Below are 144,179 nucleotides of genomic sequence, written 5' to 3' on the forward strand. Positions count from 1 at the left end.
AACAAGTTTGGTTTTATCAAGAATCCAAATGAGTCCTGTATGTCGATGACATACTGCTCATTGGAAACAACATAAAATTATAGGAGTCCGTAAAGGGCTGGTTGGGAAAGTGCTTTTCAATGAAGGACTTAGGAGAGGCACAGTACATATTGGGCATCAAGATCTACAGGGATAGATCTAAGAGGATGATTGGCTTAAGCCAGAGCACTTACATAGATAAAGTACAGGCTCGATTCAACATGGAAAATGCCAAAAGAGGGAATTTACCCATGTCCCATGGCATAACTCTCAGCAAGAAACAGTGTCCGCAAACACCTGTTGAGCGAGAAAGAATGAATTAGGTCCCATATGCTTCGCTAATCGGATCGATCATGTATGCCATGATATGTACAAGGCCAGATGTATCGTATGCCCTGTGTGCAACGAGTCGATACCAATCAAACCCAGGAGAGGCGCATTAGACTGCGGCCAAGAACATCCTTAAGTACCTAAAAAGGAACAAGGATAAATTCCTGGTGTATGGAGGCCACAAAGAGCTGGTTGTTGAAGGTTACACCGACGCTAGCTTCTTGACTGACAGAGACGACTTCAAGTCACAGTCGGGGTACATATTCTGTCTGAATGGAGGAGCGTTTAGCTGGAAGAGTGCCAAGCAGAGCACCACTGCAGACTCTACAACTGAAGCCGAGTACTTGGCCGCTTCAGAAGCAGCCAAGGAAGTTGTTTGGATTCGCAAGTTCATTAGCGAACTTGGTGTTGTACCCTCAATCAAGGGGCCGATAGAGCTCTATTGTGATAACAACGGAGCTATCGCTCAGGCCAGGGAGCCGAGAGAACACTAGAAGGTCAAACACGTGCAAAGGCGATTTCACATGATAAGGGAATGGAAATCCGAAGGTGAAATAAGAATTTGTAAGATCGGCACGGATGATAATGTAGCCGATCCTTTGACTAAACCTTTGCCTCAAGTGAAGCACAACAAACACGTTGAGGCAATGAGAATCAAGCACGTAGGAGACTTGCTTTGAAATTCCCTGTACATGTGTTTTAATTAAACGGGTTGATTTAATGTAAGACACTATACTAAAACCATTCATTAATGGAGTAATTAATTTTTGTGCAAAATTATCATTCACTCCATTACTATTTAATTGTGGTTTAGAATTAAATAATGAGTCCATTCGATTTACGGAAATATTCAAAACAGGGTATCAAGACCATGTCTTGGATAAAGAAACACTTGTTAAGTGAACATTGAATATTAAATCGAAAAGTGTACCTAATTGAGGTCATCTGACAGATGGACGATTGATGATCGCCATAGATTAGTGTGTAGTATGATTTACAACACTGTTTCTTGTGCTATGAGGACGTGACGGGCTTAAATCATTTGCACAGGTACAATTTAGAACTGTACTGCATAAGACCTATGAGAGTACTTTAAGAAAATTTAAATTTTGTCATAAGTACATTTCTCATTATGACTATCGGAACTTATTTCCTCCGACCATGAGTACTGTGAAGTTTTCTTGTTTGAGTACTAGACTTTTTGATGTTTCCAAATGTTTGCCGTAACTGGGGATCATAACGGGAACACTCGGGAGACTATGTCCTCTTAGTAAGAAGAACTTACAATACAAGACTGGGATTGTTTCCCTACTAACGATAGGGAAAATGTTTTGTTGTTTAAAAGGCAGCTCGAAGAGCGAGACTGTGAAAATGCATGGCAGTGCTCAGATGGATTTTAGAAATCATCTGCTTATTGACAGTCGAACTCGGAGATCGAGAAACACTTCTGAACGTAATAAGGATGGCAAAGAATCTTACCTTATACTTCACGAAGAAACATTAAGTGACATAGGAAATGAGCTATACACTGTATGCACACTTCCGAATGGTGTCCTTCCAACAAGTGTATTCTTCCGATAGAGGGTTCAGAATTATTACAGAGCTAATTCTTCAGTAAGGTCAAGTGATCGGAATGCCTAGGTGTAGGCCGCTTCTGATCAGTAATATCAAGGTACATTTGATATTACAGCTTAATCTTAACTGAACCCTTAGGGTCGAACCCAGTCGAATCACCGATCCGAGACGACGAATTAACCCAAAAGGATTTAATGAGTCGACAGAGTTTTACGAATACAAACGTCGGACATCGAGCCTAGGGCATCGAGACCGAGCGTCGCAAAATCAGCTCATCATAGGCACTAGGCGCACCATAGCAGCCCTAGAATCATGCCTAGGCGCTGTTGCAGCCCTAGCGTGATGGCTAGGCACCATGGCGCGCCAACACAACCCTGGCATCATGCCTAGGCGCTATCGCAGCCCTAGCATGATGCTGGGTGCCATCGCAAGCCAACAGCATCACTAGGCGCACCATGCGTGGCCCAGGATGGCTTGGCGCATCGCAGCCCATCGCAAGCCTATGCGCATCACTAGGCGCACCATGCGTGGCCTAGGATGGCTGGGCACCATCGCAGCCCAGGCAGCATCACTAGGCGCACCATGCATGCCCTAGGATGGCCTGGTGCCGTAGCAGCCCTAGCATAATGTTGGGCGCATGGCAGGACCACACGCACCAAGCACAACTAGTGCTAGGCATTGGCGCATGCATGGTGCGTGGTGCTTGGGCGAGGCATGTGCGTGCATGGTGCACGGTACATGGCCGAGGCTGATGCGTGTGGCTGTGCAAGAGTGTGTGCGAGGGGCTGGCGAGCTAGCAACGGCAAGCCGAGCATGCGTGGCTCGCTAGCAGCACACATGCTAGTCATTGCATGCGAGAGAGATGCGTGGCGCGCATGATGTGCAAGTGTGGTGCGAAGCGAGAGGGCAGCATGCGTGGCTCGCTAGCAGCACGCATGTTGGGCCATGCGAGCAGCGATGATGCGTTGGATGCTGGCGCCAGAGCCAGCACGCACCAGCCAACACTAGCGCCAGCACGCACTAGCCAACACCAGCGCTAGCACGCACCAGCAAGCATCAGCGCTGCTGCTGGGCTTGTGCTAGCATGCTGGGCTAGCTGGCAACTGGCCAGCAGCCTTGGGTGAGGCAGTTTGTGAGGAGAGTGGGGACTAAGGCTTTTGGAAAGCCTTGGGGAGCAAGGCGTTGGTCTCCCCACCTCTCCATGGTCCTCACCTAATACTCTCTCTCCCTTTTACACTTGTCGAATTGTGATTGCATTTATTTATTGATTTATTTTGGAAATAAATTAATTAGCAAATAAAACATTCTCCCACATTGGTTGGGGAATGAGAATCAAGGGATCATTTCCCTATAAATACCAAGCTTGGTATTGAGAATTGATACAACCTTTAGTGGAATTAAAAAGGCAACTCTAAGAAAAGAGTAAACCTTTGATTCGTAAAACTCATAGTTATTTTGTCCGGGTCTTCACTAACCTTCAAGACTTAGGACGCTCGGGTCGGGTTGAGGGTACGATCCGTCGGAGATCTCGCCTTTTCGGGATTTTGAAGTAAGAGTTCCTTGGGAGCGAAGCACGCGTCAAAGGTATAATTCTTGTCCTTAATCATGTTTGATTAAGATTATTATGCTTGTTAAATTGCTTTAATTAAGGGGCGGGTCTTGGTGGGTTTCCTTCCGCGTAGTGTTAGGTCACTACGAAACCCTACATTGGGCCTAGGTGGCCGGTTATCCCATGTGTCGTGGGGAGGACACGTGTCGCGTTGTAATTGGTCCATGTGATAGACACATGGCAGAACCTGATTGGTCCATTCTTCAGATGGTGATTGGTGGGAAAAATCCCTTAATCATTTGCCCCTCACAGGTGGCATATGACTTTTCATATGTTACCTGTGACAGGTGTCGGCCTGTAACAGGCGACGGTCTGCTACAGGTGTCGTTTGTTGAATGGCCAAGGGTTTTTCCCGCTCGAATTTTTAATTTTGGAAGTGACCCTTCGACTTCAAACTTTGCCTATATAAGGGCGTGTTGACTTCAGTTTTATTTTCACACTTGAAAACTTTTGAAAGACAACACTCGGATCCCTAAACTTGCTCTGACACTTTGGACTTTAATAGCCTACTGCCTGATCTGTCAAGCCGACTGATTTTTCAAATCTCTCCTATTTTCAACGTCACTTTTTCAATCATTCAGGTAACCGTTTGTTCTCTTACTCTTTCTTTTTAACTTCTTTTGAACTATGGTACCTCGAAAGCAACCTGCACGACCTAGGGTAGTGATCAGTCGGTCACCGGGGACGGCTGAATCTAGGACTAGAAGTGCCGCCTTCCTCTTTTCGGACCAAAATTTTCCTTTTATACATAGCCCGACTGTCTCTGTGTCTGTGCAAAACATGATGGCTCGAACTAAAAGAACAACCAGGATCTCCAACTCTGATGGCTCCTCTTTTCGTGTGTCGGTCAGCGAGACCTCTAACGAGGTGCCTGATGTTGAAATCGACCAAAGCGGCTCTATCGCTAAGAGCTCAGAAGAAGGGGCCAAGGTGTACCCTACCCATTTCACTGTTAACCTCCTCAGAATGAGAGGGGTCGGTCCTTCTAAAACGGACGAAGAGTTGGACTCTTCTAGCAGTGAGTCCAGCTCTAGCTCTTTAAGCCATCACTCCCTGAACTCAGAGGAGAGGCACTCCCGACTGCATGAGTCAAGACTCTACCATGCGGTTGAAAAGGGAGACGAATGGTCAGAACCCTCCGCCTCTAACAAGGAGTTGAACACTGCCTATTTCTGCCACGTTCCCAAGGGCCGCATTAAGGCCATGAAAGAAAAGTTAAACTCCTTTCTCTCGGACCATGTGATGAGTCCAGATTTTGAGTTATTTGTGCCAGATGTTGAGGATGCGGTTGTCTGGCCTGATACAATCAGTTATGGGGACGCCTGCTTCGGTTGTTATAAGGCGGCCATTAAGGCGGGGCTTCGATTTCCCTTGCATCCAGCTGTACAAAAAATCCTCGATGGGTACGAGGTGGGGCTATGGCAGCTAACCCCTAATTCCTGGTTCAACATCCTTGGCTATGTGGCGGGATGCGAAATGTATGGGGTGGAGCCAAATGTTGAGGCGTTCACCCATATGAACTACCTGAGTCCGACCCCCAAAGAAAGCGGTACCGGCTAGTACCAGCTAACAAGCCACAAGGGCTTTTTGACGACGAGAGGGAAAGAAAATAAGTGGAAGGACTGGAGGAACACCTTCTACCTTATTCAAACCTCAGATCCACTGTTGAACAAGCAGTACAACAAATGGAATAGGAATCCACCATTCCTTGTAGGCGGCGCTGCCATGCCGCCTGTTCCTCGTAAAGCGAGGGAAGAGATCCTGGACCGAGGACTCTTCAAGATGAAAACCCAAATCAACCCTGTTAGCGGGGAACGGGAGCAGGTGCCTTTACACTGTATCCCCAAATTTAGGTGGCTATATGACGAATACTTCCTAGCCGCCTACGGCCTGAGTAGTCGGGCCTCAAGAGGTAGCCGGCACCTTGTTCTTTTTCAAACAGGTGAATTTGTGTTAATTATTTTTCTAACTCTTGGTTGTCTTTTTTTTTTTCAGCGGAAGCTATGTACAATATAACTTCTTCTAGGAAGGCAGCGGCCATGCTAAGAGCCGCAGTAATGGGTAGTCCAAAGCCCTCTGAGCCCCCTCAAAGGAGTCGCCCCAAGTGAGTTCAGTTTTTCATACTTCGTCTTCTTTGAAGTTTGCATTTAATAACATTCGGCACCCATTCTTTTCAGGTGGGCGCTTCTTAAGCCTTCTCCTCCCACCAACCGGACTCAAAGGTTCGGAAACTGACAGGTGGGAGTACGCCTGGTTCATCTAGGAAACAGACGGCTAACAAGCAGCCAATCACTTCCCATTCTGGGGCAAAAACTACTCAAACCCATAGCCAGCCCCCATGAGGTACAGTCCGACCTCTTGACTTGATTGAAAAACTTTTCTTCTTTTTTTTTTTTTTTTTTTTTTTTTTTTTTTACTTCATCTTGCTAATGCTTCACTTCTGGATACATGCGGTCAGCAGGGACCAGACTTGGTCGAAATGGCCAAGTCTATGGTAAGAGTTGTCCCTCAAGAGGAGAGGGACGCGGTCCGGGGAGTCGGTACCCTGGACCTTGATGGTATTATGGGTCTCCTCTCTGAGGTATACTTGATACTTTTGTTGTTGCATTCCAGGACGCTTGTTTTTTTCGTTTGAAATCTGACGCCTGTTTTTTTTTTTTATATATATAGTCCCTGCTCCGAGTAAACGGCCTTCGCAAACCTATTAGTGCGAAGAACAAAGAGGTAAAGGCTTTTAAACCCATGGCCGTTTCTGACTGTGATAAGGCAATGTTTCAAATTGCCCAAAATGAAATTTTGACAACTGATATTCTTTATTATCAGGCGCATGACACTACGGCGGTCCGCTCTGAGTTGGAGGCGGCCAAGAAGAAAAATGCGGAGCTGGAGGCCACCATCCGCACCCTCCGACAGCAACTGAAGCCACTCAAGCATACTGCACAGCTTAACGAGTCCTTGCTTAAATCATTGGACAACCTTAAAGGGCAGCTAAACGTTCAGGAGGCGTCCATCACCAAAGAGCTGACGACCAAAGCCGAAACTGAGAAGATGGAGCTGGTCAGGTCTATGATGGAGGACCTGGGTAAAATCCAGAGAATGACCTGGTCCCACCTCTTTCCCAAAGCCAACTACGCCTCATGGGAAAAGAAGTTCAAAGCTTGTACTGAAGAGTACAATCGGCATATTATGGAGGAGGTGGCTAGGGCGGATGAGGCGTAGGTGGTCAGCGAGGAGGAAGAGGCGGTGGTCGCCCTTGATCCTCTGGAGGTGGAGCTAAACAAAGATTTGGCCCCTGAAGGCGAATAAACTAAGAAGGGTGCTCCGCAGGACCAGGCGCCCACAGTTGATGCCGGTAAGCAGCCTTGAATATAGAAGCCCCTCCATAGGCTTAAGCTTTTATTTTTTCAACTTTTTCTTAGGTCTTCGTGCCGTTTATTTTGTCTCTTTACCTGGCCAGGGGGCCGTGGTCTTGAATATTTGTGCCGATGTTTAGGGCCTGCTGTTAATAGAATTTTGGAGACCATGTTCTTTGGTCGCCTTAGCTTACCAACTTTCAAATTTGCTTCTTTTTTTATTTCCGCTTGCATGTCATACCGACTGTTTTGTATGGCCGATAGTTCAGACAGGTACAATGTAGGAGCTGCCTATGCTCCTGGACGACTGGTTGTCTAATTCCAGGTTAGGTGATCAGTCGGCCGTTTATCTAGCCGGTCTCCAATCGTATTTTGATTATGTTAGGCTTGCTTAACTTAAGATTTGGAAAGTAAAACAAGTTCTTGAGTTCTGGTTTGCTAAAAAGCAGTCGCCTTGAGAACCAACTCTTCAAATATGTCTGGTTTGAAGAGAAAATGTCCTAACAGGGTTAAAGGTACGACAACTTTGGTTCACCCTTAGACAGGCGGTCCTGTCATATCTTTTGAAATCGGCAAAGTATGAGAGTGATTACTCGCTTGCCATGTCTATGTTTGAGTAGTAGAGGCACCAAGCGGCATAGGCCGGTTGGACCCCATTATTCGCCACTGTTTGTTGGCTATTAACTCAAAAGGTACCGGCTGTACTTATCCCAAGTAGTACAGTCGGTTATCTGAATCGGATGTTAACTGCTAACACTCATTGGACCAGTGAGAATTATCCTCGTCTTAGAAACGGCTACATGGCTGTCTTAGTAGACAGTCGTATGGGTGCCGTGTAATTAATTTATAGAACAATGTTCCACCCAAAAGGGAGTTGCTCTCTGCGACGAATTTCATCCAGATGGATGCCGCCGGACGTCTGCTATGATGTTGGGACAGGTCGGATTAGTGTAAAAGTTGGATTAGTTGGCTTAGCTCCTGGTCTGATTATTTCGGCCATAGGCCTTAGATAGTTCTTGGTGTACCATGTATGGGAGAGTAGTCGGTTGTATAGAACAAGCGGCATGCCCCTCTTAATTGAACGTGTAAATAGAAAGCATGGAGAGTAGCAGACTGTTTTACAAGTTGGCATGCCCCTCTTAGTACAAAATAAATGAAGTAAAATAGCAAATTTTTATTAGTAGCTCTCGGCTATTTACATCATTTGAAAATAATACTTTTTGAGATTATCCACATTCTAGGTTCGAGGCAAGGGTTGGCCGTCTGGTGTTTCAGGCGGTAGGTACCGTCTCGAACCTCTTCATAAATTCGGTAGGGACCTTCCCAGTTGGGAGTTAGTTTGCCTGACTCGCTAGCCTTACCGACAGCTTCCATTTTTCTTCGTACAAAGTCACCCACCTTGAGTGGACGCCTATGTACTCTTTTGTTATATGTTCTAGTCATTCTCAAGCGGTAAATTTCATGGCGCAAGGCTGCATTCCCCCTTCCTTTTGGGAGTGAGTCCAAAGCCAGACGCATGGACTCCCAGTTCGCCTCTTCGTCGTATAGCATTACTCGAAGAGTCGGCTCGTAGTGTTCAATTGGAAGAACAGCGTCGGCACCATAAGTTAGGAGGAATGGAGTCTCTCCAGTCAACCCGTTTTCAGTCGTGCTAATGGCCTAGAGAACATGTGGTAGTTCATCTGCCCATAGGCCGCCTGCTTGTTTAATCTTCTTCTTAAGACCGTCTGAGATGATCTTACTAAAAGCTTCTACTTAGCCGTTTGCTTGTGGGTGGCCGACTGATGCAAAGTAATGTGAGATACGTTGATCTCCCAGCCAGTTTTTGAGAACAGGCGTCTCAAATTAGGGACCATTGTCAAAATTCATAGACATGGGCACCCCAAATCGAGTGATGATATTTTTCCAGATGAATGAAATCACATCCTTCGTTTTGATTCCCTTGACAGCCTCTGCCTCTACCCATTTAGTAAAGTAGTTGACTGCAACAAGTATGTACTTCCTGCCGCCTGTAGCAGGCGTATAGGGATGATAAGTGGCTTTTATGCCACTATTCGGGATCCTTTTTCCTATCATTTCCCTCCATTTATCGCTTGTTTAGCCCTATTTTGCCGCGCTTCTCCATATATTGCACAACAATGCTATTTCCCTCGTACTTCCGCTCTACTTTACCTTTTTGTGCTGTTTTTGGGTGTTTTCCTTTGTTTTGCAGGTAAACCAATCAATACGTGAAGTAGAAGAAAGTTCGGGATAGTTTCGAGAGCCGGTTTCAATAGCAAATCAAGTGATGAGCTTTAATCAGGCTGTGCGCCCAGGAGAGCCCTCTCTCTCGCTCTACGCGGGCGCGCAACCCAAGGGAGAGGGCGCGTATTCAAGGCCAAATCAGGATGTGAACCTCGTAGATGCCAGGGCGCGCAACTCATCCTGCGCGGGCGCGATGATTCCTGGAGAGGGCGCGCAGATTAGCTTGAACTCTTGAACATAGAAGGCAACTTTCTGTAGATGCCAAGCGTGCTTAGTAGAGGGCGCGCAGTATAATTCGCGGGGGCGCAGATGTTAGTAGAGAGCGCGCACATGAAAGTGCGCGGGCGCGCAGCCTTTAGTAGAGGGCGCACACATCATCTTGCGCGGGAGTGCAAAGAGCTGTAGCGGGCGCGCACGCCGTCAGCCCAACCCCTTTTTATTTCCCTACTTAAAAGCTGATTTGAAAAGGAAATGGAGGCAGCTATTCCATTTAGGGTAATATGCTTAGGAGATTTCTAGAGAGAGAATAGCCTCCATTGATGCTTGTATAAGTTTTTAGAGCGAGAAAATTCAGATTCTTAGTCTTTTATCACCCAAACTTTAATCTTTAATCTAAATTAGTGCTTTAACCATCCTTGTAATCAATATTGGAGCATTCTATTGGATTTTTGATGGTTCACCATTGAAGGTTTAAAGACCCATTTTCTTATTTCAATGCAAAGTTGAAGCTTAGTGAGCTCTTTCTATCTTAATCCCTTTTATTTTGGTTTATCTACATATTTTAAGTATTTTTTATTGTTATGTTGATGATTTTGATTATGGCCAATATTTTGGGTATTGTTGATATGAGTAGTTTCTCTCCTAGGCTAGACTTTTAGCTAGAGGAAGGGGAATGGATGACTTGGTTGCTATTTGATTAAATACTTGATTTGTGGGGATTTAAACCCTTGTTGTATGAACTTGTGCTTATTGTTATATGGTTGATGTTGTGCACCATTTACTATATTATTACATGTCCTAATTGATGCGCGGGAGTGATCATGTTAGGATAGATCGTAGTTTATACATTGCTTAATCGATTGCATGGGAATGAATTGTGTTAAGTAGGATCCTTGATCCCTTGGTTGCGAATCCTTGATTATCTATGTGTTTAGCTCTTAATATCCAATTTTGATGTTCCCCAATCCCCCTAGCGTTTTTAATCTCATAGTTTCCAATACTTGTAGTCTTTGTTAATTGTTAGAGTAATTTTGGTAGCGTTAGTTTATTTATTCTCTTGTTTTCCACCACTCTTATTCATATACACCCCTTTTAAAACTCTATTGTTAGCACTTAGCGTTGCAATCTCCCCTTACTCCGTGGATCTCGACCCTTGCTTGCCTTTATACTATTTAGGTAATCTAGGATTAATTTGATAGGAAGGTGTATTGTCGACGACATTTCGCTCCTCATCAAGGGACCAAGAATATCCATGCCCCACTTAGAAAACGGTAGTGGGCTATAGATTGCAGTGAGATCAGTAGCCGGACGGTGAATTAGCTTGCCAAACCTTTGACACTTGTCACATTTTTTCACCATCTCCATTGCATCTGTTTCTAAAGTAGGCAAAAAAGTAACCATGCCACCTTGCCCGTTGGGCAAGCGACTTGCCGCCTACATGGAAAGCGCAATAACCAGAGTGAAAATCTTCTAAAATCTCTCGTCCTTTTTCTGGAGTAACACATTTCAAGAAGGGTTGGAGGTACCCTCTCTTGTGAAGTTCTCCTTTTATCATTTCAAAACTGGACGCTTGCTTTTTCAGTGAGGCCGCCTGATGATGATCATTTGGCAAGGTGTCGTCTGTTAAGTATGCCCTGATTAGATCCATCCAAGTTAAACTTCTATCTAAAATTCCAATAGGATCTTCCTCAATGCTCCTTTTCTCCATAACCTCCCAGAAAACGGTTCTTGGAGTATCACAGGAGGCCGAGGATGCTAACTTTGAAAGAGCATCCGCCTGGTTGTTTTCAAGGGTTCCGACTTCTTGTCGTACCGCCTGTAAATACTTGATCATTGTCGGATGGATCGCTTCGTATTCGCCATTATACTGACTCACTATCAATTGTGAATCAGAACAGGTGTCTATTTTTCTTGCCCCAACCGCCTTACACATGCTAATTCCGGCTAGTAAAGCTTCATATTCTGCCTCGTTGTTTGAGGTTTGAAAGTTGAAACATAGAGCCTACTCATACCTATCGCCCTCTGGCGACTGACATATGACGCCTGCTCCGCAACCGTTTGAGGTGGAGCTCCCGTCCACGTATACCTTCCTGACTTGGTCTGGAACTTGAGAATCGAAGGGCCGAGTCATTTCTACAATAAAGTCAGCAAAGTCTTGCCCCTTTACTGCTTTCCTGGGCTCGAATGTGACTTCGAGGCTCTGAATTTCTATTGCCCATTTGATCATTCGGCCTGACGACTCCATGGTTGTCAGTGGGCGCTTAATCGGTTGATCTGTATACACAATGACTACGTGTGCCAAGAAATAGGGATTTAATTTTTTAACGGCCATGAAGAGAGCAAGACCGAAATTTTCCACTAAAGGATACCTCAACTCGGCATTTTTCAGTACGTGGCTGACAAAGTAGACCGGGAGCTGGCAGCCGTCTCTTTCAGCAAGAAGGAAAGCACTTAGAGCATGGTCAGTTACTGTAAGATACATGTAAAGCACTTCCTTGGGCAAAGGACTCACTAGCCTTGGCAAGGAATGTAAGTGAACTTTCAATTTTTGGAAGGCCGCCTCTGCATCCGGTCCCCATTCAAATCTTGCCTTCTTTTTTATTGCTTGAAAAAATTAAAGGCACTTGTCGCCTGACCGGCTAAGAAATCTTCCTAGAGCCGCCAGGCAACCTTTTAACTTCTGAACCTCTCGGACGGTGCGAGGCGATTGCATGTCAATGACCGCCTGCACTTTCTCAGGATTCGCCTCTATTCCTCTCTAATTGATGAGGAATCCGAGAAACTTCCCAGACTCAACCCCAAAAACATATTTCTTGGGATTAAGCATGACATGGTGCCGCCTGAGTGTGGTGAATGTTTCTCGGAGGTCTGACAGATGGTCTGTCTGAAGCTTGGACTTAACAATCATATCATCGATGTATGCCTCAACGTTCCTCCCAATTTGGTCAAAAAAGACCGTATTTATCATTCTTTTAAAGGTGGCCGGGGCATTCTTCAAACCAAACAGCATGACCGTGTAGCAATATAGCCCTTGATCAGTTACAAAGGCCGTCTTCTCTTGATCTTTCTTCCATAAAGGAATCTGATGGAAGCCCGAGTAGGCGTCCATGAAGCTTATCTAAGCATGGCCGGCTGTTGAGTCGACCAGACTGTCAATTTTGGGTAGATGATAACTGTCCTTGGGGCACGCCTTGTTTACGTCAGTGTAGTCCACACACATTCCCTAGGTACCATTCGGCTTTTTAACAAGTACAACATTTGCAACCCAATTAGGGAAGTAACATTGCCGAATGACCTCTGCGTCAAGAAGCTTTTTAACTTCAGCGGCTGCCGCCTGACTCCTCTCCTCGCCATGGTTCCGCTTCTTTCGCCTAACCGGCTTCTTTTTCGGATCCACGGCCAGTTTATGTACCGCCAGGTCAGGACTGATGCCTGGCATCTCATGAAATTCGAATGCAAAGATGTCTTTCAATTCCTTCAAAAGTTAATGAAAATCTTCACCCAGAATTTTAAGGGCAGTCGTCCCAACCTTGACTGTTCAGTCAGGACGCGAGTCATCTAGGACAAGGTCCATATGCTCACCGGCCGACTGAGGGCAGAATTCATCTGACCGCTCCTCTACCAGTGATTGCTATTTTCTTTCTTTTCTTTCGGCCCCCAGTTGGGCAGCCTTTCTTTTCTTGCCGCCTGTTTTTTGAGCAGGCGCATCCTCCTTGACAATTTCAAGGTCCGCTTTTTCACCACTTGTCCCAGAGGCCACCACAATGGGTTTGATATCCGAGAGGTAGCACTCCCGAGCCATCTTCTGATCTCCCCTTAGGGAGTCGACTATCCCATCATCTTTTTCAAATTTGAGCAGCATAAGAGATGGGATAATGACAACTTTTGAATTGTTTAGAGTAGGTCGTCCCAGGATCATGTTGTAGGCCGAGAGTTCTTCAACTACTAAGAACCGGACCACCATGTGACGACCTTCCCCTTTCTCACCCAGACAGATGGGTAAATCCACTCGCCCTACTAGGTGTACGACTCCTACTCCAAACCCTACTAGAGGATGGGATACCGGATGTATGCAATCAGTCTTGTATTTGAGCTTTGACAGGCACTTGCTGCTGATAAGATCAGAGGAACTTCCAGTGTCTATGAGGATTCGGCCAACTCTTTTGTTGGCCACTTTGCATTCAATAAAAATGGGATCATCATGCGGCCCTTTTACCCCTCCCAGGTCTTCTTCTGTGATGACAATCTCTGGGAATGAACTTTTGGAGGGTCGTTCTTGATGAACGAAATTAACATCTAGCCGCCTGATATTGCCTTTAGTGCCCCTGATAGTGGGGCCGCCTCCTGAGAAGCCTCCTGCTATTGTGTAGACGATTGCATCATCTGTATCAGAGTTGTCGGCCTGTTGGCTCTTTTTGGCTGACTGCTTGTTCTTTGAGGAAGTGTTCCCCTTAGACTTCTTGACTTAAGAGTCAAGATCGTCTTGTTCAACCAGGCGGTCTAGGTAGCGCATGAGACTGATGCATTCGTTGGTTTCTTGACCAACGTCTTCGTGATAATGGCAAAATTTGTCTTGGTTCCGATTGCTCGCAGAACCATTCATGGGGGCTAGCTTCTCAATTGAGACCCAGCCCTTGATTTCATTGAGGATAGCTTGACTATCCTTGCTGAACGCATACTTCAGAGAATATGGTTTGAACTGTTTTTTCTTTTTCTTGGCCTGCTTTTTAGAGGAATCGGCCGCCCATACCTCTTTTCTCTTTTTATCATCTTTATTGGCCGACTGCTTTGGTCGACCTTCTTTTTTGTTGGACCTCCGCCCATCCGACTGCTTTCCAATACTACAAAGATCAGTCGCCTGTATATAGGCTTCTGCTTCAATCAAAGCTTCTTCAAGAGTCGCAACCCTCTTTCAAACTAGATCAAACTTGAAGGTCAACCCATCCTTGAGACCTTTGAAAAAGTCAGTTTAGGCTACCTCATCCGGCAGTCCTTGAATTTGTATCCTCATAAGGTTGAACCGCCTGATGTATGAACGGAGCCCCTCCTTTTCACCCTTCTGAATCATCCCTAAATCAAGGGTCGTCTTCTTTGCAGGTATATTCATGGCAAAATTGGAGGTGAATAAGTAAGCAAGCGTCCTGAAATTGTTCACACAACCAGTCGGCAGGTTGTCGAACCATTGTTGTGCGATTCCTTTGAGAGTCGCTGGGAAACACTTGCACCAAGTGGGATCATCCAACCCTTGGAGGTACATTAGGTTGGTGAACGCCATCAAGTGGTCTTCAGGGTTAGTAGTGCCGTCATAGGCGCCTACTAGCACATTTTTAACTTTGGCGGGCTGAGCGGCCTCAGTAATTTCCTTGGAAAAGGCGGACGGCTGTTCTCCAAGTCTTAGCAATCGTAGTTGCCAGTCCAAAGGCTGGACATTTTTAGCCGCCTGTCCTCCAAACAGAGGTTACTGCAAAAAAAATTGTTGCCGTTGCGGTACATATGGCAAGTTTGTTATCGCCTGGTTTTTATGGAGTCCAGACCGACAGGAGGTGCCGCCTGTCTAACTTTCATGATTTGATTCAGTATACCTCATAGAGGTATTGTGCAGACTATCTTGGAAGTCTGAAGTGGAGGCCGACTCTGATAGTCGGTCATTCTTCTTCTGCTCTAGCAGTAACCGAGCGTCTGAGTATGTTTTCTTTGACCCGTCCGCCTGTATATGATGAATGGGCTTTCTCTTCCCTGGTGAGGGAAAACGGTACTTTGTCAAGTCAAGAATTGGCGGCTCCCACTTCCTAGAGTTAGGATGAGGGGTTGGCTCTCGACCTTGAACAGATTTCCTTCTTCCTGAATGAGAAGGTTTTTTAGCCGACTGCTCCTTAGAGAGAGAAGGTGTCTTCTTATTGATCAACTTTTGGATCTCCCCCTTGAACCCCCTCATGAAGGTCATGAGTTCGATTCTTGTAATGGGGGCAGACCCTTCTACCGCCTGTTGCTGGTCAGGCGGTGTACTGGTTGGATTACTGGGTCTAGCTTGGTGATTTACCCGTTCCTTCCTCTCGGTGTGACGGGTGCGTTGGGCCTTTAGGGTCCCGTCTGAGGTTGTGTGTGTTTCAACCTCAACCTAATCTTCAGTGTCATGATCTAAGTAGACTTGAGGGTCGTCCAGTGGACGCCTCTCTTCTAGAGTCGGTACAGACGTTCATGCCATCTCAAAAGTACTCTCCCCGCAGACGGCGCCAAAATGTTTCGGGGTTTTCTGATGTCCTACGGGAGAGTTAAAATTCTGAGACTGGAACTGGACGCCTGTACCTGCAAAACAAACGGAGACTCTGCCTCCGACGGTCAAGTTAGTACTTGCTTAAGGAGTAATTAATGCGGAAAGGTAAAGTGTTGTTCTCTAGGCGAGAAATAATTAATGAACGTAAATCCCCTTTCATAAGGATTAATGTGCATATTTATATGCCTTGGAATGCGTGCCAATTCCTAGGTTTAGGTTAAACCTAAGGCTAACTGGGCTTTTTCCAGGGACTGGGCCTAGGTGGCCGGTTATCCCATGTGTCATGGGGAGCACACGTGTCGCGTCGTAATTGGTCCATGGTGGACTGACCACTGCTTGACACGTGGCAGGCTCCTATTTTCCCATGTGATAGACACATGGCGGAACCTGATTGGTCCATTTGTAAGATGGTGATTGGTGGGAAAAATCCCTTAATCACCTTACTTCCCTAGGAAAGTAGTAATGCCTTGCTTTGGCATAGCCCATTACTATTCTCATTAGTTCCATAAGTGTCGTTTTGGCATGGCAGATTTAACTCAATATTCTTTGGGACCTGGGATTTCTATGTTGGTTGATTTAAGTGAACTAAACTAATCATTCAACATTCAAAATCCTAAACATGCATCTAATATCGCTATTATAAATAAGAAAAATATATAGGGCATAAATACAAATGCATTTGGCAAGTAGCATGACCCCCTTGAAACTTGAGTCTTCAAATCTTCAAGGGCCTTCATTGCATCTTCTTGGCTTCGTCTTCTTATAAAAGTCCTCTTCGAGACATCGCAACCAATTATGCAACTACTACTAAGACTAGGACTAATCTAAATATTAAGGTACAAAAATACTCAACGGCACGCAGTCCGTATTTAGATTACAAAAAATAAAAAAGCAGAACGTAGTCCATATTTACTATCCTAGTCGGGTCCTACGAGTGCCATTTTGTAAAACTTGCATTAGAATATCTATTCCATTCATCCATTCACTAACATGAATAACCCATGCATTTTACAAATAATTCAAAGACAATCCAAAACGAGTGCAAAACTAGTTACTAACTTAGGTCGTTAATCCAATTAACCCGCCTAATTAAAACTAGTCGAAGTTGTTATCCTATTATGTGAATTAACGCAATAATAGCTCAAGCGATTAATGAACCTCCCACTAAATTCCACATCCAACTTCATTAAAATTAATCCAATTAGATTAATTAAGCCGATTAACCAAAATTTTGTCAAAATAATTGCAAGTTCGTGAAAAGCCGAGGCCTAGCCTCGTTTTAAACAACATCACAAAACCACAAGCCTAGCCTCCCAAGCCGAGGGCTGGGTGCTGCTAGGCTGCTTGGTCGAGCAGCCTTGCTGGCGCTCGAACTAGGTGCTCCCTAGCAGACCAAGCGCACTACAAGCATGTGTAGGTCGCACATAGCACAGCAGCGCAGCTTCGGTTGGCCTTGGCAGCCGCACAGCATGCTTAGCATGCTTGCGTGCTGCTGGGCTGGGTGGTGCTTGCGTGCTAGCTGGCTGACAGGTGCTGCTGGGTAGCCCTGCCTTGCAAGCTGGGTGAGGCCTAGCAGCACCTGCTCTTGCGGCATACACATGGTAGCCCTCACACATCTACGCTCGCACACACTCGCATACACTCGCACGCATTACCTCGGCAGCCACATGTGGGCTGTGCAGGCAACCTAGCTAGCTGAGTTGGTGCTTCGAAGCTTGACGCTTCGATTTTTATGCTCATGCTTTGTAATTAAATTCCGATTTTGTTTATGTCTTTAATTAATTCTAAATTTATCTTAGAAATAATATTTGAGCAATATTGAAATTAAAACGAGTCTAACTTAATTAAATTCAATTTTAGTGCACAAACCAAAATTAATTCAACAACCATTCTTCAAATTAATTTTCGGCTCAACTTGATGCTACAAAAATTGAGGGTTATTCACACAACTAATTTAACCAACATAAATTAATTATGAGATTTGACAAGAATAGTTGAATTAATAATCATTTTATCCAATGAAAAAATTTATCCAACACTCACTTGTGCACATTTGAATATTGTAATCTTCCAATATGAAGAACAATAATATTTCAAGCACAGGCATGAACATTTAAGATTTTAATCCACTTAAAAATGATTAAAACCAAAAATTAGTTCATTATGGATTTTAAAAAGTTAAGATCCAACCAAATAAACAATTAAAGATTGAATCTTTAACATTGTAGGGGGTTCAAAAATACATTTTCACCATAAACATTCACACTCCAAGCAATTAATTTGCAAAAATGTGAAATTGCAAATTTATGTGAAAATAAGAGCTAAACAAATTAAGAACCAATAATGACTTCATAAACATGCTTAATAAGGGTTAAAATTGCAGAAGATTAATGGTAAAATCAAACACATAATCTAAAAATTGCATTCCATAATTAATCAAGGTTTAAAGATTTAAAATTTTTTGTCAAAAAAGAACTCGTTGAAAAACCACTTTTTGGGTGGATTTTGGCTTCTGGTGAAAGGAATGGTGTCCTTCCAACAAGTGTATTATTCCGTTAGAGGGTTTAAAATTATCGCAAAGCTAATTCTTCAGTAAGGTCAAGTGATCGGAATGTCTAGGTGGAGGCCGCTTCCAATCAGTAATATTAATGTACAATTAATATTACAGCTTGATCTTGACTGGACCCTTTGGGTCGAACCCAATCGAACAACCGATCCGAGACGACGAATCAATCCGAAGGATTTGATGAGTCGTCGGAGTTGTACGAACAAAGACATCGGATATCGAGCTTAGAGCGTCGAGATCGAGCGTCGCAAGTCGAGTCGAATTTGGAATTTGGCGAGACGGTAAAAATCAACAAGTTCGAGCGTACCCGTAGCATCACATTGGCCTAGCCAAGTGGACGTTAGGCTAGCTCAAGCTAGCGTGCACTATGCGTGCTAGGTGCACCATGTGTGTGCTAGGCACACCATGACGCTAGGCGCATCTTGCGTGCTAGGCGCACTACACACCATCGCATAGCTAGGAGCTTGCGTGTGTGTGTGCATCGCTAGCTCTAGGCGCATGGCAACACCATCGCAGCCCTGTACATGTGCGTGCGTGCCATCGCAGCAGCAGCCACTGTGCTTGCTTGCTTACGTGCATGCCTTCGCATAGCAGCACCAAGCACCAAGCAGCGAGCAGCCACTCGCACACAGCCACGCATCACAGCAAGCACGCTATGCGCTGTGGCTGTGCATGCTTGCGTGCTGGGCATCGCAGCATGCTATGTGCTATTGCCTAGCATGCTTGTATGCTAGGCAGTGCCTAGCACAAGCATCAGCTGCCAGGTAGCGCCTAGCATGGTTTACATTGCATCAGCAGCCCGTATTGCATGCGTGGCGTGTTGGCTGAGTGCATGTGCATGCGCGCTAGCTGGCCAACCCAGCCAAGGTGCCAGACGCCAGCTGGGCAGCCTTAGCAAGCTAGATGCCAGCTATGCGTAGGTGACCTTGAGTGTTGGTGGGGACCAATGCTTGGTCATAGCCTTGGGGAGCAAGGTGGGATAGTACCCTCCATTAGTGGTCCTCACCTAACTTATCCTCACCATGTGACACTTGTTGATTATCTATTGCTTGTCATTTTATGATTGAAATGCAAATTCTCCCACATTGGTGGGAGAATGGAAAATCAAGTAGCATTCCCTTATAAATACCCATGTGTTGGGCATATGGGAATACACTTGAGTAGAACTCAATGAGGCATCTCCCTTAAGGTGAGTAAACCTCTAAGTTCGTAAAACTCCAGTTTATTATTGGTCGGGTCCCGCCTAACCTTCGGGACTTGGACCGTTCGGGTCGGGTTCGTGTGTACGAGCCATTGGAGGAGTTCACACTTGTGACGCTCGAGCTTTCGAACTAAGAGCTCGATTTGCGAGCGAAACACGCATCAAAGGTATAATCTTTTATCCTTTTGTATGCCTTTAATTATGTTTTGCTTGTTAATTTCTTTTATTATGGGGGCGTGTCTTGGCGGGTTTCTTTCCGTGTAGTGTGGGTCACTACAAAATCCAACAGCGGTATCGGAGCCACGCTCCTTTTAATTTTTGCAATTATTAATTAATTAAGGTGTTTTAAAGTAAGATTTAACTTCTGGTTTTTGTTTTCTAATTAGATTAGAAGCTCGTTTTAATTAATTTTAAAACTCGTATTTTTCTCGATTTTTTGGTGGAATCGACATTCTGGAACAGATTCAACCCTTTTAGGACTGTCTATAAGCCAAATTCGAACCAGAAACCCATTTTTTATGGGGTTTTTCGTTTTTCAACGAAAATTTCAATTCTTTTTAAGCCTTGATTAATGCAAGCATTACAAGGTTAGATTAAATGCACTTTTGCATCTCTAATCTACTAATTTTAAAATATCCTTAAGCATAATAATAGAGTTTTTTTTATTTATTTATTAGTGCTTAAGTTGATAAACCATTTTTTCACATAAACTTTTTTTTCACAAATTTTGCAAATAAATTGCAATAAAATGTGAAAACTTGTTGTGATCTTGTAATTTGAAGTTCCCAAGTAATGTTAAGTTCTAATCTTTAAAGGTTTAAATGATTGGAACCCTAACCCTAAATTCCATGTTGAACAAAGTTTGGATTTTTCATGTTTGGTTGATTAAAAACCATCAAGTTAAATTACTTGTGAGTAAAATTTGATTAATCTTCATATTGGAAGATGTAATCTTGGTATTTTACACAAGTATGCAAATTGGAAAATTTTTTTCATTGGATGATTAGTTTATCTTTTCCAACTCCCTTTTGTCAAATCAATTTTTAATTTCCATATTGGCAAGATTAATTATGGACATAGCTCCTTTTATTTTGAGCATAAAGTAAGACCTAATTTTGTTCAAAATTAAAATTTTTGGATAATTTTGGCTTGTGCACCAATAAAATAAAAATTATTTAAGTTAGACTTATTTAATTTTATTTTCCCTCAAATTGATTCTAAAATGTAATTTAGAATTAATTATTGTCACACACAAATCAGAATTAAATTCCGAGAATCGGCACGCAAATCAAGGCAAAAACACCCAAGCGCCACCAAGGCTAGCCGGGCTGCCCAACAGCCCACATGTGGCTGCCTATGGTGCACACAAGGGTGTGCCATGATGATGCGTGTGGGTGTGTGGCAGGGAGCTTGCTGGGCGCAGTAATGCGTAGGGCAATGGCTGGGCAGGGGCTGCCTATGCATGCTGGCTAGCATCAGTAGGCGCCAGCCCAGCACGCAAGCAGCTCGCAAGCACCAGCATGCTAGCAGGTAGCTGGGCTAGCAGCGATGCTTGCTGGGCATAGCAGGCCTCGCTCACGCACCATGGTGCCATGCCATAGGCTGCCTAGAAGCCATGGTGCGCACCCTCAAAGGGTTGTGTTAGGGGCATTTTGCTTAAGATTTGGGCTATGATTTTTTGCATTATCCTATTTTTAAAATATTTTTGGTAATTATTTTTAACGAGGCTAAAAACTTTGATTTTCGGTTTTGCAAAATTTTGACAAATTATGTGTTATGCCGACTTAATTAATCGGATTAATTAAGTATAGATGCAAAATTTAGTGGGAGCTTAATTAATTGCGTAAGCTTTTAGAAATAATGGATTAAACAACTTTGATTAGTTTTAATTAGGCGCGTTAATCGGATTAACCACGTAAGTTAGTTACTAGTTTTGCGTGTTTAATTATATATTTCGTAAAATTGCATGGGCCATTCACAAATAGTGAATGGATTAATGGAAGATTGTTATTTAAAACAGGTCTTTGAAAATGGCAACTAGTGGGGCTGGACTAGGATAGAAAATACGGACTGCGTTCCGTTAAGTATTTTTGTAAATCTAAATACGGTCTGCGAACCGTTAAGTTTTTTTGTACTTTAGATTAATCTTAGTCGTACTAGCTAGTTATTTTTATTTTGGCCAAGATGTCTCAAGACGGCGTTTCGATGAAGACGAGCCAAGATGAAGACCCATGGAAATTGAAGATTTCAAGGGGTCATGCTAGTTGCCAAATGCATCTATTTTTTGCTTTATATATATTGTGATTATATATATTTGAATGTTAGATGCATGCCTAGGATTTCAAATGTTGCGGTGATTAGTTAAGTTCACTTAAATCAACCGACATTCCAAAAACAACACTTACCGAACTAATGCGCGTATGTGATGGGCTACGCCAAAGCGAGGCATCACTACTTCCCTAGGAACGTAAGGTATACTAGGTATACAAGTTGTCTTGGTTAAGCTCAACGATATAAGTAAGGAGTCCTTAGATGTCGTGGCAATGGAGATAAAATGTCAAGGAAGCATTAGATGCGACGTTTTATCGAACTAAGAGTAGCTTGGAGCTATTAGTAATTGGATTCCTTACCCTAAAATATTAAGTGTTAAGACAAGCCAAAGCATGCTTAATCACTTTCTGATTTTTGGGATCTTGGAATCGTTTTATTCTCGCCTAAAAAGGGACAAACTTATAATGCGTGGATAAGACGCATAATAATATTGAAAGTTTGCATATATAAAATTCAAACTTATTATGATATTATCTTGATAAATGGTTAAACTTTGCACTTATATATTAGTATAATTCTTAATCATATTATATTGTTTCCATTGATTGGTAAAAGAAATCTTTCGAGAATGGTTCTTAAAGAAAGGAAAGGGAACTTCTAAGATACAACTTCTCACAATCGACTGAAGTCCGAAAGGACGGTTGGATGTCATGTTTTCAAAATACTAGGTAGTTTTGACAAACATGAAATATTGAGTTGAAAAACTCAAAATTGTCAATAGTTGACAAACCAACATATCTTTTCACTTCATACGCTTATGAGTAGGACTCATTGATGAAGTAATTTACGTACGAATTAGTTGAAAAAGATAGAACTTTGTTTTGCGGCACATTAGATGCTTAATTATGCCTAACAAAGTATAAAAGTCGAAGAACTTAAGGAAATGATTCTTAAAGTTATAAGATGATGTACTATAAGAAATCTTTTAAGAATGGTTCTCAAAAATTGAAAGGCATTTCAAAATACAACCTCTCATAATTGACTTTTATGACTAAAGTCCGAAAGGACGGTTGGATATCATGTTTTCAAAATACCAAGTAGTTTTGATAAACATGAAATATTGAGTTGAAAAACTCAAAATTGTCAATAGTTGACAACCAACATATCTTTTCACTTCATACACAAATGAGTAGGACTCATTAATGTAGCAATTAAAGTACGAATTGAAAGAAATAATGGAACTTTGTTTCACGGCGCATTAGATGCTTAATCATGCCTAACAAAGTGTAAAAGTCAAGACACTTAAAGAAATGACTCTTAAAGTTATGAGATGTCTTATAATAAGAAATATAGGAAACAAGGAACAAAAGAAAGGAATAAGGTTCTTTTTCTACCCTTGAGTTCATGTTTTATGATTAACTTAGCAGCTCGTTATCTTCACAAGTATTGGATACTTCTTGAGTGTTCCACTTTGAAAGTGACCTCAAACCAATGAAGACAAGCTAATTTATTGACTTACAAGCTTAGAATGAAGCAAGTAATGCTACATCAGTTGTAAGGTCACTTGTTTTGTTTAAAGTCCTTTAAGCCAAGACTGGAACAAATAATTGTTATTGTGTTCCATAATCAGCAAATGATCCGTTTACACACAGAAAGACTCACATTCAAAAGTAAAAAGCAATAGTTGCTGGGTGTACTTGAATGACATAATCGCATAAGCCACGAGTCAAGAATGCTTGATTATAAACTAACATTTCCCTAACATGAAAACTCACAAGGTTCAAGTCATGGACATGATTTGTGTTCCAAACCCTTTAGCAATATCACTAACAACAAGAACGTACTCAAGACTCTATTAGATAGAATCTTGATAGATGATAGATTCGGAATCGTTCTAAGACAAGAAAGTCTTAATTGTTAAAATAGACAAACAAAGGAGCCATTGTGATAGGTATAAACAAATTGACTCCGAAAGCTAAAAGGAATTCATTACTTCAAATGTCTCACAAGAATTTGCAAGAATATGGCTATATTCATCAAATGTGAGCAAACTGAACCTGGAGTAGCTCAAATGTTCAGTGAAGTATAGAATCGACTTGGCAAGATATCAAAACATCTAGATTAGATCAAGTGATGTTTGCTTGAACCAAGTGTGATCATAACAAACTTATGGAATTGAAATTTCATAAAGAGCTTCAAAAGAACATAGTGTGTCTTGACGGAGAACTCTATGCCATTTGGAAATGACTCGAATGATGATGGATCACATCCCTTCCTACAAAGTTCTTAAAGATTTACACAAATGACTAATGTTACACTAAACAAAAGTGTCGAAGCTAAGAAAGGACACCATATTCAGTTATGGATAGAAATAGTTTCTAGCTTCTTTTCAAGTATATGTCTAGGGCTCTTAGCTCAGTTGGAGTTCATTAACTCAGTGGGAGCTAAGTGGCTCAATAAGGGCTAAGATAGCTCGAGAAGGAGCTAACTGTTTGTTTCACAATGAACTTTTACCCAAAGACAATATACATGTCTCTTTGTAAGTATTCAAGTGAGACTACGGACATTACCTCCACAACTTAATTGAGAACATAGTGTTTGTTGCTCTAAATGGTGTCTTTTTGGAAATTAACACCTTTTCAAAATGACAAGTGGGAGGAAAATCAAACTCGGACGAAGTTCGAGAGGGCGAGCAACAATGACAACCTGATAAAACTGACAATCAAAATGCTTTGAAAGCAGTTGATAAGATTGGTTAGAATCAAACAGACAATTTTAATGCTCAACCTAATACCCCGTATAGGTATAGAATTCACCAAAGGCTTGGATTGAATCCTATAAATTTTTATCAAGTTAGAAATAAACCTAAGACTTACAACCATATTATTCACCATTGGATGGTGAGGGAATAGTGTCTTGTAAATTAGCTACGACAAATCCAAATTCCGAATAATGGTTAGAGGCCATAAAATCCGAAATAGACTGCATGTTTGTAAATCATGTTTGGAACTTGATTCATTTGCATGAAGGGTGACGGACCCATCAATCGCAAATAAGTCTTCAAGGAGAAAACTAACAAATGTGGAAATGCACAAGCATACAAAGCTAGATTGGTTGAAAAGGATACAATTAATTCACGGTGTTGATTTTAATAAAAACCTATTGACCAATCGGAACTCTAAAGTCTTTTCGTGATTGTTCTAGCGAAATTGCGCATATGAAATATTGCTAAATACGAAACCGCCTTCCTAAAATTGGATTTTGGAAGAGACTATGGAAACAGTCTAAGGGTTTTGTAATTCTAAGTAATGCTAGATATGAAAGCAAGCTGAAGAAATCCAAAGTGGGATTAAATGAAGCATTGCATGAAGGAATTGGAATAGGTATAAAAGGTTTGGTTTATGGAGAATCATAGAAATTCTTATAAACAAGAAGTTTAGTGGGAGCAAGAGTCAATCTTGTATGGTCCAACAAGAAGTTTGTGAACTCTATTGTGAAATGAATTTCAAATACTAAATATTTAGATTTGAAAGGATTTTCGACAATGGACCAAGCAAAAGGCGACACTTAGTACATATGGGAATTAAGATCTATTGGATAGACTTAATAAAACGTTTAAACGAGTAAGGGAATTTACCGTGTTAAACATGAAGGATTTGAAAAGGCTTTCGACCCATATGTATAAAGCTAAGTAAATGTTTGAACTAAGTATAAGCTGCGCAAATACTAAGTCAAACAAGAAAGACTCTGGTAGAGACTTTCAACCATGTCCCATAGCAAACGATTTAGCAAGACTCAGTGAAACTGGATGAGCTAAAAGATACATGGATGGAATAACATTGGGAATAATTCTGCAATTAAAACCATCATGTACGCTATGATATGGAATCGCCACAAACTTACATGCTTAAAGCATGAAAAGTATAAAATACCAATCAATCTAAATCTAAGTGATGAATTGTTAGATTATGGTCAAGAAAATCCAAAGTACTTTGGTAAGTAAAAGGGGATAAGTTCTGGACGCAAAGAAACAATTGCAATTTGAGAATTAATGTTGCAAGCACATCCTTAGCAAGGATTAGATCCTTAATAAGGAAGCCGTTTATAAGCACGAGCTAGAATGCATCGTGGCTTTAGAATGGTAACATGGACACGGATCCATGTATAATGTGCGGAGATTTAAGGAAAATTTACATAATCACAAGTGATTAGAACCTCCCAAATCTTTGTGAGTCGTTCGGAATAAAAACCGAGCAAAGCAACGTCAGAATGTCTACTGAAATATACGTTGAGAATATTGTTGCCTAGAAGGAAATAATGAGAAAGTGTTCTATGGAAAGTTCGTTGTCAAACGTTGATTGTAGGTTGTCAAGTTGAAAGATCTCAAGTCATGAAAATGAGTGGGAGCCATCACTTGGACAATAAATCCTAAATCACATATGATCCATAACACTCTCAAAATCTTATTGTCTGATTATTTTATAATGAAGATACTAAGATTTGCAAAGTAGTAGTGGCTAAACCTATGCAATAAGTGAACAACAACATTCGCAATTGCATAAAAGAAATCAAGCATATTAAGTATGGGTGTGATTTCTATAAATGTTTAATGAAGAGTATTACTCTTGAAACATTTGAAGAAAGTCATTTATCATAAGATGAAACGTTGATGGTTTCATGGTTGAATAAAGTATCACTAATAAAATTCCACAAACTATTTGATTATGGTTTGGAATCAAGTAATGAGTCCATTCGATTTGTGAAAATATTCAAAACAGGGTATCAAGACCGTGTCTTGGATAAAGAAGCACCTGTTAAGTGAACATTGAATATTTAAATCGAAAATTGTCCCTAATCAAGGTCATTTAACCAATGGACGATTAATGACCACTAGAGATTAGTGTGTAGTATGATTTACAGCACCGTTTCTTGTGTTGCAAGGACATAGAAGTCATAAATCATTTGCACAGGTGCTAGTTTGGAACTGCACCGGATCGACCTATGAGAGTGCTTTAAGAGATTCAAAATTGTCATAAGTACATATCTCATTATAACTATCGAAACCTCTTTCCTCAACCATGAGTATTGTTGAAGTTCTCTTATTTGAGTACTAGTCGTTTTGATGTTGTCAAACGTCTGCCGTAATTGGGGATTATAACGGCAACACTCAGGCGGCTAGGTCCTCTTAGTAAGGGAAGCTTACAGTACGAGACTAGGAATGTCCCCCTATTAACAATAGGGAATATGTGTTTGTTGTTTACAAGGACGCTCGAAGAGCGAGAGTGTTAAAATGCATGGCCGTGCTCAGATAGATTTTAGAAATCATCTGCTTATTGACAGTCGAACTCGGAGATCGAGAAACACTTCTGAACGTAATAAGGATGACGATGAATCTTACCTTATAGTTCATGAAGAGACATAAAGCGACATAGGAAATGGGCTATACACTATACGCACACTTGTCCGGAAGGACAAGTGGGAGATTGAAAGGAATGGTGTCCTTCCAACAAGTGTATTATTCCGATAGAGGGTTCAGAATTATCAGAAAGCTAATTCTTCAGTAAGGTCAAGTGATCGGAATGTCTAGGTTGAGGCCGCTTTCAATCAGTAATATTAATGTATAAATAATATTACAGCTTAATCTTGATTGAACCCTTTGGGTCGAACCCAATTGAACAACCGATCCGAGACGACGAATCAATCAGAAGGATTTAATGAGCGTAGCCGTAGCAACACATTGGCCTAGCCAAGTGGACGTTAGGCTAGTTTAAGCTAGCGTGCACTATGCGTGCTAGGTGCACCATGTGTGTGCTAGGCGCACCGTGCATGCTAGGCGCATCTTGCGTGCTAGGCGCACTACACACCACCGCATAGCTAGGAGCTTGCGTGTGTGTGTGCATCGCTAGCTCTAGGGGCATGGCAGCACCATCGCAGCCCTGTACGTGTGCGTGCGTGCCATCGCAGTAGCAACCATTGTGCTTGCTTGGTTGCGTGCATGCCTTCGCATGGCAGCACCAAGCACCAAGCACCAAGCAGCGAGCAGCCACTCGCACACAGCCACGCATCACAGTAAGCACAATATGCGCTCTGGTTGTGCATGCTATGTGCTATGGCCTAGCATGTTTGTATGCTAGGCAATGCCTAGCACAAGCATTAGCTGCTAGGCACCACCTAGCGTGCTCTACATTGCAGCAGCAGCCCGCATTGCATGCGTGGCGTGCTGGCTGAGTGCATGCGCATGCGCGCTAGCTGGTCAGCCTAGCCAAGGTGCCAGGCGCCAGCTGGGCAGCCTTGGCAGCCATGGCAAGCTAGCTGCCAGCTATGCGTTGGTGACCTTGAGTGTTGGTGGGGACCAATGCTTGGTCATAGCCTTGGGGAGCAAGGTAGGATAGTACCCTCCATTAGTGGTCTTCACCTAACCTCTCCTCACCATGTGACACTTGTTGATTATCTATTGCTTGTCATTTTATGATTGAAATGCTAATTCTCCCACATTGGTGGGAGAATAGAAAATCAAGTAGCATTCCCTTATAAATACTCAAGTTTTGGGCATATGGGAATACACTTGAGTAGAACTCAATGAGGCATCTCCCTTAAGGTGAGAAAACCTCTAAGTTCGTAAAACTCCAGTTTTTTATTGGTAGGGTCCCGACTAACCTTCGGGACTTGGACCGTTCGGGTCGGGTTCTTGTGTACGAGCCATTGGAGGCGTTCACACTTGTGACGCTCGAGCTTTCGAACTAAGAGCTCGATTTGCGAGCGAAGCACGCATCAAAGGTATAATCTTTTATCCTTTCTTATGCCTTTAATTATGTTTTGCTTGTTAATTTCTTTTATTATGGGGGCGGGTCTTGGCGGGTTTCTTTCTGCATAGTGTGGCTCACTACGAAACCCAACATCTGGAATCAAGTGGTTAAATTCTGATTTAGAACGTTTATTCCACCCAAAATTCACTAGTTTTTAGTCAAAATCGAAGTTTATAATCCAAAATTAGATTAAATACGATTTTAATCCATTTCAAAACGAGCTCCTAATAATCTAATTACGCTGTTAAGCAAGAAATTTAAATCAATTTTATATCACCTTAATTAATATTTAGTTGTAAAAATTAAAATCAAGAGTCTATGATACCACTGTTGGGTTTTGCCGCGCGGAAATAAATTCGGTAACCGGATTGCATGCATAATAATTACAACATAAATAAAAGCATGCAAAATAAACATAAACATAATAGAAGAGAGAAAAGAGAGAGAAAGAATGATCACCCTTGTAGTGTGCTTTGCTCAACCTTTGAACTTGGACTTGAAAGCTTCAAGTTCTGATAGTGCGAAAACATCCAACGGCTCAAACCCTCGCTATCGAACCATAATCGGTCCCTACCCCGAAGCTTAGTCGGGGCTAGCTCAAAAATAACTTAGAGTTTACGAACAAAGGTTTACTCTCTTTTGGAGATTCCTTAAAGTTCACCAACTCAAGTGAAATTCCCAATACCCAATGAATGGGTATTTATGGGGAAATCTCCCCAAGAATTCCCATCATCTTTCAATGTGGGATAGTTGGTAAAAAGCAAGAATAAGATTTAATTTAATTCCAAAATAAATTAAAAAGCCAAAACAATCATTAAACGACAAGTGGCGCAAGGAGAATAAGAGAGTAGGTAAGGATCACAAGGGGAGGACCACCTTCCCCTTGCTCCCCAAGCCACCCTTTCACAAGACGGGTGCAATAGGGTGGCGCCAAGTGGCTGCTTGACTTAAGCACCAAAGCAGCCATGCTGGCGCCTGGTCTCTTGGCTGGACCTGCCAGCTAGGCCTTCGCGTACTAGCCCGCAACAGCAAGCCTTGCAAATGCGGGTTGCTTTGTTGCTGGGCACTGATGCTGCTTCACACCAATCTTGGTGCTAGCACATGCCTTGCGCGCGAGCTGCTTGGCATACTGCCACCCTTGCTAGCAGGGCTGCTCTGCCAGCTTGCCCAGCTAGTGCATGCGATGCATGCTGGGCTTGCGGCAAGGACCCCGGCTAGCCATGCTATTCCTACCTAGCCCTCAGTTAGCTAGACCACATCGAGGTTAAGATTTTCACGCGCGTTGATTTTTATTTGACTTATTTTTTTGTCTTGTCGATTTCTAAACTCGACTCAACTTACGACGCTCGGCTTCGACACTCTAAGTTCAGAATCCGACGTCTTAGTTTGTAAAATCTCCATCGACTCATTTAATCCTTCAGAGTAATTCGTCAATTAGGTTCGGTTACACGATTGCGTCTGACTCGAAGGGTGCAGTCAAGATTAAGCTGTAATATTAAGTTTTTTATTAATACTACTGTTCGGAAGCGGCCTCCAGCTAGGCATTTCGATCACCTGTCCTCACTGAATAATTAGCTTTCTAATTAATTTTGAACCCTCTATTGGAATAATACACTTGTTCGAAGAGCACCATTCCTTTCACTACTAGCAACTAGGAGTAATCTTAATAATCTAAGTACAAAAATAATTAACGGCACACAGTCCGTATTTAGATTTACAATAATACATAATGGAGCGCAGTGTGTATTTACTATCTTAGTCGGGCCATACTAGTTGCCTTTTGTAAATACCTTGCATAAGAATATTAATAATATTCCATTCGCCCATTCACTTCTAAAGTGAATCGCCCACGCATTTTTACAAGCAATACGAGCAATAATACAAAACTTTGTATCAAACAAGCACGTACAAGTTACAAACTTAGGTGGTTAATTCGATTAACATGTCTAATTAAAACTAGTCAAGTGTTTATCCAATTATGTGAACTAACGCAATAATGAAAAGCACAATTAAGGATTAACAAGCTCAAAAACGATTAATAAAGCTCCCACTAAATTCCACATCCAACCATATTAAAGTAATCCAATTAAAAATTAATAAAGCCAGTTGAGTAAAATTTTGTCAAAAATAGTGCAAGTACGTGAATAATTGAGGCCTAGCCTCATTTTAAATAAAACCACAAAATCGGAAAATCGAGCCTAGTGCCTAGCTCCCTAGCCAAGGGCTAGGGGCTTCTAGGCACCCTAGCAAGGCATGCGTGTGTGGTTGGCCGCATAGCCCTAACAGAGCACCAAGGCAGTCGCACAGCATGCCTAGCATGCTTGTGTGTTGCTGCTAGCACTAGCAGGACCCTTTGTGCACGCTAGTGTTGTTACTAGGTGCTGCCAAGCCACCCGCACAGCACACGCACACTAATCACACAGCCCTCACACCACTAGCTCGCACACACCATTCGCACAGACCGCACCATCCCTGAATTAGCAGCTTAACGTGGCTGCATAAGCAGCCCTGCTGGCCGAGGTTGGCACCGAGGCATCATGCCTCGATTTAGGGGTATGCATCAAGATTTTATTCTAATATTTGTGTGACTTTTATTGAATTCCAAATTGAATTTTAGAACTAACATTTGAGAAATTTTGAATTAAAACAAGTCTAACTTCATTAATCCAAGTTTAGTGCACTAACCAAAATTATTCCAAGAACTATTCTTTTTAATAATTTTAGGATGAACTTGATGCAATAAAAATTGAGGTCTTATCTCATAATTAATTTGACCTAAAATTAAAATTAATAATGAGTTTTTTGATAAAATTAGTGGAATAAATAATTAATCATCCAATGAAAATAATTTATACAACAATTACTCATGCATGTTTGAATATTTCTACCTTCAAAATGAAGAATAATATTCAAGCATAAGTATGAACATTCATGATTCTAATCAACTTCCAAAATAATTAAAATCAAAATATGTTCACTTTGGATTTTAGCAAGTCAAGATTTAATCATTTAAACCATCAAAGATTCAATCTTTGACTATATTAAGGGTTCAAAAATCATATTTAACATAAACTCATACATTTCGAGCAATCTAATAACCAGAATGAACAATTTTCATGTTTATGTAAATTTTAGAGCTATCCAAATTAAGCAACCAAATCATATCAAAAACATGCTTAATAAGGAAGATAATTGTTGTAGATTAATGCCATAATCAATCATATAATCCACCAATTGCATGTCATAATTAGTCAAGGTTTAAATATTTAAAAAATTTCGTTCTAAACGAAAACCCCTTAGAAAAACATATTTCTAGGAAGAATTTGGCCTCGAGAAGCCATTTATTAATCACTTTGTGGGTAAAGGTTGATTTAAATCATCGATTCCACCCAAAATTCATTATTTTTGAGTCGAAATATGGGTTTGTAGTCATAAATTAGCAATAAAACGATTTTATCTAATAAAATTGAGATCCTAATCTAATTAGGTTGCTATCCAGAAATTTAAATCCATTTTAAATCACCTTAATTAATTTTTAGTTGTAAAAATTAAATGCAAGAGGCTCGTGATACCGGTGTTGGGTTTTACAATGCATGAGCATTGTGCGGAACAAAAACCCGCCTAGACCGCAAGCATAATTAATACAACTAAACAAACTAGCATGGAATTATTAAGGCAATAAACACATAAACACATAAAGAGGGAGAGAGAGAAAGTAAGGAAAAAACTTCCGTAACCTTGAAGTGTGCTTCCACGAACCCCAAGCACGAACCACGGAAAGCTCAAGACCCGCAAATGTGCACCCTGCTACGTCGCACACCCACGCGCCCAAACAAGGTTCTTACCTCGTAGCTTAGACGAGGCTAACCAAAGAAACTCGAGTTTTACGAACTTAAAGGTTTTCTCACGCTTTTGGGAGATGCCTTATTGAGTGCAACTCAAACTGTAAATTTCCCAACTCGCAATGTTGATATTTGTAGGCAAAGGATCCCAAAAACCACAATTATCTTTCCATGTGGGAGAAATGATAAAGTGAGAAAAATAAGCAATTAATTTATTCTAAAATAAATTAAATAGCAAAAAAAATAAGCAAATGACAAGTGACAATCTAAGGGAGGGTTAGGTAAAGACCACAAACCCTCTCCCCTTGGAGAAAAAGCAAGCCGCCACCTCAACCTAAGTCAATTCAAGATGACCGACCCAAGCCTTGGGCTCCAAGGCACGCCCAGCTGGCAGCGTTACCCTTGGCTGGCTCTGCTAGAACGCCGCAAGCCCACACGAGCTTTCTAGGCGCATGCAGGCTCGACCAGCAGGCATGCTTGCGAGGCTTTCGCTGCTAGCTAGCTAGCTCGGCCATCTCGCCCAGCCAATGCATATGCGTGGTTGCTAGGCTTGCGGTTGAGGCTATAGCATGTCTAACCGCCTAGCTAGCATAGGACGCCTAGTTCTCAATTGGCTAGGCCAATGCGAGGCTGGGTCTTTGCGCGATGACTTCTCATTTTACTTATTTTCTCGTCTTCTCGATTGATTGAATCGACTTGACGTTCGACGCTCTAAGCTCGAAATTCGATGTTTGAGTTTGTAAAATCTCTATTGACTAATTTAATCCTTCTAATTCGTCGCCTTTGTTCGGTTACACGATTGGGTACCTGTAGGGTTCAGTCAAGAGGAAGCTGTAAGATTAATTATATATTAATATTACTGATCGAAAGCGGCCTCCAGCTAGGCATTCCAATCACTTCACTTCACTAAATATTTAGCTTTTCTAATCAATTCCAAACCCTCTATAGGAATAATATACTTATTCGAAGGACACCATTCCTTTCAGTTGAAAGATGTCAGAGACCATCAAAGAAGGAAGAGATGACCTTGTCTTATCCAATTCAATAGCACATACTTGACATGAGATAGACAAATCCTCCCATACAACAAGATCATTAGTCCCCAGCAGACGAACTTGGGCCATTAGTTGTATAGATAGTTTAATTTGCATACTTGGCGTTTCCTTTAACTCTACTCTTTCACTTAGATCTGGAACTTCTTCAAGAAGTTTAACCTATGGAAACGTAAACATTAGGGCATAATCAATGACAAGCGTTAAAATGAGAGCCTCAATAAGCATGATAACATATGAAGTTAGAATGCTTACTTTCACTTGATGCTTTATCTTTGGAAGTCTTGTTTCCCCATCCCCTAATCATAAGGTGCCAACACTGAAACACAAGAAGGCATGTTAGACACCGAAGTAAAGGGGCAGAGAAAGATGATTTGAATGCTATCACTTACCAAAGTCTGAAGATGTACTTTTTCCCATAGGAGCTTCTTTACAAAGACTTGACTCTACAGCAATAGATGCTTGATAAGCAGTCTGAAGCTTAGGATCCCTAGCTTGAACATTTGCAGTGTTACTTTGCACTATTACAGGAGTTGATTATGTGGTCTTTGGTTTAGCCTCATTATAAACGTCTACAACCTATTTCTGAGAAACCACAATAAGGTTGTTCTTGTTCGACAATGGTTCCGAAGCGGGATTGGGCACAAAATCTTTGCTTCCTTGTAGAGCTTCATCTTAAATGTTCACCATATTGTCTAGAATAGAGATAGAAGGCTATTTTAGTCAACATGTTGATTTTGAAGCCAAAACTGATGGATTAGGAGCAAGGGGGGCATCAGTGCTAACATTAGCATCGCCAGACTTAGCAGGCTGATTTACTTGGTTGGAGATAAGATTTGCAGGCTGATCTAAATAATGAGAGGAAGTAGAAGTTGATTTTGGAACATGAACCTATAGGTTTGATTGGAAAGGAACCTGATTGTCGCCCACATTACCTTAAGTACTTAAAACTTTAGCATCACTACAAGATGATGAACTAAACCCTACTAGCTGATTATGTGAAGCCAAATCAACACATTTACTCTAACTAGAGTCAACCTTACCCTTTCTCGTCTTCTTATCAGGCCCTTGATATGCAAGAGAAAAGGGTTCAAGATCACGAGGGGGTGACTTCTCTAATAACAACACGCTAGAAGTAGCAATTTTCTCAAAGAAATCTCGATGGCTTGTTGTATCTTCTAATTCTTCTTCATCACTTTCAATTGAAACAGGGTTGGAAGGCATGGTCTTCTCTAGGGACTTCCGTTTCTTTTTATTGTAGGGAGCCATACCTGACATGAAGAAGCTAAAGTGAGTAACAAGATGCAAGAAGCTTTGATAAGTTAGAGCTAATAACTTACTGGTAAGAGGGATATCAATAGTTTCTAGCTTTGTTTCCGTAAGGAACTAGGGTTCAAAAGACAGATCATCTTTCTCAATCCAATTTTATTAATGTGAGAATGAATAATACTTCTGTGAGAATCATTTATAGCCATCAGCAGATAATTGAATTTTGCTGCTATTTCAGATGAACGATCAATAAGCAGTCGTGCCCTTCATTTTGATTGAAGAAACAACGAACAGTCTTCTTCTTACCTAAAAAGTAGATTGTGAGTAAAAATGAAAGAAGTGATTGGATAGAACATTGGGAAGGAACCATACCCTTATAGTTGCCCACACTCACAAAAAATTGTGTCATGGCATCTTCAACAGCATGACCTTGAAGTGGTCCATGATACCACCACTCAAGATAACTTGAAGAAACCACATTGCAGGATTTTCAAGGTTGTAGAATGGTTGAAGGATATGTAATGGAATCGTTTTTCCAAACATCTTGTTAATGAATTTTTTTCCCAGTATCCCTAGGCATTTTGCATATGGTTAATAAAGGAACACCAAGAGATTAGCACAAACTAAATTGTCTCGTTACCATTTGAGGATTATAAGCCTGAAAACCAATATGTTCTGGCTCTTCTACAGGAAAATCTTCGGAGGCTAATACAAAACACTAAATAAGGAATCTCTCTCAAATGTCTTCCTCATACCTATTCTCTTAAGCCAACCTGGAGTAGCGTCAAAGACCCAAATACTATCAGGATCCGGATTGTCTTTTCGACTCATAATATACCAGCTGACAAGCAAAGGGTCTAACTCCAATAGACAATTTTTGACATCTACATTTTGAAAGAAATGGTGTCCTTCCAACAAGTGTATTATTCTGATAGAGGGTTCAGAGTTATCAGGAAGCTAATTCTTCAGTGAGATCAAGACATCGGAATGCCTAGGTGGAGGCCGCTTCCGATCAGTAATATTAGTGAACAATTAATATACAACATTGTCTTGACTGAACCCTTCGGGTCGAACCCAAACGAACTTCCAATCCGAAAAAACAAATCAATCCGAAGGATTTGATTAGTCACTAGAGTATTACGAACACAGACGTCGAATATCGAGCCTAGAGCGTCGAGATCGAGCATCACAAAATCAACAAGTAACAAGTTCGAGCACAGTCGTAGCATCACATTGGCCTAGCCATGTGGTTGCTAGGCTAGCTAGATCTCGCATGCACCTCGCATTGCTAGGCGCAAGCCTAGCATGCCATGCGTGCTAGGCGCTAATGCCCAGCTGCTATCGCAAGGCTAGGCCATGCTAGAACTGGCGCACAGCATGCCTAGCTTGCTAGATGCTTCACATGGCAGTACGCTACGCACCAGCCAGCAAGCTCGCTGGGCTATGCGTGTGTGCGTGTGTGCGTATGCCTCCGCATGGCAGCACACTATACACCAGCCAGCAAGCTAGCAGGGCTACACGTGCGTGCTTGCGTGCGTATGCCTTCGCATGGCAGCACGCTACGCACCAGCAAGCAAGCTCGCTAGGCTGTGCGTATATGCGTATGTACGTGTGTGCCTTCGCATGGCAGCACCAAGCACAGCGCACTAGGCCTAACTTAAAGGCAGCAACATGCGTGGCTGTGCGTGCTAGTTGGCTGGCATGGCTGGCTGCCCAACCTTGGTGCCAGGCGCCAGCTGGCAGCCTTGGCAGCCAAGGCAGGCTACCAGCCTTCCCTTGTCCTTGGTGCCGGTTTGGAGATATGGGGACCAAGGCTTGGAGCAAACCCTTTGGGAGCAAGGCAATGGACCCCCCCCCCCTTAGTGATGGTCCTCACCTAACCTTTCCTCTCCATATGCCACTTGTTTAATTGTTGATTGCATAATCTTTTAATTTATTTTTGATTTAAATAAATTAGTTAGAAATGCAAATCATCCAACATTGATCATGAATGGGAGTGCAAGTTGCATTTCTCTATAAATACCCCATGATTGGGCATTTGGAAATCAACTTGACTGGAACTCAAAAAGGCATCTCTAATTATTGAGAAAACCTTTAAGTTTGTAAAACTCTAGTTATCTTTGGTCAAGTCTTGACTAATCGTCGAGACGATGACCGTTCGGGTCGGGTTATGGGTACAAGCCGTTGGAGGCCGTCACGCTATTGAGGCTTTAAGCTTAGAAGTAAGAGCTCGGTTTACGAGCGAAGCACGCTCCAAGGGTCTTCTTTCTCCGTTCTCTTAATTATTGTTTAATTATGTTTATGCATGATTTATTGCTTTAATTATTGGGGCAGGTCTTAGGGGGTTTCTATTCCACGTAGAGACGGTCTCTACGAAACCCTGCAACGGTATTAGAGCCAGGTTCTTTTCAATTATTGCAATTAGTAATTAACTTAGGTGATTTAAAATGGATTTAAATTTATAGTTCTGCTTTCTAATTAGATTAGAAGCTCGTTTTAATTAATTTTAATCTCGTATTTTTTTTAATTTTGGCTGACGAACCCAGATTTCGACTCAAAAATAGTGATTTTTAAGTGGAATTTTTGTTTTAAATCGTTTCTGACCCTTTTAGAGTTGTCTAGAAGCTAAAATCCACCAAGAAATATGTTTTTCGAGGGGTTTTTCATTTTTGACGAAAAATTGTAAATCTGTATGCCTTGATTAATTTAAGCATGTCTAGGGTAGATTAAATGCATTGTTACATCCCTAATCTACATCAATTTAAAATCCTTTTAAGCATGGTTATGAAGTCATAATGTTTGCTTAAGTTGGTATGTTCAATTTTCACATAAACTTGTTATTTCACAATCATGCAAATCAATTGCATTAAAATGTGAATGTTTATTGTGAATGTGAAATTTTAAAGTTCCTAGTATATTAAAGATCCAATCTTTAAGTGTTTAAATGGTTGGAACATTAATTCTAAATTCCATGTTTAACTAATGTAGGATTTAGTCATTTTTAGTTGATTAAAATCCTTAAAGTTCAAGTACGTGTGATTAAATCATGATTAATCTTCATATTGGAATATGTAATTTTTATCATTTTACAAAAGTTACAAGTTGGAAATTTTTTCATTTATGATTGGTTTTATTTTCCAACTCCCTACTTTGTCAAAACTCATTATTAATTTACATGTTGGTTAAAATAATTATGGGTATAGCCCTTATCAATTTTAAGCATCAAGAAAGACCAAATTATTCAAAGGTAATTTTGGATGATTTAGGCTTATGCACCATTGAAATTGAATTTAATTAAGTTAGACTTGTTTTATTTTCATTTTTGCCTTAAGTTGATTCTAAAATAAATTTAGAATTAATTTTATGTCACACATAAATCGAATTAAAATCCCGAGAAATGGCACATCGAGGCAAGAACACCTAAGCGCCACCAAGGCTAGCCGGGCTGCCCACGCAGCCCATATATGGCTTCCTTAGGTATGCGCAAGGTGCCTAACCTCGTAATGCTGCTGTGCTGTGTGGCGAGGCTCGTTGCGTGCTGGTTGTTGCTAAGTGCATGGCCTAGGCTGCTGGAGTTGCTTGGGCAAGCTAATGTGCAGCATGGCAGCAAGCCCCAGCCAGCCTGCCATATGCTGCCAGGCGCCAACAAGCATTCTAGCATGTGCAGCATGCGTTGCGTGTTTCTGGTGCTTACTAGCGTAGCGTGCTACGCTAGGAGAGCATGCTAGCACACAGCATAGCAGGCGCAACACCAAGGGTTGCATAGGAGCCTTAGTGCAAAGCCCACAAAATTTTGGGTGGGTCGTTTTTGCTGTTTTAGTTATTTAATTAGTAAAATTTAAACGAGGCTAGGCCTCGGTAGCTCCGGCACTTGCAAAATATTTTGACAAATTATGGGTTAAACCGGCTTAATTACTTAGATTGATTAAGTTGGATGCGGAATTTAGTGGAAACTTAGGAAATTTCGTGAACGAATTGCACCTTAAAATACATAATATGTTAAACCACTTTGACTAGTTTTAATTAGGCGTGTTAATCGGATTAACCACCTAAGTTAGTTACTAGTGCTCGCGTGTTGAGCATTATTGCTTGTTTTTCGTCGTAAAATGCATGGGCCATTCACATATAGTAAATGGGTGGATGAAAGCTTGTTATGTAACAGGGTTTTGAGAAAATGGCAATTAGTAGGACCCGACTAGGATAGAAAATACGGACTGCGTTCCGTTCTGTATTTTTGTAAATCTAAATACGGTCTGCGTACCGTTGAATATTTTTATACCTTAATATTTAGATTAATCTTAGTCATAGTAACTTGAAATTGCATACTTCGCGGATACGTCTCAAGACGGTGTTTTCCATGAGGTCGAGTCAAGACAATGCTTTGAAGACCCTTGAAGACTTGAAGATTCAAGGGGTCATGCTAGTTGCCAAATGCATCTATTTTTATGCTTTATATATATTATTGTGCTTATATATATTTGAATGCTAGATGCATGTCTAGGATTTCAAAATGTTGCGATGATTAGTTAAGTTCACTTATATAAACCCAAGAACAACACTTACCGAACTAATGCGCGTACGTGATGTGCTACGCCAAAGCGAGGCATCACTACTTCCCTAGGAACGTAAGGTATACTAGGTATACGAGTTGATCTTGGTTAAGCTCAACGATATCAGTAAGGAGTGCTTAGATATCGTGGCAAAAGAAATAAGATGTCAAGGATGCATTAGATGCGACGTTTTATCAAACCGAGAGTAGCTTAGAGCTATTAGCAATTAGATTGCTTACCTTAAGATATTAAATGTTAAGACAAGCCAAAGAATGCTTAATCATTTCTTGATCTTTGGGATCTTGGAATTATTAATGCGTCGATAAAATGCTCAATAAGATTGAATGTTTGCATATACGTTTTAGAATTCAAACTTATTGGTTATATGAATGGTTTTTCATTTCAAATTCTTTCAATTGTAGAACAATGTCTGCAAGTAACTTAAACAACAACTCTATTTGCCCGGAACTCCCCGACAAGTTGGCTTTTTGCCTTAACTTGGTCAACTTCAAGGAGTGGGAGGAGGAACTTAGGAAAACTCTTCGGAATTGTTCCTTGGAGTACACTCTTGACACTCCCATTCCAAGCTTCTTCTCTAAGGGGATCATGAGTGATTAGGGTCATGAAGAATGGTCCTCCAATTGCAAGAAATTCTCATGACTTATGGCTAATTCAAACCCGGAAGACTGGAAGGAAAGGCTTTCCTCCTACCTTCCGGACATGTTCCTCAAAGCCCTTGAGGACGTTGTCAATGTGAGAGTCACCGAGAGTCTCAATGGCAACTATGATGGACTCGTGTTTGACCTGACTAGGTCTCTCTCGAACATGAGGATAAAGCCCCCTTAAAAGGGTTGTCTTGCTAAGGAAAGATGCCAACTTTGGTCATGGGACTACAATACCAAGCAAAGACCTGGTATGCCCCTTCGACTTCATGTGTTCAGAATGACTAGGCTCTTCAAACACATGGAGTTTATAGGGATCCCTGTGGAAAATATGATGGTTGGTGACATCTTGCTTGCTTAACTCCACTCGGGCTACGATGCAATCAAAGTGCATATAGTTGCGGGTAAGGAGACACGCTCCTTTAGTGAGGTGGTGCAAATTCTTCACCGAGATACTTCCTATGGAGTAACCAAGAAGGAAAAGACCAAGAAGGAGGGAGTTCAAGAAAAAGGCAAAGATTCGTTGCTTCTATTGCGGTTGGCAAGGCCACTACAAACGAGAATGCAACATCTTTCGCAAGGATGAGGAGGAGAGAAATGTTCCGACTACCTCAGGTATCTTCCTTAAACACTTGTGCATTATGAAAATCATAGGTATTAGATACCAAATATGACTCACTTTATGTTTCCTTTTCAAGGACCAAGTGAGAAGCTTATCAAGTGTTCGTGCAGAACGAGTAGACGACGAAGATTGTTTTTTGGTCGTGCTTGCATGTACTATTTTGTCTATAACTTGTAATTAAACTAATCTTAGTTTCATCATGCTTTAGAACATACTATGATATATGTTGTTGGACACCAAGTTATTTTGATCATAAGACTTTGACAATAGTTGTTTCAAAATTTCTTGTTTATATATGTTCAATGGAAATTGCATGTTTTTACGTATGATTAGATAAATGTTGATACCGTTGACGAAAACTAAGACAATTAAATCAATAATTCATCACCTTCACTGACGACTATAGTAGATATGTCTATGTCTACCTTATGTCGAATAAATCTGAATCCTTTGAGAAATTCAAAGAATTTCAGAGTGAAGTTGAGAATCAATTTGGCAAGAAAATAAAGGCACTTCGATCGGATCGAGGTGGCGAATATTTGAGCCATGAATTCGACGATCACTTGAAAGAAAATGGTATTCTTTCAAAGCTGACACCTCTTGGAACTCCTCAATGGAACGGAGTATCCGAAAGGAGAAATTGAACCTTGTTAGACATGGTTCGATCAAAGATGGGTCTTAGTGAACTTCCTATCTGTTTCTAGGGACATGCGCTACTAACTGCGGCACTAACACTGAACCGTGCTCCGTCAAAAGCCGTCAAAAAGACTCCATATGAACTATGGACTAAGAAACCTCCAAGGTTGTCTTTTCTTAAGATTTGGGGTTGCAAAGCATATGTCAACTGATTAATTTCAGACAAGCTTCACCCGAAAGTTAGATAAGTGTTTCTTTGTGGGGCTACCCAAAAGAAACCAAGGGGCATTACTTCTACAACAAATCCGAGAACAAAATCGAACTGGACGAAGTTTGAGAGGACGAGCAAGAATGTCAACCTAATAAAAATGACAATCAAAATGCTTCAGAAGCAGTTGATAAGATTGGTCAGAATCAAATAGACAATGTAAATGCAAAGCCTATTACCCTTCGTAGGTCGCAACGGCCAAGATCTCAACCAGACAGATACCTTGGTGTTGTCTTAACCGATGATCAAGACATCTTAGTCATGGATGGAGATGAGCCAGCGACATACAAATAAGCTATGGCCAGCCCTGACTCTGCTAAATGGCAAGAGGCCATGAAATCTGAGATGCACTCCATGTCTGAAAATAAAGTATGGGACTTTGTAAATTTTCCCGAAGGTTACACACCCATCGGTTGCAAATGGATTTTCAAATTGAAAACGGACAAAGATGGAAATGTATCAATATATAAAGCTAAACTGGTGGCAAAAAGTTACAGGCAAATCCACGAGATTGATTATGATGAAACCTTTTTGCCAGTGCAATGCTTAAGTCCGTTTGGATCATCCTAGCGATTGCTGCATATTACGATTACGAAATATGGCAAATGGACGTCAAAACCGCCTTCCTTAATGGGATTTTGGAAGAAATTGTGTATATGACACAGCCGGAAGGTTTTCTTGATCCAAGCAATGCTGAAAAGGTATGCAAGCTTAAGAAGTCCATTTATGGACTGAATCAGGCAAGCAGAAGTTGGAATCTACGATTTGATGAAGCCATTAGTAAGTTTGGTTTTATCAAGAATCCAAATGAGTCTTATGTTTACAAGAAGGTCAGTAGGAGTGACATCGCATTCCTAGTCCTATATGTCGATGACATATTGCTCATTGGAAACAACACAAAATTACTAGAGTCCGTAAAGGGCTAGCTGGGAAAGTACTTTCCAATGAAGGACTGAGGAGAGGCACAGTACATATTGGGCATCAAGATCTATAGGTATAGATCTAAGAGGATGATTAGATTGAGCTAGAGTACTTACATTGATAAAGTACTGGCACGATTCAGCATGGAGAATGCCAAGAGAGGGCACCTACCCATGTCCCATGGCGTAACTTTCAGCAAGAAACAGTGTCCACAGACACTTGTTGAGCGAGAGAGAATGTATCAGATTCCATATGCTTCGCTAATTGGATCGATCATGTATGCCATGATATGTACTAGGCCTGATGTATCATACGCCTTAAGTGCTACGAGCCGATACCAATCAGACCCAGGAGAGGCGCATTACACTATGTCCAAGAATATCCTAAAGTACCTGAAAAGGAAGAAGGATAAATTCCTTGTCTATGGTGGCCACGAAGATTTGATTGTTGAAGGTTACACCGACGCTAGCTTCTAGTCTGACAAAGACGACTTCAAGGCACAACCATGGTACATTTTTTGCCTAAATGGAGGAGCATTTAGTTGGAAGAGTGCCAAGCAAAGCACCACTGCAGATTCTATAACTGAAGACAAATACTTGGCATCTTCGGAAGCCGCTAAGGAGGCAGTTTGGATTCGTAAGTTCGTCAGTGAACTTGATGTTGTACCCTCCATCAAGGTTCCAATAGATCTCCATTGTGACAACAATGGAGCTATTGCTCAGGCTAGAGAGCCAAGAGAGCACCAGAAGGTCAAACATGTCCAAAGGCGATTTCACATGATAAGGGAATGGAAATCCGAAGGTGAAATCAAAATTTGTAAGATCGGTACGGATGACAATGTGGTCAATCCTTTGATTAAACCTCTGCCTTAATGTAAAACACTATGTTGAAACCATTCATTTTTGGAGTAATCAATTTTATGCAAAATTACTATTTACTCCATTTGTTATTTAATTGTGGTTTAGAATTAAATAATGAGTCCATTCGATTTCTGAGAATATTAACAGGGTATCGAAAATTATCCCTAATCGAGGTCATTTAACTAATGGATGATCAATGACCACCAGAGATTAGTGTGTTGTATGATTTACAGCACCGTTTCTCGTGCTGCAAGGACATAGTAGTCATAAATCATTTTCACAGGTGCTAGTTTGGAACTACACTAGATCGACCTATAAAGTACTTTAATAGATTCAAAATCGTCATAAGTATTTCTCATTATAGCTATCGGAACCTGTTTCCTCAACCATGAGTATTATGAAGTTCTCTTGTTTGAGTACAGTCTCTTTGATGTTGTCAAACGTCTGCCGTAACTAGGGACTATAACGGGAACACTCATGAGATTAGATCCTCTTTGTAAGGGAGGCTTACAGTACAAGACTGGGAATGTCCCCCTATTAAAAATAGGGAATATGTCTTTGTTGTTTACAAGGCCACTCGAAGAGCGAGACTATGTCAATGCATGGTCGTGCTCGGATGGATTTTAGAAATCATCTAATTATTGACAGTCGAACTCAGAGATCGAAAAACACTTTTGAACGTAATAAGGATGACGAAGATTCTTACCTTATAGTTCATGAAGAGACATTAAGCGACAGAGGAAATATGCTATACACTATATGCACACTTGTCCGGAAGGACAAGTGGGAAATTAAAAGGAATGGTGTCCTTCCAACAAGTGTACTATTCTGATAGAGGGTTCAGAATTATTAGGAAGCTAATACTTCAATGAGATCAATTGATCTGAGTGCCTGGGTGGAGGCCGCTTCTTATCAGTAATATTAATGAACAATTAATATTACAGCTTCGTCTTGACTGAACCCTTCGAGCAAAGTCGTAGCTTCACATTGGCCTAACCATGTGGTTGCTAGGCTAGCTCGAGCTAGCATGCACCTCGCATTGCTAGGCACCAGCCTAGCATGCCATGCGTGCTAAGCACTAGTGCCCAGCTTCTATTACAAGGCTAGGCCTTCCTAGCACTGACGCGCAACATGCCTAGCTTGCTAGACGCTTCGCATAGCAGCACGCTACGCACCTGCTGGCAAGCTCGATGGGCTTAACGTGTGTGCGCATGCCTCCGCATGGCAGCACGCTACGCACCAGGCAGCAAGCTCGCTAGGCTACACGTGTGTGCGTGTGTGCGTTTGCCTTCGCATGGTAGCACGCTACGCACCAGCCATCAAGCTCGTTAGGCTGTGCGTATATGCGTATGTGCGTGTGAGCCTTCGCATGGTAGCACCAAACACAGCGCACTGGGCCTAACTTAGCAGCATCAGCATGCGTGGCTCGCTAGCAACACACATGCGCTGGCTGGGCTGTGCGTGGTGGTTTGTTGGTATAGCTGACTACCCAGCCTTGGTGTCAGGCGCTAGCTGGCAGCCTTGGTAGCCAAGGCAGGCTGCCAGCCTGGCCTTTTCCTTGGTGCCGGTTTGGAGTTGTGGGGACCAAGGCTTGGAGCCAACCCTTGGGGAGCAAGGCAATGGTCCCCCCCTTAGTGATGGTCCTCACCTAACCTCTCCTCTCCATATGCCACTTGTTGATTGTTAATTACATAATCTTTTAATTTATTTTTTATTTAAATAAATTAATTGGAAATGCAAATTATCCCACATTAATCTTGAATGGGAGTGCAAGTTGCATTTCTCTATAAATACCCCATGATTGGGCATTTGGAAATCAACTTGAGTGGAACTCAAAAAGCCATCTCTAATTATTTAGACAACCTTTAAGTTCGTAAAACTCTAGTTTTATCTTTGGTCAAGTCTTGACTAATCCTCGAGACGAAAAATGTTCGGGTCGGGTCGTGGGTACGAGCTGTTGGAGGTTGTCACGCTTATGAGGCTTTAAGATTAGAAGTAAGAACTCGGTTTACGAGCGAAGCACGCTTCAAAGGTATAACTTCTTTTTCCCTTCTCTTAATTATTGTTTAATTATGTTTATGCATGCTTTATTCCTTTAATTATTGGGGCGGGTCTTCGGGGGTTTCTATTCCGCGTAGATACAGTCTCTACGAATCCCTACACTTTTGGCCTCCTGTCCCAACGGCTAGTGCGATGATATTACAAAAACCTGTTCTTCATGCTAGATCAAAGTTAAAGTGTTTATGGACTCCAAAATGCATTATGAAGTATGTTAAAACCCGTATTTGAGACCAAGTTATCTTAGATCCTTGTCCGATTACTAATTCGGCATAAAACGTGCTCATACATGTTTAATCTTGATTAATAACGGTCATAAATGCGTTAACTGCAATGATTGGATCAAATGGATCTTACATTGTTGAAAATCGAGCCAATTAGAATAATTAACCACCTAATATCCATTCTTTCCTATAAATATGGATATCCCTTTCAAAGAGCTTTTCAATGATAAATTATAAGGCCAATTCCGAGTTAAAATGAAGAAGTTATCATCTAAAATCTAAACTGGACCCTAAAACCGACACCCTTGCACTCAAACGGGCATATCTTTTTATCCATCACATATTTAAACCAAATTCTAACGGCATTGAAAAGAAGACAGTTAGAGATTTCTAATGATATCTGATTTGCCTTAATCGCACTTCGTAATCAAAAGTTATGACAGTTTTATTAACGTGTTTACGTATAAGGAAAACCGCGTCGCGCGCAACTTTCAATGTTGCACGCCACCGCCGAACAAGTCTTACAGTTGCGCTTGGCACTCCAGCGCAAATTTGAGAGTTCCCCGCACCCCCTGACACCACAACTCTAAAACCTTAAACTTAAATTCCTACGCCTATAATTAGGGGTCTTCTCTTAGACCTAAACAGAACAGAGAAATCAAAATTAAAAATGTAGCATTAAGATGAAATCTCTAATATTTTAAATTCTCTTACTATCATACTACTTTTCTTGTTTTTTCCCAAACATTCTTCAACCGTAATCCATCCATTTGATGTCCTTAAAGTTACAAAGAAGGAAGGAAGTCCATAAACATCTAAAACGGAGATTTATTAAGCGAAGAAGAACGGTTAGTTTCCTGAGAACTTTGATAAATCACCTTTTTCTTCTTGTTTTAAATAACTTTTATAAAAACATTAGCGTTGATTGATCACTTTAAATAAACTCTAATTAATTAATCACGTAGTATTCTTTGGTTAATTAAAGATTAAAATTGGAATAACTAATGGTTGTTTTATCACCTAAGTCAAGGCGAATATTGTTTATTTCTTGTTCTTTACATGAATTTGAATGAAAAAGAATAACGACATTTGTTGCAATGTAGACTTTTTGTTATTAATGCTTGTAAATAATATCAACTAACATAGTTTTTAGAAATTGTGTTGCATGTATTATTTGGTAATGAAATTGTGAAAAAAGAAGAGTTAGTAGAGGCCACACTAGGGCTAGGATGGCGATTCTCCTCAAAAAGGAACGTTATCTTAGTACCTTTGCTCCTGCACTCATTTCTGGTACTAGTAGACCAATTTGGGCATGGGTACACTTATGATTCGTGCTAAATATCCCTTGAAGTCTACTGGGGAGAAAGGCATGAACGAGGCTTATGAGTTTTGTCCTTAAACTCATTGGAGACTCTCTATTGGTTTCTTATAATAAAAAGTAATGACAGACTCAATTCTAATTGAAGGTTTCCCAAACAGTCATGAATATAAATCCTAACACGGCCTAAAAGGTGTAAAGCCCTAAGCTTTTAAAGGGCCAGAGGCATAGAGAATATGGGATCCCCAATGATGGGCCACCCTCCTCACAGTGGAAAATCCACTAGGGACTTAGAGATTACATTATTAGCTTTTGGTTATGATTCAAGGTTTTCTATTTAGGTTACCTATGAGTTGTAATGGAACGCCACTTAGATAATCCCTAGTTAGAGAGCGAGACTTTAACGGATAATATCTTCGTTCACCAAAGTAAAAGCCAAATAAGCAACATTGCATCATGTGTAATCATAGCACACTTTAAACAATGAGAATTGGCTCATTGATTTGGGGTCGCCAAAACTAGGCTTCTATCTCGAAATCAATAATAATCATCCCACCCATATCGCCAACAAAATGTTGGGAGAACTATGTCATGGGTCAACACGTTAAGTGATTGATTCGTGCATCACTTCTTAAGATATGATACCTTTGGACACCCAAGCCTTAACCGTTAACCTTAGAATGACATTGTATGCTTTAAAGGCTTTATTCTTCATGTTTATGTGCTTATGTGACTACATGAATATGTGCTTATATGTTTCGTGTTTGGTTTAATAAAACTCCAACTTGTTACCTAGAAATATTTTTAAAAAAAACTTTGCAAAAATAAAAAATATTGGTTCGACAAAAATTAAAAATAAAAAATAAATAATCGTTTCAATTTAATAAATTTTTTTTGAATTTCAATTTAATAAAAAAAAAAAAAAACAAAATGTCGAACTTGCCAAGTGGTCCGCTCAACTTTTTACGATTTTAACGCGCAACTCTTATTCTTGCGAGCGCCCACTGTTTAATGTTGACTTTGACTTTTTGCGAGCAATGTTATATGGAGAGAACGATAATACCGCTTCAAGATTAATTGTTAAGTAGGTGCTAATAATATCTCTTTGGCTAACAATATTGTCTTACTTAGTTTCTTTTACTTTGTTTGTCTTTTCTTGTTTAATAAAAAAATTCTAAAACATATCTTTTATCATTATTCGCCAAAAAAAAAAACAAAAACAAAAAAAAGATAAAACTCTTGTGTTACCTTTTTTTTATCGCAAGTGCCCAAACCAAAAACAAATAAAAAAAAAATAAAAAAGAGAAGCATGTAGCGGTCGCTACTCTCAATGTTGCACTCTCCACCTTAGCGCAAGACAGAAAATTGCGCCGATACTATTTTCGACTATGATGATTTGTTTACATACTTTTTAATTGAACTAATGACATTATCTATTATATGGTTCGTCGTTAGAAGTTTGCATCCCCTATTAGGACGTCATCAATATTCCTATTCCTAAACATGCCTATTTTCATGGTCATCATCTTTTAGTTGTAATTAATTAATCTTGATTTAAGAGTGTAATTTATTTAACTCTTCTATTGTTTAAACAAGAAAATCACCCTTCTAAAAAAGCAGTATGATAAAAAAGAAAAACTCAAAAAATCAGAGAGAATAAAGAATGATAAATCTAAGAAAATGATTTAATTAGTTCTTGGATTTTACGTTCGGAGGCAATCATTCTATTTAAACCATTAGCAATTATCCTTTAAAGATGAGCACTATGAGAATCTTAAATAATAATAATAATAATAATAATAATAATAATAATAATAATAATAATAATAATAATAATAATAATAATAATAATAATAATAATAATAATAATAATAATAATAATAATAATAATAATAATAATAATAATAATAATAATAATAATAATAATAATAATAATAATAATAATAATAATAATAATAATAATAATAATAATAATAATAATAATAATAATAATAATAATAATAATAATAATATCTCTATTGAAATCTAAATGATAAACAAATACAAGATTCTAGTATATTGACCATTTTAAGGAGTTTATTTGGGTTGATTAATATTTCTAAAAATTTGATGAGCATTTTCAATCCAACTTTCCTTTTCTTTCTCTTCTACCATTTTCGAAACAATTTACCTAAAATAAATCCTTAGATGATAACCTTGTTGAAGTTAATATAAATCATGACATTCCATTGATAATTGTTTGTGAATTTATTGACATCCTTCATCAACAAACTTGCTTAAAGAGAATTCTTATTAAAAGGATTTAAATAAAAAAAAATAAAAAAATAAAAAAAAAAACAAACATTTTTTACTTTTGTTCATTATCTAAATGCTTGGCAGAAAAGGTTTTAAGTGAACGCACTCAATTTCTGGTGATACACATTACTAGATCATATTCCACATTTGCATCCTAGCCCAACCATGGGTGACAAAGCAACATAGGAGAAACTTGGAGAGGAACTCCAAAACCTAAAGGTTCTACAAGAAGAAGAAGCCCAAATGAAGGCTCATAGCAAAGCTGAAAAGGCTAAAATAAAAGCAGAGAAAAAAAAATTATGCAAGAAAAAGCAATGTCGGATGACTAGAGGCCTTGGAGAAACCTGTCCTTCGAGCTAGCTCATGGACTAAGTTCTTCAATTATGAGCTTGCACCACAACCTAGTGGCAAGAATCTCCTAGAAAAGTTCTTGACTACAGATTTACCAACCTCTAAGGTTACTGACAATCCTAGGAGTCACTTAATGAGCTTTCTTGGAATGATGGCATTGAAAGGGGTCGAGCATAGCTCATATGAATGTACTTTCCCTCTTTCATTTAACTCAACTACTAGATCATGGTTTTATAACCTCGATGTAAAACAAACTTCCACTTGGGATGACATTGTAAAAGCGTTTTTAGCTCAATATGGAGATAACATCGAGCTCACAACTACCTTGCGCGATCTTGAATTACTCAAGCAAGGGGATAAAGATGGCTTTATTGACTTCTTTTCCAGGTGGCGATTAAAGGTTTCGCTTCTTTCACAAAGGCCTCGGAATCATGAACTTATCTTAAAATTCATTGATAACTTGTCTCCACCACACAAGTGTCATTTACAAATACCTTGGTTTAGACACATTTCGTAAAGTCTACACTGTGGGAACATTAATTGAAAGTGACTTGATAAATGAAATCATGAATCCTATAGATGGATTAGATACTTAGAGAGAATCTCACCTATATTGGAAACAAACAAAGCTCGAAGACACAATCTCAATATGTTGTTAACAATTTAAGATGTAGCACCCTAGGTCTTGTTTTGTTTCTTTCCTTTTTGTTTTCTCTATGATAGACTAAGAAATTTATGCTGTCGAATCTACTTATTATGTACTCTAATTAATTAATGAATAAAAATTCTATTTTCAAGTACGTCTACCTTGTTCTCTTTTCAGTCACTTTGTTGTTATTAGCTCAAATCAAATGAAATACACATACAAACAGGCAATATAAAAAAAGGCATACATACTCAAGACTTTAAGAATCTTGATGATCTTTGGCTTACAAGGTTTATCGAATGAAAAGAGTCCCATCTTTTGGCCTACTAAAAAGGGATATGATGAATACACCAACGCAGGTGGCAAATTGAAACTCCACGAAGATGATCTTATATTTTTTAACATAAGAGAAAAATCCATTTTTTGGCAGCCCTTTTGAGCCTCGTCGAAGGAGCCTTATCTTTTCAACCTACATTATCCCAAACCTTGGGATAAGAATGGTGCAAAGAGATACAAATGAAAAATTGGGGGTACGAAACAAAAGAGTCGGACACAAAGTTGATCTAAACCCAGAAGGAAACATCAACAATGAAAAAGTAATATTCGTTCTAAACCCAAAACCAAATTTGCCAAAAAAAAGAAAGAAACACCAAAAGCAAGGGATTAAGGGAGTATACTTGAGCCTGTCTATTCTTCATAACCCCAAGCCTAGCCACGTTACAACCTTTGAAAGGCCCTCCTTGAGGTAGACCATAACCATGTACCACATCATCATTCTACGGAAATATGGCCCACCATAGGCCTTTGCACATATGGACCTACTCTTGAGTAGTTATGCCCATACATAAAGTGCATGAAGTGTTGAGCAATGATTACATAATCGAAAAAATAGAATTGGATGATTTGATAGCCATTAGCTTGATTACATCATTTTTGTAGAGCAATAAAATCAAATTTATTCGATGTTTTCCATATCTTTTGCCAAGAAAATTACGATGACTATCACTTTCAAACACAATCATCTTATTTTAAATTAATAATAAGGCTATTTATTACCAAGGTGATTCAAGTCCTATATAAATTTCCTAGAAAGAATACAGTTAATTGATTTGATATGTTGACAACCTCGACTTCAAATTTATATGTCTCTTACAACTCTTGAGAATTAGCCATCTCATTTATCACACGTGGGATACATTCATCCTCTCTAAGCGAGGAACATTGATTGAACATGATTGCTTAATGAAAAACATGATTGCTATCGCTATTACATGTATACCTCACTGCCAATTCATCATGATGATTCAACTATTAAGTCAATAATCCTTGCTTTTTGAAAACATGTTTAATCCTCTTTCTTCTTTAGGAAAGTTGGAATCCCCTTCTTTTTCATGCAAATCTGTCTTTTCTGTTCATTTCTTTTTTAAGGGGTAATTTGGGATTATCCGTCCCATTTGAATATTAAAATACCCAAAAAGATGGTATGGTTTTTCCCTTTGCCTCGAACAGGGGGCTAAAAAAGCCAAAACATTCGCATTTCCTTCTACTTACAAATTTGAACACGCTAATTGCTTGCTAACTTGTATGTGGTGAAATCAATGTCAAACAAAGCTTACTATGAATCATCTTAGTAACTTTAAATGACAATGGGAAGAATAATACTTCCTATTATTTGACCAAGACAATTATGTTACTTGATTAAACAATTCAAGATAAACATATTAAAAATTCCACAAATTGAAAGCACAAATCCTTGGGTTTCAAACATGAGAAACATCCTCTAACATATGTAAACATGAATTCCAAAAGCCACCTAAGTTAACTCTTGGGGGCTACATGTTGGGTTTCGTAGCGTCCAAAGCTACGCGAAAGAGAAACCCGCCCAAGACCCGCTCACTAATTAAAGCAACTAAATATTTAATCACATTATTAACAGCATAAAGGAGAGAAATAGAAAAAGACATTCTTACCCTTGACGCGTGCTTCGCTTGATTCACGAGCTCTTACTTCAAAGCCTAAGCCTCGCAAGTGCGACGCCTCCTATGGCTCGCACCCTCAACCCGACCCGAATGGTCTTAGTCCCGAAAGTTAGTTAGGACTTGACCAATAAAAACTAAAGTATTACGAACTTAAGGTTTTCTTACTTTTCTAAGGAGTTGCCTTTTTAGTTCCACTCAAGTGGTCTTCCCAATAACCAAAACTTGGGTATTTACAGGGAATGAAGACTTGATCTCCATTCTCCCATTTACGGGAGAGATTTGCATTTTTCTCTATTTTATTTTAATCAAAACAAAATAAAAATGCAATTCAATCAACAAGCTACAAGTGGCACAAGGAGGGAGTGAGATTAGGTGAGGACCACTAAATGGGGGACCAATTCACCTTGTTCCCTAAGCTAAGCACCAACCATTGGTCCCCACACAAAAACCGGACCACCTTGCCACTTGGCTGGCTTGAAGCCTGTCTTAGCTGCCAAGGCTGCCAGCTGGCGCCTAGCACCAAGCCTAGGCTACTGGCCAGCCTGCCCATGCACATGTGTAGCCAGCTACCACACACAGCCAGCCAACACACGCACAACCTAGCATGTCTAACACGCTGCTGCTTGGTGCATGTTGTTGTGCGATAGGCGAGGCCTTGGGTGCTTGGTGCGTGCCATTGCCTAGCACGCGTAGCCCATAGCACAAGCACGCACAGTGAGCTACGGTGCGTGTGCTATGTGATGCCTGCTTGCTGTAGCGAGGCCCAACAAGCACATAAGTGCTGCTGACCTTGCGATGCTTGTGGGCTGTTCTTGGTAATGCCTTGCATGTTGCGATGGCTAGTGCTGCTATGCTAGCAATATGCCTAGCCATGCTAGCACAACCACTGTACGCACACACGCATGGCACGCATCTTACAATGCTTGGGCCATGCGATGTGCGTGTGCTAAGCGCGCATTGGAATGTGACGTGGCCTAGTCTAGCACTCGCATGGCTAGCCAATGCGAGGCTGCGGCTTGGCTCGAACTTGTTGGTTGCTTGATTCCACGTCTCGTCGAATTCTAAATTCGACTCGACTTGCGACGCTCGGTCTCGACGCTCTAAGCTCGATATCTAACGTCTTTGTTCGTAATAATCTAATGACTCATATAATCCTTTGGATTGATTCGTCGATTCAAATTAGTTATTCGATTAGGGTGCGATCCGAAGGGTTAAGTCAAGATTAAGCCGTAATATTAATTATTCATTAATATTAGTGATCGGAAGCGGCCTCCACCTAGGCATTCCAATCACTTGACCTCATTGAAGAATTAGCTTTCTAATAATTCCGAACCTTCTATCGAAATAATACACTTGTTGGAAGGACATTATTCCTTTCAATCTCCCACTTGTTCTTCCGGAAACAAGTGTGCAATTAGTGTATAGCCCTTTTCCTATGTTGCTTAATGTCTCTTCATGAACTATAAGTTAAGATTCTTCGTCATCCTTATTACGTCCAGAAGTGTTTCTCGATTCCCGAGTTTGACTATCAGTAAACAGATGATTTCTAAAATCCATCTGAGCACGACCATGCATTTTCACATTCTCGCTCTTCAAGAGGCCTTGTAAACAACAAAGACATATTCCCTATTGTTAATAGGGGAACATTCCACTGTAAGCTTCCCTTACTAAGCCGACTTAGTCGCCTGAGTATTGCCGTTATAATCCCCATTTACGAGAGACGTTTGACAACATTAAAACGACTAGTACTCAAACAAGAGAACTTGCAATACTCATGGTCGAGGAAAAATGTTCTGCTAGCTATAATGAGAAATGTACTTATGATGGTTTTTAAGTATCTTAAAGTACTCTCATAGGTCGATCTGATACAGTTCTAAACTAGTACCTATGCAAATGATTAATGGCAATCATGTCCTCGTAGCACAAGAAACGGTGTTACAAATAATACTACACACTAATCTCAAGTGGTCATTAATCGTCCATCGTTTTAATGACCTTGATTAGGGATAATTTTCGATTAAAATATTCAATGTTCACTTAATAGTGTTTCTTTATCCAAGACATGGTCTTGATACCCTGTTTTGAATATTCTCAGTAATCGAATGAACTCATTATAATTCTAAACCACAATTAAATAGAAATGGAGTAATAATAAATTTGTTGAAAAATTAATTGCTCCAAAACTGAATGGTTCAACATAGTGTTTTACATTAAGACATCAAGTATAATTAAAACACATATACAGGGAATTCAAAGCCAATATCCAACATTATTGATTCCCATTGCCTCAACGTACTTGTTGTGCTTCACTTGAGGCAAAGGTTTAGTCAATGGATAGGCTAAATTGTCGTCCGTTCCAATCTTACAAATTCTGATTTCACCCTCGGACTTCCATTCCCTTATCATGTGAAATCGACGCTTGACATGTTTGACCTTCTGGTGTTCCCTTGGCTCCCTGGCCTGAGCAATAGCTCCATTGTTATCACAATAGAGGTCTATCGGAACCTTGATGGAGGGTACAACACCAAGTTCACTAATGAACTGACAAATCCAAACTGCCTCCTTAGCTGCTTCCGAACCTGGCAAGTATTCGGCTTGAGTTGTAGAATCTGCAGTGGTGCTTTGCTTAGCACTCTTCCAACTAAACACTTCTTCATTTAGGCAGAATATGTACCCTGACTGGAACTTGGAGTCGTCTCTGTCAGTCTGGAAGCTCGCGTAAGTATAACCTTCAACAACCAAATCATTAAAGCTACCATTGACCATAAACTTATCCTTGTTCCTTTTCAGATACTTTAGGATATTCTTGGCAGCAGTCCATTGCGCCTCTCCTGGGTCTGATTGGTATCGGCTTGTAGCACTGAAGGCATACGATACATCCGACCTAGTACATATCATGGCATACATGATCGATCCAATAAGCAAAGCATATGGAATCTGTCTCATCCTCTCTCTCTCATCAGGTGTTTTTGGACACCTCTTCTTGTTGAGAGTTTCTGCCTTGGGACATGGGTAGGTGCCCTCTCTTGGCCCCTTCCATGTTGAATCGTGCCAATTATCAATATAAGTACTTTGGCTTAATCCAATCATCCTCTTAGATCTATCCATATAGATCTTGATGCCCAATATGTATTGTACCTCTCCTTAGTCCTTCATTGAAAAGCACTTACCAAGCCAGCCCTTTACGGACTCTAACAGTTTAGTGTTGTTTCCAATGAGTAATATTTCATGAACATATAAGACTAGGAATGCGATGTCACTCCCACTGACCTTCTTGTAAACACAAGATTCATCTGGATTCTTGATAAAACCAAACTTACTAATGGCTTCATAGAATCCCAGATTCCAACTTCTGCTTGCCTTCTTTATTTCATAAATGGACTTCTTAGGCTTGTATACCTTCCGAGCATTGCTTGGATTACAAAACCTTTCGGATATGTCATATACACAGTTTCTTCCAAACTCCCGTTAAGGAAGGCAGTTTTGACATCCATTTGCCATGTTTCATAATCGTAATACGCAGCAATTACTAGGATAATCCGGACGGACTTAAGCATTGCGACTGGCAAAAAGGATTCATCTTAATCAACTTCGTAAATTTGCCTAAAATCTTTTGCCTTCAGTCTATCTTTGTCTGTTTTCAACTTGAAAATCCATTTGCAACCAATAGGTTAGAAACCTTCGGGCAAATTAACCAATTCCAGACTTGATTTTCAGACATGCAGTCCATCTCGGATTTCATGGCATCTTGCCATTTTTCAAAGTCGAGGCTCATCATAGCTTATTTGTAAGTCGCTGGCTCATCACCATCCATAACTAGGATGTCTTGATCTTTCGGTTAAAACAATACCAATGTATTTGTCTGGTTGAGATTTTGGCCGTTGCAACCTACGCAGGGTACTAGGTTGAGCATTTGCATTGTCGGTTTGATTCTGACCAATGCCATTAACTGCTTCTAAAGCACTTTGATTGTCAGGTTTGTCAGGTTGACTTTATTGCTTGACCTCTCAAACTTCGTCGAGTTCGATTTTCCTTCCACTTGTCATTTTGGAAAGGTGTTCCTTCTTCAAAAAGAAACCATCACAAGTAACAAATACTTTGTTCTCGAATTTGTTGTAGAATTGATACCCCTTGGTTTCTTTTGGGTAGCCCACAAAGAAACAGTTGTCAGATTTTGGGTGAAGTTTGTCAGAAATTAGTCTCTTGACATATGCTTCGCAACCCCAAATCATAAGAAAAGACAATTGTGGAGGTTTCTTCGTCCATAATTCATATGGAGTCTTTTGTACAACTTCGGATGAAGCACGGTTCAGTGTTATTGTCGCGGTGAAAAATGTGTGTCCCTAAAAAGAGATAGGAAGTTAGTCCAACGCTACGGGAAAGAGAAACCCGCACAAGACCCGCTCGCTAATTAAAGCAACTAAATATTTAATCACATAATTAACAACATAAAAGAGAGAAAGAGAAAAAGACATTCTTACCCTTGATGTGTGCTTCGCTCGATTCACAACCTCTTACTTCAAAGACCGAGCCTTGCAAGTGCGACGGCCTCCTACGGCTCGCACTCTCAACCCGACCCGAACGGTCTTAGACCCGAAGGTTAGTCAGGACTTGACTAATAAAAACTAGAGTATTACGAACTTAAGGTTTTCTCACTTTTCTAAGGAGATGCCTTTTTAATTCCACTCAAGTGTTCTTCCCAGAACCCAAAACTTGGGTATTTAAAGGGAAAGGAGACTTAATCTCCATTCTCCTATTTATGTGGGAGATTTTCATTTTCCCCTATTTTATTTTAATTAAAATAAAATTACAATGCAATTAAATCAACAAGCTACAAGTGGCACAAGGAGGGAGAGAGAGTATGTGAGGACCACCAAAAGGGGGACCAACTCACCTTGCTCCCCAAGCCAAGCACCAACCATTTGTCCCCACACAAAAATCGGACAACCTTTCCTCTTGGCTGGCTGGTAGCCTGCCTTGGTTGCCAGCTAGCGCCTTGCACCAAGGCTGGGCTGCTGGCTAGCACACAGCCAGCCAGGACATGCACGCAACGCTGCCTGGTGCGTGCTGATGTGAGAGTGGCGTGGGGCTTCTTTCTAGCACACACGTACAACCCAGCATCCCTAGCACACTACTGCCTGGTGCGGCTTGCTGGCACACACATGCACAACCTAGCATGCCTAGCACGCTGTTGTATGGTACGTGGTGTTGTGCGATAGGCGAGGCCTTGGGTTCTTGTTGCGTGCCATTTCCTAGGACGCATAGCCTATAGCATAAGCACGCATAGCGAGTTGCGGTGTGTGTGCTATGTGCTGCTGGCCTTGCGATGCTTGTGGGCTGTGCTTGGCCATGACTAGCATGTTGCGATGGCTGGTGCTTCTATGCTAGCAAGCACGCCCAGCCATGCTAGAATAGCCACAGCACGCACACACGCATGGCACGTATCTTGCGATGCTTGGGCCATGCATTGTGCGTGTGCTAGGAGATGCTAGGCACACATAGGATGGTGACCTCTCCTAATCTAGCACTCGCATGGCTAGGCCAATGCGAGGCTACGGCTTGGCTCGAACTTGTCGCGTGCTTGATTCCACGTCTCGTCGATTTCTAAATTCGACTCGACTTGCGACGCTCGGTCTCGACGCTTTGAGCTCGATATCAAAAGTCTTTGTTCATAATACTCTAATGACTCATCTAATCCTTCAGATTGATTCGTCGATTCAGATCAGTTATTCGATTGGGGTGCGACCCTAAGGGTTTAGTCAAGATTAAGCCGTAATATTAATTATGCATTAATATTACTGATCGGAAGCGACATCCACCAAGGCATTCTTATCACATGACCTTTTAGAAGAATTAGCTTTCTAATAATTCTGAACCCTCTAACGGAATAATACACTAGTTGGAAGGACATCATTCCTTTCACTACAAAATTATAGGCATATTCTAACTTTCGTTTTGTATTAAGACTATATTTTTTAAAGTGATTCGAATGATTTTATAAATTATTCAAACATTCCATCAAAACTAAGTTTGATAAATTTTTATTTTCAAACCATGGTGCCCGCTTAATTGGAAGAACTTCACTTTTAATTTGCAAAATATGACAATGATAAAAAACACTAAAAAAAGAATTTGGTCACATTTTTTTTGAAGATGTTACAAATTACAACTTGCCTTCATCAATTTTGGACAAAAAAGTCATACTCAATTACGAGCTAGGCTTTTCTTTCCATTTAGAGTCCAGTTTAAAAAAAAAACATGTTTATGTATTTTGTCTACTAGAAATAGTAGTTCAACTTTTTTTTCAAACAAACATTCTTTAGTTTATTGGACCCTTTTCGAATTTTGAATTCTAATAACGTGTTCTTCGTAAAAACAGCATTCAAAATTCCCTTTCTAAATTTTGTTATATTTTTCCAAACTGAAGACTTTTCAGGTTTTTCATAACCTTTTGGAAATACACGCTTATACGTAAATATTTCCAAAAGGAATGAACTAAGATTCGATTTCTTCTTAATTTGAACTAGTTCTCACCTAATCATCATGCGAATATTGGCTTAAGGATGGTTAATGAACCACCTACGAGACCAAAGTCAAAGATTGATAAGAACAAAGAAAATATTTGATGTTCTAAATCAACTTTAAGAATAATATTACCTCAATGATCTCTAAAAATGTTTTTACATTAGGTAAAGTTGCAAAGAACTAACTTGGTTCCTTAAACATGACTTTAGCTAAAAAGAGCATAAGCCATGACACTAACCTAAATGTTCTTAAAAAACAAAAAATGGGATGCATATACTCATTTCAACATCATGATGATATAAATGGCCTAAACAATAGCAAGTCATTAGAAATACTCAAAATTGGGGGCTCCCATACTTGAAGAACGCACACAACACGACATATGTGGGCTCTAATATCAAGAAAGGAATGGTGTCCTTCCAACAAGTGTATTATTCTGATAGAGGGTTCAGAATTATTGCAGAGCTAATTCTTCAGTAAGGACAAGTGATCGGAATGTTTAGGTGGAGGCCGCTTCCGATTAGTAATATTAAGGTATAATTAATATTACAGCTTAATGTTAATTGAACCCTTCGGGTCGAACCTAATTGAACAACCGATCCGAGACGACGAATTAATCTTAATGAGTCGTTGGAGTTTTACGAACAAAGACGTCGGATATCGAGGCTAGGGCGTCGAGGCCGAGCGTCGCAAAATCACAAGCAACAAGTTCGACCGTAGCCGTAGCATCATAGTGGCCTAGCCATGTGAACGTTAGCCTAACTCGAGCTAGCATGCACCTAGAATGGATAGGCGTAAGCTTAGGCGCACTAGGCTACCCATCGCAGCACCATGTGCGTGTGTGCGTGCCTTCGGATGGCACAGCAGCACCGCAACATGCGTGCATGGGTGCTTAGGAACTATCGTAGCCCATCCCTCCATCGCAACACAAGCACAACATTATCGCATGGCTAGGCCTGTGCGTGTGTGCGTGTGCTTGTGCCTAGGCCTATCGCACCATCGCTGCACGCAACATAGCACCATCGCAGTGCTGGGAACTTGCGTGTGTGTGCGTGTGCGTGTGCTTGTGCCTAGGGCCATCGCAAGCCATCGCAGCATCACAGCACCAAGCTTTGCATGCTTGTGCTTATGGCTGGCGAGGCGATGCCCAGCATGCGTGGCTCGCTAGCAGCACGTATGCTGGGAAGTGCGAGGGGCCTTGCGTGTGTGTGTGCGATGGCGAGAGAGGCAAGGGCCAACAGCTTGCTAGCAGCGCCCATCGCCTAGCAAGCAGTAGCAGCATAGGCACTGCCCAGCACAGCCACATGCATCATCCTTGTGCTGGTTGGGCTGGTGCTAGCTTGCTGGGCTAGCTGGCGTGCTAGCTAGCTACCAGCCCAAAAGCCCCATGGTTCCGATTTTGTGAGGGGTGGGGACCAAGGCTTGGGAAAAGCCTTGGGGAGCAAGGCAATGGTCCCCCCACCTTCTCTTGGTCCTTACCTAACTCTCTCTCTGCCCTTGACACTTGTTGCATTGTGATTGATTTGATTATTAATTTAATTTGGAATTAAATTAATTATCAAAATTATTAATTCTTCCACATTTGTTGCGAAATGAAAATCACGGGTTCATTTCCCTATAAATACCAAGGCATGGGTATTTGGGAAAGAACACACTTGAGTTGAAAAGTAAAGGAAACTCCATTGTTGAGCATACCTTGAAATTCGTAAAACGCTCGTGTTTTCGAGGTTCAAGTAAGAGCTCATAGTTGAGCGAAACACGTGTCAAAGGTATAATCTTTTATCCTTTCTTATGCTTTAAATTATGTTTTGCTTGTTAATTGCATTTATTATGGGGGCGGGTCTTGGCGGGTTTCATTCCGGGTAGTGTGGGTCACTACGAAACCCTACAGTGGTATTAGAGCCATGCTCCTTTTAATTTTTGCAATTATTTATTAATTAAGGTGTTTTAAAGTAAGATTTAAATTCTGGTTTTGCTTTTATAATTAGATTAGACGCTCGTTTTAATTAATTTTAAAACTCGTATTATTATCGATTTGGCTGTCGAACCTAGATTTTGGCTCAAAAATAGTGATTTTTGGGTGGAATCGACTTTCTGAAACAGATTCAAATCTCTTCGAGGCTGTCCAGAAGCCAAATTCGAACCAGGAACCCAAGTTTTTGTGGTTTTTTTCGTTTTTTTAACGAAAATTTAAAATCTTTTTAAGTCTTGATTAATGCAAGCATTACAAGGTTAGATTAAATGCATTATTGCATCCCTACTCTACTGCTTTTTAAAATATCCCTAAGCATAATTATGGAGTATTAATTAGTGCTTGAGTTGATATGTTATTTGTCACACAAACTTGATTTTTCACAATTATGCAAATAAATTGCATTAATGTGTGAATGTTTGATGTGAATGTGTAATTTTTAAGTTCCCAAGTATGTTAAAGATCTAATCTTTAAAAGTTTAAATGATTGGAACTTTAACCCTAAATTCCATATTGAACAAAGGTTGGATTTTTCATTTTTGTTGATTAAAATCCATGAAGTTCAAATACTTGTGAGTAAAATTTTGATTAATCTTCATATTGGAAGATGTAATCTCAGTATTTTACACAAGTATGAAAGTTGGAAAATTTTTATCATTAGATGGTTAATTTATTTTTTCCAACTCCCATTTGTCAAATCCATTATTAATTTACATATTGGCTAAATTAATTATGGACATAGCTATTTCAATTTTAAGCATAAAGGAAGACCTAAATTATTTCAAAATATTTTTGAATGATTTAAGTTTATGCACCATTAAAATTGAATTTAATTAAGTTGGACTTGTCTTATTTTCATTTTTTGCCCTAAATTAATTCTAAAATAAATTAAGATTAATTTTATGTCACACGTAAATCGGGATTAAAATCCCGAGAAATGGCACGCAAATTGAGGAAAAAACAACCAAGCGCCCCCAAGGCTAGCCGGGCTGCGTAGCAGCCCACATGTGGCTGCCTATGGTGCGCACAAGGGTGTGCCTTGAGGGGCTGCTGTGTGGCATGGCAGTTGCGTGCTGCCAGGTGCGTGGCTGGGCTGCTGGAGTTGCTTGTGCGTGCTGTTGGGCAGCGAGGCAGTAAGCCCCAGCCAGCCTGCCATACGCTGCCAAGCACCAGCTAGCAAGCTAGCATACGCAACATGCGTAGCGAGTTGCTAGTGTTGGCAAGCATAGCACGCTACGCTGGGCGTGTATGCTAGCACACAACACAGCAGGCGCAACACATGGGCTGCCTAGCAGCCATGGTTCGCACCCACCAAGCACTTGTGTGGGCTACTTTGCTTTATTCTTGAGCTATGTAATTTTGTGAAAATTTGCCATTTAAAATTATTTATGTAATTATTTTAACGAGGTTGGACCTCGATTTTTCCGGCTTTTGCAAAATTTTGATTTTTACAAATTATGGGTTAAGACAACTTAATTAATCGGATTGATTAAGTATGGATGCGGAATTTAGTGGGAGCTTAGTTGATTACTTGAGCAATTTGCTTTTAGAAATAATGGATTAAACAACTTTGACTAGTTTTAATTAGGCGCGTTAATCGGATTAACCACTTAAGTTAGTTACTAGTTTTGCGTGTTTAATTGTGTATTTCGTAAAATGCATGGGCCAATCACAAATAGTGAATGGGTGAATGAAAGATTGTTTTCAAAACAGGTTATTGAAAAAGGCAACTAGTAGGGGCCGACTAGGATAGAAAATACGGACTTCGTTCCGTTATGTATTTTTGTAAATAAAAATACGGTCTGCGAACCGTTAAGTATTGTTGTACTTTAGATTAATCTTAGTCGTACTAGCTAGTTATTTTTTTGGGCAAAGATGTCTCAAGACGGCGTTTCGATGAAGACGAACCAAGATGACGACCCATGGAAATTGAAGATTTCAAGGGGTCATGCTAGTTGCCAAATGCATCAATTTATGCTTTATATATTATCGTTATATATGAATGTTAGATGCATGTCTAGGATTTCATATGTTGCGACGATTAGTTGAGTTCACTTAAATCAACTAACATAGAAACCCTAGGTCCCTTAAAATATTGAGCTAAAATTTGTCGTTCCAAGAACAACACCTACCGAACTAATGCGCGTATGTGATGAGCTACGCCAAAGCGAGGCATCACTACTTCCCTATAATGTAAGATATACTAGATATACAAGTTGTCTTGGTTAAGCTCAACGATATCAGTAAGGAGTCCTTAGATGTCGTGGAAAAAGAGATAAAATGTCAAGAATGCATTAGATGCGACATTTTATCAAACCGAGAGTAGCATAGAGCTATTAGATATTGGATTGCTTACCTTAAGATATTTAATGATTAAGACAAGCCAAAGCATGCTTAACCATTTTTTGATCTTTAGGATCTCGGAATCATTTTATTCTCGCCCATAAGGGACAATTTATTAATGCGTGGATAAAATGCTCAATAAGATTGAATATATGCATGAACGCTTTTGAAATTTCAACTTATTGGTGTATGAATGGTTTTTCATTTCAAATTATTTCAATTGTAGAACAATGTCTGCAAGTAACTCAAACAACAACCAAATGTGCCCGGAACTCCCCGAAAAGTTGGCCTTTTCCTTAAACTTGGTCAACTTCAAGGAAAGGGAGGAGGAACTCAGGAAAACTCTCCGGAATTGTTCCTTGGACTACACTCTTGATACTCCCATTCCATGCTTCTTCGCCAAGGGGATAATGACCGATGAGGCTCATGAAGAATGGTCTTCCAATTGCAAGAAAGTCTCACGACTCATGGCTAATTCCATCCCAGAAGATTGGAAGGAAAGCCTTTCCTCCTACCTTCTAGACACATTCCTCAAGGCACTTGAGGACGTTGTTAATGTAAGAGTCACCAAGAGTGACAATGGAAACTTTGATGAACTCGTGTTTGACTTGACTAGGTCACTCTCAAACATGAAGATAAAGCCACCAAACGTGGGATGTCTTGCTAAGGAAAGGCATCGGCTTTGGACCAAGGTCTACAATGCAAAATTGAGACCCGGCATGCCCCTCCGACCTCATGTGCTTGGAATGACTAGGCTCTTCAAACACATGCAGCTTCTCGGAATCTCATTGGAGGATGAGATGGCGGGGCATATCTTGCTTGCTTCACTCCACTCGGGCTATGATGCACTTAGAGTGCATATAGCTGCAGGAAAGGAGACACGCTCCTTAATGGAGGTGGTGCAACTACTCAGCCGAGCCACAGCATATGAAATGACCGAGAGGCCCTTAAGAGCAAGGAGAAGGGAGTTCAAGAAGGTCAAGGGAAAGATGTGTTGCTTCTATTGTGGTGGGAAAGGCCACTACAAAAGAGAATGCAAGCACTTTACGGAAGAGAAGAAGAGGAATAGAGCATCTGTCTCAGGTATCTTCCTAAACACTTGTGAATTAAGCTTATCATAGGTATTACATACCAAGTATGACTCACTTTATTTTGCCTTTTCAAGGACCAAGTGAGAAGCTTATCAAGTGTTGGTGCAAGGACAAGTAGACGACGAAGATGGTTTTTCGGTCGTGCTTGCATGCACTATTTTGTCTATGACATGTAATTAAAATAATCCTAGTTTTCATCATGATTTTGAACATACTATGATCTATGGTGTTGGACACATAGTTATTTTGAATGTAAGACTTTGACAATAGTTGTTTCAAAATTGTCTTGCAAATATATATTCAACGAAATTGCATGTTTTTACATATGATTAGACAAAAGTTGATACCACTAACTAAGACATCTAAGAATTTAACTTCGTTAACAAACATTAGTATATATGGCTATATCTACTTAATGTCAAATAAATCTTAATCTTTTGAGAAATTCAAAGAATTTCAGAAAGAAGTTGAGATTCAACTTGGCAAGAAAATTAAAGCACTTCGATCGGATCAAGGTGGCGAATATTTGAGCCATGAATTCGACGATCACTTGAAAGAAAATGGTATTCTTTCAGAGTTGGCACCTCCCAAAACTCCTCAATGGAACGAAGTATCCGAACGGAGGAATCGAACCTTGTTAGACATGGTTCGATCAAAAGTGGGTCTTAGTTACAAACCGCTGGGGACATACGCTACAAACCGCGACACTAACACTGAACCGCGCTCCGTCAAAAGCTGTTGAAAAGACTCCATATGAATTATGGCTAGGAAACCTCCTAGGTTGTCTTTTCTCAAGATTTGGGGATGCGAAGCATATGTCAAACGATTAATTTCGGACAAACTTCACCCCAAATCGGATAAGTGTTTCTTTGTGGGATATCCAAAAGAAACCAAAGGGTATTACTTCTACAATAAATCCGAGAACAAAGTGTTTGTTGTTCGTGATGGGGTCTTTTTGGGGAAGGAACACCTTTCCAAAATGACAAGTGGGAAGAAAATCGAACTCGACGAAGTTCGAGAGGACAAGCAATAATGTCAACCTGATAAGACTGACAATCTAAGTGCTTTGGAAGCAGTTGAGAAGATTGGTCAGAATCAAACAGACAATGTAAATGCTTAACCCATTACTCTTTGTAGGTCGTAACGGCAAAGATCTTAACAAGACAGATACCTTGGTATTGTCTTAACCGATGATCAAGACATCCTAGTTATGGATGGAGATGAGCTAGTGACATACAAGCAAGCTATGATGAGCCCCGACTCTTCTAAATGGCAAGAAGCCATGAAATCCGAGATGGACTCCATGTCTGAAAATCAAGTCTGAGACTTGGTGAATTTGCCCGAGGGTTACACACCCATTGGTTGCAAATGGATCATCAAATTGAAGACGGACATGTATGGAAATGTATCTATATACAAGGCTAGACTGGTGGCAAAAGGTTATAGACAAATCCACGGGATTGACTATGATGAAACCATTTCACCGGTTGCAATGCTAAAGTTTGTCCGGATTATTCTAGCGATTGCTGCATATTACGATTATGAAATATGGCCGATGGATGTCAAAATTGTAGGGTTTCTTAGTGACGCGACACTACGCGGAAGGAAACCCACCAAGACCCGCCACTTAATTAAAACAATTAACAATCATATTAAACTTAATCAAACAAGATTAAGAACAAGAATTATACCTTTGTCGCGTGCTTCGCTCCCAAAGAGCTCTTACTTCAAAATCCCGAAAACACGAGATCTCCGACGGATCGTACCCTCGACCCGACCCGAGCGTCCTAAGTCTTGAAGGTTAGTCAAGACCCGGACAAAATAAATATGAGTTTTACGAATCAAAGGTTTACTCTTAATTAGAGTTGCCTTTTTAATTCCACTCAAGGTTGTTCATTCCCAAATACCCAAGATTGGTATTTATAGGAAAATGAACCCTTGAACTTCATTCCCCAACCAATGTGGGAGAATGAATACTTTGTAAATTAATTTATTTCTAAAATAAATGAATAATTAAATTCAATCACAATGCAACAAGTGTCAAGGGGAGAGAGAAGGTTAGGTGAGGACCATGGAAAGGTGGGGGGGACCATTGCCTTGCTCCCCAAGGTCTTGCCCAAGCCTTGGTCCCCACTTCTCACCAAACTGACCTAAGCAAGGCTGCTGGGCTGCTGCCAGCTAGCACGCCAGCTAGCAGTGCCAGCTAGCCCAGCCAGCACCCTCGCATCCCAGCTAGGCAGTGCTGGTCGATGCTTGGCGCTGGTGCGTGCTAGTGCTAGGTGCTGGAGCTGGCCCTCGCATCCCACGCACCACACGCATCATCGCTGCACCTTTCGCACATGCTTGCACAGTCAGCATGCGTACTACTAGCGAGCCAGGCATGCTTGCCCCCTTTGCCTCGCCAGCCACACGCACCATCCTCGCAGCATCCCTCGCACATGGCACATGCACTAGCTACGCACCATGCGCACTAGTCATGCACAGCACGCATCAGCCTCGCACCACACGCACACCCACGCATCACATAGCAGCCTTGGTGCGTGGTGATGTTGGGCTGTTTTGCGTGGCCTAGAAATATGCTGGTGCCCAGGCCCTCGCCCATGCATGGTGCGTTGCTTGGTGTTTCCATGATAAGGCTAGCACACAAGCCAGCACGCATGCTGCAATGGGCTGCTTGGTGCGCTTGGTGCCTGTGATGGCAGCGATGGTGCCTAGGCATCATGCTAGGGCTGCGATGGTGCACCTAGGCTGCGATGGTGCGCCGAGCACACCTAGTGTTCTTAGGCTTGCGCCTAGCCATGCTAGGTGCATGCCATCCTGAACTAGCCTAGCATCAACATGGCTAGGCTAGTGGGGTGCTAGGGCTATGTTCATACTTTTTGCTTTGTGATTTCGCGACGCTCAATCTCGACGCCCTAGGCTCGATATCCGACGTCTGCATTCGTAAATCTCTGCTGACTCATTAAATCCTTTCGGATTAATTCGTCGTTTTGGATCGGTGATTCGTTTCGGTTCGACCCGAAGGGTTCAGTTAAGATTAAGCTATAACATCAATTGTACATTGACATTACTGATCGGAAGCGGCCTCCACCTAGGCATTCCGATCACTTGACTTTTTTGAAGAATTAGCTCTGTAATAATTCTGAACCCTCTATCGGAAGAATACACTTGTTGGAAGGACACCATTCCTTTCAAAAACATCCTTTTGGAAGAAACTGTGTACATGACACAGCCAGAAGGTTTTGTTGATCCGAGCAACGCTAGAAAGGTTTACAAGCTTAAGAAGTCCATTTATGGACTAAAGCAAGCTTGTAGGAGTTGGAATCTGCGATTAGATGAATCTTGTGTATACAAGAAGGTCAGTGGGAGTGAAATCACATTCCTAGTCCTATATGTCGATGACATACTGCTCATTGGAAACAGCACAAAATTACTGGAGTCCGTAAAGGGCTGGTTGGGAAAGTGCTTTTCAATGAAGGACTTAGGAGAGGCACATTACATATTGGGCATCAAGATCTACAGGGATAGATCTAAGAGGATGATTGGATTAACCCAGAGTACTTACGTTGATAAAGTACTGGCACGATTCAACATGGATAATGCCAAGAGAGGGCATCTACCCATGACCCATGGTGTAACTCTCAGCAAGAAACAGTGTCCGCAGACACCTATCGAGCGAGAGAAAATGGATCAGATTCCATGTGCTTCGCTAATTGGGTCGATCATGTATGCTATGATATGTACCAGGCCAGATGTATCGTATGCCTTGAGTGCTACGAGCCGATACCAGTAAAACCCAGGAGAGGCGCATTAGCCTGCGGCCAAGAATATCCTGAAGTACCTGAAAAGGAACAAGCATAAATTCCTGGTTTATGGTGGCCATAAAGAGTTGGTTGTTGAAGGTTACACCAACGTTAGCTTCCAGACTGACAGAGACGACTTCAAGTCACAGTCAGGATACATATTCTCTCTGAATGGAGGAGCGTTTAGCTGGAAGAGTGCCAATCAGAGCACAACTGCAGACTCTACAACTGAAGACGAATACTTGTCTTCTTCAGAAGCTTCTAAGGAGGCTATTTGGATTCGCAAGTTCATCAGTGAACTTGGTGTTGTACCCTCCATCAAGGGTCCGATAGATCTCTACTGTGACAACAATGGAGCTATCGCTCAGGCTAGAAAAGCCAAGAGAGCACCAAAAGGTCAAACATGTCCAAAGGCGATTTCACATGATAAGGGAATGGAAATCCGAAGGTGAAATCAGAATTTGCAAGATCGGCACGGATGATAATGTGGCCGATCCTTTAACTAAACCTTTGCCTCAATTGAAACACAACAAGCACATGGAGGCAATTGGAATCAAGCACATCGGAGACTGACTTTCAAATTCCCTGTACATGTGTTTTAATTAAACTATATGTTTTAATGTAAGACACTGTATTGATACCATTCATTTATGGAGTAATTAGTTTTTGTGCAAAATTATCATTCACTCCATTACTATTTAATTGTGGTTTAGAGTTAAATAATGAGTCCATTCGATTTATGGAAATATTCAAAACAGGGTATCAAGACCATGTCTTGGATAAAGAAACACCTATTAATTGAACATTGAATATTTAAATCGAAAATTATCCCTAATCGAGGTCATCTAACTAATGGACAATTGATGACCACCAGAGATTAGTGTGTAGTATGATTTTCAGCACCGTTTGTTATGCTGCAAGGACATGATGGTCATAAATCATTTGCACAGGTACCAGTTTGGAACTGCACTGGATTGACCTATGAGAGTACTTTAAGAGATTCAAAATTGTCATAAGTACATTTCTCATTATAGCTATCGGAACTCGTTTCCTCGACCATCAGTATTGTGAAGTTTTCTTGTTTGAGTACTAGTCTCTTTGATGTTGCTTAACGTCTGCCGTAACTGGGGATCATAACAGGAACACTCAGGAGATTAGGTCCCCCTATTGACAATAGGGAACATGTCTTTTTTGTTTACAAGGCCGCTTGAAGAGCGAGACTGTGAAATGCATGGCCGTGCTCAGATGGATTTTAGAAATCATTTGCTTATTGACAGCCGAACTCGGAGATCGAGAAACACTTCTGAACGTAATAAGGATGATGATGAATCTTACCTTATAATTAACGAAGAAACATTAAGCGACATAGGAAATGGGCTATACACTATATGCACACTTGTCCGGAAGGACAAGTGGGAGATTGAAAGGAATGGTGTTCTTCCAACAAGTATATTATTCTAGTAGAGGGTTCAAAATTATTACAGAGCTAATTCTTCAGTAAGGTCAAGTGATCGGAATGCCTAGGTGGAGGCCACTTCCGATCAGTAATATTAAGGTATAATTAATATTACAGCTTAATCTTAACTGAACCCTTTGGGTCGAACCCAATCGAACAACCGATTCGAGACGACGAATTAATCCAAGGATTTAATGATTCGTCGGAGTTTTACGAACAAAGACGTCGGATATTGAGCCTAGGGCGTCAAGGCCAAGCGTCACAAAATCACAAGCAACAAGTTCGAGCGTAGCCGTAGCATCATAGTGGCCTAGCCATGTGAACGCTAGGCTAACTCGAGCTAGCATGCACCTAGCATGGCTAGGCGCAAGCCTAGGTGCACTAGGCTACCCATCGCAGCACCATGTGCGTGTGTGCGTGCCTTCGCATGGCACAACAGCACCGCAGCATGCGTGCATGGGAGCCTAGGCACTATCGCAGCCCCTCGCACCATCGCAGCACAAGCACAACATTATCGCATGGCTAGGCTTGTGTGTGTGTGCGTGTGCTTGTGCCTAGGCCTGTCGCACCATCGCTGCACACAACATAGCACCATCGCAGTGCTGGGCACTTGTGTGTGTGTGCGTGTGCGTGTGCTTGAGCCTAGGGCCATCACAAGCCATCGCAGCATCACAACACAAAGATTCGCATGCTTGTGCGTGTGGCTGGCGAGGCGATGCCCAACATGCGTGGCTCGCTAGCAGCACGTATGCTGGGAAGTGCGAGCGGCCTTGCGTGTGCGTGTGCGATGGTGAGAGAGGCAAGGGCCAGCAACTTGCTAGCAGCGCCTAGTGACTAGCAAGCAGCAGCAGCATAGGCACTGCCCAGCACAGCCACACGCCTCATGCTTGTGGTGGCTGGGCTGGTGCTAGCTGGCTGGGCTAGCTGGCACTACTAGCTGGCGTGCTAGCTGGGTGCCAGCCTTGCAGCCCCATGGTTCCGGTTTTGTGAGGGGTGGGGACCAAGGCTTGGGAAAAGACTTGGGGTCCAAGGCAATGGTCCCCCCCACCTTCTCTTGGTCCTCACCTAACTCTCTCTCTCCCCTTGACACTTGTTGCATTGTGATTGATTTTATTATTAATTTAATTTGGAACTAATTTAATTATCAAAATTATTCATTCTCCCACATTGGTTGGGAAATGAAAATCAAGGGTTCATTTCCCTATAAATACCAAGGCATGGGTATTTGGGAAAGAACACACTTGAGTTAAAAAGTAAAGGAAACTCCATTGTTGAGCATACCTTGAAATTCGTAAAACTCTAGTTTGTTTTGTCCGGGCCTTGACTAACCTTCGAGGCTTGGGACGCTTGGGTCGGGTTCGAGGGTACAATCCCGTCGGAGGCCTCGTGTTTTCGAGTTTCAAGTAAGAGCTCGTAGTTGAGCGAAGCATGCGTCAAAGGTATAATCTTTTATCCTTTCTTATGCTTTAAATTATGTTTTGCTTGTTAATTGCATTTATTATGGGGGCGGGTCTTGGCGGGTTTCATTCCGCATAGTGTGGGTCACTACGAAACCCTACATATCCACAATAAACAAAGTGAGATATTCATACCATTCGAGCTACTTTCGTAAATCACCTAAACTATAAATAGTTTACATAGATCTCGAGCCTTACAATTTTCAAATGTATCACAATGATTTAATAATCATTATGTTCATTTGAAAACTAAGTTTTCAACTGAACTTGGCCATAGAACAAACTACACACATATCACTTATTCGAGCCATTTCAAGTTCAAACTTTAAAAACTAATCTTAGTGACTAATTGTTGTTTCAATTCTTCAATCTACTCTACAGATTAGAGAGTATGACTAGTATAGAGAAAAAGAAAGAAAACCACAGGTATCATAATAGAATTTAAACGCATACAACATGCCTACTCATATGAAAGTTTAATACTCAATCATTCATCAAGAAAATTTTTTCGAGATACTTCATTAACATAAGACAAACAATTTCATGAGTTACCTAAAACGCGAATAAAAGACCCCTAAGTTCAAAATTAAGGGGTGATTTGTAGGTGAGGGTTAGGTTGTTGACTAACCTCCTAATATCAAACAATATTTATAAATTGCTAACTAACCACTAAACAAGCATAGAGGCAAGTTCGGAGTCAAACCAGAAGGACTAAGTGTATCAATTTGAGCTAATAAAACTAGTAGGAAAGATGTGAGTTAGAGAGAGGAACAACTAAAACACTACTTCAAACAGTCAACAAAATACTAGGGAAAGTGAAATCCAATTACATTAATGAATTCAACAACAAACTGCAATTAGATAATCATGATCTCAACTAGGAACAATCAACACACTCAACTTACTCCCGCGCAGTTAAGCATGCTAATCATCCTACTAAGGTAATTCACTCCCGTGCAACTAGCCTAGCATAGATATGGAAGAATCTAGACTCTCAATCAACTCACTTCCGCGCAGTTGATTGAAAGAACAATTAAAAACCTTGAATCAATTAGCTAAAAAGACTCTAAGCAATGTAAACATCATCCACACGCAATAATCAAAAATAAATTTCATACAAATCACAATCAATCATTCAATTCATCAACATAACATTCATCCATTTCCCTAGAACAAAATCTAAGCAATCATAATAAAGAAAAACATGGAAATAAAGGTAAAACAAGAATTCAAGCAAGTAATCTAATTATTTAATATAATAAACAAAGAATTAGGCAAAAACAAGAATTAAAGAAAGTGATAAAGGTGAGACAAAGTTAGAAATGCTCATTGAATAGTTAGGAAGAAAATCCACATAATTGTTTCTTCAAGCTCTCAAATCTCCATTGAAATCCCAAGCTTTCTCTCTCTAAAACTACTCCTAAACTAGAGAGAGAAACTTCTAATCTAAGCCTAATCCTAATTAGAGGATAGAGAAAATGTAAAAATCTGCCGAAAAGGTTCTCCCTTCAAAATAGGGTCGACCCTTATTTATATTACAAGAAGAAAAAGGAGAAAAATCGAAGATTAAGCGCGAGGAAAACCTAGAAGATTGTGCCCGTGCACCACATGGCCGCGCCCGCGGTGGCTGGAGCAGCGCCCTCTCCACGCCATCTACAAGAATGAAGAATAATCTGGAAAACGAAGCTTACCGCACCACGACAAGGACCACCATGTCACGACAGGTCTGCCGCACCACGGATGGACCACTGTGTCACGGCAGGTCTTCCGCACCGCGACATGGACCACCGTGTCATGGTAGATCCTGCTTGCTCTAGCTTGGTGCTTGTGCTGTGCCGAGGGATGCGCGGGCACCAATTCTAGCCCTAAGCGCTGCAAATGCTCAACTTCTTAGCTTCTTCTTGGCTTCAAGACTTCTTCAATTGAATGTTTCGGCCTTTTCTTCGGTCATCAACATTGAGGAAAGTGCCAAGTACCTAGACAAGTAGGCCAAGAAAGAAAAGAGTGAAAGATCACATAAAAAAAGCACGCAAATCAAGCTAGAAATCGAGCAACATGCGCATTATGCACAACTAAGGCCTAAAAACATAAACAAAGACTTTATTAACTAAAACAAGACTAAAAGGACTAGAAATAACCAAGATAGACCAAAATAAATCTAACACTAAGGGAGAAAACCACCCTAAAATGTGTCATAAATGACACTTATCAAAGGATCTTCATTTTAAATTCTCTATTTATACGATTGACAAAATTGAAACATTGGAATTTCGCAAACATTGGAATTTCAATTAGTAACAAAATTTGAGCTCAAAGGAAAGAACTCGAAAGTAGCGAGAATAGAGGAAAAAGTTGAACAACTACACTTCATTTTCCCTCTTGTTCTAAAAAATTACCAATAGTAAGTTTCCTTTGTTAAAACTATAAATGATCGAAAATAATTTAAACACACTCGTTTAATCGTTCCCAAGATCCTAGTTGTTATCATAATAAGACGAAACACGGGATTTCTAGACCCATTCAAGCAACATAAATGAAAGGGTCTTATTGTAAAAACAAGTCATTAAAGCCACCCAATATTGGGGGCTACAACACTCGAAAATTTAAAATGGGGGATCAAAAGCCCGAAATATAGCCCAAACTATACCAGTTCGATGATGTCTTCAAGAATTTCCTAAACTAACTAGTTTATGCAAATCTTGAAATGACAGTTTTATAAGTGAATAATTATAACTATCGATTATTGTTACCATTGATAAAACCAATTTTGCAATTTAATGATCGGGGGACAATAGGTCGTTGGTCTACTATCCTAGATCAAATTTACAATTTATATTCTTAATCTAACTCTATCAAGTTCACACTAAATAGTGGCAAGCTAGGGTCGAACTACAAGGACTAATTGTATTAATTTGAGGTAATTAAACTAGTAGGAAGGTTGTGAGATAGGGAGAGAAACATCTAAAACACTACTTAAAGCAATTAACAAGATACTAGGGAAAGGGGAATCCAATTACATTAATGAATTCAATAACAAGTCGTAATTAGATGATCATGATCTCAATTAGCAACAATTAACACACTCAACTACCTCCCGCACAATTAAGCATGCTAATTATCCTACTAAGCTAATTCACTCCCGCGCAACTAGCCTAGCAAAGGTATGGAAGAATCTAGACTCTCAATCAACTCACTTCCGCACAATTGATTGAAAACACAATTAAGAACCAAGAATCAATTAGCTAAAAAGATTCTAGTCAATGTAAGCATCATCCAAATACAATAATCAAGAATCAATTGCATACTAATTACAACCAATCACTCAATTAATCAACATAACCTTCATCCATTTCCCTAGAACAAAATCTAAGCAAACATAATGAAGGAATTCATGGAAAACAAGGTAAAATTAGAATTAAAGCAAAAATCAAACAAGTAAACTAATTAACTACTCTAATCAACAATGAAATAAGAAAAAACAAGAATTAAACAAAGCAATAAAGGTGAGAGAAAGTTAGAAAAGCTCATTGAATAGATGAGAAGAGAATCCTCAAAATTTGCTTCATTAAGCTCTCAAATCTCCATTGAAATCCAAGCTTTCTCTCTCTAAAACTACTCCTGAACTAGAGAAAAAAAATCCTAATCTAACCCTAATCCTAATTAGAGGAGAGAGGAAATGTAAAACTCCCCTCCTTAGGAAGTCTAAGAAGTCCTCTATTTATATTACTAGAAAAGAAAGAAAGAAATCAGGAAATTAAGCTTGAACAAGACCCAAAAACCCGCGCCCGCGGCAAGGCATCTCCGAGGCATCTCCAAAAAATTGCAAAGTTGGGGAAAGAAGAGGGCCGCGCCCGCGGAGCTTGGCAGCGTCATGCAGATTCAAATGAACATAACTTCTGTTATAAGAAGCCTCTTTGAGTGTGCTACCTACTGTTGGAAAGCTCTTCAAGTCTAGTTTCCAACGCAATTTGAATCGCCTCAATATAATATTTAGATCAAAAGTTATGGTTGAAAGAGTGAACAAGACTCGGTTTAAGGCCTTCTACGAGCTTCAAGCTTTCTTGTCTCAAGCTTCTTAGCTTCTTTCTTAGCTTCAAGCTTCTTCTATTGAACTTTCTTGCCTTTTCTCGGGTCATAAGCATTGAAGAAAGTGTCAAGAACCTACACAAATAGACCAAGAAAGAAAAGAGTGAAAGAACACATAGAAAAACATGCAAATCAAGCTAGAAACAGAGCAAAAAGCATATTATTCACAACTAAGGCCTAAAACCATAAACTAAGACAAATATAACTAACACAAGACTAATAGGAATAGAAATAACAAAGAAACACCTAAATAAACCTAAAACTAAGGGAGAAAAACGCCCTAATATGAGTCATAAATGACACTTATCACTTAAGCATGGCAAATATAAAACATGAGCCGCAAGAATAGTTTCGTGCCATTATCATAGTTCAAAATTTTGATCCTAATTTTAATGCATATTTGTAGTTCTAACACTTCAATTTACATTAAAATTATACAAGTATAATCCATTTGAGCATGAAAGAAATAAGTTTAAGCATAAATTCGAATACAAATGAAGATAAGCTCACATATGCTTGTACATGTTCATACAAGACGTGATACTTACCATTGCACATGAAATTTGTTGCAAGATATTCCATACACATGTCACAACAGCATAGAACAAACAAATTCATAGAAATAAGCCGAATAAAAACCCCCAATTTCGAAAGATAGGATTCTTCATTTTACTTTCCCCATTTTATTAACCAAATTCAAAGTATGGCAAAATAAAATTGTAGTAAGATCTAGTTTCCTTAGCTTCAAACAATAATGGAAGACATCAAAATTGGCGAAAATAAGGGAGAAGTAGAGTGAGCTGCAGATTGCGCTCTTCATCCCTCTTTTTATTGATTTAAATGTCGCCCGTAACATAGTAAGTTGGGGCAGCCCCAGCGCAACTCTGAAACTTGTGCGAGACGTGTCAGTGCAACTTCCATAGTTGCATACGAATACTGGTCACTTCAAATACTGGTATCCGGATTTTGATTTATTTTAAATTTTCTAAAACGGTTTCGTGCGTTCTTAAACTTAATAACGTGCGAATTTTCAAAATCTTTTTATTGCTTTGCATTTTGTAGTTTATTTTCTTCTTTTATAGTTTTTTGCATCATCCTGCATGCACACCGTGCTTTGTGCCTTTCCAAGCATATGTTTTGGTTATTTTCTCGAAAGATGACGGAAAAATATCATGTAATGGTGCTTTACGTAAAAGCTCTCATAGACAGTTTGGCATTTTTCCTATACTGCCCTTTAAGAAATGCCACGTTTAAGTATTTTTGTCGTTACTTAACAAAAATGTCGCCTAACATACGGCGTAAAATTGTATGGCATACATATAGCGTAAAATTGTATGGCGTATGTGCTGCGTAAAATTACACTAGCAACGTGATCTGCCTCTCATCAAAGACGTTAGAACCTTTTTTTAGGCGTTAGCTTAACGAGTCGACAAAGCGTGCTGACCATCGGGGAAATGACTACCCCCATTGGGCAAATATGCAAATACGATTAGCTTGAAAATGATCTTGCTTCAACGGACAATGAGGGTGTCCGTCCACCCCCTGTATAAAGAGCGGCCCCTACTTAACATGCACCCCATTTAAGCACGTTCCCCCAGTCCTAAGACGTGTGTTTTTCTCTTGTAGACAAAACTGCTAAGAGAGTTGCCGATTTTCATCTCTCTCACTGGATTTGGATACATGCCTCCAGTCCTGAGATATGTATTTCTATTTTATGGACATCGAATCTTTGTTTTGGCAGCGTATGTGAATCTTTTATTCAAGTGTTAGGCTACGAATGCTGAAACACCCCCTATTTATTATCTTTTCTTTTCTTAAAATCATGAACTAAAGTTTCAATGACAGATCGAGGGACTTTAGACCGCTGATGCCATATTGAGAGGATATCATCCTCTATTAATCTTTTTTAAACCCGATACCTTTTCATGACATGACATCACCCAGGACAACCTTTACATGTAAAAGTGTTCTATACTTGCAAAGAGTCAACCTATATTCTTTAGCACGCTAAGTTCAAATTACCTTGATCTTAGTAGGTACTTGTCTTGAAAATTTAACGAACCGAGAATAGTTTCGGCAGTCTCAACACTACTGAAAGATTCCTTATCCTTTTAGGAACTTCGCAGAATAAGTCTCCGATTTATTTCCTTAACTAGTTTGATCTTCGTCTATTCTACACTCGATCAAAGTGAGGGCTAACTATAGACACCTACTTTTGGCCTCCTGTCCCGATGAGATGTTCGATGATGTTACAAACGCATGTTCTTCATGCTAGGTCATAGTTAAAGTGTTTATGGACTCCGAAATGCATTATGAAGTAAGCTAAAACCCATATTTGAGACCAAGTTATCTTAGAGCCTTGTCCGATTACTAATTAGGCTTAAAACATGCTCATACATGTTTAATCTTTATTAATAACGGACATAAATGCGTCAAATGCAATGATTAGATCAAATAGATCTTACATTGTTGAAAACCGAGCCAAGAAGAACAATTAAACACCTAATATCCGTTCGTGACCTGTAAAGATGGATAGCCCTTTTAAAGAGCTTTCCAACAGTATACTATAAGCCCAATTTCGAGTTAAAACGAAGAAGTTATCATCAAAATACTAAACTGGACCCTAAAACCGACACCATTGCACTCAAACGGCCATATCTTTTGATCCAAAACATATTTTAACCTAATTCTAATGGCATTGGAAATTAGAAATTCAAAGATTTTCAATGATATCTCATTTGCCTTAATCTAACTTAGTAATCATAAGTTATGGATGTTTTAAAAGCGTGGTTTAAAGTTGAGTTTGGCACTCTAGCAAAAATTTGAGAGTTGCGGGATCCCTCTGACGCCACGGCTCTAAAACCCTAAACCTAGATTCTTGTGCCTATAAATAGGGGTCTTCGCTTTGTATTCTTTGGGACATAGGTTTTCTATGTTGGTTGATTTAAGTGAACTAAACTAATCATTCAACATTCGAAATCCTAAACATGCATCTAACATCGTAATTATATATAAGCATAAGCATAAATATATAAAGCTTAAATAAAGATGCATTTGGCAACTAGCATGACCCCTTGGAACTTGAGTCTTCAAATCTTCAAGGGTCTTCATTGCATCTTCTTGGCTTCGTCTTCTTAGAATTGAAACGTCGTCTTCGAGATATCACCACTAATTATGCAACTACTAGAAAAGCTAGGACTAATCTAATAAATTTGAGTACAAAAATACTTAACGGCACACAGTTCGTATTTAGATTTACAAAAATACAAAACGGAACGCATTCCATTTTACTATCCTAGTCGGGCCCCACTAGTTGCCTTTTTGTAAAACCTGCATTACAATATTTATTCCATTCATCTATTCGCTAACGTGAATGGCCCATGCATTTTACAAATAATTCAAGCAACAATTCAAAACGAGCGCAAACTAGTTACTAACTTAGGTGGTTAATCCAATTAACGCGCCTAATTAAAACTAGTGAAACTTGTTATTCGATTATGTGAATTAACGCAATAATAATAGCTCAAAACGATTAATGAGGCTCCCAATAAATTCCGCATCCAACTTAATTAAAATTAATCAAATTAAAATTAATTATGCCGGTTAACCAAAATTTTGTCAAAAATTGCAAGTACATGAAAAACCGAGGCCTAGCCTCATTTTAAACAACATCACAAAACCGCAAGCCTAGACCAAAGCCTAGCCTCCCAAACCGAGGGCTTGGTGCTGCTAGGCTGCCTAGCCAAGCAGCCTTGATGGCGCTCGGGCTGGGTGTTGCCTAGAGCCCCAACGCACTACTAGCGTAGCACTGGCTGGCCTTGGCAGCCGCACAGCATGCTTAGCATGCTTGCGTGCTGCTGGCTGGCTGGTGCTTGTGCGCTAGCTATCTAGTAGGTGCTGTTGGGCAGCCCTTCCTTGCAGGCAGGGTGCTCCCTAGTAGCTTGTGCCCTTGCGACATGCACATGTCAGCCCCCACACTCCAACGCTCGCACACACTCATATACACTCGCACGCATTACCTCGGCAGCCACATGTGGGCTGTACAAGCAGCCCAACTAGCCGAGTTGGTGCTTCGAAGCTTGACGCTTTGATTTTTATGCTCATGCTTCGGAATTAAATTCCAATTTCGTGTGTGTATGTAAAATTAATTCTAAATTTATTTTAGAACTAATATTTGTGCTATACTTAAAATAAAAAAAGTTTAACTTAATTAAATTGAATTTTAGTGCACAAACTAAAATTAATTCAAGAACCATTCTTCAAATTATTTTTAACTCAACTTGATGCAACAAAAATTGAGGGTTGTTCTCGTAATTAATTTAACCAACATAAATTAATAATGTGATTTGACAAAAATTGTCGAATAAATAATCATTCATCCAATGAAAAACTTTATCCAACACTCACTTGTGCACATTTGAATAATGTAATCTTCCAATATGAAGAACAATAATATTTCAAGTACAAGTATGAACATTTAAGATTTTAATCAACTTAAAAATTATTAAAACCAAAAATTAGTTCATTACGGATTTTAGAAAGTTAAGATCCAACTAATAAAACAATTAAATGAAGATTGAATCTTTTACATTGTAGGGACTTCAAAAATACATTTTTATCATAAACATTCACACTCCAAGCAATTAATTTGCAAAAATGTGAAATTGCAAGTTTATGTCAAAATAAGAGCTAACCAAATTAAACAACAATTATGACTTCATAAACATGCTTAATGAGGGTTAAAATTGCAGAAGATTAATGGTATAATCAAACAAATAATCCAACAATTGCATGCCATAATTAATCAAGGTTTAAAGATTTAAAGAATTTCGTTAAAAAAGAAAAACCCTACGAAAAACCACTTTCTGAACGGATTTTGGCTTTTGGAAGGCCATTTTTAATCACAAAGCGGATAAAGTATGATTTAGTACATCAATTCCACCCAAAATTCACTATTTTTGAGTCGAAATCGGAGTTCTTAATCAAAAATTAGCATAAAATTTAATTTAATCCATTTAAAAACGAGATTCCACTAGTAGAAAAAATGAAATAGGCACCCTCCCTTTAGCACGGGTTCTTGAAAACCAGTGCCAAAATAAATGGGCGGGATTGAAAAATTCAGTTTTGGCACCGGTTCTAACCAAACTAGTGCCAAATCATATAATTAGCACCGGTTCAAACCGGTGCTAATTTATTAAAACAAAAAAAATAAAAAAAAAAGTAGGGAATTGATTGGGCACCGATTCTCCTTAAACCGGTGCCAACTATGGCAATTAACACCGGTTCAAACTAGAGCCATTTAAAAAAAAAAAAAAAACTCGGCTAACTCAACCTCAACGTCTTTTTTCGTTTCTTTCATGCTTTTCATTTCCCTCGTTTTTTTCCCTCTTCTCTTAGCTTCCACCATCTCCTACCTAGTTTTCACTTACTCCATTGAAGTGGTGTCCGAGCTTTCATTTATTTGGGTGTCGCGCGTGCTGTTCATTCACCATTGACCCGGAGACTGAGCGTTCCAGCTCCATTGAAGCAGCTTCGAGGTAAGAATTTTGTGTGGTATTCGCAAACTATCAAACTCTTCGCAATTTAGTGTTTTTCGTAGATTTGATTTTCAGTTTAGTAATTTCTAGGGTTCTTGTAATGTAGGTTTTGTCATTGACTTGTGGGTTGTGAGGGAGAAGGGGAGTTTGGGTTAATTTGGTGATTAGGTTATGGTGGTATTTGGTGGATGAAATGGGGGTTGTTGCCGTGGAAGATTGACGCTGTGGTGGTTGATTTGGGGTTGTGCTCTAGTGGTTGAGCAGCTTTAAGCCATCATCATTCTTCATTTTAGATGAAGTTGATGCTGCTGTAGATAATTTTTGTTTGTCAAGGTTGCTGGATTCATCCAGTCAAAATCCATTTGAGATGGTCGACTTGACCAGGATGCTGATGGGAGCTGTTGTTTCCAAAGTATTGTGATATCACTCAAGGACTGCTTCTGCAATTGCCAATGTGTGTGCTCAATGTATTAATGTTTGATTCTTATTCATGTGTATTTGAATGAACGTTAATGTACCAAACAAACCATGAAATACTTACTAACTTTTGTTTTTTGTTTTGTTTATTCTTTTTGTTTTTGTATAGATTCATATGTGAATTGAATCACAAGTTTATAAGCTTGAAAACTACATATTTAGCTCAAGTGAGAAGTTAAAAACAATACATCCATTGTACTTGCTATATTGGTATGAATTATACACTTCATTAATAAGCTATATTTCTTTCTGTTTATTATTTTAATAAAAGTTTTTTCATGCTATTACAACTTGTATTATTTAATGACAAATAAATACAACATTATATGAAATGCTTGCATCATCATATGCCTAGATACCCGTTCAAGGCTTTCTCATTAGGAAAAAGTCTTAAATAGTCCCCGGTTGGGACTGTTCTTGAACGTTTACTCTCACTTAGGTGGTGAATGTATGTCTTTTTTTTCGATTTTAAGGAACATCTTGGCTTACCATTTCCTCACCATGTTCTCTGGGTACATATGTGGGTAAGTTATTACCTACATCGTGTACTTGGAGAACTGGGGGGAAATGCTGCCGGATTTTCCTTAAAATTGGAAAGTCGACATACATTCACTAGTGAGAGTACACATTCAAGGATGGGTTAGGTTGGAGTGATAAGGACCCTTTGGAAGCATATATGCATTTATGTATCTATATGAATGTTATATGCATGGTGTGTGTTTGAATTTGATTTACATATATAATAGATGTAGCAATTATACATTATTCGTAATATGTTGCCATGTTTAGAGACAATTTACTTATTGGAGAAGGATCGTGGCTGGATGTATGGTAGACGTGATACATTTGAATTCTTTGATGGGGTTCAAGAGTTTTGCGAGAGGGCTTCATCTTATCAGCCCAAAATGGGTGTCGATTGGCTCTATTGTCCTTGTGTTGATTGTAATAATGTGAAGGTGGTCAATAGTGTTAAAATCATTAGAGATCATGTAATTTGTCATGGGTTTAGGCATAAATACCATGTGTTGATTTGGCATGGTGAAGAAAGAGAGTACAGTGGGGATGTTGATGGGAATGATGTGCATGATAGAAGCAATGACATTCGTGTGGACGAGGAATACAGGAATGATGAACATATTATTGATAATGGAGAAGAGGATGGATTTGAGGATGATCAGGTGGATGAGGTCGAGGATGAAGGGGTGGATGAGATGATTCGTGGTGTTGAAGGTGACGTGTTTGACTCATTATCGAAGGCTTCTAAAAAGCCTTTGTATCCTGGGTGCAAAAAATATTCCAAACTCTAAGCCATGCTAACACTTTTTAACATTAAGTCGAAGCATGGGTGAATGGACAGTAGTTTTACTTCTTTGTTGACCGCGTTAAGTGAGATGCTGGCCGAAGGGAATGAAATTCCTAAGTCTTACTATTACGCAAAGAATCTCATGTGTCCATTTGGTTTGGAGTATAAGAAGCAGGCATGTCCTAATGATTGTATTCTTTATCGAAATGAATATGAGCAATTGGAGGAGTGTCCACGATGCAAGAAGTCGCGCTACAAGCGCATGAGTTACAATGCTGGTACGAAGGGACCTCCTACTAAGGTGTTGTGGTATCTTCCCATTATTCCAAGGTTTAAGAATCTATTCTCAACACCAAAAGACGCTAAAAACTTGAGGTGGCATGCAGAGGGAAGAAAGAAGAACAGAATGCTGAAGCATCCAGCCGACTCCCCGCAATGGAAGAACATTGATATGAAGTTTGGGGAATTTGGTGATGAAGTTAGAAATTTAAGGCTTGGGTTGTGCATGGACGGGATGAATCCATATGGCACTCTTAGTACTCAACACAGCACATAGCCGATAATTTTAGTGATCTACAATTTGCCTCCTTGGTTGTGCATGAAACGAAAATACTTAACGCTTTCACTTTTGATAACGGGGCCAAGGCAACCTGGAAACGACATAGATGATTATCTTGCGCCACTTGTTGACGATTTGAGAAAGATGTGGGACAAAGGGTTTCCCGTTTTTGATGCTTATAAGAATGATATGTTCACATTGCGTGCAACTCTTATGTGGACCGTTAATGATTTTCCTGCATATGGCAACTTGTCTGGGTACAAGAAGAAAGGGAAAAAAGCATGCCCCATTTGTATTCATGACACACCAAACATTCGCCTTGATCATTCTCATAAAGAGGTGTATGTGCGAACCAGAAGGTTGCTCAGGCGCGATCACCCGTACCGTAGGTAGAAAAAGGCTTTCAATGGGAAAGTGGAAGAGGAGACTGCGCCTAGGTCGTTGACTGGTGAGAAGGTTTATATTCGAGTTAAGGGTATACGAACAGTATTTGGGAAAACAGAAAAAGCTGCGGACTCAACTACTCTCTTTAAAAAAGAATCAATCTTTTGGAAGCTTCCGTACTGGAAAGAACATGACATTAGGCACTGTCTTGATGGAATGCATATAGAGAAGAATGTGTGTGATTCTCATGTGGGAACGCTGATGAATATTCAAGGCAAAACAAAGGACGGAAAGGGTGCACGGTTAGAATTGGAAAAGATGGGGGTTCGTCCAGAATTGTGGGCTCAGGAAAAGGTTAGATAGGGAAAGGAATAGGAAACGGAAAATGAAATGAGTTCAAAAAAGGGAAAGGGGAAGAGCAAGGGAAAGGGAAAGGGAAAGGCCACGGATGCGTCGAAGAAGAAATATGAGGGAAAAGCCAAGGATGACAAGGCTTATTTACCTCTGGCTTGCTACACATTCTCAAGGGTAGAAAAACGAAATGTTTTGTGCATGTCTGTACAGAATTAAGGTTCCATCAGGGTACGCATCTAACATGAATAGATTTGTATCCTTAAATGGAGAATTGAAGCTGACAAGTATGAAATTCCATGATTGTCATGTTCTGATGCAAGTATTCCTACCAATTGCAATACGTGGTATTTTACTAAAGACCGTGAGGGAAGCTATTACAAGCCTCTGTTCTTTGTAAGCGTTGACTTGATAAGATAGCTCGATAAATATAGAGAAGAAATGACTGTTAATTGCATTTTAATTTTAAACTAATCTCTCACTAGGGTAATCAGCTCTAAATCAGCTTGTTTTTATTGTGCTAGCTGTTTCTGTTTTGCTATTCTTCCGTGCTATTTCTGATCTGCTGTGCTGCTTGCTGTTTCTATATTGATGTGCTGCGTGCTGTTTCTGATCTGCTGTGCTGCTTGCTGTTTTTATGTTGCTGTGCTGCGTGCTGTTTTTGTGTTGTTGTGCTGCTTGCTGTTTCTGTGTTGCTGTGCTGGCTGCTTGTTGTTGTGTTGTTTCTGTGTCTACTGTCTGTTTTTGTTGCTGTTTTTGTGTCTGTTATGCTGTTTTTGTGTCTGCTGTTTGTGTTTCTATGCTGGGTGCTTGCTGTTTTGTTGTTTCTGTGTTGCTGTGCTGCTTGTAGTTTCTACTGTCTGCTTCTGATCTGCTGTGTCTGTTGTGAGCTGTGTCTACCTGCTGTCTGCTTTTGATCTGCTTTGAGCAGTGAGCTGTGTCTGCCTGCTGTCTGCTTCTGATCTGCTGTGAGTTGTTGATGTGTTGTTGTTTCTGCCTACTATTGTCTTCTGTCTGCTTCTGATCTGCAAAAATGACAGCAATTATACCACTTCGTTACACTTCATAAACACACTCAAATCATGCCAAAATGATAAAATAAAACTATGACATATTAATCCACATATTAGGTAATAAATACATATAAGATAAGCTTAAATTCAAAACTTTAACATGGTAAAAACAACATGACAATGCAGCAGCCCCTAATCAAAATTTCAGCAGCATATTGCACAACAAATTCACCCAAAATCAACCTTATTCCATTGCCATACACACTCTAAAAACATAAGAGATCAGGTTAGGCACAAGATTAGGCATGAAAATTTGGCATTTCATCACTTAAAACTACTCAATTCACACGGTTCACAAACTAATCTGGCAGCAGCACCATTGCTTAGTTTTAGGCTTATAATCACGACAAAACTTACCCAAAAACATGATAATTTAATTTACGGATATTCCTAACATGTTACTACTGTAAATCAAGCATGAAATCCATCATAAGCAAGGCTAAAGTACAACAAAAACACATGGCACAGAGGCTGTTTTTACAGCAGCTATGATTCCTTTATTAGAGGTTGTTACATGCTTAAAACTCAACCAAAATACATCATTAACAACTTAAAAATAAACCCTAATGGTACCTTAACATAATCATAAAATCGGTTTTGTTTTCGATTTTGTTTTCGGTTTTGTTTTCGGTGTGGGCGTTGTTTATAGTCGCTTTGAAAGTGTTAAGTTCTTCTTCCAAATTGGTGCAGGAAGAGACACATTGTGCACTTCTACACCCGGGGCTATCAAACAGTGGACCTTTGCAGTTGGTTGCGTATGCTAGTGCACAACCGACCAATGGTACGATCCATTCGCGATCGTTTAGGCCACAACATTACTCGGTCGGGATCAATTCTGTGGTTGCGGGGTTCGAGTACATCCGAGTACCGGTGCCCGTAGAGGTGGATGGGATTACTACACTCTAGGACGCAAAAGGTTGCTTTGTGCAATGGCCATGTGATTGGGTAAGGTTGATCAACGAGGTAAGATTTTTGGTTCACTCTTTACTCTATGCCCGGTTGTCTTCCCAAGAGTTGGATGGATTTATTTTCTAACCAATTGCGTGATTTGCTTTATCATATTTCGAAGAAAAGCCAAACTTCAAAGAGAATGAGGGTGGAGCAGCCTAAAAGCATTGATCAAACTGTGCCAAAGAAGAGGAGTGAACAACGGTCGGAGAGTGAAAAAGCGTTGAAGAAGAACTTTTCGAGAGGTATGCAAGCTAATCCACTTGTTGCAGACACGGTCCTTCAATCGCTCTTTAAAGATTTAACTTATCTACACAACCGTGTTAGTATGTTGCTTAGTGACACTCCCGTTCAAGTTGCACTACCTAAGGCATTGTTCCACTATGATGACGATGCAATTGCATGGCTCAGCAAAGAAGATGTGAAGGAATTTCTAAGTGGATCAATGCTTAACATTTCGCTCATTCAAACCTTCATGAGGTAATTCAATGCCGCTCAAAGTATGTTATTCAGATTAGTGGTGATTGTCGTTAATTTTTCCATTAATATTCTATTATCATGCATGCAGAGCACTACAGGAGCACTTACGTGACATTGATTCTCCGTGTCAAGTTGGGTGGTTATGCCCCGAGCAGATCTCCACTACTAGTATCTTAGGCAACCACCCTGACGTGTTGTACTATGTTGAACGGAGTATCAAGGAATCAGTGCGTGCGGGAGACAAGTTCATATTGGCCCCATGTTATGAGGAGTACGTCTAACCATGTCAAATTCATTTGTTTCCCATGATTATATGTTGTACATGGCTAATAATTTATTTGTTTGTCTATTGTGAATTTATGAAGTTTGCATTGGACCCTGCTGGTGATTTGTGTTTTCAGTAACACAGTCTTCCTTTTTTATTCAGCTCGATTGCCTCATCCAAAAAAGCTCCTCGTGAAGTCCATACTGCAAAAGTAAATAAAGCTACCTAGTGTTGATTATCATTACGTAACTCATTTATTAGTCATACTAATCAAATTTGACCTAACTTTTCTATAGTGTTATGAAGAAGATAAATTGTCGAGCTCCTCAAGGTCCCACATGGAAATCACTTTTTGTAATGCCACATGATATTGTGATTTTCGTAATAAAAAATGCGTAATAAGTGATGAGATTCATGTTTGACATAGTGAGTCGTTGTACAGACACACTACAGCTTGATGAGGTATGCCATTGACTTAGTTTATTTTCTCTTAACATGTGATTTGACAAGAAATGTAATAAATAGGCCTTACTTGGGCCATTTTGGATGAAAATGCGTCCTAAAACACTTGAATTGCTCCTTTCATGTGATTTCAAACCCTAGGCACCTATAACTAAGTAATAATGACATGTTATGAGAAAGAATGAGTTTATTTGACAAGAAATGTAGGAAATAGGCATCCTAGTAGTCATACAGGCCTTACTTGGGCCATTTTGGATGAAAATGCGTCTTAAATCACTTGAATTGCTCCTTTCATGTGATTTAAAGCCCTAGGCGCCTATAAATAAGTAATAATGACATGTTATGAGAAAGAATGAGTTCATTTGACAAGAAATGTAGGAAATAGGCATCCTAGTTGTCAAATAGGCCTAAGTAATAAATTTTTGCCTAACTGAACTTGTAAATGTATTTTTACATGCATAACCTAAGTAATTAGTTCTAACATACTTTTTGTTTATTCCAAGTTTTGCAAGGTACAAAAGGGAGGTCCGTTGACGAGCAAAGAACTTAATGAAGTTCGAGACATGTTGGCGTCCTTCATCACATTTAACTTGTAAATATCATTTCTATTTGAACTTGTTAACTACATTATTGATTAGTATTGTTTTTAATTATGACACTTTTTTTAAATTAGTATTGTTTGTAAATAGTATTGCATTTGGGATTATTAATTAATATCTATGTATTGTTAATATTTCAATTTACAAATTATTATTATTATTATTAATTATAATATTATAATAATAATTATTATTATTATTGTTATTGTTATATAATAATGGTAGAATTAATGCAGGATGTACAAGTTCACATTATTATTATTAGTATTAGTATTAATATTATTATTTATTACCGAAAAAAAAAACACAGTTTAAGGCACCGGTTAAGGCTTCAAACCGATGCGTATTGTACTAAAATAAAAAAATAAAAAAAAAAAGCGCGCCATGGGCAATTGGCACTGGTTAACCGGTTCCAAAGAGTGTATTTAGCACTGGTTAACCAGTGCTAAATCTTTAAATAGCCACCGGTTTTGAACCGGTGCCAAATCATCAGAGATTTGGCATCCCTTAAATACACAACGATTCAAAACCGGTGCCCATAGGTTGGTTTGAACCGGTGCCTATTTATGTTTTTCGCCTAGTGTTCTAATCTAATTAGGATGCTAAAAAAGAAATTTTAATCCATTTTAAATCACCTAAATTAATTTTTAATTGTAAAAATGAAATGTGAGAGGCTCTGATACCATTGTTAGGTTTTGCGGTGTTGGTAAAAATTAAATGCAAGAGGCTCTGATACCATTGTTAGGTTTTTCGGTGTCCGGCACCGCGCGAAAACAAAACCCAATAAATGGATCGCATGCATATTAATTAAAACATAAATAAAAGCATGTAAATAAACATAAACATAAAAGAAAAGACAAAAGAGAGAGAAAGAATGTTCACCCTAATAGCGTGCTTCTCACAATTGTTAAGCTCGGACTTGAAAGCTTCAAGTTCCGCAAGTGCGAGAACCTCAAACTGCTCACACCCTCGCTACCAAACCGTAACCGGACCCTACCCCGAAGATTAGTAGGGGCTAGACCAAAAAAAACTTAGAGTTTGCAGACAAATATTTTCTTGCTTTTGGAGATCCCTTAAAGTTCACCAACTCAAGTGAAATTCCCAATACCCAATGATGGGTATTTATAGGGAAATCTCCCCAAAAATTCACATAATCTTTCAATGCGGGATAATTGGTAAAAAGCAAAAATAAGATTTAATTTAATTCCAAATTAAATTAAAATGCCAAAATAATAATCAAAAGACAAGTGGTGCAAGGAGAGCATGGGAGTAGGTGAGGACCACAAGGTAAGGACCACCTTCCCTTGCTCCCCAAGGCAAACCCCCCCTAACAACCATGTGGCGCCAGCTGGCGCATAGCCTTGGTCATCAAGGCACACCTTGCTGGCGGCCAGGTGCTAGGCTTGGCCTGCCAGCCAACTCGCACACACACACAGCCCAGCCAGCAAGCCTCGCACGCAATGCAGGTGGCTGCGCTGTGTGCTGCTGCTGCCAGTAAGGCCCAGCACGCCTTGCTTGCTCCTGGCCTTGCCGGCGCATCTCCCCGCATGCATGCTCGCCATGTTGGCGAGCCTTGCCCGCATGGCTGCTCGCCCAGCCTGTGTATGCGATGCATGCTGGGCTTGCGGCCAAGCCTTGCCTTGCGAAAAGGAGATCAGCTAGCTTACCTAGCCCTCGATTGGCTAGGCCAAATCGAGGCTAGGATTTTCACGCGCGTTGACTTGTTGTTTGAATGATTTTTTTGTCTCATCGATTTCTTAGTTCCACGCTTGGCTTCGACGCTCTAAGCTCGAAATCCGATGTCTTAGTTCGTAAAATCTCTATCGACTTATTTCATTCTTCGGATTAATTCGTCGCTTCGATTTGCTTACACGATTGGGTAATCAAGATTAAGCAGTAACATTTATTATTCATTAGTATTACTGATCGGAAGCGGCCTCTAGTTAGGCATTATGATCACTTGACCTCACTGAATAATTAGCTTTCTAATTAATTCCGAACCCTCTATCGTAATAATACACTTGTTCGAAGGACACTATTCCTTTCAACCTCCACTAGGGGCATTGTGGATCACACATAGGCAAACGAGCCTTAGATGAAAAAGTTACCCATCTGGGATACTACTGGCCGAGCATGAATTAAGACGCCACGGAAATGGTGAAAAAATGTGACAAGTGCCAGAGATTTGCGACCTTCATTCACCGCCTGGCAAACAGCTTGTCGGCCATAAGTAGTCTACTTTCCTTTGCAAATTGGGGCATGGACATCTTGGGGTTGTATACTCCTGCATCCAAACAGAGGCGGTACGTGTTAGTAGCAGTTGACTACTTCATAAAGTCGGCTGAGGCTGAGATCGTCCGAGGAATCAATTGGAGAGATGTATTTGCCTTCATCTGGAAGAACATCATCACACGCTTTGGTGTGCCGCAATCATTGGTTTTCGATAATGGACCGCAGTTTGAGACTGACCAACTCAGGGATTGGCTGAGCGACCAAGGCATAACACATTGTTTTTCCTCGGTCGGACGCCCAAAGGCTAATAACCAAGTTGAAGCATACAACAAGTTGATCTTTAATGGCATCAAGTGAAATCTTGAGAAAGCAGGCGGCCTATGGGCTGATAAGTGTGTCAATGTGTTATGGTCCATCCTAAAAACAACCAAGAGTTCAACAAGGGCGACCTTACTCTTCCTAGTCTAAGGTGCTAAATGAAAGGAATGATGTTCTTGACTGAACCCTTCAGCTTAATCTTAATCTTGACTGAACCCTTCAGGTCACACCCCAATCGAGTAACCAATCTGAGGCGACGAATCAATCCGAAGAATTAGCTGAGTCCTTATAGTATTACGAACAAAGATCTCAGATATCGAGCTTAGAGTGTCGAGACCGAGCGTCGTAAGTCGAGTCGAATTTAGAATTCGACGAGACGTGGGATCAAGCAAGCAAAAAGTATAAACCAAGCCGTAGCATCACATTCGTCTAGCCATGCGAATGATAGGCTAAGCGAGGTGCCAAACCGCATGCGTGGTAGCGTGCCTAGCATTGCCTAGCACATACACATTGCACATCATGAGCATCACAAGATGCGTGTCATGCATGTGTGTGCTGTGGCTGTGCATGCATGGCTTGGCGTGCTTACTAGCATAGCAGCACTAGCCGCATCATCGCTAGCATTGCAACATGCTTGGGCATCACACAGCATAGAACGCAGCATCGCAAACCAAGCGTGTGTGTGTGGCTATGCGTGCTAGCTAGCATAGCAGCACCAAGCATCAACATATGGCTATGCGTGCTTGCTTGCGAGCACCACCAAGCACTCGCCACTCACACAGCAGCACGCACCAAGCAGTAGCAACAACACATGCGTGTCCTGGCTGGCTGCATGCTAGCTGGCTGCATATATGTTGCGAGCTAGCTGGTTGGGATGCCCAGCCATGGTGCTAGGCGCCAGCTGGTAGCCTTGGTGTTAGGCGCAATTTGGTAGCCTTGGCAGCCAATGCAGGCTGGCAGCTAGCCAAGTGCCGAGGTGGTGCGTTTTTTGTGCGGGGACCAAAATTGAGGGATTGCTTGGTGAGCAAGGGGATTTGGTCCCCCCCCCCCCCCCGTGAATGGTCCTCACCTACTCTCTCCATCCATGTGACACTTGGAGCTTGTTGATTGCTTTGCATTTTTATTTTATTTTATTAAAATAAAATAGAGGAAAAGGCAGATCTCCCACATTGATGGGAGAAGGGAGATCAAGTCTCCTTTCCCTATAAATACCCAAGTTTTGGGTTTGGGAAAAATCACTTGAGTTGAACTCAATAAGGCATCTCCCTATAGGTGAGAAAACCTTTAAGTTCGTAATACTCTAGTCCTTTCTTGGTCTAGCCCTAACTAAACTTCGGAGTAGGGACCGTTCGGGTCGGATCTCGAGGGTGGACTCCGTCGGAGGCTCTCGCGCTTGCGGAGCTAAGGTTTTGAAGTCCGAGCTCTATAGGAGCGAAGCACGCATCGAGGGTAAGAATGCCATTTCCCTTTCTCTTTCTTTTGTTGTTTAATTATGTGATTGCATGCTTAGTTACTTTAATTAGTGGACAGGTCTTAGGCGGGTTTCTCTTCCGCGTAGTGTTGGACGCTACGAAACCCAACAACGGTATCGGAGCCGTGCTCATTTTAATTATTGTAACTAATAATTAATTGAGGTGATTTAAAATGGATTTAAATTCTGGTTTTGCTCTCTAATTAGATTAGAAGCTCATTTTAATTAGTTTTAATCTCGTATTTGTCTAATTTTGGCTGACAAACCCAGATTTCGACTCAAAAAATAGTAATTTTTGTGTGGAATCGATGTCCAAAATCGTTTATGGCCCTGTTTGAGAACTGTCCAGGAGCCAAAATCCACCCAGAAACATGTTTTTCGAGAAATTTTTCATTTTTGATGAAAAATTTTAAATCTTTAAACCTTGATTAATTATGGCATGTTAAAAGTAGATTTAATGTATGTTTGCATCACAATTTTACTACAATTATAAACCTTATTAAGCATGTTTATGAAGTCATAATTGGTGCTTGATCTGGTAAGCTTGTTTTTCACATAAACTTAAAATTTCACAATTTTGCAAATTTATTGCTTCCAGTGTGAATATTTATGGTGAATGTGTGATTTTGAAGTCCCTAATATGTTAAAGATCCGATCTTTAATTTTTTATTTGGTTGGAACTTTAATTGCTAAATTCCATGATGAACTATTTTTGGATTTTAATCATTTTTGGGTTGATTGAATTTTAATTAATCTTCATATTAGAAGATGTAATGTTTCAATTTCGCATAAGCTAGTTTTGAAAATTTTTCATTAGATGAATGGGTTTATTTTTCCAACCTCTTTAATTTTGTCAAATATCATTATTAATTCATCTATGGTTAAATTAATTATGAGTATAGCCCTTCAATTTTGTAGCATCAAGATAGACCTAAATTGATTTAGAGAATGATTCTTGAATAATTTAGGCTTGTGCACTATTAAAATTGAATTTAATTAAGTTGGACTTGTTTTATTTTCATTTTTCTCTAAATTGGTTCTAAAATAAATTTAGAATTAATTTTTATCACACATAAATCGGGAATTAAAATCCCGAGTCAAGTGCACTCAAATCGAGGCAAAATCGCCCAAGACACGCCCTTAGGCTAGCCAGGCTCCTCAAGCAGCCCACATGTGGCTGCCAAGGTGTGTGATGGGCTGCCTTTCCTCGTAGATGCACTAATGTATGGTGTGTGTGAGAGTGTGATGCACACTTGGTGCTATAGTTGTGCGAGGATGATGCGTGTGCTGTGTGAAGGTGCCCACAAGTGCTGCTGGGTAGCGAGGCATGCGAGCCCCAGCAAGCCTAGCACACGCTGCCAGCGCCAGCATGCACACAAGCATGCGTAGCTTGCTGCGATGCGTGTGGTGCCAGCAAGCGTGGTGTGCTCTGCTAGGCAGGCATGCAAGCACGCATAGCCACGACCCTAGGTTCCTAGCAAGCCTAGCCCCGTGGCTTTGATGCTAGGCACTTGGGCTTGCGATGGGCTATTGTTTTGCGTAATTAGGGTCGTTTTAATTATTTTATTTAAAAATTTAAACGAGGCTAGGCCTCGGTCCCTCTAGCACTTGATAAATAATTTGACAAAATATGGCTTAATTGACTTAATTAATTGGATTAATTAAGTTGGATGTGGAATTTAGTGGGAGCTTTATTATTTGCTTGAGCTAATTTATTGCGTTTGGTCACATAATCGATAAACAACTTTGACTAGTTAAGTTGGTTACTACTTTGCACGTGTTATGCATTGGTGCTTGTTTTTTTTTTTTGTAAAATGCATGGGCCATTCACATATAGTGAATGGATGAATGGAATGTATATTGTATCATAGGTTTTGTGAAAATGGCAACTAGTGAGGATAAACTAGGATAGTAAATATGGACTGTGATCCGTTATGTATTTTTGTAAATCTAAATACGGTCTGCGTACCGTTGCGTATTTATGTACCTTAATATTTAGATTAATCCTAGTTATAGTAACTAGTAACAGCATATTTGTCAGAGATGTCTCGAAGAGGGCGTTTCTAAGAAGACGAGCCAAGAGGAGGCATCGAAGACCCATGGAGATTTGAAGACTCAAGGGGTCATGCTAGTTGCCAAATGCATCTTTTACTTATGTCTTATATATGATTGTGTTTATATATGAATGAATGGTATGATAGATGCATGTTTAGGATTTTAAATGTTGCGATGATTAATTAAGTTCACTTAAATCAACTAACATAGAAACCCTAGGTCCCTATAGTATTGAGCCAAATTTGCGATTCCAAGAACACACTTATCGAACTAATGCGCGTGGTGATGGGCTACGCTAAAACGAGGCATCACCGCTTCCCTAGGAACGTATGGTATACTAGGTGTTTAGGGATTTTTCCCCGCCACGTGGACCAATCAGCACCTGCCACGTGTTAGCCACGTGGACCATTTAGGGGCTGCCCCATGTCATGCTTCAAGAGGTCCAGCATGGACCCATCGTGCCACGCCACGTGGCCCATTATCTGCCAACCTGGAAAACGGCCATCACAGGCCCGAATCCCTAGGCAAGCCCAATCAGTCCTAGATTTACCATTTAACCTAGTATTTGGCACGTACTTCGAGGCTATATAAACAGGTAATTAGCCTCCATTAAACACATGCAGAATTAAATAATCATCTCACCAAGAGAAGCCTAAACCCACGTGCATTCTGACTGCTAGATCAAACTTAGCAATTAATTGCACACCTTGATTACTCGTCCCCTTGGAGGAACAAGATCACCTTTACTTTTCCGCACTCTTTACTCCACATACAAGTACTAACTTTATCGTCGGAGGCGGAGCTCCCACCACCCGGAGTCTCCGTTTGTTTTGCAGGTATAGGCGCTCGGATCCAATCCCAGAATTGTAACTGTCCCGCAGGACATCAAAAAACCCCGAAACATTTTGGCGTCGTCTGTGGGGAGAGTACTTTTGAGATGGAATCACAATCTGTACCGATTCTAAGTGAGAAGCGTCCCATGGACGACCCCTTGGTTCAGATAGACCAGGATACTGACAATGAAATTGAAGTCGAGACTCATACGGCCTCTGACGGGACCTTAAGAGCTCGATGCACCCGTCCCATCGAAAGGAGTCGAGACTCAAATGTTGATGGATCACATCCCTTCCTATAAAGTTCTTAAAGATTTGCACAAATGACTATTATTACACTAAACAAAAAATTGTCGAAGCTATAAAAGGACACCATATTCAGTTACGAATAGAAATAGTTTTTAGCGTCTTTTTAAGTATATATCTAGGGCTCTTAGCTCAGTGGGAGTTCATTGGCTCAGTGGGAGCTAAGTGGCTCAATAAGGGCTATGGTAGCTCGAGAAGGAGCAAACTGTTTGTTTCACAACGAACTTTTAGCCAAAGACAATATACATGTCTCTTTGCAAGCATTCAAGTGAGACTACGGGCATTACTTCCACAACCTAATTGAGAACATAGTATTTGTTTCTCTTGAAAGGAATGGTGTCCTTCCAACAAGTGTATTAGAGCGTTCGGAATTATTAGAAAGCTAATTCTTCAGTGAGGTCAAGTGATCGAAATGTCTAGGTGGAGGCCGCTTCCGCTAAGTAATATTAATGTACAATTAATATAACAACTTAATCTTGCTGAACCCTTCGGGTCAAACCTAATCGACCAACCAATTCGAGACGACGAATCAATCTGAAGAATTAGATGAGTCATCGGATTATTACGAACAAAGACGTCGGATATCGAGCTTAGAGCGTCAAGACCGAGCGTCGCAGTCGAGTCGAATTTATAATTTGACGAGACATGAAATCAAACAAGAAACAAGTTCGAGCCTAGCCGTAGCCTTGAATTGGCCTAGCCATGTGAGTGCTAGGCTAGGTAAGGTCCCGAGTAATGTGTCCCTAGCATCCTCAAGCACACTCACATCGCATGGCGCAAGCATCGCAAGATGCGTGCCATGCGTGTGTGTTGTGGTTGTACGTGCATGGCTAGGCGTGCTAGCATAGCAGCCTTAGCCATCGCATCTCGCCAGGCTAAGCGCCCACAAGCGTTGCAAGGCTAGGCCTTGTTATCGCAAGCATCGCAGGCATGGTGCCTTGCGTGCTTGCTAGCATGCTAGGCGCCTAGCCCATCGCAACCTAGCACCAAGCAGCAGCATCGCATAGCAGCGTGCAAGGCATGCTGGGCTGTGCGTGGTGCTAGGAAATGGCACGCACAAAGCAGCCAACCACTCCCTAGCACGCAATATCGCAAGGCTGGGCCTTGCTAGCAATGCGTGTTGTGCATGCGAGTGCGAGGCTGTGCGTATTGCGAGGTTAGCAGCACCCAGCACACGCTGTGCAATAGCAGCAGCTCGCATGGCGTGCGTGGCTTGCTAGCTGTGTACATGTGAGTGCTGGCTGGCTTGCTAGCACAGCCAAGGCGCCAAGCGCCAGCAAGGCAGCCAGCTGTCCCAGGCCAGCTCACGGTCAAGTGGTGGGGACCGAATTTTAGGGTTGCCTTACGGAGCAAGGTGGATTGGTCCCCTCCCTTGGTGGTCCTCACCTTTTCCCTCTCCTCCCATTGCCACTTGTAACTTGTTCATTGATTTATCATTTCTATTTTGTTTTTTTATTAAAGTAAAATAGGGAAAATGGAAATCTCCCACATTGATTGAGAATGGGAAATCAAGGTTCATTTCCCTATAAATACCCAAATTTTGGGATTTGGGAAGAACACTTGAACTAAAAAGGCATCTCCTTAGAAAAGTGAGAAAACCTTAAGTTCGTAATACTCTAGTTTTTATTGGTCAAGTCCCGACTAACCTTCGGGACCAAGACCATTCAGGTCGGGTTCGTGGGTATGAGCCGTTGGAGACCGTCGCACTTGCGAGGTTTAGCTTCTTAAGTAAGAGCTCGGGTTCGAGCGAAGCACGCGTCAAGGGTAAGAACGTCATTTCTCTTTCTCTTGTTTATTGTTTAATTATGTGATTGCATGCTTAGTTGCCTTAATTAATAGGTGAGTCTTGGGCGGGTTTCTCTTCCGCGTAGAGTCGGACCTTACGAAACCCAACATCGGTATCGAAACCGCGCTCACTTTAATTTTTGCAACTAATAATTAATTAAGGTGATTTAAAATGGATTTAAATTTCTGGTTGTGTTGTCTTAGATTAGAAGCTCGTTTTAATTAGTTTTAAACTCGTTTTTTTACTAATTTTGGCTGACGAACCCAGATTTCGACTCAAAAATAGTGATTTTTGGGTGGAATCGATGTTCTAAATCGTTTTTTATTCTTAAATGGATGTCCAGAAGCAAAAATCCACCTACAAACATGTTTTTCGTTTTTGATGAAAATTTTTAAATCTTTTAACCTTGATTAATTATTGCATGTTGAAGGTAAATTAAATGTATGGTTGCATCCCTAATCTACTGCAATTATAAAACTCATTAAACATATTTATGAAATCATAATTGGTGCTCAATTTGGTGTGTTCATTTTTCACATAAACTTGAATTTTTCACATTGTTGCAAATAAATCGCTTCAAGTGTGAATGTTTATGGTGAACTTGTAATTTTTATAAGTCCCTAATATTTCAAAGATCCAATCTTTAATGGTTTATTTGGTTGGAACTTTTATTGCTAAATTTCATGTTGAACTAATTTTTCGATTTAACCATTTTTGAGTTGATTAAGTCCTAAAAGTTCAAAACTTGTTATTGAAATTAAATTAATCTTCATGTTGGAAGATGTAATTTTTAAATTTTACACAAGTTATTGTTGGAAATTTTTCATTGGATGAAAGGGTTTAATTTTCCAACCCCTTTAATTTTGTCAAATCTCATAATTAATTTACATTTGATTAAATTAATTATGAGTGTATTCCTACAATTTTGTAGCATTAAGATAGACCTAAATTGATTTAAAGAATGGTTCTTGAATAATTTAGGCTTGTGCACTATTAAAATTGAATTTAATTAAGTTGGACTTATTGTAATTTTTATTTTGCTCTAAATTGATTCTAAAATAAATTTAGAATTAATTTTATGTCACACATATATTGATTAGGGGATTTTCTCCCGCCACGTGGACCAATGGAACACTGTGACATGTCAACCACGTGGACCAACCATAGCCTACCACGTGTTACCTCGTAAGAGGTCCTAGGTGGAACAATCAGGCCACGACACGTGGCAGGCAGATTGCAACCTGGGAAAGTTGTCTTTAAGGGCCCAAATACCTAGGCAAGCCCAGTCAGTCCTGGATTTCTGAAAACCTAGTACTGCACATGTTTCCAGACCCTATAAAAGGAAGATGTTCCCTCTAAGGAACATAATTCGGAAATCATTAAACACACGCGTACATTACTCGCTAAGCATTAACTCCAGCTTTAATTGCGCTACTTGAAAGCTAAGGCTCAGATATTGAGATTGTCTCAGGCAGTTGGATGATCACTCCCCTTCCGAGAGGAGCCTAATCCCCTTTACTTTCCCACTTTTTACATCCGAACACGTTCTAACTTGATCATCGGAGGCGGAACTCCCACCCACAGGAGTCTCCGTTGTTTTGCAGGTACATGCATCCAGAGGTCAGTCTTGGTGTTGTAACTCTCTCGCAGGACATCCAAAAAATCCTGAAACATTTGGCTCCGTCTGTGGGGAGAGTACTTCTAAGATGACTTCACAAGAACTTATACCACCTCTTAATGAGAAACGGCCTATGGCCGATGTCCAGGTCTATACTGACCAGTATACAGATGACGACTGTGAGGTCCCTAAGAACTCGGTGCATCCGTCCCCTCAAAAGGAAGGAACAGATTGTCGAATAGGCGGGCCTAGTGAACTAGTCGGCCATTCGACTGGTCAACCCGGCGGCTGAAGGCTCCGTCCCCATCACCAAAAACGAGCTCATGACCCTCATGACAAGTTTCAAAGGGGAGATTAAGGACCTGATCGATAAAAGGATGGCTATCCCTACCAAGGAACAGTCGGCCAAAAAGCCCTATCATTCTGGGAGAAATAAGCCGGTCAAAACCGAGAGGCCACTCCTTATCCTCAACCAAGAAAGGGGCCGAAGCCCTTGATAAATTTGGCCAGACTTTGGTACCCTAAGCCAGGGAAGAGGAAGGCCATCCAGCATGTACAACCGGATGGATCGAAGAAAACTTATTCTGACGCCCGGATGTTAATCCAGCAGAAGAAGAACATGCAACTGTCAAAGTCGGCTTCCACGTCAAAATGCAAGACAGCTTTCAGAATAACTCAATGAGATATTCACAATCAAATGCCCCATGCAGCCCTGTATGGGCCTCAACAGCCATACATGCCGTATGAACAACATTACATGCTGCCGACTCTCTTTGGGGGGCAGGCGGCACATAATGTCCAACCCTTGGATTAGCAGCTTCGACTGCTAAGACTGGGGGAACAACCCTCTAATTTTTCCAAGGAAATAACAGAGGTTGCCCAGCCGGCCAAGGTGAAAAATGTGTTGGTGGGTGCCTATGACGATACCACCAAACCAGAAGACCACTGATGGAATACACCAACCATACGTATCTTCAAGGGTTGGATGATGCCGCATGGTGTAGATGCTTCCCGGCCACATTGAAGGGCGTCACCCAGCAATGGTTTGACAACCTACCAGTCGGATGCATCAATAACTTCAAGACGCTTGCATACTTGTTTGCGTCAAACTTCTCAATGAATATCCTTGCAAAGAAAACAAGTCTTGACTTGGGAGCTATACAGCAGGGTGAGAAGGAAGGGCTACGCTGATATATCAGGCGGTTCAATCTAATGGAAATTAAAATTCAAGGACTGTTTGATGAGGTGGCCTATACAAACTTTTTCAAAGGTCTGAAGGACGGGTCGGCCTTCAAGTTCGATCTTGTCTGAAAGAGGGTTGCTACCCTCCAAGAGGCGCTAATGGAGGCGGACGCCTAAATACAAGCGACCGAACTCTGCAACATCAGTAAACAGTTGGACTCAAAGAGGTCTGATAAAAAAGAGAGTCGGCCGTTATAGCCAGCTAAGAAAAGAAAAGAAGTCTGGGTGGCTGATGAAAGGAATGGTGTCCTTCCAACAAGTGTATTATTCTGATAGAGGGTTCAAAATTATCAGGAAGTTAATTCTTTAGTGAGATCAAGTGATCGGAATGTTAGGGTGGAGGCCGCTTTCGATCAGTAATATTAGTGACCAATTAATATTACATCTTTGTCTTGACTGAACCCTTCGGGTCGAACCAAAACGAACTGCCGATCCGAACCGACGAATCAAGCCGAAGGATTTGATGAGTCACTAGAGTATTACAAACACAGAAGTCGGATATCGAGCCTAGAGCGACGAGACCGAGCGTCGCAAAATCAACAAGCAACAAGTTCGAGCAAAGCCCTAACATCACATTGGCCTATCCATGTGGTTACTAGGCTAGCTCGAGCTAGCATGCACCTCGCATTGCAAGGCGCAAGCCTAGCATGCCATGCATGCTAGGCGCTAGTGCCCAACTGCTGTCGCAAGGCTAGACCTTGCTAGAACTGGCGCACAGCATGCCTAGCTTGCTAGGCGCTACGCATGGCAGCACGCTACGCACCAGCCAGCGATCTCACTAGGCTATGCGTGTGTGCGTGTATGTGCATATGCCTTTGCATGGCAGCACGCTATGCACCAGCCAGCAAGCTCGCTGGTCTGTGCATATATGCGTATGTGCATGTGTGTATTCGCATTGTAGCACCAAGCACAGCGCACTGGGCCTCGCCTAGCAGCAACAGCATGCGTGGCTCGCTAGCAGCAAGCATGCGCTGGCTGGGCTGTGCGTCCTGGTTGGCTGGCATGGTTGGATGCCCAGCCTTGGTGCCAGGCTCCAACTGGCAGCCTTGGCAGCCAAAGCAGGCTGCCAGCCTACACTTGTCCTTGGTGCCGGTTTGGAGATGTGGAGACCAAGGCTTGGAGCCAACCCTTGGGGAGCAAGGCAATGGTCCCCCCCCCCCCTCTTGGTGATGGTCCTCTCCTAACCTCTCCTTTCCATATGCTACTTGTTGATTGTTGATTACAATATCTTTTAATTTATTTTTGATTTAAATGAATTAGTTGGAAATGCAAACTATCCCAAATTGATCATGAATGGGAGTGCAAGTTGCATTTCTCTATAAATACCCCATGATTAGTCATTTAGAAATCAACTTGAGTGGAACTCAAAAAGGCATCTCTAATTATTGAGAAAACCTTTAAGTTCGTAAAACTCTAGTTTTATCTTTGGTCAAGTCTTGACTAACCCTTGAGACGAATACCATTTGGGTCGGGTTGTAGGTACGAGCTGTTGGAGGCCGTCACGCTTGTAAGGCTTTAAGCTTAGAAGTAAGAGCTCGGTTTACGAGCGAAGCACGCTTCAAGGGTATGACTTCTTTCTCCCTTTTCTTAATTATTGTTTAATTATGTTTATGCATGCTTTATTGCTTTAATTATTGGGGCGGGTCTTGGGGGGGTATCTATTCCGCGAAGAGAAGGTCTCTACGAAACCAGACATCTGATACTTCTGAACAGTCGTCCTAAAAGAAAAGGTGAGAAGCGAATACGTACTCCCCAAAGTACGATTTCAATAAAGACTGTTACTCTATCCTCATAGAGATTAAGGACCGGGTCTCTATTGAGAAGCCGGCTCCTATCAAAGTTTCCGCCAAAAATTTGAACAAAAATAAATATTGCCACTACCATGAGGATTTTGGCCATGACACCAACGAATGCTTTAGTCTTAAGCGGTTGTTGGACCGTCTGGCTGATAAAGGAGTTCTCAAGTCTTATATCTTGAGGTCCAAGGTTACCATTCAAACTAACCCTGGACAGTTGTCTAAGAAAAGTCTCACTCTGCTAATAGTTCGGACACTGATGAAACCCCGATCTATACAATAGCATGCGGCTTTGCTGGAGGCGGCCCAACGATCCGGGGTAACAAGGACTATATCAGACGGCTCGATATCAACTCGGTCGACGAGGGGCAAGCGTCCAAGGACTCCTTCCCCGAAGTTATAGTTACTAAGGATGACAGGGATAAAATCAGGAGGCCGCATGATGACCCTATTGTCATTGAATGCAAAGTGGCTAACCAAAGGGTTGGCCGGATCCTCATTGATACTGGGAGCTCGTCTGATCTCATCCAAGGTTGTTATCATTTCTTCTCTTATGCTCCTCAAGTTTGAGAGGGATGATGGAATAGTCGGCTCCCTATGGGGAGACCAAAAGATGGCCAGGGAGTGTTGTCCCTCTCTGGTGTCAAACCCACTATGGTCGCAGCCGGCCCCAGTGGAGAAATAACTGACCTTGAGCAAATCAAAAAAGACGCGCCTGCTGCAACAACAGCCGGCAATAAGAGAAAGTCCAACCATATGGTGGCCGAGAAAAAGGGAAAGCAATAGCAATCATTGACTAGTGAAAGGCCGGATGAACTCCGTCCCAAGCCGGCTGGTAAGCACATTAACATCGTTCTGGATAACTCTCGTCCTGAACGAACTGTCAAGGTGGGGACTGCTGCTTTTGCTAAACTTGGTGCATATTTGCATAACTTGTTAAAAGAATTCAAAGACATCTTTACCTTTGAGGTGGACGAGATGCCAGGAATTAGCCTGGATCTAGCCGTCCACAAGCTTGTTGTGGATCCCAAAAAGAAGCCGGTAAGGCAAAAGAAGAGGAACCATGGTGAGGAAAGAAGCCAGACGGCAACCGCCGAGGTGAAAAAATTGTTAGATGTTAGGTTCATTCGGTAATGTTATTTCCCTGATTGGGTTGCCAATGTTGTGCTTGTAAAGAAGCCGAATGGAACCTGGCGCATGTGTGTTGACTACACAGATTTGAATAAGGCATGTCCGAATGATAGTTATCCTCTCCCAAAGATCGACAGTCTGGTCGACTCTACAGCCGGCCATGCCTTGATGAGCTTTATGGACGCCTATTAAGGCTTTCACCAGATACCTCTGTGGAAGAAAGATCAAGAAAACACAGCATTCGTCATTGATCAGGGGTTATTCTGTTACACTGTGATGTCGTTTGGTTTGAAGAATGTGTCTGCTACCTTCCAGAGAATGATTAATATAGTCTTCATTAATCAAATTGGAATGAATGTGGAGGCGTACACTGATGATATGATAGTCAAATCCAAACTACAAATGGACCATCTTACAGACCTCCGAGAAACATTCACCACACTCAGACGGCACCAGGTCATGCTCAATCCAAAGAAATGTGTTTTTGGTGTTGAGTCTAGGAAGTTCCTCGGAATTCTGATTGATCAAAGAGGGATAGAGGCCAATCCGGAAAAAATACAGGCAGCCATAGACATGCAGTCGCCCCGTACTGTAAAAGATGTTCAAAAATTAACAGGCTATCAGGCGGCATTAGGGAGATTCCTCAATAGGGCAGGCGACAAGTGCCTTTATTTCTTCCAAGAAATTAAGAACAAGACTATGTTTGAATGGGGGGTGGATGCAGAGGCGGTCTTCCAAAAGTTGAAGGAACACTTGCACTCTCTGCCAAGGCTGGTCAGTCCTTTGCCAAAAAAAGTGTTGTACATGTACCTAGCCGTCTCTGACCATGCGCTTAGTGCTGTTCTCCTTGCTAAAAGAGGCGGCACCCAGCTCCTGGTCTACTTCATCGGTCATGTTCAACGGAACGCAGAGTTGAGGTACCCCATGGTTGAAATTTTTGGGCTTGCTCTCTTCATGGCAGTCAAGAAGTTAAAACCTTACTTCTTGGCACATCCGGTCGTGGTCTACACTGACCAGCAAATCAAGCGGCCAATGACAACCATGGAGTCATCTGGCCGAATGATCAAATGGGTGATTGAAATCCAAACCCTTGAAATTACTTTTGAGCTAAGGAAAGCAGTGAAGGGACAAGCGTTTGCTGACTTCATTGTTGAAATGACCAGGCCGACTGATCCTGAAAACTTTGAACAGGTTTGGAAGGTATTTGTGGACGGGAGCTCCACCCTGAATGGTTGTGGTACATGCATCATATGTCAGTCTCCTAAAGGAGACAAGTATGAGTACGCACTACGTTTTAAGCTACAAGCCTCAAATAATGAGGCATAATATGAAGCCCTACTAGCCGGCATCCGCATGTGTAAGGCGGCTGGGGCAAGGAAAATGGACACCTGTTTTGATTCATAATTGATTGTTAGCCAAAACCATGGTGATTATGAAGTTACACATCTGGCTATGATCAAGTATTTACAGGCGATCAAAGAAGAAGAAAACACTTGATGAATTTCATCTAAGTCAGGTGCCCATGTCAGATAATAATCAGGCGGATGCTCTCTCCAAATTGGCATCATCCGCCTCTTGTGACACACCTAGGTCAGTTCTTTGGGAGGTGATGGAAAAAAGGAGCATCAAAGAGGAACCAGCCTATTAAACTTCTTGTTCTGGACCTTGTGAGGGTGGAAGACTATGTAGAAGGTGTTCCTCCAATCCTTCCACTTGTTCTCCTTCCCCATGGTCATCATGTAGCCCTTGTGGCCAGTCAGCTGGAACTAGCCAGTCCCGCTTGTTTTTGGGGTCCGACTGAGATAGTTCATGTGAGCAAATGCTTCAAAGTTTGGCTCTACCTCATGTATCTCATAGCCGGCAACATAGCCCAAGATGTTGAACAAAGAGTTTGGGGCCTGTTGCCAGACACCCAACTGATACCCATCTAAATTCCTCTCTACAGCCGGATGTAGAGGAAATCTCAAACCAGCCTTAATATCCGCCTCATAGCAGCCAAAACACTCGTTCCTGAAGTTGGTCCCCTCTGGCCAAACTACAGTATCCTCGGCATCCGGCACTGTAATAATGTAACCATGACCCATAATATGGTCAGCTCTAAAGCTACTAATTTTTTAGACATTGCCTTCCATCTGCCTTTGGGAACGTGGTAGTAAAACGGGGCATACATGTCTCTTTGACTTGCAGACGGCTCCGCCGATTCTCTCCTTTTTCCACTGAATGACTTTCTCTCGCCACATATAGCCGAGAGTGCTTCTCCTCAGCGTTGTTAGAGTACCAAATGGAGGTGTTGGGCTCAGTGTCCTTGCTTGAGCTCTCTGGCAAAGCAGCCGCCTGCCAAGTTAGTTCAATGATAGGAGGGTCATTATGTACCTCCTTCCCTGATTCTGCCGAAATAGAATCACTCGGGGTGCTTAGGACGCCTGGCGGAACGTCCGAGATGTTGCTAATAGGATCATAAAATAAGGAGACATCTGAATTTGTTATCCTAGTCGTTCTCTTTGTTCTGGCCATGGTGTCCAACACAGACACATAGATCGTCGGATTTGGGGCAGTTAGCAAAGGCTAGTCAAACATGAGGCAGTCGACACTCCTAAATCTAGATTCAGCCGTCCCCGGTGACCGACTGATCACCAACCTAGGTTGTGATGTGTGATTTTGGGCTACCATTTTTGAAAAAAGAAAAACAAACAGAGAAAATGCAAATGCAAAAGGAAACAGGCGGTTACCTTTAACTAAAGAATGAAAACTCTTGAAAATTTAGGTGGCTGAACAAGCAGGCGGTCTAAGATCAGGCGGTCTGACAACAAGCGGCAGTCGTCCAAAATGTCGAAGCTATAGTCCAAAAGTTCTGCCTGAAAAGATTTTGGAATGTCCAAATGATTTGGACATCCCCTATTTATAGGGGGGGATTTCAAGGGTGAGTAAAAAAAAAGGGTAAAAAACCGTTAGCCAATCATAGTGTGACACCTGTCACAGGGGCCAAGTGGCATGCCACGTCACCCCTGTGAGGGGAAAATGATTAGGGGATTTTCTCCCGCCACGTGGACCAACCAGAGCTCGCCACGTGTCACCTCGTAAAGGTCTTAGGTGGACCAATCAGGCCACGACACGTGGAATGCAGATTGCCAACTAGGAAAGTGGTCTTTAAAGGACAGAATACAGAGGCAAGCCCAGGCAGTCCTGGGTTTCTGAAAACCTCGTACTAGGCACATGTTTCCAGACCCTGTAAAAGGAAGATGTTCCCTCGGAGGAACATGATTTAGAAATCATTAAACACACGCGTACATTACTCACTAAGCATTAACTCAAGCTTTAATTTCACTACTTGAAAGCTAAGGCTCGGATATTGAGACTGACTCAGGCAGTTAGATTATCACTCCCCTTCCAAGAGGAGCCTGATCCCCATTACTTTCCGCACTTTTTACATTCGAACACGTTCTAACTTGATCGTCGGAGGCAGAACTCCCACCCATAGGATTCCCTGTTATTTTGCAGGTACAGGCGTCCAGAGGTCAGTCTAGGTGTTGTAACTCTCTCGCAGGACATCCAAAAAAACCCGAAACATATACCGGGATCAAAATCCCGAAATAATAGCACGCTAATCGAGGTAAAATCATCCAAGCACCACCAAGGCTAGCCGGGCTGCTCACGCAGCCCACATATGGCTACCTTGGTGCGCATGGAGGTTCTCCCACCTCGAAATGATGCGACTGTGTGGCGGGCTAGGAGTGCACAAAGGTGCGTTCTTGATGCCTGTGGTGCGTGGCTGATGGAGATGCCCGCAAGTGCTGCTGGGCGGCAAAGCAGCGAGCCCCAGCAGACCAGCCACACACTGTCAGCACGCATGCAAGCATACGAGGCTTGTTGCGATGCGTGTTGGTGCTAGAAGGCGTGGTGTGCCTTGCTAGGCAGGCTGCCTGCGCTCAAGCACACCCCAGCAGCAACCTTGGTGCCTAGCAAGCCTAGTCCCATGGCTACGATGCTAGGCACTTGGTTTAGAGTAGGCTGATTTTACGCTGCATGGGCTATGTGTTTTGCGAAATTTTGCCATTTTAATTATTTAACTTAATTTTTTTTTTAAACGAGGCTAGGCATCGATACCTCCGGCACTTGCAAAATTAATTTTGACAAAAATTCGGTTAACCGGATTAATTGATTAGATTAATTAAGTTGGATGCGGAATTTAGTGGGAGCTTCGTTAATTGCATGAACTAATTGCATCTTAATCTCATAAAATGTTAAACAACTTTGACTAGTTTTAATTAGGCACGTTAATTGGATTAACCACCTAAGTTAGTTACTAGTTCGCACGTGTTATGCATTGTTACTTGTTTTTTATTGTAAAATGCATTGGCCATTCACATATAGTGAATGGATGAATGGAAAGTACATTATTTCACAGGTTTTGTGAAAATGGCAACTAGTGGGGCCCGATTAGGATAGAAAATACGGACTGCGATCCGTTATGAATTTTTATAAATCTAAATACGGTCTGCGTACCGTTGCGTATTTTTATACCTTATAATTTATATTAATCCTAGTCGTAGTAGCTAGTAATTGCATTTTGGCAGGGATATCTCAAGACAGCGTTTCTATGAAGACGACCCAAGATGGTGCATTGATGACTCCTAAAGATTTGAAGATTTCAAGGGGTCATGCTAGTTGCCAAATGCATCTTATTTTATGTTTTCTATATATAATTATACTTATATATGTGAATGATATGTTAGATGCATGTTTAGGATTTCAAATGTTGCGATGATTAATTAAGTTCACTAAAATCAACCAACATAGAAACCCTAGGTCCCTATAATATTGAGCCAAATTTTCCATTCCAAGAACGACACTTACCTAACTAATGCGCGTGGAGATGGGCTACGCCAAAGCGAGGCATCACCGCTTCCCTAGGAACGTTAGGTATACTAGGTATACAAATAGTCTTGGTTAAACTCAACGATATCAGTAAGGAGTCCTTAGATGTCGTGGCAATGGAGATAAAATGTCAAGGAAGCATTAGATGCGACCGTTTTATCGAACCAAGAGTAGCTTAGAGCTATTAGCAATTGGATTGCTTACCCTAAAATATTAAGTGTTAAGACAAGCCAAAGCATGTTTAATCACTTTTTCATTTTTGGGATCTTGGAATCATTTTATTCTCGCCTAAAAGGGACTAATGTTAATGCGTGGACAAAATGCTCAATAAGATTAAAAGTTTGCATGAACACTTTAAATTTCAAACTTATTGACTTATGAATGGTTTTTCATTTCAAATTCTTTCAATTGTAGAAACATTGCAAATAACTCAAACAACCAGTTTTCATTACGCTAAATTCTCGACAAGGAGAAGTTGAGTGGGAAAAATCTTCTTGATTGGCAAAGGAACTTGCGTATTGTTCTCATGCAAGTGCAAAAGGAATAAATCCTTGATGAGGAAATGCCCGACACTCCCAATGAGGAGGTCACCCAGGCTGCCCTTAACCGATGGCAAAGTGCCAATCGGGATGTCAAGTGCATCATGTTAGCCACTATGTCTCCGGACCTTAAAAGGACTTTCTTTGAGAAGGAGACGACTTTTGAGATCATTTCTAAACTTAAGGATATGTTACAAGAGCAGGCCCGAACTGAAAGGTTCAAAACCAACAGGCAGATCCTTGAGAGCAAGCTAAAGAAAGGATAGCCAGTCAGCCCGCATGTTCTTAAAATGTTTGGATTATTTTAGAACATGGAAAGTCTTGATGCTGGGAATTCGACCGAGACGGAAATTGACGTCATTCTCCACTCGCTGCACAAAGGCGATGATCAGTTCAAGATGAACTATAATATGCACAGCATGGAGAAAACTCTCACCGAACTTCATGGTATGTTGAAGCAGGCCGAGCAAACCCTCAAGGATGAGGGAAAGCATGACATGCTCATGGTAAGAAAGGGCAAGCCATTTAAGCGCTCGGGCAAGAAGAGAAGCTTTAAAGGAAAAAGAAGAAGGGACATTGGAAGCGAGATTGCCTCAAATTCAAGGAAGATAAGAAGAACGACACCGTTGCTTCTTCATCAGGTATTTTTGTTATAGACTTAAACTTTGCTAGCAAAACATAATGGGTATTAGATACCGGATATGGCTCAGGGACTAAGGATAAATAGGAGGCTAGAGAAGGGAGAGGTCGAGCTTCAGGTTGGCAATGGAGCGAGGATGTCTGCCATATCCGTTGGAACTCTTAGTTTGTCTTTGCCCTCTGGGTTTATTTTAGAACTTGACAATTGCTATCATGTTCCTAGAGTTACCAAAAACATTATTTCAATTTCACCGTTGGAAGCCAAAGGTTTTGAATTTCGAATTAAGAACAATAGTTGTTCATTTTATTCCGATAATGTTTTATATGGTAAAGCATATTTAGAAAATAGTCTTTATGTGCTTTCTCTAGACAAACAAGTTAATTACATTGATGATACCGCCAAAAGGGCTAAGACCATCGAGTCGAATCAAACCTACTTATGACATTGTCGTCTTGGCCACATTAACATCAAATACATCAAGAAACTTCTTCAAGAAGGTGTTCTTGACTCATTCTACTTGGAGTCGTTTGAAAATTGCAAAGGATGTCTATTAGGCAAGATGATAAAGCAACCATTCTCTAAATTGGGAGAAAGGGCAAGTTACTTATTGGTTCTAATACATATGGATATGTGTGGACTAATTAGTACAATCGCAAGGCAAGGTTATCGATATTTCATTACCTTCACCGACGACTATCAACTTGGCAAGAAAATAAAAGCACTTCGATCGGATCGAGGTGGCGAGTATTTGAGCCATGAATTTGACGATCACTTGAAATAAAATGGTATTCTTTCAGAGTTGGAACCTCCTGGAACTCCACAATGGAACAGAGTATCCGAACGGAGGAATCAAACCTTGTTAGACATGGTTCGATCACTGATAGGTCTTAGTGAACTTCCTATCTCTATATGGGAACACGCACTTCTAATTGTAGCACTAACACTGAACCGTGCTCCGTCAAAAGCTGTTGAAAAGACTCCATATGATTTATGGACAAAGAAACCTCCACGGTTGTCTTTTCTTAAGATTTGGGGTTGCGAAGCATATTTCAAGAGATTCATTTCAGACAAACTTCACCCAAATCAGACAAGTGTTTCTTTTTGGGCTATCCAAAAGAAACCAAGGGTTATTACTTCTACAACAAATCCGAGAACAATGTGTTTGTTGCTAGTGATAGTGTCTTTTTGGAGAAGGAACACCTTTCCAAAATGACAAGTGGGAGGAAAATCTAACTCGACGAGGTTCGAGAGGAAGAGCAACAAAGTCAACATGACAAAACTCACAATCAAAGTGCTTTGGAAGCAGCTGTTGAGATTGGTCAGAGTCAAACCGACAATGTGCAAAGTCGAACCAACAATGCAAATGCTCAACTTATTACCCTGCGTAGATCGCAACGACCAAGATCTCAACCAGACAGATACCTTGGTATTGTCTTAACCAAAGATTAAGACATCCTAGTTATGGATAGAGATGAGCCAGTGACATACAAACAAGCTACGATGAGCCCCGACTCTACAAAATAGCAAGAGGCCATGAAATCCAAGATGGACTCCATGTCTGAAAATCAAGTCTAGGACTTGGTTAATTTGCCCAAAGGTTATACACCTATCGGTTGCAAGTGGATTTTCAAGTTAAAAACAGACAAAGATGGAAATGTATCTATATATAAAGCTAGACTGGTGGCAAAAGGTTACAGGCAAATTCACGGAGTTGATTATGATGAAAACTTTTTGTCAGTCGCAATGCTTAAGTCCGTTCGGATCATCCTAGCGATTGCTGCATATTACGATTATGAAATATGGCAAATGGATGTCAAAACCACCTTCCTCAATGGGATTTTGGAAGAAACTGTGTATATGACACAGCCAGATTGTTTTGTTGATCCAAGAAATGCCGGGAAGGTATGCAAGCTTAAGAAGTCCATTTATGGACTAAAGCAGGTAAGCAGAAGTTGGAATCTGCAATTCGATGAAGCTATTAGTAAATTTGGTTTTTTCAAGAATCCTGATGAGTGTTGTGTTTATAAGAAGGTCAGTGGGAGTGACATCGCATTCCTAGTCTTATATGTCGATGACATATTACTCATTGGAAACAGCACTAAACTGTTAGAGTTTGTAAAGGGCTGGCTTTGGAAGTTCTTTTCAATGAAGGACTTAGGAGAGGCATAGAACATATTGGGCATCAAGATCTACAGGGATAGATCTAAGAGGGTGATTGGATTGAGCCAAAGTACTTATATAGATAAAGTACTAGCACGATTCAACATGGAAGGGGCCAAGAGAGGGCACCTACCCATGTCCCATGGCATAACTCTCAACATGAAACAGTGTCCATAAACACCTGATGAGCGAGAGAGGATGAGTCAAATTCCATATGCTTCGCTTATTGGATCGATCATGTATGCCATGATATATACTAGGCCGGATGTATCGTATGCCTTGAGTGCTACAAGATGATACCAATCAGAGCCAGGAGAGGCGCATTGGACTGCGGCCAAGAATATCCTAAAGTGAAAGGAATGGTGTCCTTCCAACAAGTGTATTCTTCCGATAGAGGGTTCAGAATTATTATAGAGCTAATTCTTTAGTAAGGTCAAGTGATCGGAATGCCTAGGTGGAGGCCGCTTCCGATCAGTAATATCAAGGTACAATTGATATTGCAGCTTAATCTTAACTGAACCCTTCGGGTCGAACCCAATCGAATCACCGATCTGAGACGACGAATTAACCCGTAAGGATTTAATGAGTCGACAGAGTTTTACGAATACAGACGTCGGACATCGAGCCTAGGGCGTCGAGACCGAGTGTCGCAAAATCACAATCGACAAGTATGAGCGTAGCCATAGCTAGGCTAGGCTAGGCTAGCTCATCATAGGCACTAGGCACGCCAAAGCAGCCTTAGCATCATGCCTAGGCGCTGTCGCAGCCCTAGCGTTATGGCTAGGCACCATGGCTAGCTATCGCTAGCACCAGGCGCGCCAACACAGTCCTGGCATCATGCCTAGGTGCTATCGCAGCCCTAGCATGATGTTGGGCGCCATCGCAAGCCAGCAGCATCACTAGACGCACCATGCGTGGCCTAGGATGGCTGGGCACCATCGCAGCCCAGGCAGCATCACTAGGCGCACCATGCGTGCCCTAGGATACCCTGGTGCCGTAGCAGCCCTAGCATAATGCTGGGCACATGGCAGGACCACACGCACCAAGCACAGCTAGTGCTAGGCACTGGCGCATGCGTGGTGCGTGGTGCTTGGGCGAGGCATGTGTGTGCATGGTGCACGGTGCATGGCCGAGGCTGATGCGTGTGGCTGTGCGAGAGTGTGTGCGAGGGGCTGGCGAGCTAGCAACGGCAAGCCAAGCATGCGTGGCTCGCTAGCAGCACACATGTTAGGCATTGCGTGCGAGAGAGATGTGTGGCGCTCATGATGTGCGAGTGTGGTGCAAAGCGAGAGGGCAGCATGCGTGGCTCGCTAGCAGCATTGTGGTTCACCACTGCAGATTCTACAACTGAAGCCGAATACTTGGCAACTTCTGAAGCAGCTAAGGAGGCAGTTTGGATTCGTAAGTTCATTGGTGAACTTGTTGTTGTACCCTCCGTTAAGGGTCTAGTAGACCTCTATTGTGATAACAATGGAGCTATTGCTCAGGTCAGGGAGCCAAGGGAACATCAGAAGGTCAAACATGTCAAGCGACGATTTCACATGATAAGGAATGGAAATCCGAGGGTGAAATCAGAATTTGTAAAATTGGAACGGACGACAATGTAGCCGATCCACTGAATAAACATTTGTCTCAAGTGAAGCACAACAAGCACGTTGAGGCAATGGGAATCAAGCATATTGGAGATTGGCTTTGATTTCTCTTTATAGGTGTTTTAATTAATCTTGGTGTCTTAATGTAAAACACCATGTTAAACCATTCAATTTTGGAGAAATTAAATTTTCTGCAAATTTATGATTACTCCATATCTATTTAATTGTGGTTTAGAATTAAATAATGAGTCCATTCGATTTTTGAGAATATTCAAAACAGGGTATCAAGACCATGTCTTGGATAAAGAAACACCTGTTAAGTGAACATTGAATATTTTAATCGAAAATTATCCCTAATCGAGGTCATTTAAACGATGGACGATTAATGACCACTTGAGATTAGTGTGTATATGATTAATAGCACCGTTTCTTGTGCTACAAGGACATGATAGTCATAAATCATTTGCACAGGTACTAGTTTGGAACTTGACCGAATATACCTATGAGAATACTTTAAGAGATTATAAATCGTCATAAGTAAATTTCTCATTATAGCTATTGGAACCTTTTTCCTCGACCGTGAGTATTGCAAGTTCTCTTGTTTGAGTACTAGTTGTTTTGATGTTGTCAAACGTCTGCCGTAAATGGGGATTATAACTGCAACACTCAGGCGACTAGGTCCCCTTAATAAGGGAAGCTTATAGTACAAGACTGGGAATGTCCCCCTATTAACAATAGGGAATATGTCTTTATTATTTACAAGGCCTCTCGAACAGTGAGACTGTGAAAATGCATGGTCGTGCTCACATGGATTTTAGATATCATCTTTTATAGACAGTCAAACTCGAGAATCAAGAAACACTTCTGCACGTAATAAGGATGACGAAGAATCTTACCTTATAGTTCATGAAGAGACATTAAGTGACATAGGAAAAGGGCTATACACTAATTGCACACTTGTCTTGAAGGACAAGTGGGAGATTGAAAAGAATGGTCTCCTTCCAACAAGTGTATTATTCGGATAGAGGGTTCAGAATTATTAGAAAGTTGATTCTTTAGTGAGGTCAAGTGATCGGAATGCCTAGGTGGAGGCCGCTTTCGATCAGTAATATTAATGTACAATTAATATTACAGCTTAATCTTGACTAAACCCTTTGGGTCGAACCCAATCGAACAACCGAACCGAGACGACGAATCAATCCGAAGGATTAGATGAGTCATCGGAGTATTACGAACAAAGACGTCGGATATCGAGCTTAGAGCGTCGAGACCGAGCATAGCAAGTCGAGTCCAATTAAGAATTCGTCGAGACGTGAAATCAAACAAGCAACAAGTTCGATCCTAGTCGTAGCCTCGCATTGGCCTAGCTATGTGAGTGCTAGGTTAGGCAAGGTCCCGAGAAATGCGTGCCTAGCATCCTTAGGCACACGCACATCGCATAACGTAACCATCGCAAGATGCGTGCCATGCGTGTGTGGTGTGGCTGTATGTGCATGGCTAGGCGTGCTAGCATAGCAACCTTAGCCATCGCATCTCGCCAGGCCAAGCGCCCACAAGCGTCGCAAGGCTAGGCCTTGCTATCGCAAGCATCGCAGGCATGGTGCCTTGCGTGCTTCCTAGCATGCTGGGCGCCCAGCCCATCGCAACCTAGCACCAAGCAGCAGAATCGCATAGCAGCGTGCTAGGCATGCTGGGCTATGAGTGGTGCTAGGTAGTGTCAAGCACCAAGCAGCCAGCCACTCGCTAGCACGCAGCATCACAAGGTTGAGCCTTGCTAGCAATGCGTGTTGTGCATGCGAGTGATGGGTTGTGCGTATTGAGAGGTTAGTAGTGCCTTGCACTAGCAGCCTTGCTAAGCAGCGCCCAGCACACGCTGTGCAACAGCAGCAGCCCGCATGGCGTGCGTGGCTTGCTAGTTGTGCACATGCGAGTGCTTGCTGGCTTGATAGCAAAGCCAAGGCGCCAAGCGCCAACAAGGCTGGCTGGCAGCCAGCTGTCCCAGGCCAGCTCACGGTCAAGTGGTGGGGACCGAATTTGAGGGTTTCCTTGGGGAGCAAGGTAGGTTAGTTCCCTCCCTTGGTGGTCCTCACCTTCTCCCTCTCCTCCCATTGCCACTTGTAACTTGTTGATTGATTTAGCATTTCTATTTTATTTTTTATTAAAATAAAATAGGGAAAATGCAAATCTCCCACATTGATTGAGAATGGGAAATCAAGGTTCATTTCATTATAAATACCCAAGTTTTGGGATTTGGGAAGAACACTTGAGTGGAACTAAAAAGTCATCTCCTTAGAAAAGTGAGAAAACCTTAAGTTCGTAATACTCTAGTTTTTATTGGTCAAGTCCCAACTAACCTTTGGGACTAAGACCGTTTGGGTCGGGTTCGTGGGTACGAGCCGTTGGAGACTGTCGCGCTTGCGAGGTTTAGCTTCTCAAGTAAGAGCTCGGGTTCGAGCGAAGCATACGTCAAGGGTAAGAACGTCTTTTCTCTTTCTCTTGTTTATTGTTTAATTATGTGATTGCATGCTTAGTTGCCTTAATTAGTGGGCGGGTCTTGGGCAGGTTTCTCTTCCGCGTAGAGTCGGACTCTATGAAACCCAATAGCTCTAAGTGGTGTCTAGCTTGAAAGTAACACATTTCCAAAACGACAAGTGGGATGAAAGTGAACTCGATGACCATCGAGATTAGCAACAAACTTAAATTGAGAATCTCCGAAGACTTTAGAAGGGGCTTCATGAGAATGATTGATCAAGAATACTCAAAGGAATTCACAAGTGCCTTAAATGAGAATTCAATACTCACAAAACTTTAGAAGTGGTGGAGTAAGATCAATATAATCAAAGGGCTTTAAAAGCACCTTGAAACTCAGTGTTTGATGCAATTACCCTGTATAGGTATAGAATTCACCAAATGCTTGGAATTGAATCCTATAAATTTCTATTAAGTTAGAAATAAACTTAAGACTTACAAGCATACTATTTACCATTGGATAGTGAGGGAATAGTGTCTTGTAAATTAGCTACGACCAATCCAAATTCTGAATAATGGTTAGAGGCCATAAAATCCGAAATAGACTCCATGTTTGTAAATCATGTTTGGAACTTGATTCATTTACATGAAGGGTGAAAGATCCATCATTCACAAATAAGTTTTCAAGGAGAAAACTGAAAAATGTGAAATGCATAAAGCATACAACGCTAGATTGGTTGAAAAGGATACAATTGTTTCACGATGTTGATTTTGATAAAAACCTATTCACTAATCGGAACGCTTAACTCTTTTCGTGATTATTCTAGAAAAATTGCGCATATGAAATATGGAAAAATATATAACGAAACCGCCTTCCTAAAATTGGATTTTGGAAGAGACTATGCAAATAGTCTAAGGGTTTTTGTAATTTTAAATAATGCTAGATTTGAAAGCAAGCTCAAGAAATCCATTGTGGGATTAAGTGAAGCATTGCATGTAGGAATTGGAACATGTATTCTCATAAAGTTAATAAAAGGTTTGGCTTATGTAGAATCACATAAATTCTTATTAGCAAGGAGTTTAGTGGGAGCAAGAGTCAATCTTGTATGGTCCAACAAGAAGTTTACGAACTCTATTGTGAAAGGACTGTCAAATGCTAAATGCTTAGATTTGAAAGGATTTTCGACAATGGACCAAGCAAAAGGCGATACTTAGTTGATAAGTGGCTTTTATGCCACTATTCGGGATCCTTTTTCCTATCAATTCCCTCCATTTATCGCTTATTTAGCCCTATTTTTCCGCGCTTCTCCATATATTGCACAACAATGCTATTTCCCTCATACTTCCCCTCTACTTTACCTTTTTGTGCTATTTTGGGTGTTTTCCTGTGTTTTGCAGGTAAACCAATCGATACGTGAAGTAGAAGAAAGTTCGGGATAGTTTCGAGAGCCAGTTTCAATAGCAAATCAAGCGAGGGGACTTTAATCAGGCTGTGCACCCAAGAGAGCCCTCTCTCCCGCTCTGCGCGGGCGCGCAACCCAAGGGAAAGGGTGCGCTACTCATCCTGCGCGGGCGCGATGATTCCTGCAGAGGGCACGCAGATTAGCTTAAACTCTTTAAGATTTCTGACAACTTTTTGTAGATGCCAAGCGCGCTCAGTAGAGGGAGCGCAGATGTTAGTAGAGGGCGCGCACACAGAATTTTGCGGGCGCGCAGCCTTTAGTACAGGGCGTGCACATCATCCTGCGCGGGCGCGCAAAGAACTGTAGCGGGCGCGCACGCCGTTAGCCCAGCCCGTCTTTAATTCCCTACTTAAAAGCTGAATTGAAAAGGCAATGAAGGCAGCTATTCCATTTAGGGTAATATGCTTAGAACATTTCTAGAGAAAGAATAGCCTCCATTAATGCTTGTATAAGTTTTTAGAGAGAGAAAATTTAGATTCTTAGTCTTTTATCACCCAAACTTTAATCTTTAATCTAGATTAGTGCTTTATTAATACTTGTAATCAATGTTGGAGCAATCTATTGGATTTTTGATGGTTCACCATTGAAGGTTCAAAGACCCATTTTCTTATTTCAATACAAGATTGAAGCTTTGTGAGCTCTTTCTATCTTAATCCCTTTTATTTTGGTTTATTTACATATTTCAAGTATTTTGATTGTTATGTTGATGATTTTGATTATGGACAATATTTTGGGTATTGTTGATATGAGTAGTTTCTCTCTCCTAGGCTAGACTTTTAGCTAGGGAAGGGGAATGGATGACTTGGTTGCTATTTGATTAAATACTTGATTTTTGGGGATTTAAACCCTTGTTGTATGAACTTGTGCTTATTGTTATATGGTTGATGATGTGCACCATTGACTATATTATGACATGTCCTAATTGATGCGCGGGAGTGATCATGTTAGGATAGATCGTGGTTTATACATTGCTTAATCAATTGCATGGGAATGAATTGTGTTAAGTAGGATCCTTGCTCCCTTGGTTGCGAATCGTTGATTATCTATGTGTTTAGCTCTTAATCTCCAAGTTTGATGTTCCCCGATCCCCCTAGCATTTTTAATCTCATAGTTTCCAATACTTGTTAGTCTTTGTTAATTGTTAGAGTAATTTTGGTAGCCTTAGTTTATTTATTGTCTTGTTTTCCACAACTCTTATTCATATACACCCCTTTTAAAACTCTATTGTTAGCACTTAGCGTTGCAATCTCCCGTTTCTCCGTGGATCTCGACCCTTGCTTGCCTCTATACTCATTTAGGTAATATAGGATTAATTTGATAGGAAAGTGTATTGACGACGACATTTCGATTGAAGTTGATCCGACTAAGGTGTCGGTAATAACCAAGCTACCCCCGCCTACTTCCATTACGGGAGTAAGGGCTTTCTTGGGGCACGCGGGTTTTTACCGGAGGTTTATCAAAGATTTCTCCACTATATCTAAACCTTTAACCGGTTTGCTTCAAAAGGATAAAGATTTTTGTTTTGATGATAGTTGCCTTTGAGCCTTCAATAAGCTCAAGGAAGCTCTCACATCTGCTCCTGTAGTGCAAGCTCCAGATTGGAGCTTGCCATTTGAACTAATGTGTGATGCTAGTGACTTCGCAGTGGGAGCCGCATTAGGTCAAAGAGCAGGAGGCAAGCTGCATGTTATTTCCTATGCTAGTAGAACCTTGGATGATTCCCAAAAGAATTATACTACTACAGAAAAGGAGATGCTTGCAATTGTGTTTGCTATGGACAAGTTTCGGCCCTATCTTGTTTGTTCCAAAGTGATAGTATACACGGACCATGCTGCGGTTCGATACTTAATGAAAAAGAAGGATGCAAAGCCTAGGCTAATACGATGGGTCCTCCTCCTTAAAGATTTTGACAGTGAAATGAGGGATAAGAAAGGGGCCGAAAACCATGTTGCCGATCACTTGTCTAGATTACCTCATAATGATGTTGAAAGTGTTCCGAGAAATGAGGAGATGGGTATTGAGACCCTTATGGATATTTCTTCTTCTCCTGAAATTGAGGGTGTGCTCGAACATTGCCATTCACTACCGTGTGGAGGACATGGTGGTGTGACTAAAACTGTGGCTAAAATCTCTCACCCCTTCTATGGTGGCCTACCATGCATCGTGATGCCCAACGTTAAATATCTAGGTGTGATAGGTGCCAAAGAGCGGGAGGCATCACAAAACGAGATGAAATGCCTCAATTGGGTATCCTTGAAGTTGAACCGTTTGATGTTTGGGGGGTTGATTTCATGGGTCCATTCGTGTCCTCATGTGGAAATGCTTATATATTGGTTGCGGTTGACTACGTGACCAAGTGGATAGAGGCTATACCATCGCCAACCAACGACCACAAAGTAGTCCTCAAGTTTCTAAGGAAGATCATTTTTCCAAGATTTGGGGTGCCCTGGACTCTCATTAGTGATGGTGGATCGCACTTTGCCAAGAAGCAGCTTGAAGCCTTCCTCAAGAAATATGGTATCCACCATAAAGTAGGGCTCCCATATCATCCCCAAACCCAAGGCCAAGTTGAGGTATCAAACCGTGAGATCAAGAACCTACTTGAGAAGATGGTGAACCGGACTCGAAAGGATTGGTCCCTCAAACTTGATGATACTCTATGGGCCCTTAGAACGGCCTACAAAGCCCCGATAGGAACTACTCCATACCGGTTGGTTTATGGCAAGGCTTGCCATCTCCCGGTAAAGTTGGAACATAAGGCTTGGTGGGCCATCAAGGAGCTTAATATGGACCTTGGGGAAGCCGGAAAGAAAAGGTTGATGAAATTGAATGAACTAGAGGAGCTTCGTTTCGATGCATACGAGAATTCAAGGCTTTATAAAGAGCAAACAAAGAAGTGGCACGATCAAAGGATAAGGTTCAAGGAATTCAAGGTTGGAGATGAAGTTCTACTTTTCAACTCTAGACTTCGTCTTTTCCCAAGAAAACTGAAATCCAAATGGTCCGGTCCTTTCAAGATTTCTAATGTCACTCCTTATGGGTCCTTCGAGCTAGATGCGGGCGATCACAAGTTTTGGGTTAATGGACACCGCATCAAACTCTATCATTTAGGGAACGAAGTTGGTCGTATTGAGTGCCTTAGGCTTGATCCTATGGATTACAAGCCTTCTCTTGTTGAACCTTAATGAATCGGAACAATGGTCAAGCTAATGACCTTAAAAAGAAGCGCTTCTCGGGAGGCAACCCGAGCCCCTTTCTCCCTTCTATCCTTTGAATTTTTAATTTTTGTACCTAGATTTTATGATTGGATCTAATCCATAGTTGTTTTTATTGTAGGTCAAGTAGGCCCAAAGAAGGAGCACAATGAAGAGAATTAACGACATTCACGCGCTTTTGATGATCTTGGGATGGGAGCTCTCGAAGCCAAATCTGTAATATAAGAATATTGTCGTTTTAAACTTGAACTTTTGTATGCTTTTGATGGGGTTGTAATATTTGATAAACATTTTAGTTTTATGTGTTAAGGATGTTTAGTAGAGTTAGAGAACTTTTTAAATCGAAGAAGTTTGAGAGTTTTCTGTAATGCCTTGAGAGGGCTCGACAGGGCGCTCAAGAGATCTGCACGGGCGCGCAGAGTCCCTAGCGCGGGCGCACACTTTTTGAAAAAAAGGGGGCAATATTTCTGTAGATGGCATTCGCGCCCGTGAGAGGGCTCTCACAGGTACTGCGGGGGCGCGCAGGTAGTGTGCGCATGCGCGCAGGTAGTGTGCGCGGGCGCGCACGACTCCAGTTCAGAAAACGCAAGTACGCCTCTTTCGTCTTCATTTTCACTTTCATGCTCTCACTTCTCTCTCTCTCCTAAGCCCTAACCTCCATTACTAACCTCCATCATACCTCAAAATCTTCACTTCCCCCCCCCCCCAATTCTCCCTCAAAATTCATCAAACACTCACCAAAACCACACTTTGCACACTTTTTCTCATCAAAAACCCTTGAATCTCACCCAAGAAATTTCAAAAAAACCCCAAAAACCCCAATCTCCCATTGCACAAAGCTAGCCCCCTCGGTGAAGTTTTCGTTCGAATTTTCATCTTCAAGAAGGTATATCTAACTCCCTAAGCCTAATTTCTGCTACATTTTGATAGAATTCATGATGGACTTCTTGAATTTGTGATGTATGTGGGAGAAATTTTGACTCAATTGAAATACATGTGATATTTTTGCAATTCTTATGATTATATTGACATGTATATGAGCATTCTTGCAAATATGTGATTCTAATGAAATACTTGTGAATGATTTGCAATTTTTGGGATTTTCTTGAAATAGTTAGGGAATTGTGAATTGTTAGATATGGGTATTTGTGGGTTTATGATATGTAAATTGTTGGCCATGAATTTCACGATGAGTGTGAGTAATTTGGGGAATTTTGAGAATTGTTTGGGTGATGTATACATCTCATGAGCTCCTTGCCTATTGACTAACTTTGTTACGTTGTTGTTGTATTTGTTGTGCTAATTGTTGTTTTGTAGGATTTCGCTTGATAGTGCGATTGAATTTTTGGGTTGTTACTCTTCGAATTGTGGTTTGGGTTGATATTTTCGGTGTTTTGGTGTAAAATTCTTTGTGGTATAAACTTTTGAGAAGTGGTTGGGGCGAAGATGTTGAAATTCAGTAGAAAACGATCAAAGAGTGGGATGGAACCACAACCCTCCCAACCTTCCCAATCCCAACAAAATCAACCAACTTTACCCCCTCTTACCTTCCAAAATAACAACCACGAAGCCAACTACAAAAAAATGAAAGAGAGGAAGCTTAGACACTCCAAGCACTATCACCGTCCTACCACCACAAGCTTGGGTGTCGAAGAAGACATTTGGGTACTCTTTGAGAACCTCAATTTGGGTACATTTGTGAGCTCGTCATTCAACACCTACCTTGAGCCAACCCTTGAATTCTTTTCCACTTTCTCCAGTGAAGCTGTGGGGGATGACGACTTTAGAGTAACCTTCCAACTTTTCAACAAATCTCATTCACTATCCTTGAGAGAGCTTAACATTGCCCTGGAGTTTAATCCAGATGCTAACCTTATTGCTCTTGAGTACTCCTCCTTCGAAGGTTATAATGAAAGACATTGGTGGAGGGGGATCACGGGAAAAGAAGAGTTCAACACCCGCTACTCCTTAGCTAGTGAGATCGCTCACCCTGCCCTAAGAATCCTGCACCGTATACTTGGATACGCTATTTTCAACAAGCAGGATTTAGGGAAGATGTCTAGGGAGGATATTCTCACTCTGTGGTTCGCTACTCAGCCGACCTTAGGCCGACGACTGAACCTGGGCTACTTCTTCATCAAAAATAGCGTATCAATCGCCAAGGGGAAGAAGACCGGCGAAATTGCCTGTGGGAGTATGGTAACAAGGTTAGCCCTGAAGCTTGGGCATGGGGGCATCCTCCCTTCTTACACTATGGTAGGGAAAAGCAGTGACATCTTTCTCAATCTTGAGAAAATTAAAAGGTTGGGATTCATTGCCTTCACTCCTAGAGAGGGATTTTATGATTGGTTGGTGTCTCATGCACACCGTTGCTTTCTCCCAAACCCGGATCTTACCTCCTTCCAAAGGGAGTCCAGAAACATCTACTGGGTTAGGAGGGACAATGGTGTCCTTCCTAGAGCCGATCGAGGAGAGGACCTTGTATTTGAGCAGGATGATGAGGAGATGGTGGAACAACAACAACAACATTAACAACAACAACATCAACATCAACAACATCAACACCAACAGTAACAGCAGCAGCAGTTCTTCCAAAGCCAATGCTTGGAACGCCTTGAGCAGCGAATGGGGAGCCTCCAGTTGGGTGTTCAAAGCCTATTTGAAACCCAGCAAGGTATGTTTCTCCAACAGCAGTCTATTTATGATATGCATGTAGATAGAGGCGATGTCACGCCTCCGGTCAATTATCCATATTGGCCTCCCCAGCATGGCCCAGTGCCATCGTGGGGGGTGACAACGCCCCTACCTACCCCTATTGGCAAGGACCTTCCGAGCCAAATAGGGTGCGCCATGATTTCCCTGACGCATCTGGGTCCTATGATTATAGGTTGCCGGGTGGTAGTGATTATAGGGGTGATCCCAATTACCCCTATGTTGACCCCACCCACCCCAACCCCTAACCATGCCCCCCCAATTCGACCCGTTGCCTACTTGGCAACAAGACCTCTTCCGAGGTCATTATGGTTGGCCTCCGAGCTACACTGGAGGTTAGGATCCCCAAGGCCCACCTGACGGCTTCTCCTACGAGGATATGGGGCCGGACTCCGGTGATGCTGGCCCCAGTGGGCACTAGCCCCCTATCTTTCTTGGTTATTCCCCCTTTCCTTCCCTTCCTTTGTTTTGTCTTGGAGCAACGAGGTCGTTACTCCTTCTAAGTGTGGGGGGGTATAAGTGTTAGGGGTCGATTCTTTTGTATATAAAGGGTTTGCATCACTATAGTGTAGGGGGGAATCTTAGCTTGTTGTCTATTTCCGCTGCTTTTACTTGATATCCTGTTGTTTTTGCTGTTTATGATGGGAAGATTTAATCCTTTGTATATAGTTTATGCTCCTTTTCTTTCTTTCTTTTTGGTGTGTTTTCCTTGCCTCACTGATGCAGATTGAAGAAGGAACTTCAAAAACAACTCACCCGTGCTTCAAACTGCAAACCCGATGGTGAGTATGGTATGACTGCGCATTCCAAATTCAAGTGGCATTCGGTGAGACCCTTCCTTTTTCTTTTTGGTGTGTTTAGTTTTTTCTTCTTAGCCTAGGAAGGAGTTTAATGGTTCGAGGATGTTTGCATGCGGTTCCAAGGAACCTGGGATCGTTGGTATTGATACCGAACGATCACTTGTATGTCGATTGGGATTTATTTGAATCTTTATGCCTCATATGAGAACCCTCTTTACTCCTTTCTTTTATTTCATTTCCTTTTTTTTATTTTGTGATGAGCATAATTATAGCATGATGATATAGTGGTATTTTGGAACTTGCTTACTACATTCGGACTCCATTTCCGTGATGATGCACCTTAGAATGCTAGTTTCTTCGTTCTTAACTTTGTGATGAAATGCACACTTCGAGATCGTTGTTGATTGAATTAGTCGAGTCTTAGTCAAGGTAGCAAGGGCAAGAACTAGTGATGGCATTTGAACCCTTAGTTCACGAGTTGTGGTAAGATGGAGTTGCTCCCCATAGTGGATTTGACGCCCCCTAGTTGGTTGTTGCTTACTCTTCTCGTCCCTAGTGAGGTTCATTTTGTTCAAGCCTTCATCAATTTGTTGAGCGGCGTTTTTAGGATCCTCATCTATGCACGTTTGAATCCTTGTGTTGATTATTAGCTCCCAAGATCATGACCTTGGACTTTTGGGGGAGGAAAAGGGCATCATTTCTCATTTTCATTTATATTCTCTTTTATTTAGTTACAAATTTGATTTTCTCTTTTGCATCAACCTCCTTGCCAACCAATTTGAGCCTAATGTTTCCCATTCTTGTCTCAACCCCATTACAAGCTTAACAGCCTATGTTTTACCAACCCTTTTAGTTAGTGAAGCATTGGGCTTGTAAGGCTAGTATGAAGAGCGTAGTGGATATGAGCATGAACCTTTGGTGAAATTGGTTTGGAGCAAATTCTTGAGATGAAAGTCTAAATTTGAGCATGAAATAAAACTTGGGAAGTGTGATGCTTTGAGCCAAAAAAAAAAAAAAAAAAAAAAAAAAAAGAGTTAGAGAGAAAGAGAAAAAAAAGCGATATGAGAAATTGATCTATCTTGTGTATCCTTGAATAAAGTTAGTGATGCGAATGAAATCAAAATGTTGGGATGTTCGTTTGAGTTGTGGTTATGTCTTGAATTTTGACCTTGAGGGCTACCCTTCCTCTTGCTTCACTTAGGGATTACCGCCACTATTTCAAATTGTTCTTCCGACCTCTACCTTAAGCCGTGTCATTACAACCCATGTAAAGCCCCTTAGACCTTAGAAGTCCGTGGTCATTAACCGGTGGAGGGAGATGGTTTTCAACCCTATGGAAAGAGCATGTATAGATGAGATGTCGGGACGATCTTTTACCTCCTCAAAGTAATTCTTTTTCCGGTTCCATCGTGGAATCATGAGGAGCCACCTAGGGGGATGATTTGAAGCTAGTGGGGGAAACGCGGACCATTCTAGAGGGGACTAGGGAGGAAAATGACTCATTAGTTCTCTATGCTTGGCTTAGACTTGATTCTTGCAATCTTTAGCATCTTGAGAAGTGCGTGCACCATTTAGTTGAGAATGACTAATATTCTTTGGTGTTGTTTATCATGGTTGAGCCCGAATAAAGCAATCGTCCATCTTGAAATTTGATGTTGTTTTCTTTAAGCCATGCCGAATTATGTTTATCTTTGTAGTGTTTGATTTGTCTTTTTCTCCTCGGTTTTTGCCAAGAGTTGTGGGTTAATCTCTTTGGAAACCTTCACGAGAGCATACTCGTCCTCATAGGCGACTTTGAGGTTTAAATGGCTTGTTGTTTACGCTAAAAACAACCGTGATTCCTACGAAAGTGAGTTAGTGTATATTCTTATGTCTTTCTTTTATTTTTAATCTTGGTTGTCTGCCTTTGTTTCTAATTTTGGTGGTGATCTTGCTTGAGAACAAGCAAGAGGTAAGTGTGGGGGAATTTGATAAGTGGCTTTTATGCCACTATTCGGGATCCTTTTTCCTATCAATTCCCTCCATTTATCGCTTGTTTAGCCCTATTTTGCCGCGCTTCTCCATATATTGCACAACAATGCTATTTCCCTCGTACTTCCCCTCTACTTTACCTTTTTATGCTGTTTTTGGGTGATTTCCTGTGTTTTGCAGGTAAACCAATCGATACGTGAAGTAGAAGAAAGTTCAGAATAGTTTTGAGAGCCGGTTTCAATAGCAAATCAAGCGAGGGGGCTTTAATCAGGCTGTGCGCCCAGAAGAGCCCTCTCTCCCGCTCTGCGCGGGCGCGTAACCCAAGGGAGAGGGCGCGCTACTCATCCTGCGCGGGCGCGATGATTCCTGGAGAGGGCGCCCAGATTAGCTTGAACTCTTGAAGATAGAAGGCAACTTTCTGTAGATGCCAAGCGCGCTCAGTAGAGGGCGCGCAGTATACTTCGCGGGCGCCACATGTTAGTAGAGGGCGCGCACACAAAAGTTCGCGGGCGCGCAGCCTTTAGTAGAGGGTGTGCACATCATCCTGCGCGGGCGCGCAAAGAACTGTAGCGGGCGCGCACGCCGTCAGCCCAGCCCGTCTTTATTTCCCTACTTAAAAGCTGAATTGAAAAGGGAATGAAGGCAGCTATTCCATTTAGGTTAATATGCTTAGAACATTTCTAGAGAGAGAATAGCCTCTATTGATGCTTGTAGAAGTTTTTAGAGAGAGAAAACTTAGATTCTTAGTCTTTTATCACCCAAACTTTAATCTTTAATCTAGATTAGTGCTTTATTCATACTTGTAATCAATATTGGAACAATCTATTGGATTTTTTATGGTTCACCATTGAAGGTTCAAAGACCCATTTTCTTATTTCAATACAAGATTGAAGCTTTGTGAGCTCTTTCTATCTTAATCCCTTTTATTTTGGTTTATTTACATATTTCAAGTATTTTTTATTGTTATGTTGATGATTTTGATTATGGCCAATATTTTGGGTATTGTTGATATGAGTAGTTTCTCTCTCCTAGGCTAGACTTTTAGCTAGGCGAAGGGGAATGGATGACTTGGTTGTTATTTTATTAAATACTTGATTTTTGGGGATTTAAACCCTTGTTGTATGAACTTGTGCTTATTGTTATATGGTTGATGATGTGCACCATTGACTTTATTATGACATGTCCTAATTGATGCGCGGGAGTGATCATGTTAGGATAGATCGTGGTTTATACATTGCTTAATCAATTGCATGGGAATGAATTGTGTTAAGTAGGATCCTTGCTCCCTTGGTTGCGAATCGTTGATTATCTATGTGTTTAGCTCTTAATCTCCAAGTTTGATGTTCCCCGATCCCCCTAGCGTTTTTAATCTCATAGTTTCCAATACTTGTTAGTCTTTGTTAATTGTTAGAGTAATTTTGGTAGCCTTAGTTTATTTATTGTCTTGTTTTCCACCACTCTTATTCATATACACCCCTTTTAAAACTCTATTGTTAGCACTTAGCATTGTAATCTCCCGTTTCTCTATGGATCTCAACCCTTGCTTGCCTCTATGCTCATTTAGGTAATCTAGGATTAATTTGATAGGAAGGTGTATTGACGATGACATTTCGTCCCTTATCATTAGTATATAGAGGGAATTAAGATCCATTGGATAGACTTAATCAAATGTTTAAACGAGTAGAGGAATTTACCGTGTTAAACATGAAGGACTTGGAAAGGCTTTCAACCCATATGTATAAAACTAAGTAAATGTTTGAACTAAGTATAATCTAGGCAAATACTAAGTCAAACAAGAAAGACTCTAGTAGAGACTTTCAACCGTATCACATAGCAAACAGTTTAGCAAGACTCGGTGAAACTGGATGAGCTAAAAGGTCACATGAATGAAATAATATTGGGAATAATATTGCAATTAAAACCATCATGTATGCTATGATATGGAGTCGTCACTCAACTTACATGCTTAGAGCATAAGAAGTATAAAATACCAATCAATTTAAATCTAAGTGATGAATCATTAGATTATGAACAAGAAAAATCCAAAGTACTTTGATAAGTAAAAGGGGATAAGTTCTTGACGCATGGAAACAAATGCAATTTTAGAACTGATGTTGCAAGAAAATCCTTAGCAATGATTAAATTATTAAAAAGGAAGTCGTTTATAAGCACGAGCTAGAATGCGTTGTGGCAAGAGAATGGTAACATGGACGTGCATCCATGTATAATGTGCGGAAATTTAAGGTAAATTTCCATAATCACAAGTGATTAGGATCTCCCAAATCATTGTAGCCGTTTGGAATAAAATTTGAGCAAAGCACCATCAGAGAGTCCACTGAAATATATGTTGAGAATATTGTTATCTGGAAGGCAATAATAAGAAAGTATTCAATGGAAAGTTTGCTGTCGAACGTTGATGATTGTTTGTTGTCAAGTTGAAGGATCTCAAATCGTGAAAGGAGTGGGAGCCATCACTTGGACAATAAATCCTAAATCACATATGATCCATAACACTCTCAAAATTTTATCATCTTATTATGAAATTGTTCGATAATGAAGATGCTAAGATTTGCAAATTAATAATAACTAAACCTATGTGATAAGTGAACGACAACATTCATTAGAATTGCATGAAAGAACTAAAGCATATTAAATATGGGTGTGATTTCTATAAATGTTTTGTGAAGAGTGTTACTCTTCGAACATTTGGGGAAAACCATTTATCATAAGATGAAACGTTGAAAAGTTTCATGGTGGAATAAAATTTTACTAATAAAATTCCACAAACTATTTAATTGTGGTTTAGAATTAAATAATTAGTCCATTCGATTTTAAAGAATATTCAAAATAGGGTATCAAGACCATGTCTTGGATAAAGAAACACCTGTTAAGTGAAAATTGAATATTTCAATCGAAAATTATCCCTAATCAAGGTCATTTAAATGATGGACAATTAATTACCACTTGAGATTAGTATGCAGTATGATTTATAGCACCGTTTCTTGTGCTATAAGGACATGATTGTCATAAATCATTTGCACAAGTATTGGTTTAGAACTATACTGGATCGACCTATGAGAATACTTTAAGAGATTTAAAATCGTCATAAGTATATTACTCATTATAGCTATCGGCACCTTTTTCCTCGACCATGTCTTTGTTGTTTACAAGGCCTCTCGAAGATCAAGACTGTGGAAATGCATGTGATAAGTGGCATTTATACCACTATTCGGGATCCTTTTTCCTACCATTTCCCTCCATTTATCTCTTGTTTAGCCTTATATTGCCACGCTTCCCCATATATTGCACAACAATGCTATTTCCCTCGTACTTCCCCTCTACTTTACCTTTGGGTACTGTTTTTGGGTGTTTTCCTATGTTTTGCAGGTAAACCAATCGATACGTGAAGTAGAAGAAAGTTTGGGATAGTTTCGAGAGCCGGTTTCAATAGCAAATCAAGTGAGGAGCTTTAATCAGGATGCGCACCCAGGAGAGCCCTCTCTCCCGCACTGCGCGGGCGCGCAACCCAAGAGAGAGGGCACGCTCATCATCCTGCACGGGCGCGATGATTCCTAGAGAGGGCGCGCAGATTAGCTTGAACTCTTGAAGATACAAGGCAACTTTCTGTAGATGTCAAGCGCTCAGTAGAGGGCGCGCAGTATACTTCGCGGGCGCGCAGATGTTAGTAGAGGGCGCGCACAATGAAGTTCGCGGGCGTGCAGACCTTAGTAGAGGGCGTGCACATCATCCTGCGCGGGCGCGCAAAGAGCTGTAGCAGGCGCGCACGCTGTCAGCCCAGCCCGTTTTTATTTCCCTATTTAAAAGCTGATTTCGGAAGGAATGAAGGCAGCTATTCCATTTAGGGAAAAGTGCTTAGAACATTTTTAGAGAGAGAATAGCCTCCATTAATGCTTGTATAAGTTTCTAGAGAGAGAAAGTTCAGATTATTAGTTTTTTATCATCCAAAATTTAGTCTTTAATATAGATTAGTGCTTTGATCATCCTTATAATCAATATTAGAGCATTCTATTGGATTTTTGGTGGTTCACCATTGAAGGTTCAAAAACCCATTTTCTTATTTCAATACAAAGTTGAAGCTTTGTAAGCTCTTTCTATCTTAATCTCTTTTATTTTGGTTTATTTACATATTTCAAGTATTTTTGATAGTTATGTTTATGATTTTGATTATGGCCAATATTTTAGGTATTGTTGATATGAGTAGTTTCTCTCTCCTAGGCTAGACTTTTAGCTTGGGGAAGGGGAATGGATGACTTGGTTGCTATTTGATTAAATACTTGATTTTAGGGAATTAAACCCTTGTTGTATGAACTTGTGCTTATTGTTATATGGTTGATGTTGTGCACCATTGACTATATTATTACATGTCCTAATTGATGCGCGGGAGTGATCATGTTAGGATATATCGTAGTTTATACATTGCTTAATCAATTGCATGGGAATGAGTTGTGTTAAGTAGGATTTTTGATCCCTTGTTTGTGAATCCTTGATTATCTATGTGTTTAGCTCTTAATCTCCAAGTTTGACGTTCCCCGATCCCCCTAGCGTTTTTAATCTCATAGTTTCCAATACTTGTTAGTCTTTGTTAATTGTTAGAGTAATTTTATTAGCCTTAGTTTATTCATTGTCTTGTTTTTAGTTATTAGATTGATCATAGAAATCTTCAATATCAAACCATAATACCCCTCCTTTTGTTACTTGCAATTTATCCTAGATTTCGTATTAATTGTGCTAAACCTTCGTTTCCTTGGGAATCGACCCTACCTTACTGCTATCTAAAGTAATATTGATAGAGTTAGGATAGGAGATATAAATTGTAATTTTTGGTCTAGGTAGTAGTAACAACCTATTACCACCCGACCAAAGGGGACAATGTTTCTGTAGATGGCTTTCGCGCCCGTGAGAGGGCTCTCACTGGACTGCGCGGGCGCGCGGGCAGTTTGCGCTGGCGCGCGGGCAATTTACGCGGGCGCGCACGATTTCAGTTCAGAAAAACGCAGGTATGCTTCTTTCACCCCCATTTTCACTCTCAATCTCTCACTTCTCTCTCTCCCCTAAACCCTAACCTCCATTACTAACCTTCCTAATACCTCAAAATCTCCACTTTTCCTCCCTAAATCTCCCTCAAAAATTCATCAAACACTCACCATAATCTCACTTTGCACATTTTTGCTCATCAAAAACCCTTGAATCTCACCCAAGAGATTTCAAGAAAACCCCAAAAACCCCAATCTCCCATTGCACGAACCTAGCCTCCTAGGAGGAGTTTTTGTTCGAATTTTTGTCTTCAAGAAGGTATATCTAACTTCCTAAGCCTGGTTTTCATTACATTTTTGATAGAATTCATGATAGGATTCTTGGATTTGTGATGTTTGTGGAGAAATTTTGGAATCAATTGAAATACATGTGGTATTTTTGCAATTCTTATGATAATATTGACATGTATATGAGTACTCTGGAAAATATGTGATTCTAATGAAATACTTGTGGATGATTTGCAATTTTTGGGATTTTCTTGAAATAGTTAGGGAATTGTAAATTGTTAGACATAGGTATTTGTGGGTTTATGCTGTGTAATTGTTGGCCATGAATTTCATGATGACTGTGAGTAGTTTGGGTATTTTGAGAATTGTTTGGGTGATGTTTAAATCTCATGAGCTCCTTGCCTATTGACTAACTTTGTTACGTTGTTGTTGTATTCGTTGTGCTAATTGTTGTTTTGTAGGATTTCACTTGATAGTGCGATTGAATTTTTGGGTTGGTACTCTTTGAATTGTGGTTTGGGTTGATATTTACGGTGTTTTGGTGTGAAATTCTTTGTGGTATAAACCTTTGAGAAGTGGTTGGGGCAAAGATGTTGAAATTCAGTAGAAAACGATCAAAGAGTGGGACGGAACCACAACCCTCCCAACCTTCCCAATCCCAACAAAATCAACCAACTTTACCCCCTCTTACCTTCCAAAATAACAACCACGAAGCCAACTACAAAAAAATGAAAGAGAGGAAGCTTAGACCCTCCAAACACTATCACCGTCCTGCCACCACAAGCTTAGGTGTTGACGAAGACATTTGGGTACTCCTTGAGAACCTCAATTTGGGTACCTTTGTGAACTCGTCATTCAACACCTACCTTGAGCCAACCCTTGAATTATTTTCCATTTTCTCCAGTGAAGCTGTGGGGGATGACGACTTTAGAATAACCTTCCAGCTTTTCAACAAATCTCATTCGCTATCCTTAAGAGAGCTCAACATTGCACTGGACTTTAATCCAGATGCTAACCTTGTCGCTCCCGAGAACTCCTCCTTCGAAGGTTATAATGAAAGACATTGGTGGAGGGGGATCACGGGAAAAGAAGAGTTCAACACCCGCTACTCCTTAGCCAGTGAGATCGCTCACCCGGCCCCTAAGAATGCTGCACCGTATACTTGGATACGCTATTTTCAACAAGCAGGATTTAGGGAAGATGTCTAAGGAGGATATTCTCACTCTGTGGTTCGCTACTCGGCCCACCTTAGGCAGAAGAGTGAACCTGGGCTACTTCTTCATCAAAAATTGCTTATCAATCGCCAAGGGGAAGAATACCGGCTAAATTGCCTGTGGAAGTATGGTAACAAGGTTAGCCTTGAAGCTTGGGCATGGAGACCTCCTCCCCTCTTGCACTATGGTTGGGAATAGCAGTGACATCTTTCTCAATCTTGATCAATTTAAAAGGTTGGGATTCATTGCCTTCACCCCTAGAGAGGGAGTTTATGATTGGTTGGTGTCTCATGCACACCGTTGCTTTCTCCCAAACCCGGATCTTACCTCCTTCTAAAGGGAGTCCAAAAACATCTGCTGGGTTAGGAGGGACAATGGTGTCCTTCTTGGAGCCGATCGAGGAGAGGGCCTTGTATTTGAGCAAGATGATGAGGAGATGGTGGATCAACAACAACAACAACAACATCAACAACAACAACATCAACAACATCAACAGCAACAGCAGCAGCTGTTCTTCCAAAGCCAAGGCTTGGAAAGCCTTGAGCAGCAAATGGGGAGCCTCCAGTTGGGTGTTCAAAGCCTATTTGAAACCCAGCAAGGTATGTTTCTCCAACAGCAGTCTATTTATGATATGCATGTAGATAGAGGCGATGTCACGCCTCCGGTCAATTATCCATATTGGCCTCCCCAGTATGGCCCAGTGCCATCGTGGGGGGGTGACAACGCCCCTACCTACCCCTATTGGCAAGGACCTTCCAAGCCAAATAGGGTGCGCCATGATTTCCCTGACGCATCCGGGTCCTATGATTATAGGTTGCCGGGTGGTAGTGATTATAGGGGTGATCCCAATTACCCCTATGTTGACCCCACCCACCCCCAACCCCTAACCATGCCCCCCCTATTCGACCCGTTGCCTACTTGGCAACAAGACCTCTTTCGTGGTCATTATGGTTGGCCTCCAGGCTACACTGGAGGTTGGGATCCCCACGGCCCACATGACGGCTTCTCCTACGGGGATACGGGGCCGGACTCCGGTGGTGCTGGCCCTAGTGGGCACTAGCCGCCTGTTTTTCTTGGTTATTCCCCCTATCCTTCCCTTCCCTTGTTTTTTCTTGGAGCAACGAGGTCGTTACTCCTTCTAAGTTTAGGGGGGTATAAGTGTCAGGAGTCGATTCTTTTGTATATAAGGCGCTTGCATCACTATAGTGTGGGGGGGGGGAAATCTTAGCTTGCTGTCTATTTTCGCTGCTTTTATTTGATATCCTGTTGTTTTTTCTGTTTATGAAAGGAAGATCTAATCCTTTGTATATAGTTTATGCTCCTTTTCTTTATTTCTTTTTGGTGTGTTTTCCTTGTCTAACTGATGCAGATTGAAGAAGGAACTTCAAAAACAACTCACCCGCGCTTCAAATTGCAAACCTGATGGTAAGTATGGTATGACTGCGCATTCCAAATTTAAGCGGCATTCGGTGAGACCCTTCCTTTTTCTTTTTGGTGTGTTTAGTTTTTTTTTTTCTCTTCTTAGCCTAGGAAGGATTTGAATGGTTCGAGGATGTTTGCATGCGGTTCCAAGGAACCTGGGATCGTTGGTATTGATACCGAACGATCACTTGTATGTCTATTGGGATTTATTTGAGTCTTTATGCCTCATATGTGAACCCTCTTTACTCCTTTATTCTGTTTCATTTCCTTTTTTAATTTGTGATAAGCGTAATTATGGCATGATGATATAGTGGTATTTTGGAACTTGCTTACTACATTCAGACTCTATCTCCGTGATGATGCACCTTAGAATGCTTGTTTCTTCGTTCTTAACTTTGTGATGAGATGCACATTTTGAGATTGTTGTTGATTGAATTAGTCGAGTCTTAGTCAAGGTAGCAAAGGCAAGAACTAGTGATGGCATTTGAACCCTTACTTCACGGTTTGTTGTAAGATGGAGTTGCTCCTCATAGTGGATTTGACGCCCCCTAGTTGGTAGTTGCCTACTCTTCTTGTCCCTAGTGAGGTTCATTTTTTTCATGCCTTCATCAATATGTTGAGCTGCGTTTTTAGGATCCTCATCTATGCACGTTTGAATCCTTGTGTTGATTATTAACTCCCAAGATCGTGACCTTGGACTTTTGGGGGAGGAAAAGGGCATCATTTCTCATTTTCATTTATATTTTCTTTTATTTAGTTACAAATTTGGTTTTCGCTTTTGCATCAACCTCCTTGCCTACCAATTTGAGCCTAATGTTTCCCATCCTTGTTTCAACCCCATTACAAGCTTAATGACCTATGTTTTACCAACCCTTTTAGTTAGTGAAGCACTGGGCTTGTAAGGCTAGTATGAAGAGTGTAGTGGATATGAGCATGAACCTTTGATGAAATTGGTTTGGAGCAAATTCTTGAGATGAAAGTCTAAATTTGAGCATGAAAAAAAATTTGGGAAGAGTGATGCTTTGAGCTCAAAAAAAAAAAAAAAAAAAAAAAAAAAAAAAAAAAAGGTGATATGAGAAATTGATCTATCTTGTATATCCTTGAATAAAGTTAATGATGCGAATGAAATCAAAATGTTTGGATGTTCGTTTGGGTTGTGGTTATGACTTGAATTTTGACCTTGAGGGCTTCCCTTCCTCTTGCTTCACTTAGGGATTACCGCCACTATTTCAAATTGTTCTTCCGACCTCTACCATAAGCCGTGTCATTACAACCCTTGTAAAGCCCCTTAGACCTTAGAAGTACGTGGTCATTAACCGGTGAAGGGAGATGGTTTTCAACCCTATGGAAAGAGCATGTATAGATGAGATGTCGGGATGATCTTTTACCTCCTCAAAGTAATTCTTTTACCGGTTCCTTCGTGGAATCATGAGGAGCCACCTAGGGGGATGATTTGAAGCTAGTGGGGGGAACGCGGACCGTTCTAGAGGGGACTAGGGAGGAAGATGACTCATTAGTTCTCTATGCTTGGCTTAGACTTGATTCTTGCAATCTTTAGCATCTTGAGAAGTGCGTGCACCATTTAGTTGAGAATGACTAATATTCTTTGATGTTGTTTATCATGGTTGAGCCTGAATAAAGCAATTGTCCATCTTGAAATTTGATGTTGTTTTTTTTTCAAGCCATGCCGAATTATGTTTATCTTTGTAGTGTTTGATTTGTCTTTTTCTCCTCGGTTTTTGCCAAGAGTTGTGGGTTAATATCTTTGGAAACCTTTACGAGAGCATACTCGTCCTCATAGGCGACTTTGAGGTTTAAATGGCTTGTTGTTTGCGCTAAAAACAACCGTGATTCCTACGAAAGTGAGTTAGTGTATATTCTTGTGTCTTTCTTTTATTTTTAATCTTGGTTGTCTGCCTTTATTTCTAATTTGGGTGGTGATCTTGCTTGAGGACAAGCAAGAGGTAAATGTGGGGGAATTTGATAAGTGGCATTTATGCCACTATTCGGGATCCTTTTTCCTACCATTTCCCTCCATTTATCGCTTGTTTAGCCCTATTTTGTCGTGCTTCCCCATATATTGCACAACAATGCTATTTCCCTCGTATTTCCCCTCTACTTTACCTGTTTGTACTTTTTTTGGGTGTTTTCCTGTGTTTTACAGGTAAACCAATCGATACGTGAAGTAGAAGAAAGTTCGGGATAGTTTCGAGAGCCGGTTTCAATAGCAAATTAAGTGAGGAGCTTTAATCAGGCTGCGCACCCAGGAGAGCCCTCTCTCCCGCTCTGTGCGGGCGCGCAACCCAACAGAGAGGGCGCGCTCATCATCCTGCGCGGGCGCGATGATTCCTGGAGAGGGCGCGAAGATTAGCTTGAACTCTTGAAGATACAAGGCAACTTTCTGTAGATGCCAAGCGCGCTCAGTAGAGGGCGCAAAGTATACATCGCGGGCACGCAGATGTTAGTAGAGGGCGCGCACAATGAAGTTCGCGGGCGTGCAGACCTTAGTAGAGGGCGCGCACATCATCCTGCGCGGGCGCGCAAAGAGCTGTAGCGGGAGCGCACGCTGTCATCCCAGTCCGTTTTTATTTCCCTATTTAAAAGCTGATTTGGGAAGGAATGAAGGCAGCTATTCCATTTAGGGCAAAGTGCTTAGAACATTTCTAGAGAGAGAATAGCCTCCATTAATGCTTGTATAAGTTTCTAGAGAGAGAAAGTTTAGATTATTAGTTTTTTATCATCCAAACTTTAGTCTTTAATATAGATTAGTGCTTTAATCATCCTTGTATTCAATATTGGAGCATTCTATTGGATTTTTGGTGGTTGACCATTAAAGGTTCAAAAACCCCATTTTCTTATTTCAATACAAAGTTGAAGCTTTGTAAGCTCTTTCTATCTTAATCTCTTTTATTTTGGTTTAGTTACATATTTCAAGTATTTTAGATAGTTATGTTTATGATTTTGATTATGGCCAATATTTTGGGTATTGTTGATATGAGTAGTTTCTCTCTCCTAGGCTAAACTTTTAGCTAGGGGAAGGGGAATGGATGACTTGGTTGCTATTTGATTAAATACTTGATTTTTGGGGATTTAAACCCTTTTTGTATGAACTTGTGCTTATTGTTATATGGTTGATGTTGTGCACCATTGACTATATTATTACATGTCCTAATTGATGCGCGGGAGTGATCATGTTAGGATATATCGTAGTTTATACATTGCTTAATCAATTGCATGGGAATGAGTTGTGTTAAGTAGGATTTTTGATCCCTTGTTTGTGAATCCTTGATTATCTATGTGTTTAGCTCTTAATCTCCAAGTTTGACGTTCCCCGATCCCCCTAGCGTTTTTAATCTCATAGTTTCCAATACTTGTTAGTCTTTGTTAATTGTTAGAGTAATTTTGTTAGCCTTAGTTTATTCATTGTCTTGTTTTTAGTTATTAGATTGATCATAGAAATCTTCAATATCAAACCATAATACCCCTCCTTTTGTTACTTGCAATTTATCCTAGATTTCCTATTAATTGTGCTAAACCCCGTTTCCTTGGGAATCGACCCTACCTTACCGCTATCTAAAGTAATATTGATAGAGTTAGGATAGGAGATATAAATTGTAATTTTTGGTCTAGGTAGTAGTAACGACCTATTACCACTCGACCAGCATGGTCATGCTCAGATGGATTTTAGAAATCATCTGCTTATTAACAGTTGAACTTGGGAATCGAGAAACACTTTTGGACGTAATAAGGATGACGGAGAATCTTAACTTATAGTTCATGAAGAGACATTAAGCGACATAGGAAAAGGGCTATACACTAATTGCACACTTGTCCGGAAGGACAAGTGGGAGATTGAAAGGAATGGTGTCCTTTCAACAAGTGTATTATTCCGATAGAGGGAATTATTAGCAAGCTAATTCTTCAGTGAGATCAAGTGATCGGAATGCCTAGGTGGAGGTCGCTTCCGATTAGTAATATTAATGTGTAATTAATATTACAGCTTAATCTTGACTGAACCCTTCGAGTCACACCCCAATCGAGTAACCGATCCGAGACAACGAATCAATCCGAAGGATTAGATGAGTCATTAGAGTATTATGAACAAAGACGTCGGATATCGAGCTTAGAGCGTTGAGACCGAGCGTCGTATGTTGAGTCGAATTTGGAATTTGACGAGACGTGGGATCAAGCAAACGACAAGTACGAACCAAGTCGTAGTATCGCATTGGTCTAGCCATGCGAGTACTAGGCTAGGCGAGGTGCCAAACCGCATGCGTGCTAGCGTGCCTAGCATTGCCTACCACACGCACATTGCACAGCACGAGCATCGCAAGATGCATGCCATGCGTGTGTGTGTGTGTGTTATGGTTGTGCATGCATGGTTGGGCGTGCTTGCTAGCATAGCAGCACCAGCCGCATCATCGCAGCATGCTTGGGCATCGCACAGTACAGCACGCAGCATCGCAAGCCATGCGTGTGTGTGTGTGGTTGTGCATGCTAGCTAGCGTAGCAGCACCAAGCAGCAGCAGCTGGCTATGCGTGCTTGATTGCGAGCAACACCAAGCAATCGCCACTCGCACAGAAACACGCACCAAGCAGCAACAGCAGCGCATACATGTGCTGGTTGGCTGCATGCTAGCTGGCTGGCTGGGCTGCCCAGCCTTGGTGTTAGGCGCCAGCTTCCAGCCAACCAAGTGGCAAGGTGGTGCGTTTTTTGTGTGGGGACCAAAATTGAGGGATTTCTTAGTGATCAAGGGGATTTGGTCCCCCCCCCCCTTGAATGGTTCTCACCTACTCTCTCCCTCCATGTGACACTTAGACCTTGTTGATTACCGTGCATTTTTATTTTGTTTTGATTAAAATAAAATAAAGGAATATGCAAATTTCCCACATTGATGGGAGAAGGGAGATCAAGTCTTCTTTCCCTATAAATAACCAAGTTTTGGATTTGGGAAAAATCACTTGATTTGAACTCAATAAGGCATCTCGCTATAGGTGAAAAAACCTTTAAGTTCGCAATACTCTAGTTTTTTCTTGGTCTGGCCCCGACTAACCTTTGGGGTAGAGACCGTTTGGGTCGAGTCTCGAGGGTGGACTCCGTCGGAGGCTCTCGCGTTTGCGTAGCTAAGGCTTTGAAGTCCGAGCTCTATAGGAGTGAAGCACGCGTCGAGGCTAAGAATGTTATTTCCCTTTCTCTTTCTTTTGTTGTTTAATTATGTGATTGCTTGCTTAGTTACTTTAATTAGTGGGCGGGTCTTGGGCGGGTTTCTCTTCCGCGTAGTGTTGGACGCTACGAAACCCAACATTAAGGTCATGATGAGCCCACTCTACGAAAGATGCTATATGATGAATCGGCCAATTGGGAGGCCATGAAGACCGCCCTGGACTTCCTTCCAGACGCCAGGGGCAATGCGGCGCTTATACACGAAATTTATCATCTAACGATAACAAGGGCATATAATCGAAAAGTGTCCAAGCAGCTGCTTAAGATTGGAGACTTGGTCTTATGGAATATGGAGGCAAGAGGCCAAGCTAAAGAGGATGGCAAACTATGCCCAAATTGGGACAGGCCTTACCGAATTAAAGAAGAAGTCCGAGATGGTACCTATCGTTTTGAAGACTTACACGGCCGTCCTATTCTCTGTACATGGAATATGGACAATCTGAAAAAATATTATGCATAAATTTTTTGTACTTAGCCAAAAGTAGTATATACAACTAGGTCTAAACGGCCGAGCAATGTAATTAAAGCCGTATGGCCAAAAACAATGTAATTTTGACGATATTAATGAAAAAGTCGAACATTATTATATTTGCCATTTACTTTGTACATTTACTTAATGATGAGCAGAAATGCCGCCTAAAATCAGAAACAAGGGTGGCTTGCAGCATAGCAGCTCGGCCCCTGACAAGGAAAGAGATGAAAAAGTAATGTCGCCTAAAAAGAGAAACAAACCTGCTTTCCAAACAGCAGCCCGTCTGCTAAACGGAGCATGATCAGGTGGCCGAGTAAAACTCCTAGTAAGGGCATCCCCCAGCCAGGCAACTCAGCCATATAATTCAGGATGTTAAACACTCCATCCGGCCCTAGAATGGTCGGGCGGATGAAACATCAGGTAACCCAAAAATTTCCTAAGGTACTTTCACCCAAAGGGAAAGGGAATACCTAGGCGTCCGAGCCCAATAAACACTTAGAAAATCAAGTTGAGATAATACTTGAAATTTCATGAGTGCGTCCGAGAGATAATATCAAAGGACAGCTCAGCATAAGCCAATAAAGCAGTCGTGTAACTGAAATTGATTCGGCATTCACCTAGTCCAAGGACAATCACTATTATGATTTGATTAGGCGAAATGTCGAATAAAGGGGCATACCCCCGAGTAAAAGCATTCGTACGCAAAAGCAGAAAAATAAGGCATGCTTAAAATATCTAAGTATGAATGAAAGAAGAAAGCTTCATAAATTAAAGTCGTTCAAAACAAACGGAAAAAATAAAAAGAGAGTATATGACAAGACCACTCAAAACAGGCGGCCAGAGATAAGATTGTTCAAAAACAAGTAAATAAAACTAAAGTACAAAAAGCTTTAAAACAACAGCTGGAGGACCTGAGCTCTTCATTCATCCCGCTTATCATCTTTAGCAAGCTCCTCCTCGGCTGACTTCCCATCAACGGTCGCAGCTTCAGCAGGCACCTCCTCGGCCGGCTTCTCCTCACCGGTCGATTCAGCTCTTCTCCATTATCATCTTCCTTAAATTTAAAGTCAGAGGAAGTCTCATCAAGCACGGGAGGGGGCTTACCGACAGCCTCGGCCTCCTCCTTGAGGCGGACGTAGTTGAAGCGCTTAGTGAAGTTCTCGTCATAGTAGGTCGCCTCGCCCTCCTCGACCATTAGGGAGAAGGCCTCGTAAAAGCGACTCTTTAGCTTTTCTTCGGCCCTATGCTCTATAAGGATGGACTCCATGGGATCTACCGGCCAAGGGGCCTTTAACTGCTCGGATAAGTTTGCAATGGACTTGTTCAAGCGCTCAACCTCAAGCTTGAGGGAGTCTACTTGATCCAAAGCCGCCTGAAGAGCTTCCTGGGACAAGGTTAACTCATTCTTCAATTTCTCGGAGGCTTCAAAGCCCTCCTTCCACTGAGAGGCATTTGCAATCGCCTCGTCCCGCTCCAGCTGAAGCACTTGTATTACCAGCTGCTCTCGTTGGAGTGCATCACCAATCTTGAAGATGTCCTCATTTTTCCGAGCCGACTTCTCAGACAGAGCCTTAAGGGCAGTTTCGTAATGGATCTTCTACAGGGCCAGGGTGCCGGTGTTCTCGTCTTGTAACCGGTTGAGGGTAGCCCAAGTCGCCTTGATCTTCTCATTCTCCTTATCCTTCCAATCCAGAAAGGCACTAAGCGTAAGGAAGATCTGCATTCGGACGGAAACAAGTCAACAAATGCAAACTAAGAAAAAAAAATCTAAGTATAAACGCAAAGGTAAACCAAGATGTTATTAAGAGACGCTACCTCGGGGCTGCAGTTGATCATTGGGCCAAGGAACCCCTAAGTTATGCCGCGGAATTTATCTCGCTGCTTCTTAGGGACGACCCGCTGCATGTCCTCCCTTATAGATTTTCGGTCAGTGCCTATGAGCGACTGGCTAGGTACCTTCATGTGCATCTCCTCGGCAATGTCTACACAAAGTAACGAAAAGTGTTAGAGTGAACAAGCAAGTTTATAAAAACACAAGTAAAAATCGTACGAATGTACAACATACTGTCCGAGAAATATGAAGGAGATGGAAGGTTGAATGAAGGAGGGGGCATTGGCTCATCCCCTTCCTCTTGTTTGCGGCCGCGTTTTTCTTGGGCCGACTGAGAAGCAGCTTTCTACCACTCAAATTTATCTACTACCTTGACATGCGGAGTTGAGGCCGAGTTTCCGGTCGTTTTTTACGAGGACGACTTACCCCCATCGTCGGCATGACGGACTCATCATGGACCGCCTCAGTTTGCGGATCCACGGGCTTGGAGACCGTACTAGGTGACAGTTGGGGCGGCTCTCCTTTAGACTGCTTTGAAGCAGTCTGCGGCGTGACCTTAGCCGCCTAGGTGGAAGACTTAGCCTTTGTGGTTGTTGTCTTCCTGGCTTTGGATGACTGATCGTCCTTAGAAACGAGTTAAAGTCAAATAAAATAAAGTAAGCGTCCGAGAAAATTTGAGAAGGAACCCTTTCCCGAACTATCAACTTGGAAAACATAGATAAAAATGGCGTCCGAGTGAAATAAGATAGGACATTCTTCCCAACATATCAACTCAGCGTGAAGGCGAGTAAAATTGCGTCCAAATAAAACGGGAAGAATTCTTCCTCCAATATACAAGCTCGGCACAAAAAAAACAAAAAAAAGGAAAGAACAGATTGTTAGTACCTCCTTAGCCTGGTCGTGCTGCTGCTGGCAGAGTTTGTACCGCATTATGTCCAGCTCGGACATGTCAACTTCCCCCTTCTGCTCAACTGGGACATCCGGCTTGAAGCCTTGCCGAAGGCACGTCACCAGATAGCCAAAAATGTCTGACTAGTTATTCGGCACCAGCTGAAAAATTGCAATACAATACTCATCAAGGATCTCCTAGACGAACAGATGAAGAGGGAAGCAAAGACCCAATTCTAAGGCAGCGCGGTAGAAAATGAAGCATTTCTTCCGCTGCCTCTCGCTCTCCCAGGCGGCCACTGAGTAAGAGCAAGTGGGCGCTACGATTTTGCAGCCTTCTCCCAAGTGGAGGAACTTCTTGAACTCCTCAAACTTTAAGTGCATGAAGGTCAAGGCAGTGTCGCTAACCATACAGGCGTACGGGTCCTTGAAATTATCAGCATTTGGCTCCTTGGCAACCTGATCGGCGTCCGAGTTCTCAGCCTCTCCTTCGGCAGCTTGGGGAGCAGCCCCAAATTCAGAGGACAACACTGTTTTCAGTTCAGTACCCTCGGTCGAGCTCCCTCCCATGGAGCCCTGGCCGCCTTCAGTAAAAATGGCGCCTTCAGGCACCAAGGGCTTTATAAAAATAAAACAAGTAAAGAAAAAAGGAAGAATTAAGTAAGAGTAGGAAGTTACCTCTGTACGTGTAGAAACCCTTGAAAGTCTTTGAAGATCTTGAGGGTTGACCGGAAAACTTGAAAGGAATGGTGTCCTTCCAACAAGTGTATTATTTTGATAGAGGGTTCAGAAGTATTATAAAGCTAATTCTTCAGTGAGGTCAAGTGATCAGAATGCCTAGGTGGAGGCCGCTTCCGATTAGTAATATTAATGTATAATTAATATTACAGCTTAATCTTGACTGAACCCTTAGGGTCGCACCCCAATCGAGTAACCGATCCGAGACGACGAATCAATCTAAAGGATTAGATGAGTCATTATAGTATTACGAATAAAGACGTCGGATATCGAGCTTAGAGCATCGAAACCGAGCGTTGTAAGTTGAGTCAAATTTAGAATTCGATGAGATGAGAAATCAAGCAAGCGACAAGTACGAGCTAGGTCGTAGCCTCGCATTGGCCTAGCCATGCGAGTGTTAGGCTAGCCTAAGCTACCAACTACATCGTAAGGCATGGTGCAAACCAAGCATGCATATGCATGCTAAGCTTACTGGCCGAGCATGCTAGCGGGGCTGGTACACCTTGTCGCACGCATGCTAGCAGCTGGTGCATACTAGCGTGCTATTGTGATGGGCCACGCACCATGCCGAGGTTGCTAGCAGCTGGCGTGCTAGGTGTGCTAGCATGTTAGGCCTCGCACCCAGCCACTCGTAGCACGCAGCAGCTGGGTATCGCCCAGCACTCGCACAGCACAACACACGCAGCAACAGCAGCAGCCCGCATTGTGTACGTAGCCTGCTTGATGCTCCCATGCGTGTGCGAGCTGGCCAGCCAACCCAGCCTTGGTGCTAGGCGCCAGCTAGGCAGCTTTGGAAGCCAAGGTAGGCTACCAGCCAGCCATGCGTGGGGTCAGCTTTCGGTCAAAGGAAGACCGGTCTTGGTGGCTTGCTTGGAGAGCAAGTGGTGTTTGGTTCACCCCTTCCTTAGTGGTCCTCACCTACCCTTTCTCACCATTTGCCACTTAGCGATTGTTGATTCATTTGCATTTTAATTTATTTTTGGATTAAAATAAATTGACCAAAATGCAATTCTCCCAAATAAATCAACACTCCCTTCCCTATAAATACCCATGTTTTAGGTTTGGGAAGAAGCTCTTGAGTTGAACTCAATAAGGCATCTCCCCATAAGTGAGAAAACCTTTAAGTTCGTAATACTCTATTATTTCCTTGGTCTAGCCCCGACTAACCTTCGGGGTAGAGACCGCTCAGGTCAGGTCGAGGGTGCAAGCCGTCGGAGGCATATCCGGTTGCGAATCTAGAGCTTTCAACTAAGAGCTCGTAAGCGAGCGAAGCATGCGTCAAGGGTAAGATCGTCTTTTCTCTTTCTCTCTTTTGTTGTTTAATTATGTGATTGCATGTTTAGTTACATTGATTAGTGTGCGGGTCTTGGGCGGGTTTGATTCTGCATAGTGTCGGACACTACGAAACCCAACAAAACTCAAAAACTTGACCAGCAAACTCAAGGAACACGGCGGAGCTCTCGAAGATTTGGGAAGAAAGTTACTTTCTCTCTCTAAAAAGCTCTAACCTCTCTCTAGAATACGCAAATCTCCAAAGTAACAAAATGAAGTCAAACAAGTCCTATTTATAGGCCAAGTTTATGAGGGCAAAATGGTAAAACCACCTTTCCCGCCCAGAAGCTCAAACGATAACTTTTGAAAAGTTTAACCTAGAGGGTCCACTAATAAGACTCAGGTCCACTAATAAAATCAGGCAGACCAATCAAGGCAGCCAAATTAAAGGAAAAATCCCATGGGTAGACGAACGCTAATGTCCATCTCCTATTAGTGATGATGCTCCATCAGCCCAAACATTCGGCCAATAAATGGACGGATAAAGATCAGAGGAGGCGGCCCGTATGGTACAAGTCACCCCCTCTGAAGGGCAAATGTTTATGGTAAAAAATACCCCCATACGTGGTCCAATCCCATAGTGAGAAGACAACATGTCTTAAACAAGGGAGAACCCTAATGAGAGAAGGGCCACCCTACATTAGGAGGCCCAAATCCCGAGAAAGCCACAAAACGACGCCCCTATAAGACACATGCCCTAACCTGATCGCGCCGTGAAAAGAATGGTGTCTTTCGAACAAGTGTATTATTCCGATAGAGGGTTCAGAATTAATTAGAAAGCTAATTATGCAATGAGGTCAAGTGATCGGGATGCCTACTTGGAGGCCGCTTCCGATCAGTAATATTAATGAATAATTAATATTACGGCTTAATCTTGACTTAACCCTTCGAGTCACACCTAATTGTGTAACCGAACCGAAGGGACGAATTAATCCGAAGGATAAAATAAGTCAATAGAGATTTTACGAACTAATACGTCGGATTCCGAGCTCAGAGCGTCGAAGTCGAGCATCGAAAGTCGAGTCGAATTCATGAGTCTACGAGACGGAAAAATCAGTCAAACAACTAGTCAACAGTGTGAAAAACCTAGCCTCGATATGGCCTAGCCAATCGAGGGCTAGGTAGGCTAGCATGGCTAGTCGGGCTCCTCGACGCAATGAAATGCTTGGCCGCAAGCCCAGCATGCATCGCATGCACTGGCTGAGCAGCCATGCGGGCAAGGCTCACCAGCATAGCGAGCATGCATGCGGGGAGATGCACCAGCAAGGCCAGCAGCCAGCAAGGCGTGCTAGCCCTCGCTGGCAGCAGCAACCTACAGCGTAGCAGCCCGCATTGCGTGCGAGGCTTGCTGGCTGGGCTCTG

The sequence above is a fragment of the Chenopodium quinoa genome, unplaced genomic scaffold (genome assembly GCF_001683475.1).
Source record: "Chenopodium quinoa cultivar QQ74 unplaced genomic scaffold, ASM168347v1, whole genome shotgun sequence".
In the NCBI taxonomy this organism is placed as follows: Eukaryota; Viridiplantae; Streptophyta; class Magnoliopsida; order Caryophyllales; family Amaranthaceae; genus Chenopodium; species Chenopodium quinoa.